This window comes from Camellia sinensis, chromosome 14, assembly GCF_055761805.1.
Source record: "Camellia sinensis isolate YWXY chromosome 14, ASM5576180v1, whole genome shotgun sequence".
NCBI classification, from domain to species: Eukaryota; Viridiplantae; Streptophyta; class Magnoliopsida; order Ericales; family Theaceae; genus Camellia; species Camellia sinensis.
The window spans coordinates 106040255-106184433 of NC_138974.1; the positions used below are offsets into that span (position 1 = coordinate 106040255).

General features: G+C 36.8%; 1 protein-coding gene across 2 annotated transcripts; it reads right to left on the minus strand.

The window, feature by feature from the left end:
• Nucleotides 1-712: 712 nt before the first annotated feature.
• LOC114279514 (Transducin/WD40 repeat-like superfamily protein) lies at nt 713-91547 on the minus strand. 2 transcript variants are annotated; one of them, XM_028221771.2, is made up of 18 exons: nt 91376-91547; nt 91186-91282; nt 90977-91030; nt 90489-90541; nt 87248-87281; nt 76009-76081; nt 67314-67405; nt 65569-65643; nt 42924-43015; nt 29809-29938; nt 29521-29610; nt 28280-28345; nt 25597-25688; nt 11942-12007; nt 11771-11837; nt 4483-4571; nt 4092-4218; nt 713-1164 (listed from the first exon to the last, which is right to left on the minus strand). In XM_028221771.2, exons 1-18 carry the CDS (start codon nt 91429-91431, stop codon nt 1102-1104), a joined length of 1416 nt encoding a protein of 471 aa, XP_028077572.2. In that variant the 5' UTR covers nt 91432-91547; the 3' UTR covers nt 713-1101. The 2 variants fall into 2 exon arrangements, with proteins under 2 accessions (XP_028077572.2, XP_028077571.2); XM_028221770.2 differs by having other exon boundaries at nt 67314-67426.
• Between the last annotated feature and the right edge of the window lie 52632 nt (nt 91548-144179).

Sequence of the window (144179 nt, forward strand, 5' to 3'; positions counted from 1 at the left end):
AATAATATAGAGAAAATGGAGAAAAATTAATGAGTATTGGTTAGAGAAGGTTTGAATTTATAGGCAAGATGGTGACTGTTCGGATGGGTTTAGAAGCCCTCCGAACAAGTGCAAACCTGAAAACTACTAGAGTGAAGAGAGGTGACTGGAGAAGGAAGGGATGCCACTGTTCAGGTTTGAATTTTGAAATTGGCACAAATGTTTGAATTTTTCAATTAGGATTTCAAATTTTCTCGCAAGAATTTGAGGAAAAGAAAAAAAAAAAAATGTCTAAAAATTAAAGTTAGGACTTGACCCAGTCAGACGGACGGCGATGACGCATGCGTGTGGTGATTTTGGACCAAGCCCACTTTGTCCATAACTCACAAAACTTAGCATACGCCTTGGGACCAAACCCAAGTATGTCCACTTAGAGCTCATATACTCACACTAGCTCTCTTAAAGTTTCAATGTGGGACAACCAATTTAAAGAAACCCACATTTGACTTTTCAATTTCCCATTTCAAGAATCCGAAAATGACGTTAACTTCCCATTCACTCATAAATGATTTTGATGAACCGTCTTCACCGTTTGACTCGCTACACGGCAAAGAACACGTCACCTCTTTAGATCCGCCCCAAAAGACGTGTGGGCCTCACTCAAATTTGGGCTCAAAGGTAACCCAAAATAAGCCTATGAAAATCACAATTTCCAACACTCGAGTCATGGCAATTTCATATAAAAATAACTATATATATTTGATTTCATTGAAGACCTATGAGTTACATTCATTTAAATACACAGGTAACTTAAACCACATATTACAAAACACTATCTTGCCACCAGCCCTTGTACAACATAAGAATATTAGCTCATTAAATCCCTCAGAATTTCCCGATTCTGCCAAAAGAATTTAAACCTTTATTCTAGGCATGAATGCTCAACTCCAATTGCACCAATTGATTTAGAGCCTATGCACCTCGCAGTGCGCACTTGTATTTCTATGAAAGTGCCGATCGAAAATCCTCTAGTAGTTCTTGATTCTCAGATGTCAATGGGCATGTTTCCTCAACTGATGCAATGAATTTGTGTCCAGAGCTTCCAATAGTCATCATCATTCCTCACATGGTTGTCTCTGCCTCCACTGACCAGTGTTTTTGAGAAACCACCAGCAACGATGATTGCTGAAAGAAATCAACCATTAGAGCTACTGATAGTAGACAAGCATTATGCGACAAAATGAATTAACTTAGATGAGATAGTGTTTCTGTTATTGTTTTTGTTTTGAAAGCATTGTTTGCTCTTTTCTCCCTGATTAAAAGTTCTAAACAAGATGCCATGGATACTTTATGCAATCGCATGCTCTTAAAAAGTTGATTTTTTACGTTCTGTAAAAAAATAAAAAAAAAATTCAAATGACAACATTTTCTACAGATTTCTTTTTCCAGAAAATGTTTTCTAGATTAAACATTTTTTAATATTTGGTGGTGGTGGTAAAACGAAGGTGGAGGTGCAGGTGGTGGCATGGTGGTGGGTTGGCGGCGATGGTGATGGTGGCAGTAGCTGTGGTGATGGTGGTGTGGTGGTGGAAGAGTGACAGTGGTAGTGTAGTGACATTGGTAAAACTTTAATCCGAAAAATGTTTTCCGCTTTTTAAAAGCAGAAAACATTTTTTGCCCGTATAAGGTTTTTTTTTTCTCTATTGACCATGAAAAATATTTTCTATTGACTTTTGTTTTTCATTGTAAACTAAACTGAATTAAGCCTTAAGTCTCATCAAATGGGATTGGCTATATGAATCCTTCTTCTTCACGCGGCTCTATTAAAGGCCATTTCATTAGTCAAATTAAGTAGATTCATATCTCTATTTACAACGCTAGCCAATGTTAATCTAGGCCTACCCGGTCCCCTAACACTTCTATCTGCCGTCACTGCATCGTATCTCTTAATTACTGCCTCTGTTGGTCTCTGTTGAATATGATCAAATCACCTCAATCGATTCTCTCTCAACTTATCTTCTATCGGTGCTACTCTTACCCATTCTTGAATACACTCATTCCTAATTCTGTCTTGTCTAGTCTTGCCACACATCTACCTTAGCATCCTCATCTCAGCCACACTCATCTTATCTACATGTTGTTTCTTGGATGCCCAACACTCCATCCCATACAACATCGCCGATCTAATAGCCGTTCCATAGAAAACACAAAAAACACTTTCGCTTTTCATTGTACTACCAAAAAATACAAAAAACATTTTTCAAAAAATATTTTTTGCCCAAACAAACAAAGCCTTGAGTAGAAATACGTGTCCAAAAAAAAAAAAAAATAGAGCAGCCATCTTGTGTAAATAAGTGTGATACCACTCAAAAGTAAAAAAGTCTTTCCATCATATTCATTTAATGCATACTTTTATTTTTTGTAATTAAAAATTATTAATACCTAACACAAGAATTTCAGCTTGAATACTATCAAAGCCCCCTTTGGTAACAAGATTCTTGCCTCATCTCTCTCTCGGACTTTTACCAAACAAAGATTCATATCATATCTCTCGCTTGAAATTCAATCACTCACATACTAAGTCACTAAGCCATTAGCAATGTTGTCGAATCACAATACATTTTTATGTATCATGTATCGTATATAGTACAATACATTAACATATAAATATAGATAATAATAAAAAATATTTTCATAAAATATATAAATATCTTGCAAAAAATAAACTACTAAATCATATAACTAATAACCAAATTGATAATAAGATAATGTCCCCCAAAAAAACAAAATGATAACAAGATATACATAAATTCAATCAAATTAAATTCATGACTGTAGTTTAAATTTTTTTAGCAAAAGAAGTATGGAAGTTATTTTTTCTGGCTAGTTTATTTGAATTTAGATCTCTTTAGTATGAGATTTTTTTGATAATATTGTTCATGACTGTTGAACTATGAAGCATGGGTACGTGTATGAGTGTTGATAGTGGTACTAGTACGATACGAGTACGTTGATACGATAAAATCCAAAAAAAAAAGAAAAAAGGTACGGGTATAACTTTGTACGTTTGCAAAAAAATATTTATTTTTAATTTGAAGTAATGCAAAAATTGATTAAAGAGTATAATTTGTTAAGATCTAACCTACAATTACATTTAATGTCAAAAGTAAAGGTATAAACAAAAATTAAATGTCATTATATTAAATAACTTACAAATCATAGCTTAATTGCTAAGCACTATGTTACATGGACTCGATATGGGTATCAGGTGCGGGTATGCATCTAGAGGTCAAATTCATAAAATCATAAATTTAAGAGTGCGGACTCAGCAGAAAAAATATCATATTTTTATATTTTTAATCAAGTAAGTGAGATAAAATGGTGATATATGTAACTCATAGTGTCAAAAAGACATTTATAGCAATTATACAACAATATGTACATATAATAATAGTGTTATATACAATTATACAAGAAGTGCTCATTGAAAAGTATTGGACACATCCCATACCCTTATCCGGGTGTCGGGTGTCCGACACAGGTATTTGATTTATTTTAAAGAATCTATGGCATAAAACTAAAAATAAATATAAAAAAAGTCTACTAAAAGGAATTTTATCTTTCTAGTAGAAGAAAACATTATTTCGACTAAGGTACAGTACGGCTTGGGTATGTACTAGGTACATTTGGGTACGCCAAAAATTAAGAAGAAAAAAGTTGAATATGTTTTCCGTATACCCGTTATGTATGCAAAAGTACCTTAAGCCGGTAAGTACCTAATACGGGTACAACATGTTTGTCGAAATACCCATTCTTCATAGCCGTTGAATGAGTGTCAACTATGGTAATTGATGGCGAGAAAGTAGCTAATGGAGCCAAAGGTGAAGAAGAATGTAAAAATTAATAGTGTGATACGAGATGAAATCAAACGATAGAGAAACGTATCTCTTCATTCAAGTCACCAACGATTCTAGTCCATGATACTCATTTATTTATTTATTTTTTCAGATGGTACGATACATATCACATATTGTACGATACATATCTGCGTGTGTGCGTATGCGTATGCTCGCATGTATATTTATTAAAGTTAATTTTCAAAATAAACAAACCTTAGTTCCAGCTACAATGGTACCGTTGAGTGGATGAGTCGCACATGCTGTAACACCTTCAGACAACGGAACAAACCTATTTTGCTTATGCCGACTGTTTTCCCTAGGATCACGCTGTGTATCCTCGCTGAAGTAATAAAAATGAGTAAGCATTAACCACAAGCAGAAATGAAAACTAGGATAAATTTCATATGAACTTCGCTAAACAGACCCAACAAGTATGTTAGTCGGCTTGAAAGCAAAACCATGAAAGAGAAACTAATTCCAAAAAAACTGGTGAAATCACATGGATAAATGGAGAACTAGATTTAAATCAAGTATGTAATCAGCAAAATATCATAATTCACAACTGAATCCTGGAAAAAACAGACAGCTATTCAGAGTTTCTTACTCATAGTCGACATGACAGGCAGAGCTGGGGTTTGGAAAGAAGTCTAAGAGATGAATTCCATTATTATATGCTGATCCAACAGCATAGATCTGCAATTCAGGACATCACAAAAAAATAAAAAAATAAATATAAATATAAATATAAATAAAAATTACACTTTTGGTCAAAGTAAAATTCATGTTAGTTTACGTGCAACTCCGCAGAAATGAAATAGTAGTCATATAGGAACCTACTGAACAAAGTGCTCAAAAAAATAATTCACATGCCAGACATATAATGCAACAATAAGTTGATTTCACAAGGAATCATTAAAAATGTTTAATTTATAATTAAGTTTCCTACTTCAATATCATTATTTCAATGAGGTTTTACAGTAAGAACCGCATTTGAGTTTCAGTTCAAGTACATGCTTCATAATTTCCCTATTCATAATGTACCTCCCAATCGGACAGATCTACCCAAGGTGAATCGGGAAATATGCATGAAGGCAATACATAATCATTCTTGCATATAGAGACGTACACATGGATCTCAACCTTTTCTCCGTTTAAGCAACACTGGTTCCCATCAAAAGTTATTCAATAAATGGTCCATCTCCAGAGTGTTCTTTTCTATCTAAAGAGGAAGTTCAATTATGCCTGGTATTCTTGTTGAGTATAAGTTCTGGTTCTTGTACACTTACCACAAACCAGTCATGCATTTCTTCATCCACAATAAAAAAAAATGGGTCTCGCGATAATTGGGAAAAAGAAAAAGCTCAACTATCGATGATGAAGAAAGAGAATTCTTGGTTCAGTTCTCCAATGAGATTGATATACATTGTTGGGCCGTTTTTGTTAACAGCTCAAGCATTTGCAATATTTGGCAATCTAACAATTTGTTACCCAACTAAATTATTACTACAAACAAGATATATGCACAAGTAAAATTGGTAGAAAATACATACAATGGAAGGCACCATAATAATGGATGGACATACAAGAAGTTGTTATTCCAAGAAACCAATCCCATGCATCAAGTCATTTAGAGACAACCCACGAAAATTAGTTTAGCTACTGAGCTATATATACATCATTCAAGACAAAAAGTTGCTGCTATAGAATAAAATTCCATCAACATCACCAAAAATTTACCCTAGGAGTGAAATGGCTGAGATTATAATTACTGAAGGATGTTCTGTGGTATGTAAATACACCAGGCGATTGCTCATGGGCCTGGCAGAAACTGATGAAACTTCACACATATGTGAGATCATATATTAAGAACTGCATTAAGGACACCTAGCGGCCCTATTGCTGAAAGTATAGGTGAAAGGGTTATTTATGACTCAGGCCTTGGATGAGATGCAAAATTATCTGGCATTGTTCCCTAGGGCGGCTGGAAATGACCTTGTTCAAACTCTGTGGAGCTGTAGGACGTGAAGCATGAAATGCCGGCTGCTATCCCTCCCCACATTGATAGAGAGACGACACTATTATATAGACCCGTGATACTCATGGTTTTAGCATTAATGATGTGTGGCATCTGATCAACCCTACACATTGTAGATGTCCCATTTTGACTATCTATAATCCTTGCCCCTGCTTGGGAAACGCTGCCCTATGATGAACTCGAGAGTGATCATGAACTTCCGATTTGACAGCTCTAATCCGGAAGTGAATGCACCGAGACTGACCTTTGCCCATCCTAACATCCCTAACAAAGCTTAACCAATTTGGATCATATTGGATGTAACGTTTCAGGCTCTTTGAGATGATAGGTTTGTATTTGACCATTTTATTATTATAATTGGAAACTTCTTGTAAATGTTTAAAGCCTTAATTGATGTGCTATCTTGATGGTTGGGCAAGATTGGACCAAAACCCCCCGATTTGGATAATTGTTATTGAATAATCTTCACTCTTTTATCCTTTTCTCTCTATACACTTTGATTCTTGATGTGATGTTAGAACCATTGGAAAGCTTATTTCTGGGGTTTCGATTTAAACACAAGAACTGCCCAAAAAGGAGTCTGAACGAAAGAGTTATGTCTGTTTGAAGGGCACCAAAGCTGTCAGCATGGCTCGCTCGAGCAACCAGTCCACCTGTACAGCTCTGATTTTCAAAAATTGAGATCCTGCAAGCATCAATTCTCCGCTCGAGTGAAGCTTTCGTCGCTCGAGCGGCCTGTTCTCCAGAAATTGAGATCCTGCAAGGATTCATTCTTTGCTGAGCAAAGCTTGCATCACTCAAGCAACCAGTTCGATTTCAGTGCGTAAAAAGCTGCAATTTCAGTCAGATTTGTGGGGCCAAAGCTAATTTTATGCTTGTCCTATATATAGGCCTTAGATATTTCTCTCAACACACTTCTCCTCTCTATTTTCTCTTTACTCTCTCTCTCTCTCTCTATATATATATATATCTATCCTCAAGAACTCTCTTCTCTCTCTAGATTTCTTATACCTAACACACAAAAACCTTAGATCCACCCTACTTGGAGATAGAGTTTGAGAAAAACTCGAGTATTTGCATTGAGGGCTTCGACTACACCAAGCTTGATTTTCATTTGGAGCACTTTGGGTTTTCAAGATTCTTTCTCCATCTCTTCAAACTTGAGGTAGGAATCCTCTTATCTCAATAAATTAGATTTTGAGTATTATATGTGGTAGTTTGATTAGTTATGAGATTACTGAAAATGTAGAGAATTTTTGTATAATTATTGGATAAAAAATTAGGACTTTTATGTATAATGTTATTTTCTTAAAAATTCCATTTCAATAAATATTGTGCATGAATTTGTCAAATCTCTTTCAAAATGGAAAAAAGCCCTAAACTTTACGAAACCCTAGAAATGTGAAAATTGAGAAATGTAGAATTAGTGCTACCTTGACGAATTGAAGAGATTCTTGAGATTATATTGAATTGAGATACATTTAGTGATAATTGTTCGTGACAATCATTGGAGAATTGCATTGTTGTGTTGTAGAATTCATTGATGATTTAGGAGGATTGAAACCATTTGGAAAATCATGCATTGAGCATCTCATTTTACCGTTGGCATTATGCATTGAACAATTCATGATTTTGCCATGTTCATAGAAATGTGTGATTATTAAAAATTATTGAATAATGGTGGGTGAATTCAGGTAGTGTATAAAATGATTTTGAAATGTTGATTATTTAAGTTGGCTTGGGGTCCTTGGTGAAAGACCGAAAACCAGTGCAGAGTAGGTACTAATTTCCTTCCAATTAATAACCAGTAAAATGGGGGTGGTTTTTGGTAGTTCTTAGACAGACTACTGGCATATACTTACCTAAGGATCCACCGTGTGTTCGAATTGATAAGTATTCTTTTGAATTATGAAAGTCAAAGGATTGAAAATTGTTTGGAAAATCTTATGCTTCTGAAATCGTTTTATCATGAAACGACATGTGCATTGGCATCCATGGTCATATGTGTACTCAATGCTAATATATTTATTTAAGATTATCTTTATTGGGCTTAGTGCTCATCTGTATTTGGAAAACCATTTTCAGATATTGATGGAGTGCCTCCGCCGAGATGATGGCTAGAGGATTTTTAGAGCGAGAAGCTCACTTTATATTTATTTCTTGTAAAGCCGAGAGCTTGTTATGTATTTGGGTTGAAACCCCTTCTTTAGGGCATGCTTTCTTGAACTTAAATGTTAATATCCAAATGTAGTGATTCACATACAGAATATAGGATGCATCTGACTTTTGTAATCTCATGAGTTGAATGAATGCATTGACGGAAAGCTCTCTATTTTGAGACTTGTTCACTACTTCTCTTGATCCTAACCAGTTTCCTTTAATTTCCTAAATACTAATTATATTCTCTATAATCAATCTCAAAACTATTATTCCATGTGAGTTCCGATCCTTCAAATATTGGGCCGTGACATTGGATTGGACATTTAGGGTTCAATTCCTTCTATTCTCCCTTGACCTTGCACAAGTCTGAAAAAGGATACTGTATTCTGCTTATCATTTTATGTTAAAAACTTTAAAATTTTTAAAAATGGCCCATGCTAGTCTATAGCATTTTCAAAGAGCTTTTCCAACGATAAAAAATTCGTCAAAATCCAATTTCAAATAGTAAAATGTAATACCCATTTTTCAATCGTTTGTCGGTTTTCGACAAGTGAGTAGCATACAATTGGAACAAGAGGTCCAGCAACTCATCCATCTCCCAGACATTGAGATCTCTTCAAAGGGCCACATCCCAAAAGGCACGATCACTATCCAATTCCAAGTAGTCACACTCACAAAAGCCTCCCTATCAATAGCAACCCAGGCAACATTAGGATAGGCCATTTCCAACTTCTCCGCACTACACCAACAGTGGCGCCACAACTTCACTGGATCCCTAATGCCAATCCCAAACTGAATACTGAATATGACATGAGAAAATATCCCACCCCTTTATGATGCCTTTCAATAGACCCACACTACATAAGACAGATGCCTCCTCAATAGTCCAACCCCCTTCCTCACCCCCACACATCTCCAAATTTGCAAGACACCAGCTTCCTCCAATCTCTCCTTTTTACAAGCATATCTCCACAACCACCTCTTAAACAAGGCTTGATTAAAGAAAGCAAGCCTCTGGATACCCAAACCCCCTTCTCTAATCAGACAACTCATTGTATCCCAGTGTTATTAAAGGTGAGCTTAGGTGTATGCGTAGGCCCAAGGCTTGTCAAGGCACAATTAATGCGCTTCGGAATATCTCAAGCCGGGCAATGTGAAACAGGCCCCATAAAGGCGCATCCACTTTAGCTTAGGCTCAAGACGCATGACTTGTGTTCTTCTTTTAAAATATTTGTTTATTACAATTACAACCCTTGATGTCACTTAATCTCATTTTTATTTATTTATTTATTTTGTTTATATGTGGATACAAGGATTTAAACCCCTAAACATACATTGCAGCCCAACACTTTTTGAGCCCTAATTATACAAAGGCGTTGGTTGGATAAAGCTTTCTATTCGACCAAACTAACAATTGTCATTAATGCGCTTTAGAATATCTCAAGCCAGGCGTTGTGAAACAGGCCCCATAAAGGCTCATGAAGCATGCACTTTAGGCTTAGGCTCAAGACGCATGACTTGTGAGCTTCTTTTAAAATATTTGTTTATTACAATTACATCCCTTGATGTCACTTAATCTCATTTTTATTTATTTATTTATTTTGTTTACATGCGGATACAAGGATTTAAACCCCTAAATATACATTGCAACCCAACACTTTTTGAGTCCTAATTATACAAAGGCGTTGGTTGGATAAAGCTTTCTATTCGACCAAACTAACAATTGTCATTATTCTTCTTCATCTCCTTGATTTCCTTCTCCTTCTCTATGCTTATCTTGTTAGACACTTCGATTTCTTTGCTATTTTCAAATGTTCGTGATTTATGAGCTAGATGTTTATGTTTATGTGAACCTTGAATTATTTGTCTATAATAAAATATTATTGTTTGTTGGTATTTATGTTTTAAAATATTTAATATTTCATTTTACTTCTGTTGAACCATGGAATTATTTGCTTATATTAAATTATCTAGTTTTTATCATCAACATAAGCCTTGCTTCGATGAAGCTTGCGTCTTGCCTTGTGCTTAGGCCCTAGGAAACCTTGGCGATTCAGTGCGCGCCTTTAATAACACTGAGATACGTGGGGACACACTAAAGACTCATTGAAAACACACTTCGTTAAGGTAACCCAATGAAGCCATAGCGAAAACAAGTCTTCATAGTACAATAGTCACTGCTTATGGACCTGAACGTGAGTAATCTATCCATGACTAGGATGAAGCTTGGGTAAAACTTTGTGGAGGTCTGGATCGACTCATGTTGAAGAATCAGTGGATGTCAGTGGATGAGTTGTGGTTAGGGGTGAAATGCCGCTTGAACCCACAACTAGTTGCTTCTGCCAAAACTGTGTTGAGTCACAACTGTTGACTGCACATCTAGGGGTAATGTATTATTTTGGTGCGGGCCTAGGGATGCATTTTGGGCACATTGATGGACACTTTAAGAACACGTAAGGACACTTTCAACACGCATTTAAAAAAAAAAAAAATGAATTCAACACTTAAAACTGAATATATTAAGTGTTAATCAATTAAGCCCGTTTGATAACTACAATTGATATCACTTAAAAATTTAAATGCCTCTTAAAATGTAAGCTAAAACTTAAGAAAGTTTTAAGTCATACGAAACTTATTTAATTCTGACTGACTTTATAAACTAAACATAATCATCAATTTACACTATTATAAACTCACTATCACCATCACCACCGCTACCACTACAACTACAACTACCACCACCATAACCGGCACTATCATGCCACCACCGCCACCACCACCACCACCATCTTCATCACCATTGACATTATCTCCATAAGCACCACCATAATTTTATTACCACTACCATCACTACCGCCACCGCTACCGCCGCCACCACCACCGCCACCGCCAACACTACCGCTGCCACCACCACTACCACTACCACTGCCATAACATCATATATATTGAAATATAAAATTTTAAAATAGTAAATTTCAAATTTAATCTTATACATACATATCAAATAATTTATTTTTAGTTCAGCACTTAAATTTTATCAAACAGTTTTTCAGCTTAAAAAATTCAGCATTCTATTTTCAATATTTAATTTTCAATCTTCAGTTTTCAGCTTTATCAAATGCCACCTAAGTTACAAGTTGAACTATTAGATTTAAAAAAGGAAAACTATTAAGAATCATGAAGGAGAAAGAGAGGAAACTAAAAAATGTTGTCTCTCACTTCCATGACATCCTTTAATATCTGTTGTTTTCTAACGACCAATAATTGTTGACTAGATGCTTCCTATGTTATACTATGAAGCATAGGCGCTTGATCGAATGATTGTTCTGCTACTCTTTTGTAATTGCACTAGATTTGATAGATTTGATAGTCTTGACATAAATATTAGTTTAAGGAAACTAGAGTTTCACGCACTTTTCTATTGATTCTTGACCAACTGATCAGATGCTATATACAAGCTCCATTGTGAACAGCACCAATGTAATACATTAATAAATGTAGTTCTGAGAGAAATAGCATGTAAAAATAAAATATTCACAATGGTGAATATGTTCTGACGAAGCAGGGAAAGTGAAACACTACCTATATTGTTTTCACAAGATGTTTCAAAAGCGCCAGTAGGTTTTAAACATATGATACCAATCAGGGAAAACACACACAATAAGAACAGTATTATAAGATGAGTAAATTATCTTACTGAATATGGTGGTAGCCATGATGGTTTCCTCAAGCATGATAGGTTGGTGAAAACATTTTCACCATCCCTAGACCCAAAAATGAACGAACAACAAATGAATAATTGGAAACAAGAAGAAAATTGAGAGCGTTTTTCAATATAAAACATTTATAGGGTATTTAATATACTCACAACCAAGGAGGGGGAGGACAATGAACATGTGTCACTTGGAAATTATGGATGTCCAAAATGCCTGACCTAAGTGACAAATCACAGAGCAAGCATATCATGTCAAAATAAATATTCTTTACAGAAAATCATCTCAAAATTAAGACATAAAAAGGCATTGATAAAGGCATAAAAGGTGCACCTTTGCTGCCAAATGAACTGAGGCATATACCTCATAGAAGCACTAAATCAAGGCTCCTCTTTTTACCATTTTAATGAGTGACAAAGTTGGCTATCAAACTAACCATAAGATACTACTTCAGGTTTCACAGAACAGAAGTTCACTTAGACTAAGAAAGGAGACCTGATGAGAGAGTTGAAGAAAGGATTGACAGGCTTAAAAACACTTGTTTCCGCCCTCATTTTCCATGAATCAAAGGTTTGGTCTCCAAGCAAGGTTTTAAAAAGCAACCGCAACCGTTACGTAACCCCGTTACGTAACAGTGGACCACCCGTTACGGCCGCTATAGCGGTATGACAAAAATTCACAACCGTAACAGTCGTAGCCGTTACGTAAAGGCCATAACAACAGTTACAGCACCGTTATAGCCGTTACAACTGCTATGCTTCTATTTTTCAATTATTTATTTATTTTTATATAAATTTTGTATATAATATTAATACTATTCTCTTTTTGTTTTCTAGTTGCATAGAACTTATGTAAAAATCTTATCTATATATGTTTTGAATGTCCAATCTTCTAGTTCTATAAGTTTTCATTACTTTTCACTTAATTATATTTGAATAGGAACTTATATCTTTCTCTCTTGCGTTAAATTTATTGAAAAAATTTAGATTTCATGTTATGTATTTTTGTATTATCATGTTTGTATTTTGAACTTATGTTTATGAGATTATTATTTTTAATATTGAACATACTTCATGTCTTTTCTTAATAAACTGGAAGTTATACATAAGTATAATTAATAAAGCAACGATAATTAAATAAATCCAATAACAAGAAAATTCTCCATAACGACTTATAACTAATATAAAAATTAGTATATATATTGAATCATATTTTAAAACTAAACAAAACTACTAAAAATCATTTTGAACCTCACTAAACGTGATTCTGAAATAAAAACATGTGTATCGGTATGTTTTCCTAAAGTTGTGCGAAGAATTAAAAAATTCACGATTCTAGTTGCCGTCGCCGTTACACTATAGGCGTTACCATTACGGTCAATGTTACCGCTACAGACGTTACACCCCACAACCGTGTCAATGCTACCGCTACCATTACGGTTACCGCCACCGTTATTTAAAACCTTGTCTCCAAGCTTCTAGCAAACAAATTTCTTTGAACGAAGTTATTGTTGTGCTTTCTTTCCCTTTCTTCTTCATCATTTTTTTTTTTGTTGGTACTTAATTGATGGACGAAATAGAGCCTTGAGCTTTTGTATCAGAGGTAGCCTTACATGAGAGAGAGAGAGAGAGAGAGAGAGAGAGAGAGAGAGAGCTTTCAACTTCAAACATCATTGGTGATGCAATCTAAACAAGACTAAAGGGAGAGCAAAATTAAAAGGGATATTAACTTTTGAAATTGGCATGATTTTGTTATGCACTACAATATTTTTAGTCCTGCTGGTAGTCTTATTTGCTAGGTATCTAAGGGAGATTTGAAATTGTCTAGTTCTCTACATGATTTCCTCTGTTTGTAAATGTCAGCCAAGTGGGTTTTTTGTCTGTAGGATTAGCTATTAAGCTTTGTGTTAGAATGTCTATGTGTCTTTGTTATTATTTGTGGAGTAAGGGCATTTTGGTCATATGATTATATAGTATTTCATATACATATTTCCTGATGGTTTTAGGTTGATTCAATAAGCCTAAAAACATATGTTCCATAAAATACTTCTCCTTGTTCTTCCCTCTTTCTCTCTAACCCTAATCTAAGTTTTTTTATATTTTTGCACTTAAACTTGGTATCAGAGTATCGATTTGACCTTGCCAAATTAATCATCAAACTCAAAAATTTTCTGAGGCGACAACTGTGAATTTGTAGTTTATATTAATAGTTTATATTGTTCATTAAGGATAGTTTGGTCCTTTATTTTGTTAGGGTTTTCTTCTATTAGTTTATATAATTGTACTCAGTTGATTGATAATCAATATACACAATATTCTTATTAATATGGTATCAGAGCAAAGTCACGATAGGTTAGTCTCGCATCGCAGGTCTGTCGCTGGTTCTCTCTCGCATCATCAACCATCGTTTCTGTCCATCTCAGTGCATCGCAGGTCTGTTGTTGTCTCTCTCTCGCATCATCGACCATCGACATCACTCTCTCTCTTCCAGCAAGTGGTTCAGCCTTCAGGTTCGCATTTTTTTCTTTGGCAAGTGGTTCGTCTAGTCTCTGTCTCATAGCCCTTGTTCTGATATCTGGTTCTTTCCTGGTCATTTATCTCTCTCTCTCTCTCCTCTACTACCTTTCACTCTGCTTTGACTTCACTGTGTCATTTAGTTATAGTAATATAGCTGATGATAAATTGCAAGCTATCACCACTAAGTTAGATGGTACCAATTATTTTTATTGGTCCCATGTAATGAAGAATTTTATAATGGGTAAAGGCATGTGGAACTATGTTATTGGTGTAACTATTATACCTATGGAATCCAAAGAAACTGAGGTTGATGTTTCTAAATGGGATAAGGAAAATGCACAAATTCTTACTTGATTTCATAATTCAGTTCAAACTACCACTGGTATGAATTTTTCCAAGTATTCCACTTCTAAACAAGTTTGGAACTATTTGAAAACTATGTACCTTAAGTCCAACTTTGCAAAACAATATGAACTTGAGATGTCTATTCGCAGTTGTAGTAAAAAAGATAAGTCCATTCAGGAGTTCTACAATGAGATGGCAACTTATTGGGATCAACTTGCTTTAATGGAACTATCAAATTTGCAGTTACTTGACAGTTACCCCAAGTATCGGGAGAAACAACGTCTTGTTCAGTTTCTTATGGCCCTTCGTGATCAATTTGAGCCACTTAGGGGAGTTATTCTTCATCGGTCCCCCTTGCCTTCTATTGATGGTGCTATTCGTGAGCTTATTGCGGAAGAAACTCGGTTTAAGGTGGCTCATGGTGCTCCTACCTCCCAGTCAGTTTTTGCCACTCCTCCGCTCTTGCCTACCCCACCATCTTATTTATTTCAGGTTACTGGTAAGCCCAAGCCTTGGGTTTCCATGGATGAGTGCAACTTCTATCATCAGCGAGGCCATTAGAAACATGCTTGTCCTAAACTTTTGCAGCCCAAGGGTCATTCGTCTGGTCCACCATCCTTTAAGCCGCCATCTTCGAGATCTCGCTCATCTGCCGCCTTTTCTGCACTAGCTTCTGAGAATGGGCCGTCTTCCAATATGCAGTCTATGTTTGAGCAGTTCAAGTCTTTCATGGTAGCTAATCCAAATCTTTCGTCCCAGGTCTTTACTATGACTACCACTCAGTTAGGTTTGTCTGATTCATCTTCTTCAGGTAATATCCACACTTCGTGGATTTTAGATTCTGGTTGTTCACATCATATGACCCTTGTTGCATCTCTCCTTAGCAATTGTGTCTCCCCTTCTTCTATCACAATTGCTACTGCTAATGGTTTTTCTATACTTGTACACTCTATTGGTTCTATTTCCTCTTCCCATTTGTCTCTTTCTCCTGTATTTTATGTGCCTCACCTTTCATTCAATCTAATTTCTATTAGCCAATTATCTAATTCCGGTTTTGATGTTTTTTTCACTTCTTCTCATTGTGTTGTGCAAGATTGGGTATCCAAGAGGCAGATTGGGATTGGGCGTAAAGTTGGAGAACTGTATATCTTGGACAACTTGCATGTTCTTCCAGAAGTGTCTTCTACTGCGTTGTCTTCTTTCTGTTTAAACAATAAGTCTTGTTATTTTATATTTGGCATTCTAGATTAGGTCATTTGTCGAGTGACCGTTTAAGGATGTTATTTCGGTCTGGACATTTAGGCAGTTTTCCCATTGATAATATTTCTGAGTGTAGAGGTTGTAAACTAGCTAAAATGTCTGCTCTTCTTTTTAATAAAAGTAGTTCTATTTCTTCTTCTCCTTTTCATTTGGTTCATATTGATGTTTGGGGTCTTTCCCCTATAGTTACCAAGGGTGGTTCACAATATTATGTGTCTTTTATAGATGATTACAATCGGTTTACCTGGATTTATTTGATGACCCGCAAATCTGATTTTTACAAAATATATTCTAATTTTCACTCCATGATTCGCACTCAGTTTTCCACCACCATTAAAGTTCTCTGTTCTGATTTGGGGGATGAGTATTACTTGTTTGAGTTTGAGGAGTTTTTAACTACTCATGGTACTATTCATCAATCTTCTTGTTCTGATACTCCTGCCCAAAATGGTCGAGCTAAGTGCAAACATCGCAATCTCCTTAATATTGCTCGCTCTTTGTTGCTCTCATCTTTTGTCCCTTTTGTCTTCTGGGGAGAAGCTGTGCTCACTGCTGCATATCTTCTCAATCAGATGCCTACTCTTCTCTCAGGCTCATCTCCGTATGAGCGTCTTTTTGGTGTTACTCCCAATTATTCTCTTCTTCGTATTTTCGGTTCTGCATGCTTTGTGCTCCTTCCTAAACGGGAGCGCTCTAAGCTTAGTTCTCGTTGTGTCCTATGTGTCTTTTTAAGGTATGGCATTAATCAAAAAGGTTATCGGTGCTATGATCCTGCTACCAAAAAGCTATATGTGTCTAGGCATGTCACTTTTTTAGAAAAACTACCCTACTACACTATACCTTCCACCCGTCCCTATTACCAAGGATGAATTGGTTCACGTTGACCCATTTTCTCCTGATGTTTCTCCCGATGAGTTTGTTTCTGATCTTGAGGTCTCTACTTTGCCTCTTACTAGTCCTTTTGCTATCTCGCCCGCTACTTCCTCTCCTACTCCCGCTTCCCCTGCTCCTCTTCTTGTTTATCAACGCTGCAAAGCACTTCCGAACTTGCCTGTCTCTAGCTCTATTGTCCCTCCAATTGTTTCTTTGGATCCCGCTCTTCCTGCACATCGCTTTCCAAAGCGAGAGCGTCATCCTCCGAACTGGTATGGTTTCGATAATACATGTTTTTCCCTTTCCTATCAGTCTTTTCTTTCTTGTCTTCATACTTATTTTGAGCCCAGGTCCTAAAAGGAAGCTTGTCATGATCCTAATTGGATTGCTGCCATGAATGATGAGTTAACTGCTTTGGCTAATACTCAGACTTGGGATTTGGTTCCATTACCTGCTGACAAGAATATTGTAGGCTGTAAATGGGTCTATAAGGTCAAAACCCTGTCTGATGGGTCTTTGGAACGGTAAAAAGCTCGTTTGGTTGCCCAGGGCTTTTCTCAGGAGTATGGGATTGATTATGATGAGACTTTTGCCCCCATTACCAAGATGACTATTGTTCGCACTCTTATCCCTATTGCTGCTGCCCATCACTGGCCTTTGTTTCAACTCGATGTCAAAAATGCTTTTCTGAATGGGCATCTTGCTGAAGAAGTGTATATGCGCCCTCCACCGGGTCTCTCTCACCCTCCTGGTGTTGTTTGTCATCTTCGCCGTGCTCTATATGGTCTCAAGCAGTCTCATCGTGCTTGGTATGAGCGCTTTCATTCTGTTGCACTTCAGCTTGGTTTTCGCCCTAGTCATCATGATTGTGCTCTCTTTGTTCGGCGCACTTCTGTTGGCCTTGTTCTCCATCTCTTATATGTGGATGATATAATCATTACTGGCTCTGATTATAGTACTATTGAGGAGGTTAAGCATCAGTCGTTTCAGGAGTTCGAGATGAAGGATTTGGAATCTCTTCGGTATTTTCTTAGTATTGAGGTTGCTACTTCTCCTACTGGGTATCTTCTCTCACAGACTAAATATGCTCGTAATATTCTTTCTCGTGCCAATCTCACTGATGACAAAATGTTGACACTCTTGCGTTGCATGCTAAGTTTCCGACTTCTGATGGCGTTCTTCTTAAGGATCCCACTGTGTATCGCGAGTTGGTTGGGTGCCTTGTTTATCTTACCGTTACTCGTCTGACTATCTCCAATGCTATGCACATTCTCAGTCAGCTTGTTTCGGCTCCTCATTCCACACACTGGGCTGCCTTACTCCGTACTTTGCGCTACCTTCGTGGCACTTTGTTGCAATGTTTGCTGTTATCTGCCTCTTCGGACTTGACTCTTCGTGCCTATGCTGATGCTGATTGGGCAGGTGACATCTTTGATCGCAAATCCACTTCTGGTCTTTGTGTTTTCCTTAGCGATTCTCTCCTATCCAAGAAGAGTAAGAAACAATCTGTTGTTGCTTATTCCACCGTTGAGGTTGAGTATCGTGCCATGACTCATGCTACTTCTGAGATCGTTTGGCTTCGGTGGCTTCTTTCAAATATGGGTGTCTCTCTTTCTGATCTGACTCCGTTGTTTTGTGATAATCAGAGCGCTATATAGATTGCCCATAATTCAGTCTTCCATAAGCGGACCAAGTATGTTGAAATAGATTGTCACTTTGTCAGACAGTATCTTCAGGCTGGCACTATTACTCTCCCTTTTGTTCCCTCATCTCTTCAGTTGGCCGATTTTTTTATGAAGACTCGCACTGTTGCTCGTTTTCATTTTTTTCTTGGCAAACTTTCAATACTTTCTGCGCTTACATCCTCAATTTGAGGGGGGGGTGAATTTGTAGTTTATATTAGTAGTTTATATTGTTCATTAAGGGTAGTTTAGTCCTTTATTTTGTTAGGGTTTTCTTTTATTAGTTTATATAATTGTACTCGGTTGATTGATAATCAATATACACAATATTCTTATTAACAACAACGACATGCTGACATCATCTTCCGTGTGATGATGTCAACATGACGTTAGAGCTTGTACGGACGAAGTTGACCCTTCTAGGTCGTCTCTCCCTCCTAATGTCCATGGTGATTTTTTTGAAACTTATTGGGACCATTTGATGTGAGTTTTCTATTTTTGAATGTTTTTCGTGTTCTTGGTGATCATTTTTTCATCTTTGCTAAACTACTTACCCAGCAGTGTTTGGGTGTTGGAATCACCTTCTAGGGGGCCAAAATTACCCTAGGAGTGTTTCCTTGAGTGTGTTTTGCATGTGGGCCGCTGGTTTGTTGGATTTTTGGCTGCTCTTGGTTCAGCACTTCCCATAGGCCTACTATTACGTTTTTTTATTTTTTATTTTTTGAATTGAAACCAAAACCTTGGGTGCCGAAACTAATATTAGCATCCTTATTTCAATTGTTTTGCCTTTGTGTTGCTGGTTGTTGGTGTTTTTATGCTGCTCTAGTCTCAGTTTTGTTGGTTTCCTTGGTGATTTTGGGTATTTTTGCCATATCTGTGCTCCCTAGTTGATTCCTATTTCTATTTTTGGTGTTATGGCTGAGGCAAAACCTGCTACCAAATCCTCTATGATTAAGGATGATGAATTACCCAAGTCCATTACCACGAAAAATTGAATGGTTTGTATTATCTCGCTTGGGACCATGCCGTTAAGATTTTCTTGCATGGCAAGAAGAAATCACAGTACCTTACTAAACTTCCACCGGCTGAGGATGATAAAGGCTATGATGATTAGTTGTGAGGATTCTTGTGTTATAGGTTGGTTGTGGCACAACTTGGAAACTCATGTTGCTACTATAGTAGAATTTTGTGACACCTCTAAGGACATTTGGCATTTGGGACTCCCTTGCTAATTCGTTTTCCAATCAAAGTAATGTTTGTCGTGTTTATGAGTTGTACGAGCAGATTTTTGCTATTTGATAGACTAGCCACCCTCTTCCTGAATATTACAGTGGCCTTAAGACCTTGTGGGATCAATTATTGCAACACCGATCTTTTACTACTGATTTGGCTCAACAGAAGAAATATTAGGAGGAGTTTATGATGGTATCCTTGCTTTTGGGCTTATAGATTCTAATCTACAAGGTTTCAAAGATCAGATTCTCGCTAGTGAGACTCTGCCTTCTGCCGCTAATGCCTATTTTCGGTTGTTGCGTTCTTCTCTCGGACATGGTTATTCCATATCTGGTTTCTCTCCACCTTTGTCCATTTCGGCTTTGATCGCTAGCAGTGGTGACCATGGGCCTACTCGAGGTAGTTTTCATGGTAGCTTGAGTCACTGTGGATCTCATACTAGTTCACGTGGTTCTCGTAGTGGTGGTCGTGGCACTGGTTCTGTGTCCCATGGCGATCGGAAGTATACTAATTGTGGTTCTGTGGGTCACTCTGAACCCTGGTGTTGACAGAAAGTATGGTAAACCTGATCATGTGAATCAGGTTATGGATGCTGCCTCCTCTCAGTCATCTTCATTTCCCTCTGGTCCAAGTGGCTCCCTAGCTGAATCTCATGATACACTCACCACTCAGAATAGCGAGCTTACTGAGATAGTCAATTCTCTTCGTACTGCACTTCCTTCATCCTCTAATGCTACATTGGCTATCTCAATTAATATTTGCATGTATGGCTCAATCCTCCCAACCTTGGTTTCTAGAGTCTGGTGCTAGTTCTCATATCTCTAGTAATTCCTTTATTTTTCATTCTCTTCATCCTATTACCCATAACATTATACTTGCTGATGGCTCCTCTCGACCTATAGTGGCCAAGGCACTCTTTTGCCCACTTTATCTCTCCTTACCCACTAGTCTCTATGTTCACTCTTTCCCTTTTAATTTGCTTTCTATTAGTCAATTAACTCATGCTCTAAACTGCTCTATAACCTTTTCTCCCTCTTCATGTTTTTTACAAGACCTCAAGAAGATGATTGGTTCGGGGCATGAGAATGATGACTTATATTTCCGGGATACTACAAGCTCTCCTACTCCTAGTTCTACTATTTTGAGTGCTACCTTGTCTCCCTTACAATGGCATTTCCACTTGGGTCATCTATCCTTGGCCAAGCTTAAGTTTTGGCTATTCCTGGTTTAAGTCTTGTGTCTCGGCTTGAATGTGAAGCGTGTCAGCTTGGCAAGCATCACTGTAGTTCTTTTTCTAGTCGTAATATTAGTTGTGTGTTTGCGTCTTTTGATGTAGTCTATACAGACATATGGGGTCCTTCTCGCACTCCCACTATTAATGGGTTTTTTTTTTTATTTTGTTATTTTTGTGGATGATTTTTCTCAGATGACTTGGTTGTTTTACTGCGGTAGCAGTCTGGCTTGCCCCAAATACTTTTTAAGTTTTATAATAAAATTGTTACTCAACTTGAGAAATGTATTAAGATATTTCGGTCTGATAATACCTTAGAATATGTACAATCTGTTGTGAATACTTTTTGTGATGATCGTGCTATTATACATCAAACTAGTTGTGCTCATACTTCCCAACAAAAAGGTGTTGCCGAGCAAAAATATCGCCATTTGTTAGATGTTGCTCGAATCTTGATGTTTAATATGCATGCTTCCAAACAATTTTAGGGTGATGCAATGCTTACTACCTGTTCTCTTATTAACCGAATGCCCTCCGCTGTTTTACAGAACTAGTCTCTTTTCTGTCAGTTATACCCCTCTTGTTCCCCGTTTCCTTTTCCGCTTCCTCCTCATGTTTTTGGTTGCGTGGCCTTTATCCATGTCCTTGATCCGAGGCTGGATAAGTTATCTCCCCATGCTCATAGATGTGTTTTTTTAGGTTATTCCTATACACACAAAGGTTATCGATATTATCATCTTGAGTCTTATCAGTTCTTTGTTAGTGCCGATGTTACATTTTCTGAGTCCACCTCTTTTTTTTCCTCGTCTGGTCAACAGTGGTCGGATGATCTTATCTCTTGTCGTAAGGGGGAGTCATCTATTCCCACTCCTACTCTTCCACTGCCATTTTTTTCCCTCATCCGCTTCCATCGGTTTAGATTCTTCTTCGGCATCTCCTCTAAACGGTCCTAAGCTCATCGTGTGGTTTCATATGGCCCCTCTGCTTCATCTTCTTTGTCAAAGGTTCTTGCCCCTCCTCCGTCTGTGCCATTTACTGATGATTTACCTATTGTATTGCCCCAAGGTAAACGTACTTGTACTCAACATCCTATTTCTAATTTTGTTTCTTATGCTTGTCTTTCTCCTAGCTTTCACTCCTTTGCATGTAGCTTGTCTTGTCTTTCTATTCCCTCTTCTTATCAACATACTATGTCCATGTCAGGTTGGAAACATGCTATGGATGAGGAGATAAGTGCTCTTCATCAAAATCAGACTTGGGAACTTACACCTCTACCTTTTGGAAAACTTACAATTGGATATCATTGGATTTATACGGTCAAGTACCTTCCTGATGGTACTGTTGTGCGGCTTAAAACCCCATCTAGTGGCCAAAGATTATACTCAAGCCTATGGCATTGATTATCTGGAGACCTTCTCCCCTGTGGCTCGTCTTAATTCTGTTCGAATTCTACTCTTTGTTTCCGTCAATCAATCATGGCCTTTATATCAACTTGATATAAAAAATGCCTTTCTTCATAGTGATCTCACCGAGGACGTCTATATGGATCAACCCCCTGGCTATATTGTTCCTAGTAGTGAGCATCTAGTTTGTCGGTTATGAAAGGCTTTATATGATCTCAAGCAATCACTTTGTGCTTGGTTTGATTACTTTAGTACCATTGTACTTGCCTATGGGTTCCATCGTTCCACTTCTAATCACTTTGTTTTTGTTCGCAAATAATCTACCGGGGTTATTGTTCTCATTGTCTATGTGGACGACATCATCATCTCTAGCAGTGACTCCATCGATATTGCTAATATGAAGCTTTATCTAGGTAAGCACTTTCACACTAAGGACTTGGGTCATTTGCAGTATTTTCTTAGAATTGAGATTGCTCACTCCTCTCAGGATTTAATTCTTTCTCAACGCAAGTATGTTCTTGATCTTCTTTCTGAGATGATCTTCTTGGCACTCGTCCTAGTGATACTCCTATTGACTCCTCAATTAAACCTGATGGTGAGATTAGAGAGTTGTTTCCTGATATTGGCTGGTATCATTTGGGAGGTTGATTTATCTTATTGTCACTCGTCCGGATATTACTTATGTTGTGAGTGTTGTTAGCCAGTTTATGCATGCTCCTCGTCAACACCATTTTGATGCTGTGTGCCAAATCTTACATTATTTCAAATGTGCTCCTGGTTGAGGTTTACTTTATCGTCCTTCTTCCCTGTCTGTCACTAGCTTTAGTGATGTTGAATGTGTAGGTAGTCGAAATGATGGTCGTCTTTACATCCAGATATTGCACCTTTGCTGGGGATAATCTTGTTACTTGGCGTAGCAAGAAACAACCAGTTGTTGCTCGTTTGAGTGCTAAGGTAGAGTATCGTGCCATGGTTCATACTACTTTTGAGATGTTATGGGTTTGTTCACTTCTATAGGATTTTGGTACTCATGTTGCTACTCCTACGAGCATGTACTGTGATAACCAAGCTGCTATTTTCATTGCTAATAACCCTGTGTTTCATGAGCGTACGAAGCATATTAAAGTTGATTGTCATTTTATTCGGGATTTGATATTGTGTAAACAACTTGTGACACCATATGTTCACTCTGATGATCAATTGGGTAATATACTCACCAAGCCCCTTGCTCTTTCTTCATTTCAACGCCTTTCTACTAAGCTGGGTATGTTCGATCTCTATGCTCCAGCTTGAGGGAGAGTGGTAGAATGTCTATGTGTCTTTGCTATTATTTATGTTGAGTAAGGGTATTATTGTATTTCACATACATATTTTCTAATGGTTTTAGGTTGATTCAATAAGCCTAAAAACATACGTTCAATAAAATACTTCTCCTTGTTCTTCCCTCTCTCTCTAACCCTAATCTAAGTTTTCTGTACTTTTGCACTTCAACCCTTTAAATAATCTTTGGCGAGTCAATTAAGTCCAAAGAAATGCCCAATTCATAGTCGAATACTTGGTGATAGCAAGCATGGAAAGAAGAAAAATGGAAAATCTATAATTTCACATGAAGCACATTTCAAAACTTTTATGTTTAAAGTTAATTTGAGCCTTAAACTTTTATGTATTTTGTAGGTTAGAATGGTTTTGAACAAATTTTATAGCTTTTTATTAGGTTTCAGATGTTAAACTGTGCGAATTGCTAGACATGGGCTGCAGAAGTTGTTTCCTAAATTTGGAATTAGGAGAGCCAACATCTTCTAAATACATATTTTGAGAATTTTTTGTGACTGTTTGAAACCTTGTGCAATGCTTTATGCTACCTTATAAGGTAATCCCTAAGAAAATCTAGGCACGATCCCTACAGTCTTCTCTTTTCTTCTACTTTTCCCCAACCACTATTCTCTGCTTATAAATTACCACTTTGAAATGTCCCTTTTCAGCCTCCAAACCCTAACCTATTGATTGCCAATCAACCTTAACCATTTGTGCGTTTAAATTAATTCTCAAAACCCCAAATCAGTGGCTGTCCACAGAATTCCTACAACTAATTCCAAAAATCCTGAATATCAAGACAAAGGTTATCTTTTCCATATGTAAAACCTAAAAACTTTGATTTAAAATCTTAACCTTAAAATCCATTACAAATCCACTTTTGGGCTCACATAGGCTAAGTTTTCTAAAGTTTACATCACTTGGCCGCCAAGAATTATTTGGTCACCCAAGTTTCCTTGTTCACCAACTTTGACTTTTCTATAAATATGCAACTCTGGCTTGTTTTGGAAATGGAATGAAGATATCTTTTCCAAACTAATGCTTTCATCTCTTCTTCATTTCTAATTTTCCTCAGAGTTTATCTCCAGTGATAGTGGTGTCGCTGGTTTGAGTCCCACGTAGAGATACTTCTAAAAGGATTTATATGTGTATCAAATAGTCTCTTTTGATAGTCGAGGGTACCTATACAACTGTTCCCAATTATCCTTAATATTGAAATAACTCTCATTAATTTTGAAAAGGTATTGAATAATTTTTAAGTACTGTAGGTCACAGATGTGGCATTTCTGTGCAGCATTGGAGTATAATTAATAGGAATAGTACAACACTAGTTTCCAATACTTTAGCATACTGATTAGAGAAGAAGAATCAAGAAAACCGAGATCAAAGTGTGTAAAATTTAGTTCAAGTTTGTATGCACAAAAATATAACCTAATTTTTTCATGAATATTTGGTAGATACGTAATGACATGTTTTCACATATCTTATATAAAAAAATTACATTTTAATTTATACATAGATATACATGTACATAAATAAATACATACATGGATATCTCTATTTGCATATCCTTAACATATCCAAGTCCTACTCTTTAAAAATTTATTTTATTAGTGCGTTCATATCATGTCATATATGTATCCCGTGTCAGTATCAGTTCTTCATAATTGAGGATTCATTTTAGAACTTCAAAGTTTCCATCCAGTAGTGTCCTGTGAATTCAATTTAGAAACATGATTAGCAGTTAGTAAAAGTTTTATTTCGAATAAGTTGAAAAATCATCCTAGGAAACTATAACAAATGATGTATCAAGTCAACTTTTGTAGACTGTTAAATAGATTATTTATAATCTAGACAACCAATAAAAGAATTGCAGGTGACCTGAACATGCTAGTTAATAGTGTTAAGGTATTAAATGATAGATAACAAGCAAATATGTTACTCCCAACTTACCAACCATCATCAAGATGGAATGCCAACTGATATGGGCAAGATGGATCAATATCAATTGAGTGTATTTCCTTTGACACAATATTGGATTGTGCCTGCAAAATGAGAACTTATGGTCAAGTTTCAACCACTAATATGCAGTATGGTGATCTTTACGCTGAATGAGTTTGCTAGGTAAAGACTTAGCATCCCCTGAAAGTGATACAGTTAAATCAATGTCAAAGCACATGGGATTTCTTCTACTCCAGTGAATGTGATAGTCATTTGAAAAACTGAAACATCTTTAAACCATAACAAAAGTAGAAATATACCCCTTTGCAGACCAACAATCAATACTGCATATGAGTTCCATTGCGGAATAACATATATGCAGCAAGGATTTCTTTTAAGTTAATGATGCACAAGTTGCTAACAAAATGATGTATCATAATCCAAAACACTTATCTGGTAATGCCGGATAACATTGCCAAGTCGATATATTATTTATCAAAGTATGATGAAGCAACAGCAGCATAATTCCATCTTTACAGTTTCTTCACTTGAATCATTTACCAGGTGACACTATGCTCATGTATGTATCACTGGTTAGGTAGAAAGCAAATGCAAAACCTTTCCACAAACTTTATTATTGGATAGCTTGATATACATTGTTGGGCCCATTTCCTAACATCCTAAAGTTTTTGGGAAAGTTTGTGTGATGCAGCACATGCAGGTTTGAAGCAAGTTTTAAGCTAACTTAGGGTTAGGTTTAGTGAAATAAAGCTAGGGGTGGTTAGGGTTTGGTTGTGAATGGTTTGGGCTGAAGGAAACAAGAATTTGTGACAGAAGAAAGACTGTTTATGGGCTGGAAATAGTAATCTGTGAATAGAGGCAATAGGAAAAGAGAAAAAGATGAAGAAAACTAGGAATCACTCCTAAAATCCCTTAGGCATCACACCCAGGGTTTGATTGCATCACACAACCCATAAAGAAGCTTCCTATGATGCACGGACACGGACACGGACACGGGACACGACACAGACACGTAAATACGCAAATTTTCAAAAAATTGGGGACACGTTTAATATATATAATTTTATTTATTTATTATATATCTAAAATTTAAAAAAATATTAATTCTTATAAAATTACAATAATAATAAAATTAATAAATATATTACCTCAATTTTTTTTAATAAAAATTGATTTTTTTCAAATAAAAATAATTTATTTTATAAAATTGAATAAAAACATGGTTAGAAATAATGAAACAAAAGAAAATTAAAAAAAATAAATAAATAAAAAGAAAAGGGTGGAGTGGAGAGAGAATAAATGAAATCAAATGAAGAGAAGAGAAGAAAGAGAAGAAGACGAAGACAGAAGAAGAGACGAAAGAAGATAGAAGACAGAAGACGAAGACAGAAGAAGACGAAGAGAAGATGAAGACGAAGACAGAAGAACAGAGAAGCAGAAGAGAGAAGAAGAACAGGTTAGGGTTTGTTCTCTCTATCCTCGATCTGTCTCTCTTTTCCCTCGATCTGTCTCTGGCTCACTCTCTTTCTCCTCTCCAGCACTTCTAGGGCTTCTTCGATCTACCTGCGTGTCTGAATCATGTCCTCGCGTGTCCAACCTTGTGTCCGACTCTGAAAATTTCTAAAAAAAAGGGGACACGTAAGGGGAGAGTGTCGGCCACAGGCACGTGTCCGATACTCATATGCAAGCCTCAGGGACGTGTCCGTGCTTCATAGGAAGCTTCAAAGCTCTCAACTTTTTATAAAATATCAACTCCATTAAATTAGAGACATTACATGGCTTTATATAGACTTTAGAGACTTCTTAAACCAACTAGAATAAAAAAAAAACTACTATAATATCTTAGACTTCCAAAATTAATTTAAGACTAAATAAGAAACATAAATAAAACTCAATGAAATAACTTGAGCCACAAGACGACCCATGGGCGACCCATATAACCCATGTTAGTAAATATAAAATTACCAAAATATCCCCCTAACCTTAAAAATCCTAGAAAACATAAAAGTAACAATAAAATAAGACTCTAACAATACTAAAAACATAATTGTGGAAGATTTCTATCAGTTTCTCTTTGAAATCATGCCAATATCCAAGTATCATCACTTCTCTGAATTTAGCCTTCTTTGAACTTCTTATACTCTGCATCATGGTGACTTAACATGGTATCAAAGCTCAAGTTATGAGAGGTCTCGGGTTCAAGTCCCTCAGTTGGCATTTTGTATCTAGTCCCCATTTAGTTTCTTCTTTTGTGTTTGGTTGTCTTCTTCTCTTTCTATTTGTATCTCCACGTGCAAGACGGAGTTGCACGCAAGAGAGGTTATTGGATAGCTTGAGATACATTGTTGGGGCCCATTTTCTAACAGCTTAAGCCTTTGGAAAAGTTGGCGAGTTAACATTTATCAACATCCATGACAGCCAAGTTTTCAAGATTACTTTTAAAGGCCATATTTTGCAAGAATACGGATTAAGATTTCATACTTCAAAACACCTGATTGTATCTCAAAGCCCCTTCCGAAAATGAAAAAGAGTGAAAGCTACACCATGTACATTGAAAAGTACAGCAACTTGTGGGTGGTGTGGGCAGTTGACTTTGTTAAACATAAAGCAAAAGCAACTAGAAGATAGTGAACATTACAGTAAATGAAATAAAATGACATCATAAAAAACTTACCTTCAAAGACTCAACTTTCTGCAGCACCGATGCTAACTTCACAGACGCCAGAGGAGAATAATGTGGCTGAATGAGATACAGAAAGAAAAAAAATTAAAAAAAATGCAATGCGCACACACATATTTCAGAGGTTGGTTTTTATCTAATCACTAGCAAAATTAATTTATTTTTACATTTAGGATGAAAGTTGGGTCTTAGTTTCTGGATAGGCTTATGGAATGGGATGGCTTATTTTATTTGGTGGACTGAAGTGATTCTACTGTGTTTGGCCTGATGTCATGTTGACTAGCGAGCCATGCTGGACTGGGCTTAAGGCCTCATTTGGCATGCAACTGGTTTAGCCTAAAAATCAAAAAGTTACAAAAAAAATCAAAAATCCTATAATCTATACCGAAAAGTAAAAGATTTCCTTTTCTCCCTATTTTTTGCACATCTTTTTCGTAAAAAACCAAAAAGTCATTCCAAACATACTAGTTTTTTTACCTCATATTTTAGCTAAAAAGCTAAAAAGTTACAAAAAAAGCCTGTTCCCAAACGAGGCCTAAGTGAGGTGGATTGTGCCTAAAATGGTTGGGTTGAGAATAATGGATCTGGGTTTGGATTAAAAAGCCTGGGTCTGGTCCAGGCTTATATAACCCTTTCTTTGCATATATGTTGTATGCAACGTCTTCCTTATGCAAATGAGGGCAACCTGCAACTCCACATCGGCTCGACCGACGGAATTTGGTAAAAACGTTCCTACAAAACAAAAAAGTGATGCTGAACAATAATAGCAATCTGTGATTTCTGTTTTGCGAATTTGGGAATTGAATCTGGCAATGGCTGAGATGGTGGGATGGGATGCAATCCGCAATCTGCGAGTTATGGTTGTGGCAAGGTCACTTGTGGCGTGTGTAAGGCTTTACGAAGATGACATAGCAAAACTTTGGCACCAAATTTGATGTAGAATGGAGAGGAAAAACACGAAGGCCACAACCTTATCAACTTAAATCTATTAATCAACTCCGGATAACACAATGCAAAAACTTGATATTTATAAACCACCAACTCTAATTAAAATAGGAAACTAGACCCTAATAAAATAGGAATCAAACATTAATAAAACTCCTTCCAAAATTGGTGTGTGCACGTTCTGCATCAGTTGACTGTTAATGACGTGCTAATTCAACTTTCCTCATTCGAAGAACAACTCAGCTGAGTCACTGGATGTGGAAAGAAATATGTGGGTCCATGTATATCACCTCTTTATGGCTTTGAAAACCAGTAGATGATCTTCCTCCACGAAGATCCCACATATATATAATCCCATTCTTGCAAGCCCCAAAAATAATCTGAAAAATAAGTAAACAAATACAAACATGAAGTCAAGTACATAAGAGGAAAATACGGTTGAACAAATTACAATGAACAGCATATGATTTCTGCTAATCATATAAAAATAAATAAAAATAATGAGAAAATTACTGCAGGATATGCATATAAATAAACTTGTACATTGCAATGACAGAAGGTTCATGTCAACTAGTAACCTGACTCTCTTCAATTAATCGGATACTATTGAGGGTGCTGTTTGAATTAGTTGTGAGCTCAATACATGGGAGATCACTCATTCTTCTATCCCATACATTTATTACGCCATATGTATCCGAAGCAAGTACCCTATCGAAGCACATGACAAAATCAAAGTTGTTATCAAATTAGCAAAAACCAGCTAATTCACAGAAGTTTCCATGAAAGAAGAAACCAACAAGTCCTTAACATTGACATAAGAATAATTTATTGTTAGAATAGTTCTTTTAGTTATTTTTGTTCTCTTGTTAATATTTACTTAAGTTGAGGGTACGATGGTCATATTGCTACTTTAGGTTTTTTATATATATTTGAGTGATGTACAGTTGAGGGAATTAATTGGTTTTTAATATATACAAAGTTCTCTCTTCTTCTTCCTCCTAACTTTCAACCCTAATTTCTCCATTTTACATTCTCACTTTTACAATCAGAAAGAAGAAAATGAAATAAAGCGTCCAATACCCCCAATGAAATCTGCCATGGGAACCCCACATTCATTGACAGCTGAAGTCCAAGATGCTAAACTAGAGAAATGAATTTGATGCTTGTGAATGTCCACGACAACTTCATTTGGATGAAATTTCTAACATTTCGCTTGTACACAAGATTGGTATGGGGGGAGAAGAGCACGGAAAGTCTTCAAGAATACGAAAGTCTTCCTAGGTAATATCTTTAAAGAAAAGGTAACTGATAACATTTTTAGGCACTGTTTTCAAGTGTACCAAGAGTTTAAATACCAAACCAAACTAAGCCTTGTGTCCCATTCAAGTGGGATTGGCTACATATATCATCATTTTGTCATGTCAAGGGTTATATGCTCGATTTAATTAAATAATCTTTGTTACTACCGTATGCTATGTTAGTTTAAGTGTTCCCCTCTCCCTAGCATTTGCATTTATGGCGATCATATCACTCTTCTTTATTGTTGCATTCATAGTTCTAAGTTTTTTGAGTACACAAAAACATCATTAATATAAGTCGAAAGTACTATCTTGAGGTGACTAGAGTTAGATTGCATTGAATAAGCAAAAGATAGGTGTATTACAAAAAATTCACCAAATAGTAAATAAAAACGGATTAATTACAAAATTTATCTTGAATATGTCACAAGATAGATATCTAAGAAATTTGTATCAAATAGTGATAAACCATTCACTTCCCAAAAAAAAAAAAATGCTTACTCAACCTAACTTAGCAAGGCATTACGCCCAACTATCTGGGTCAGATATATTTAATCCTTGTTTCACCATTCCACTCTACCAACCTCTATAACTTCAGACCAGTTAAACCATTTGCTGCCGTCTCTATGACCTTAACTCATGTTGATCTTGGACTTTCTTCTCCCCTTAGCACTAACCTCATTAAAGATACAAACCACATATTCAAATATTGCCCTTTGGCGTATATCCCTCTTTTAACATCATCTATTGCTCAGCAGTTGTAGGTATTTTTTTAATCATTATATTTAGATATCAAAAACTAGTTCTTGCATTCATAGAATTTACCGTTCCAGGTTACTGGTACCCAAAATCACATCTCACATATTACCGTATTGAGATGGAGTTATTATGCACCTTTTTCTATGTAGCTTTCTGGAGTTCTCTATAGTTGTCCCAAGAATCATAATGAATTAATCAAATCTGGCCTCAAATGCCAGCCTTGTTCGTCGAACTTTTTAGGGGTTTCATTAGGATTCCTCTATATGTAGGACAAAATGTCACAACAACTAAAGTAGCATTAAACTTAACAAATATCAATAGAAGTGAAGCATATAATTATGAGGACTCTAACAAAAGAAACTGGAATCTGAACATGTATTTCTACTTTTTCTATGAATTTGAACATGTATTGAGATGGGGTTATTATGCACCTTTTTCTATGTATCTTGCAGGAGTTCTCTATAGTTGTCCCAAGAATCAATGAATTAATCAAATCTGGATGCAAATGCCGGCCTTGTTTAACTTTTTAGGGGTTTCATTAGGATTCCGCTATATGTAGGACAAAATGTCACAACAACTAGGAGATACACGCATAATATATAGTTACATATTTATTAGTAGGGTTAATTACATTTTACCCCTTTGTGTTTTAGCCGAAAAACACATAACCCCCTTCAAGTCTAAAAATCTACACATAAGTTCCTTGTGGTTTGGACTAATATGTAAATTTCAACTATGTTAACAGTTTTTGCAAAGAGTGCTGTGTTGACATATTATAATCACCGAAAGGCACTGAGCATATTATATTAGCCGAAAGTCTCTAAGATTTGTAATCATTTTTACGCACTCAGGGATCATCTTGTAATTGTCTTCTTTGTAAACCCTAAATCTTCATTTATAAATAAGGGGTGATATCTCATCATACCCTAAGCTGGTTACCCAAGCTTCATGATATCAGAGCATCACCTCCAGGGCTAGGGTTCAACGCATACCTAGTTGGATCATCTGCTGAATCGATCTTCTGCCATCATCATCATTCCGCTTCTTCTTCGTCTCTGCCATCATCATCATTCCGCTTCTTCAGCCCTCATCATCATCTGCTTCGTCTTCGTCTCAGCCCGTCGATCTTCTCCCGCAGTTCGTCGCTCGTCTTCATCAATCGCAGTTCGTCGATCTTCATCGCAGTTCGTCGCTCGTCGAGCTTCTCCCGCAGTTCGTCGCTCGTCTCAGCCCTCGTCCTCGTCGTCCTCTGATCTCAAACCAAGGTGCATATAATATATATATATATATATATCCTGATATATATATATAACCATAGCCTGATATATATTTATATATAAATACATGTATATATATAAATAACTCAACATATAAAAACAACAACAAAAAAAAAAAAAACCAAAAAAAAAAAAATGGTTTCTTAATTTTGTATTTTGTATGGTTTCTTAATTTTGTATTTTGTATGTCTTTATAGTGATCATTGTGCTTGTTATCTCACTACCACCTTCCGGGTTTGTGATTTCCACTAATTTGTTGCGGGTTTGGTAGTATTGTATCCATGACAGATTCCACTAGTGTGTCCCCTTCATCTCAAACACCGAAAAGTGAGAGTCTCATTCTACCTACTACCATGACTGAGAACCCCAACCCTAGTCTGAAAATCACCACCTCTCTATTTAATGGTCAAAACTACCTAGCATGGTCTCAAAGTTTGACTTTGTTTTTAAAGAGCAGAGGGAAGATGGGATATGTTGATGGCAGGATACAGGCACCTAGTACCACTGACTCAGGTTATGACCAATGGGAGATTAACAACTCTTTGATTATGAGTTGGCTTATCCATTCGATGGTTCCAGAACTTGGTGAGGGCTACTTGTCTATGGAGACTGCCCAGGACATTTGGGAGGCTGTGGCTGTTACCTATTCCCACAAAGGAAATTTTTCACAGGCATTTGAGTTGCGTCGCTCTATTGAGAGCACACTTCAGGGGGAGCAGACTGTTCTTCAGTACTTCACTTTCCTCACCAACGGCTGGAAACGCCTTGACCACCTGGAAGACTATAAGCCCGTTTGCCCTACTGATTCTATCGGGTACAAGAAGTTCATCGCACGGGAACGGGTCTTTAAATTTTTGGCTGGCCTAAATATGGAGTATGATCCAGTTAGGGGTCGAGTTCTGAGTATGGACACTCTTCCTTCACTGCAAGAGGCATTTGCCTATGTCCAAAATGAGGAGAGTCGTCGGTCTGCTATGATGTCCCCTGTCTCTACTGACCGTTCCGCATTACTGTCCACTCCTCGAGATAGCCTCAGCCTACCTCCTCCGTCTACTGCTAAGGAGTCTGTATTCTGTGATTATTGCAAAAAGCCGCGGCATACTCGTGAGACATGTTGGAAGCTTCATGGGACTCCATCTGGGGGTCGAAGTGATCGGTCGGGTTCTCGAGGCGGTCGGTCAGGCCACTCTCGAGGATGTGGTTCCTATTCCCGGGCTCATCAGTCTAGTGCCGTTGATACCCTTGATTCTAATTCCACTTCTGCTACCCACTCTTCTGATACTGAGCTGGAGGATGCTTTGCGCCAATTGTTGGACCGCAGATCTTCTACTACTCTCAGTCCCGCTTCCTCGTCCTTTGCCCGCTCAGGTAACTTAGTACCTTCTCCTTGTGCTTTCCTGTGTCATACATCTTTGCCTTGGATTATTGATTCTGGTGCCTCAGATCATATGTCTGGCTCCTCTGATCTTTTCTCTGCCTATAAGCCTTCTTCAGGTCAGGACAAAGTTAGGATTGCCGATGGAACTGTTTCTTCTATTTCTGGAAAAGGTTTAGTCCAAGTCACTCCTACCATGCATCTATCTTCTGTTCTCCATGTTCCCAAGTTTTCTGTTAATCTGTTATCCTTAAGTCGTCTTACCCAGGATTTGAATTGTTGTGTGACGTTTTTTCCTGATCATTGTCTTTTTCAGGACCTTGTCACGGGGAGGACGATTGGCAGTGGTAGTGCAGAAAATGGTCTCTACTTCCTAGATCAACCGGACAAACTTGCTTATTCTTCCACCCCGTCTTCTCCTACACCCGCTGATGTCTGGCTGTGGCATCGGCGTCTTGGGCATCCCTCCTTTCATTTACTTAAGCATTTATTTCCTTCTAGTTTCGCAAATCATCATGTATCTGACTTTCTTTGTGAGTCTTGTCAACTTGGAAAACAACATAGAGCTTCTTTTGCTCCCAGTTTGAATAAAAGCTTAGTTCCTTTTTCATTAATACACTCTGATGTTTGGGGTCCCTCTCGTGTTCTGTCTGTGAAAGGTCATCGTTGGTTTGTTACATTTATTGATGATTTTTCTCGTGCTACTTGGGTGTATCTCATGAAAGATAAGAGTGAAGTTTTCTCTGTGTTTCGCACTTTTCATAAGATGATTTGTACTCAGTTTGGGGCCACTATCAAAATATTTCGTTCTGATAATGGCGGGGAATACATAGATTCTGGGTTAGGACAATATTTCTCTACTCATGGCATTATCCATCAGACTTCTTGTACCAATACCCCTCAACAAAATGGGGTGGCTGAACGCAAGAATCGGCATCTTCTTGACATGGCTCGGTGCATGTGTTTTTTTATGAACGTGCCTCGACCCTATTGGGGCGACGCCGTTCTCACCGCTGCCTATCTTATTAATCGTCTCCCTACCCAGGTTTTGGACAAACAGGCTCCGCTTCACGTCCTCCTCGGTTCTCAGTCCTTGTTTTCTATTCCTCCCAAAATATTTGGTTGTGTCTGTTTTGTCCATAATCACTCTCCCTCTCGTGGTAAGTTGGACCCTCGCTCCCTCAAGTGTGTTTTCCTTGGTTATTCTCCTACTCAAAAGGGGTATAAATGGTACCACCCTTCTTCTCGTAAGTGGTTTGTGTCCATGGATGTCACTTTCTTTGAGTCCCAGTCCTATTTCTTGTCCTCTCCGGTGTCCCCGTCCTCCCTTCCGGGGGAGCCTTGGTATGAAGTGAGTCCTGTGCCTCCTATGGTAGAAGTGAGTCCTGAGCCTCCTATGGTAGAAGTAAGTCCTGTGCCTCCTATGATAGAACCAGTTGTTCTTGCACCACCCTCTTCTACTGGAACTATAGAACCCACTGTCACCAAGAATAAGGATGGACATGTTTATATCCGAGACATCGACAGAAAACAAGATAACTGGATACACGGGACCGTTTCTGCTACTCCACTGCCATCTCCTGCTTCTGATGAGAGTCTAGGTAATTTTGAATCTCGTGAGTCCATTGATCTTGATGTTCCTATTGCCAAAAGAAAGGGTGTGAGATCTTGTACTCAACATCCTATCTCACAGTTTGTATCATACTCTCATTTGTCATCCTCATATAGAGCATTTGTGTCCAATATTTCCTCTGTTAGCATTCCTAACCATTTTCAGGATGCTCTTGCTATCTCTGAGTGGAAACTAGCCATGATTGAGGAAATGAAAGCACTTAGGAAGAATGACACTTGGGAATTGACTGAGTTACCTACGGGCAAACGACCTGTGGGCTGTAAATGGGTATATACTGTGAAACACAAAGCAGATGGGTCTATTGAGCGTTACAAGGCAAGACTTGTGGCAAAAGGGTTCACTCAGACATATGGCATTGATTATCAGGAGACCTTCGCACCCGTGGCTAAAATGAATTCAGTCAGAGTACTTCTTTCTCTAGCAGCTAATCTAGATTGGCCGCTTTATCAGTTTGATGTCAAGAATGCTTTTCTCCATGGTGACCTCGAAGAAGAAGTATATATGGACATTCCTCCGGGTTTTGAGAATCATCAAACAGAAGGGAAAGTATGCAAACTTCGGAAGTCACTATATGGTCTCAAACAGTCTCCAAGGGCTTGGTTTGAGAGATTCACTCAGGCTATGTTTAAATATGGCTTCAAACAAAGTCAGGCAGATCACACATTATTTGTGAAACATTCCTCATGCGGTAAGACTACAGCACTTATTGTTTATGTAGATGACATAGTTCTTACAGGCAATGATAGTGGGGAAATACCTCTGTTGAAGAAATATTTAGCCAAAGAGTTTGAAATCAAAGACTTGGGAAGCTTGAAGTATTTTTTGGGAATTGAAGTTGCTCGCTCTAAGGATGGGATATTTATCTCACAGAGAAAATATGTGCTTGACCTGTTGAAGGAAACTGGGATGCTTGGCTGCAAGGCATGTGCCACCCCACTGGAACCCAATCAGAAATTGGGGGATGATGAAGGAGGAGAAGTTGTGGATAGGGGGAGCTATCAACGTTTAGTTGGTAAGCTCATTTACCTATCTCACTCCCGTCCTGATATTGCTGTTGCTGTCAGTGTAGTTAGTCAGTTTATGCATGCTCCTCATCAGATACACTTTGAGGCTGTCATGAGAATCTTGAGGTATTTGAAGTCTGCCCCTGGTAAGGGTCTGTTTTTTTCAAAGTATGATCATCTTCGTGTAGAAGCCTATACAGATGCTGACTGGGCTGGGTCAGTAACTGATAGGAGATCAACTTCAGGGTATTGCACATTTGTCGGCGGCAACCTAGTTACTTGGAGGAGTAAGAAACAGAATGTGGTTGCCAGGTCAAGTGCAGAAGCTGAGTTTAGAGCTATGGCACAAGGTGTGTGTGAACTTTTATGGATCAAATTATTGTTGAGTGATCTAGGTATTGCTCAGACGGACTCCATGCGGTTATACTGTGATAATAAGGCCGCCATCAACATTGCTCACAATCCCGTTCAACATGACAGGACAAAACATGTTGAGATTGATCGCCACTTCATTAAGGAGAAACTCACTAGTGGTACCATTTGTACTCCTTTTGTTCAGTCTGGTGAACAACTTGCTGACATTCTCACCAAGGGAATTGGGAATAAACCGTTTCATGACATATTAGGCAAGCTGGGCATGAAAGATATCTTCGCACCAGCTTGAGGGGGAGTGTTGACATATTATAATCACCGAAAGGCACTGAGCATATTATATTAGCCGAAAGTCTCTAAGATTTGTAATCATTTTTACGCACTCAGGGATCATCTTGTAATTGTCTTCTTTGTAAACCCTAAATCTTCATTTATAAATAAGGGGTGATATCTCATCATACCCTAAGCTGGTTACCCAAGCTTCATGCTGCTATTAGCACCTACCAAAATTCTTTGGACCCCCCATTTCTTTGAACCCCAACCCCAAACCCTAAATTTTAATAATATTTTTTTGGACACCCCACTTATTACCAAATCCACCCATATTCATAATATTTTCACAATGAAATGCACACCCACCTAATTTTTCATCCCTCTCCTTCCCTGACTCACTCAATCTTCAGAGTTTGGAGCTTTGGTCCAGTACAGTTCCTCCGACCTCCCCATTGCATAAGGATGGTAATTCACTCTCATACCCTTCTCCACTACTGTCCCATCTGGCAACACGTCGTTCTTTAAAGCTTGTTTTCCGTCAATGGGGATGGGTGGGTAGAGTCTCATGGTCTCGCTCAACGACGCGTGTATGTAAACCATGTCTTTCACTTCTTCGTAGATCGGAGCTTCGGATTTCTCATTGATTTCTTTGAGAATCTCAGTTTCTACATCTGGGTTTTTGAAGACAAGCCAGAAGAACCAGATTAAAGCTTTCATCTAAATGCCCTGAATTCAAGAATCTCGATAGGAGATCAGCAGATTCGAGTGATGATTTTGAATTTGTTCACTACTGTGTAGCCGAAAAAATGTATTTTGTTCAGAACTATTTTGTCGAACAATAATGATCCTGTCAGCACTGTATGTCCGAACAAAATTTGTTCATCACTGTGTAACTTGAATCCATTCCAATTCACAACTTAAAATAACATGAATTAAATCCATTCAAAATACATAACTTAAATCCATTCCAATTCACTCTTTTCCATTCTAAGTTAGTTTAACAAAGAAAATTACATAACTAACTATTTGCATTAATGTTCGGAACCTATGTATTGAACGAAAGGATTATGTTCAATACTGTATTACCGAACATAATTCTAACAGTCAGCAAACCAGTACTGAACAGCTCGAATGAAACAAGAACGACCGAAAACGACCGAGAATGTTAATACAAGACAGATAAACTTATTAATGGAACGCCGGTCTCACTAGAATTGTTGTCCTCGTCCTCCATTGCTCTACACAGTAAAATAAGTGATGAAGTATACGTTATACTTGAAGCAAAACTTTCAAGTTCAATAGCGTTGATGATGGTGATGAAGATGACACATTCAGGATTTAAGATGATTATGAAAAATAATAGATTTAGGGTTTATATTAGTTGGTTATAAAAAGTAATAGGTTTAGGGTTTACAAACATGGAATACGTATAGTTGGAATTGGAGGTGGGGGTGGGGTTGGGGGTGGGGGTGGGGGTGGGGGTGGGGGTCTAATATTATAGAGTATTAGTTCTTTTTGATGGGTGGGTGTTCCATTTAATAATATTTTTTAATGTAATTTTACTTTAGAGTATAATTGTAATAAAAAAAATTATAAAATGGGGGGTCCAAAGAATTTTGACAGGTGCTAATAGCAACACTCTTTTGCAAAAAGTCAATATTGCCTTTATTTTTTCCTTTTCTGCAATTTTCATCTATAAGCCACCACCATTAGAGCCTCTAGTTTTTTTACTCTCATTTTTTTATTTGCCTTTTCTTTTCCCTTGTTTTCTTTTTCGGTTAATTACATTTTTGGTCCCTAAAGTATGAGATTTGTATCATTTTGGTCTCTATATTTAAATTGTGTAAATTTGGTACCCAATGTTAAAGAAGTGCTTTAATTTGGTCCCCCAAGCAAATTTCATTAATAGACGCCATTAAAGTCGGCAGTAAATATGTAATTTGGAAGATCAAAATAACACAGATCACATGTTTTGGAGACTAAAAGTGTAACTTTTTAAGTGAGTTTCCACATTAATGACACATTACATATTTTTGGGACTAAAAGTGTCATTTTGTAAGTGAGTTTCCATATTTATCCTTGACTTGAACAGCATCCATTGATGGAATTTGGTTGGGGGACCAAATTAAAATACTTTTTATACATAAGGGACTAAATTGACACAATTTAAACATTGGGGACCAAAATGACACAAACTGCATATTTTGGAGACCAAAAATGTAATTAACCCTTTCTTTTTTCTTCTCCTCTCCCCCTCTTGTTCTTCTTCCCCTGCCTCCTGCACACTCACGTTACAATAGCAGCTATCTATGAAGCATGGACACTCCAAAATCAGTGTTGTGGCGGTGTCCGACACACAGACATGCCAGGGACACGAGGACACGTCGGGGACACGTAAGGGACACGCCAGATGGCGTGTCCTTTTAATTTAATGATTTTTTTTAGGGGACACGGCGTAGACACACGTGTCCATATCGGGACATGCTATGGAACACAGCGGGGCTCATTTTTAATTTTGTTATATTTATTTGGGGTCAAAGTGTAATATTTAAAAAAATAAAAAATAAAATAAAATAAAAGAAGCAACGATGTATAAGAAAGAACCCCATCTAGTCGTCTATTAGTCGATCCAGTCGGCAGTGAACATCGCTGATCCAGTTGATCCAGTCGATTGAAGACCCCCATCCATTGAACCAGTTGTCTATTGCCAACTTGAACATCGTTGATCTACCTCCATCCAATCGATCGAAGACTTCGAAGGTAAGCCCCCCACCCCCCTTTCTCTCTCTCTTGGGAAATTATTCATTACTCCCGGAGCACCACGTGTCCATACTCCAAACCAATCACCAATTAGTTTGCCCCATGATGTTCCCCCATCCTCAACATAAATCGTGGGCCCTTGTGTCTCTCCACCAATCAAAACTTTATGGAGCACCACGTGTCCATACTCCAGGAGTACTGAATAATCACCCCTCTCTTTCCCTTTGTTTGCCTATAATTTACTTTCTATTAGATAATTGATCATATATAATATATATAATATAATTTATCATATATAATATATATATAATAAAATTTATAAATTATAATTTTTATCATGTATAATAAAATATCTAATTGTTATTTCTTAAAATATCATATATAATAATTTTTGTAAATTATTATTTCTTAACTTTTTAACATATAATAAATAAAATAAATCATCCAATTATTTAAAAGAAATTTAATTAAATCATATATAATAAAATAAAATATCTAATTTTTCTTTTTATTTATTTTAACATATTTTATTATTCCTTTTATTTATAATATATATCAATTAAAAATAAAAAAATAAATTAACAATAACACATTATTTAAAATATATAATAAATAAATAAAATAATTAATGTGTATTAAAATAAAAATATTTATAAAAAAATTAAAAAATTTGCCGTGTCTCCTGCCGTGTCCGTATTCCCATTTTTTAGAAATTGCCGTGTCCCGTGTGCGTGTTCGTGTCTGTATGCGTGTCTATGTCCGTGTCCGTGCTTCATAGGCAACTGCTCTCTCTCTCTCTCTCTCTCTCTCTCTCTTATTTCTCTTATTTCTTTCTTCTCTTCTTCCTCTTAAAAATAGAATATCCCTTTGCCTCCTCTCATCCAACACATGCACAAACAAATACATCCAAGCTAGAACAACCCCCATGTCAAACCCAGCCTCCACCGCCACTGAGATATTTTCCTCCACAGAACAACCACTAACACCACATCACGTTTGCCACGCCACCTTCACCTTTCTCCACCCTTAGCTCCTCTCTCACAACCGAACACACCCAACCCCTCTCTCGCAACACCCACAGAAGAACACACATTGCTGACTACCAGTTATCTTATAGTTGTCAAATAGTGAATTGAATCATGAATCGAAATGGCCTTGTACCGAATCGCAAATCAAATCGTGAATGGTAAATCATAAAGACTCAGTCATTTTTTCTAAATTATTTAGAAAAATATATTTATACACTTTAATGTTACATATATTTTATAAGTACAAAATATTTAGATTAAATCAATAAAAATGTAGTTTTGAATGATGATCACGTGTCTAACAGGTAAAAAGTTAACACAGGTTCCCATGTAAATCTTACCTCTCCCTTTTTTAAAATATTGCTAATCAACCATTCTTAATAAAGAAAGTAATCAAAGACAAACTTTCAATTTCTAAGTAACAATAACTTAACAACGATATAGATATTTCATATGCATACATATCTTTACAAGTAACAATGACCCAATAATAAGAAACATTTGATTGGAATCTTTTATTTTAAAACCTAAAGCATTTTAAAAGGAATATATGCTTATTGTTAATTTTTTTTTTTTTTTTTTTTTTAAGAAAAGAACTTGCGCAACCATTTGGTTTATAACTAACTTCACCCATGTAATATTGAAGTACATTTATTTCAATAAAATATTAATAGATAATCATATTGCAAGTTACTTTAACCTTAAACATCTTTAGGAGATACATTATGATCTTTTTTATAAAAAAAAAAAAAAAGATCAAAAACATGTTAAGTCTGACTAAATCTAATTGAATCCTATTAAAAACTATCCGATCTCCAAAATAACAACAAACTATGTATATATATATATATATATATATTAGTTATTTTCGTACTAAACACTATTAGAAGTCGTATTATGTCATTTTAACTTTAAAAAATAGATTAAAAAATAATCAAAATATGTCGGACATAATAGTTTCAAGAATTGCATGAATTGTAAAAAGTGAATTGAATAGTGAATTGATTGTGAACCGTGCAATTCACTTGAGATTCACTTCCAAAATAGATTCACTCATAGATTCGTATCAATTTTACAAAAATTCCAAATCGAATCGTAAATTGAATCGCGAATCGTAAGATTCTGATAATAGATTAGGTGATATTGAGGCACTTCCCTTTAAACAATCACAATAGGATTAATTAATTAGAATTTAATTAGAATAGAGCTTGATGCAATGACTAAGAGATGATTGTTATTGAAGATTTCAAGAATAGAGAAGTGAGATTTTTTGGATCTTCATAAATTAAATGCAATGCTATTAGCAGTAAAAAGCAATTGTGTTATAGTGGATATTGTAGAGATAAATTTCTTTGTTCATCAACTGCACAAGTCCATTTTTTCCATTCAATGATACAAGTCATTTTTCCAAAAATCAGAGTGCACCGTCTTTCTTTAGCATGTCAACTCATCTCCTTGCCTGTTTGATGTACCGATAAAAAGTAGAGTGAGGGAGTCAATGGCTACGGGCATAGGGGATGAGGGAGGGTGTGGGTAGTTGGGGAGGTGGGGAATAAGGAAGGTGGTGATGGGAGAGCTGGGGGATCAAGTAGCTTTTGGGACATTGGTGATCTAAAGTGGTGTCAAAATACTGGATCCAAGAAGACCTAGGTTCAAGTCTCTCATCGTCCGTGTTTGTTCCTTGTTATGTTTGTTATTGGGTACTTTATTGTGTATTGCTGCACATTTGTTCAGTTTAGTTTGTGCTCATTTGTTTGCCTTCCCTCTTGAAGGGGCGGATCATATGCAAAGGGAAACGTTTGATAGCTTGATTGCATTGTTAGACCTATTTCACTGTTTCAACTTCTAAGACAATGGGTTATCTATCTGAAAACAAGTTATATTTTCCTACCAGAAGTAGTTTGTTTTACCAACCTTGAATCATTATTTGAAGAAAAAGCAATATCAGAAAAACCTCTTTGAACATCAAACCCATGAATGGTAACTGTAGGCCTCTTCCTTAGTACCTGCATGATGAGGAACACAAAATGATCATCACAAACATCTAGTTCACCCGATTTTTTTCCCATTATGTGACGCAAAGATTAGCAGCAAATTTAAAGAGAAGTGTTATAAGCTTTAAAGGAAATGTTGTAATATCAAGGCCGTAATTATACATTAACAGATGAATGCACCCTTTGGCTTATTTTTACTGTTAGGATATGTTAGAATAGGAAATTACATTCACATACTTTGTTCTGATTTGATGTAATGGGCTATAATGAACTGGCCCATAATTCATGCCTTATGGCACTCCTGTAATTATGCTTTATTCTTCATATGAAAGAGAATGAGGTTTTTACTCATTCCCTAACTCTTTCTCTTCTATAAACCTATATAGTATCAGAGCCTCAATAGGAGTACCCTAAAACAACACTTTGCTTCCACCGAAGGACTGCCCAGGCCACCCACACCCGCGTATGGGACAGTCAACCCCTACCCAGGCTACCCGAAGGCAGCCCTTGGCCATTTGGCCTTTACCCAGATAAGCCGAAGGACAATCAGTTCTCTCCCAGGGCAGTCGAAGCCTTCTCTGCCCTCCTCTTGGCCTGTCGGCAGCCCTAGCCCATCCATATAGGTCTGTCAGTGCTCCTAGAGGCTTCGTAATCCTTCTCTGTCCTCCTTTAAGCCTGTCGGCACTCCTGGAGACTTTGTAGACCTCGTCTAGTCAACCCCTGCTTCAGTCGCCTTCCTCCTTGGTCTCCTTGGTCTACTGGTTTGTCGACTAGGGTATACCCATGGCATGAGCTCTGGTTTTGATATACCCACAAACCTTCTTCTCTGTTTATTTCTTAAAAAAAAAAAAAAAAAAAGGTTTTGCATGACTTCTTAATTCTTTATGCTTTCATTGTGGTAGTTGTGTCTTTCCTTCCACTATTATCTTCTGGGTTTGTGATTGGCATTGTGTTTGAGAGTTAAATAGTACAGTATCCATGGCAAATTCCCTTAGTGAGGCCACTACCTCTCAGCCACCTAAGAGCGAGAGTTCCATTATACCTCCTACTATGACTGATAACCTCTCTATTCAATTGTTAGAATTACCTCGCTTGATCGTAGAGTTTGACTATTTTTTTGAAGAGCAGAGGGAAAATGGGGTGTGTTGATGCAAGGATACAGGCACCTAGTACCACGGATTCTAGTTATGACCAATGAGAGATCACCAACTCCCTCATCATGGGTTGGTTGATCCATTCTATGGTACTTGAGATTGGAGAGGGTTACTTGTCTATGGACACTGCCCAGGATATTTGGGAGGCTGTAGCTAATACTTACTCTTGAAAGAGGAACTTCTCACATGCTTTTGAGTTACGTCGCTCCATTGAAAGGTCGGTACAAGGTGAGATGACTATCCTCCAGTATGTTACCTTTCTTAGCAATGGGTGGAAGTGGCTTGATCACCTTCAGGATTACAAGCATGTCTGTCCCATTGATTCTGCTAGTTACCGGGAGTCTGTGACGCAAAAGCGGGTCTTCAAGTTCTTGGAAGGCCTAAACGTGGAGTATGATCCAGTTCGGAACAGAGTACTTGGCATGGAGGTGCTTCATTCTCTCTAGGAAACTGCTGGAAATTTGTGTTAATGTATATAATATGATAGTGGTGTTAGTGGTAGATAGTGGTATGTATATAATATGATAGTGGTGTTGGTGGTAGATAGTGGCATGTATATAATATGATAGTGGTGTTGGTGGTAGATAGTGGCATGTATATAATATGTAAGTGGCATATAATGGGTTATAATGATGTTTGTAATATCTCCTATATAAGGAGTGTCATTTGGTCTTGTAAGATAAGAAGTTTTGAATATAACAGAAATATATTCCTTCTTTCTCATATTTTCGGAGTTCTTCTTCCTCATATTTTCTAAGTTGGTATCAGAGCAACAAAAAACACAGCAGCCCTAAAACCGTCATAGCCATGTCGGAAGTCACGTCCGAAACCACTTCAACCCCTGCCGCTGCCATTCCGGTGAAAACATCAAACTCTCACTCTGTCCAAATCACCACCATCCGCCTAAATGGTGATAATTTTCTCCGCTGGTCACAATCTGTCCGGATGTATATTCGTGGGCAAGGAAAGATCGGTTACATCACTGGTGACAAGAAGGCTCCTGCTGTTAATGATCCGCTGTTCGACGGTTGGGACGCTGAAAACTCCATGGTTATGACATGGTTGGTCAATTCCATGGAGGAGGATATAAGCTCTAATTACATGTGCTATACTACTGCACAAGAATTGTGGGATAATGTTAGTCAGATGTATTCTGACCTAGGAAATCAATCTCAAGTTTTCGAATTAACTTTGAAGTTGGGAGAGATTCGTCAAGGAGATAATTCCGTCACCAAATATTTCAATTCGTTGAAAAGGTTGTAGCAGGATCTTGACATCTTCAACACATACGAATGGAAATCGGTTGACGACTGCAACCACCACAAGAAAACTGTGGAAGACAGCCGTATTTACAAGTTTCTTGCCGGCCTCAACATTGAGTTCGATGAAGTGCGAGGAAGAATTATTGGCAGACCTCCTCTCCCATCCATTGGCGAAGTATTTGCCGAAGTCAGAAGGGAAGAGAGCCGAAGGAGCGTCATGCTTAAGAAAAAAGGTACTGGTGAATCAATTGAAATTTCTGCTTTAATTAGCGATGCTGCGGCCAACAAGGCTGCAAATTACCAGCGCAGGTTTGATGATAAGCCACGGGTCTGGTGTGATTTTTGCAACAAGCCTCGCCATACACGCGAAACGTGTTGGAAGATCCATGGCAAACCTGTCAACTGGAAAAGCAGCAAACAAGGAGAGAAGAATCGTGGCTTTCCTACCGCTAATGAAGCCGATTCAGGTCCCTTCAACAAAGAGCAGATTGATCAACTCTTAAAGCTGATAAAATCCAACTCCTCATCCGGTACTCCTAGTGTTTTGTTGGCACAAACAGGTAGAAATCCTAAAGCCTTCTCTTGCCTAAACTTCACTCCGTGGATAATAGATTCCGGTGCCTCCGATCACATGACTAGTTTTTCCCATTTATTTAGTACCTATTTCCCTTGTTCTGGTCATGACAAAATCAGAATAGCCGATGGTAGTTTTTCACCTATTGCAGGAAAAGGATTTATTAAACTAACTGAGAAAATTAATCTCAATGCTGTTCTACACGTCCCCAACTTGGCCTGTAACCTTTTGTCTGTCAGTAAACTATCTAAGGATTCTAATTGTCGTGTTACATTTTTTGAATCCCATTGTGAATTTCAGGACCAGAACTCGGGGATGATGATTGGGCGTGCTAGGATGCTTGAAGGTCTTTACTACTTTGATGAAGTACCTGTTAGTAATAAAAAAGCTCAGAGCTTTAATAGTACTAGTTCAATCTCTGTTCGAGAAAAAATAATGCTATGGCACTATAGGCTAGGACATCCTAGTTTTCTTTATCTGAAACATTTATTTCCAGAATTATTTAAAGGGATTGATTTTTCTTCTTTTCATTGTGAAAGTTGCATTTTTGCAAAATTTCATCGCTCTACTTATTTGCCAAAACCTTACCAGGCTTCCAAACCTTTTTATTTGATTCATAGTGATGTTTGGGGCCCTTCTAAAATCACTACTCTTTCTGGTAAAAGATGGTTTGTTACATTTATTGATGACCATACCCGCTTATGTTGGATTTATTTGATGAATAAAAAATCTGACGTGAAAAATTTATTCACAAATTTTTACAATATGATTGAAAACCAATTTAAAACCAAAATTGGTATTTTACATTCTGATAATGGAACAGAATATTTCAATGAGCAGTTGGGTGAGTTTTTGGAAAAAAAGGGAATTTTTCATCAATCTACATGTCGGGATACCCCTCAACAAAATGACATTGCAGAACGAAAAAATAAACATCTACTTGAAGTAGCACGTGCTATAATGTTTTACATGCATGTTCCTAAATATTTATGGGGTGAAGCAATTTTAACAGCCTCTTATTTGATAAACAGGATACCTACAAAGGTGTTAACATACAAAACACCTTTTGATTGTCTCAAAACTTTTTTTCCTGACACGAGGTTGTTTTCTGATTTACCCGCCAAAGTTTTTGGATGTACTGCCTATGTTCATGTTCCCAGTCAATTTCGTTCAAAACTTGACCCCCGTGCTATAAAATGTGTTTTTTTGGGTTATTCCTCAAACAAAAAGGGGTATAAGTGTTTCGATCCTCAAACCAAGAAATTTCATGTGAGTATGGATGTGTTATTTGTGGAAACAAAATCCTATTTCCCCAACACTTCTCTTCAGGGGGAGACAAGTGGAGTAGAAGACCGTTTTTGGGATATTTCTATCCCGCTCCCCAATGTCATTTATCCTACACAAAAACCACATCTGTCTGATAATGATCACTTAGGAGAACCAAGTTCTATGGTGCCTTGTCAAGAAGATTCTTGTTTAGGGAGAGAAGTACTACAAAATGATCTAAATCCTGAGCTTCAGGTTTATACTAGGAAGCGATTTCATCTGAGGAATAATGACCCGAATGTCCATCCTAATGACCCGAATGTCCACCCGAGTTCTGGCATCGAAATTTTAGGTAATCCTATTCCTTCTATTTCCGACCTTGATGTTCCTATAGCAATTAGGAAAGGTGTCCGAAATTGCATTAAACATCCTATTGCAAATTACCTCTCCTATCAAAGACTGTCTAAAAACCATAGAGCTTTCACATCTAGGATTTCCAACTTGTTTGTTCCAAGGAATATACAGGAAGCATTGGATGATCCGAATTGGAAATTAGCAGTCATGGAGGAGATGAATGCTTTAAGGAGAAGTGGTACTTGGGAGATAGTTGATCTACCCAAAGACAAGAAAACAGTTGCGTGTAAATGGGTGTTTACGATAAAATATAACGCAGATGGAAGCGTTGAGAGATACAAGGCGAGACTGGTGGCTAAAGGCTTCACTCAAACTTATGGGATCGACTATCAGGAGACGTTTGCTCCTGTTGCTAAAATAAATTCCATCAGAGTACTGTTATCTCTTGCAGTAAATTCAGATTGGCCTCTACATCAACTTGACATTAAAAATGCATTTCTCAATGGTGATCTTGAAGAGGAGGTGTTCATGAGCCTACCGCCAGGATTTGAGCAGAGACTTGGAAGCGACAGAGTATGCAGATTGAACAAGTCATTATACGGACTCAAACAATCACCAAGAGCGTGGTTTGAACGCTTTGGGAAGGCAGTTATCAGTTGTGGCTTCTCGCAGAGTCAAGCAGATCACACTATTTTATAAGCATTCAAAAAACAATAAAATTGCAATTTTGATTGTTTATGTTGATGACATCATTTTAACTGGTAATGATGAAGCAGAGTTAGCAGCCCTCAAAGAGAAACTCGCAAAAGAATTTCACATTAAGGATCTGGGAGCCCTCAAGTATTTTCTCGGAATGGAATTTGCAAGATCCAAGGAAGGTATATTCGTTAATCAGAGAAAATATGTTCTTGATCTCCTTGGAGAAACAGGTATGCTTGGTTGTAAGATGGTGGAGACTCCGATCGAGCCTAACTTGAAGTTACAAGCTGCTAAGGCTGAAGAAGTCAAAGAGAGGGAACAATATCAGCGACTTGTAGGGAAATTGATTTACTTGTCTCATACGCGGCCTGATATTGCCTTTGCAGTCAGCATGGTAAGTCAGTTCATGCACTCACCAGGGGCAGAGCACTTTGAGGCCGTTTATAAGATCTTAAGATATTTGAAAGGAACTCCAGGGAGAGGCTTACTGTTCAAGAAACATGGACATCTTCAAGTTGAAGTATACACAGATGCAGACTGGGCAGGAAGTGTTACAGACAGGAGATCAACATCCGGATGCTGCTCCTTTGTAGGTGGGAACCTAGTTACATGGCGGAGTAAAAAACAGAATGTGGTAGCTAGAAGTAGTGCAGAAGCAGAGTTCAGAGCTGTTGCCCATGGAATCTGTGAAGTAATGTGGATTAAAAGAATTCTTGAAGAATTAAAGCTTTCTCACCCGACACCTATGAAGGTCTATTGTGACAACAAATCAGCTATATCTATAGCTCATAATCCAGTTCTTCATGATCGCACAAAACATATAGAAGTGGATAAACATTTCATCAAGGAGAAAATCAATGCTGGCATAATCTGTATGACCTACCTTCCAACAGGTGAACAATTAGCTGATGTGCTAACGAAGGGACTACACAAGAAGCAATTTGATAAGCTGACTAGCAAGCTGGCTATGGAAGATATCTTCAAACCAGCTTGAGGGGGAGTGCTGGAAATTTATGTTAATGTATATAATATGATAGTGGTGTTAGTGGTAGATAGTGGTATGTATATAATATGATAGTGGCGTTGGTGGTAGATAGTGGCATGTATATAATATGATAGTGGTGTTGGTGGTAGATAGTGGCATGTATATAATATGATAGTGGTGTTGGTGGTAGATAGTAGCATGTATATAATATGTAAGTGGCATATAATGGGTTATAATGATGTTTGTAATATCTCCTATATAAGGAGTGTCATTTGGTCTTGTAAGATAAGAAGTTTTGAATATAACAGAAATATATTCCTTCTTCCTCATATTTTCGGAGTTCTTCTTCCTCATATTTTCTAAGTGAAACCTTTGCTTTTGTGCAGAATGAGGAGAGTCACAGCTCTGCAATGCTTCCTTCTGCTACTACTGATCGCTCAACCTTGGTTTCTGCACCCCCTCGCGATGGCAACCATGTGACTCGTGGTTCTCGTCCTTCCTCTGAGAAGGATAATCTCTTCTGTGACTACTGCCGTAGACCTCGACACACATGAGAAACTTGTTGGAAGCTGCATGGAACTCTTTCTGGTGGCCGAGGAGACCATCCTGGTACTCGAGGAGGTAAGTCTGTCAGTTTAGAAGCCGAGGGTCCAGTGCTCGGGCATATCTTTCTGACACGGTTGAGTCACCTTCTTCATCTCCAGTTATCTCCCCTGCTGCTAATGTTTCGGGATTATTTGCCTCAGATTTTAAGATTTCTCTTTGACACTTGCTAGACCGTCGAGCCTCCACTTCTGCTATAGGTACACCCACTTCTTCCTTTGCCAATTCATGTAACCTGGCTTCCTTCCCATATGCATTGCTATCTCATATAACTGCACCATGAATTATTGATTCTGGTGCTTTATTCTTCGAGTATAACCCCTCCTCAGGTCAGGAAAAAGTGCATATTGCTGATGGTACTATTTTGTCGGTGTTAGGGAAAGGTTTACTTCATGCAATCTCTTGCCTTCCTTTGTCCTCTATACTCCATGTTCCCAATTTTAGTGTTAATCTTTTATCTTTGACTCTTATTACTCGTGATTTAAATTGTAGCGCGACGTTCTTTTGTGATCATTGTTTTTTTCAAGACCTTATCACGAGGAAGAGGATTGGCAGTTGTAGCGAGGAACATGGTCTCTATATTCTAGATCAGACAGACACGCTGGCTCATTCATCTTTTCAATTACCATCCACCAAAGACAACATTTGGCTGTGGCACTGTCGCTTAAGACATCCCTCATTTTTATTACTTAAGCATTTATTTCCTTCTATTTTTGAGACAAATAATGTGTCTGACTTTCAATGTGAGTCTTGTCAACTTAAAAAATAACACAAAGCCTCTTTTACTCCTATTAATAAAAGTTTCGTTCTATTTTCTTTGATTCATTCTGATGTATGGGATCCATCCCATTTTGTGTCTTTAAAAGGTCAAAAATGATTTGTTACTTTCATAGATAACTATTTCAGGGCCACTTGGGTATATCTAATGAAAGATAAGAGTGAGATGTTTTCTATGTTTCAAACCTTCCATAAAATAATTTGTACTCAGTTTGGGGGCGGTTGTCAAAATTCTACGTTCTGATAATAGGGGAGAATACATTGACTCTGGTCTTGCCAGTTATTTCACCACTCGTGGCATTATTCACCAAACTTCATACACTAATACCCATCAACAAAATGGTGTTGCAGAACGGCAAAATTGCCATCTCCTTGACGTGGCCCATTGTCTATCCTTTGAGATGCGGGTTCTTCGATCCTATTGGGGGGAAGCGGTTCTCACTGCCGCTTATTTAATTAATCGTCTTCCTACCCAAGTCCTTAAAAAACAAACACCTCTTCAAGTTTTGTTCGGGGTCTACCTCTTTCAGGTTCCCCATTTCTCCTCAGACCTTTGGCTATGTTTGCTTTGTCCATAATCATTCACCCACTCATGGTAAATTGGATCCTAGGTTTCTTAAGTGTGTTTTCTGGGTTATTCTGCAACCCAAAAGGGTTATAAGTATTATCATCCTCCCACTCACAAATGATTTGTCTCCATGAATGTCACCACCTTTCAGTCTTAGTCTCAGTCTTACTTTCTCACCTCTCCAGTGTCACAGTCATCCCCTCAGAGAGAGCCTTAATGTGAAGAGATTGTTCCACTACCACCAAGGGTTGAACAGATTAAGGATGATGAACCAGCAGTTGTTGTGGAAAAGGAAACAGACAGTTTATGTCAGGGACAATGATAGACAGAAAGTCACCTGGATACAAGAGACTACTTTCCTTTCTCTACTGCCAACTTCTCTGGATGAGCGTCTAGAGTCATCCTCCTCTCCTGAAAACCTAGGTAATTCTGATCCTACTGCTTCTATTCTTGAGTTTTCAAATCTTGATGTTCTCATTGCTAATAGAAAGGGGGTTAGATCATGTACTCAGCATCATATTACTAATCATGTCTCTTATTCTAATCTGTCGTCCTCATATAAAGCTTTTTTGTCTAAGATTTTTTCTGTGAGTCTACCTACTAATTTTCAGGATGCTCTCCCTATTCTTGAATGTAAACATGACATGATAGAGGAGATGAGAGCTCTCAGCAAAAATGGCACTTGGGAGTTAGTGGAATTACCTAGAGGCAAAAATCCAGTTGGGTATAAATGGGTGTACATTGTAAGTTTAGAGAAGAGAAAGAGTTAGGGAATAGGTTAGACATCATCCCCTTTTATATTGATAATAATGAGTAATTATATGAGTGCCATAAGGCATAAATTATAGGCCAACTCATTACATCAATCAAGGGAAAATAAAATAAAATAAGAATAAAATATAACAATTATTCTTTCCTATTCTAATACTCCCCCTCAAGCTAGTACAAAGATATCACTCATGCCCAGCTTGTTGAGAATGCTATGAAATGGTTTGCTTCCTATACCCTTAGTGAGAACATCTACTAGTTGATCCCCAGTCTTTACAAATAGAATACATATGGTGCCACTAGTAAGTTTTTCCTTGATAAAGTACCTATCAATCTCCATATGCTTAGTCTTGTCATGTTGAATTGGATTATGAGTTATGTTGATTGCAGCTTTGTTGTCACAGTACAATCTCATGGAATCGGTTTGATAGATCCCCAAGTCTCCCAATAATAGTCTAATCCATAGCAACTCGCATACACCCTGAGCCATAGCCCTAAATTCTGCCTCAACACTAGATCTACCAACCACATTTTATTTCTTACTTCGCCACGTGACTAGATTGCTTCCAACAAATGTGCAATATCCAAAAGTTGACCGTCTGTCAGTTACTGATCCAGCCCAATCCGCATTAGTGAATGCCTCCACAGTGAGATGTCTATGTTTTGAAAAATAGAGACCCTTTCCAGGTGAAGCCTTGAGGTATCTGAAGATTCTCATAACTACCTCTAATTGGAAATTTTTCGAAGCATGCATAAACTTGCTAACCATGCTCACTGCAATTACAATGTCTAAACATGAGTGGGATAAGTATATGAGCTTACCCACTAGATCTCCCCCTTGATCCTCACTTGGTTTATGGCTCGATTCCAGAGGTGTATCACATGGTCTACCTCCAAGCATTCTAGTTTCGTTTAGCAAGTCAAGTACATACTTCCTCTGGCATATGAAGATGCCATCCTTCGACCGAGCTACCTCAATGCCCAAAAAATACTTCAAATTGCCCAAGTCTTTGATTTCAAACTCCTTGGCTAACTATTCCTTCAACCGAGGAATCTCTTCAACATCATCTCCTGTCTGAACAATATCATCAACATAGACAATAAGAGCTATGGTCTTACCAAGTGAAAAGTATTTCACAAATAAAATGTGATCAACTTGACTTTCCTTAAACCCATATCTCAACATAGATTGAGCAAACCTTTCAAACCAAGCCCTAGGAGATTGCTCTAACCCATGAAGTGACTTTCAGAGCTTGCACACTTTACCTTTGGACCTAGCATCCTCAAAACCAGGGGGAATATCCATATAGACCTCTTCTTCTAGGTCTTCATGAAGGAAGGCATTCTTCACATCAAATTGATGAAGTGGCCAATCCAGATTTGCAACAAGAGAGAGTAGTATTCTCACAGAATTCATCTTAGCAACTGGTGCAAATGTCTTCTGGTAATCTACCCCATAACTGGCAAGACTAGAGTCAAGATATGCCCCCCCATTATCAGAACACAAAATTTTGACAACCACCCCAAACTGAGTGCAAATCATTTTATGAAAGGTTTAAAACACAAAAAACACTTCACTTTTATCTTTCATGAGATAGACCCAAGTGACCCTAGAACAGTCATCTATGAAGGTAACAAACCATTTTTAACCTTTTAAAGACACAAAACGTGAGGAACCCCAAATATCAGAATGAATCAAAGTAAATAGAACTGAGCTTTTATTAATAAAATGAGCAAAAGAAGCTTGGTGTTGTTTCCCAAGTTGACGAGACTCACATTGAAAATCAGACACTATTATTCTCAAAAAACAAAAGGAAATAAATGCTTAAGTAGTAAAAAAGTGGGATATCCTAAATGGCGGTGCCACAGACAAAGGTCTTCCTTGGTGGATGGTAACTCAATAAATGAGTGAGCTAGCTTGTCTGTCTGATCGAGAATGTAGAGATCATGCTCCTCTCTATCATTACTAATCTCCTTCCTCGTGATAAGGTCCTGGAAAAGACAACAATCAAGAAAAAAACATCACGCTACAATTCAATCACGAGTAATATAACTCAAGAATAAAAGCTTATCACTAAAATTAGGAGCATGGAGGACAGAGGATAAAGGAAGGGAAAAGGTGACATGAATTAAACCTTTCCCGGATACAGACGACATAGTACCATTAGCAATACACACTTTTTCTTGACCTGAAGAGGGGTTATACTCCGAGAATAAATGTAAGGAACCAGATATATGGTCGGAAGCACTAGAATCAATAATCTATGGCGCAATGGTATGAGATAGCAATGCATATGGGGAGGAAGCCAAGTTACCTAAATTGGCAAAGGAAGAAGAGGGTGCACCTGTGGCGGAAGTGGAGGTGCAACAGTATAGCAAGTGGTGAAGAGCAATCTCAAAATCCGAGGCAGATAACCCCAAAACATTAACATCTGGGGAGACAACGGGAGATGAAGGTGGTAGCTCAACCGTGTCTGAAAGATAAGCCCGAGCATTGGCCCTTTGGCCTCGAAACGGGCTAGATCTACCCTCACGAGTACTAGGACGGTCTCTGCGACCACCAAAAGGAGTCCCATAACAAAACGAAGCATCACAGAGCAGCGACTCTCCTCATTCTGCACAAAAGCAAAGGCTTCCTGGAGAGAATGAAGCACATCCATGCCAAGTATTCTGCTCTGAACCAGATCATACTTCACATTTAGGCCTTCTAAGAACTTGAAGACTTGTTCTTGCGCCACTAACTTCCGGTAACCAGCAGAATTACTGGGATAGACAAGCTTGTAATCTTGAAGGTGATCAAGCCACTTCCACCCATTGCTAAGGAAGGTAAAATACTGGAGGATAGTCTACTCACCTTATATCGACCTTTCAATGGAACGACGTAACTTGAAAGCCTGCGAGAAGTTTCCCTTCCTAGAGTAAGTAGTTGCTACGACCTCCCAAATATTCTGGACAGTGTCCATAAACAAGTAGCTCTCTCCAATCTCTAGAACCATAGAATGGATCAACCAACCCATAATTAGAGAATTGGTGATCTCCCACTGGTCATAACGAGGGTCTGTGATACTGGATGCCTGGACCAGCCCATCAACATATCCCACCTTCCCCTTGCTCTTCAAAAAAATAGTCAGACTCGCGACCACGCTAGGTAATTCTAACCATTGAATAGAGAGGTGATGATTCTAAGTCCAGTGTTAACGTTATCAGTTACAGTAGAAGGGATAACAGAACTCTTGCCCTAAGATGGCTGAGAGGTATTGTATTCACTAGTTAAATCCACCATGGAGACTCTACTAATTATTCCTCAAACACGATGCCAATCACAAACCCAGAAGATGAGAGTGGAGTAACAAGCACAACAGTAACTATAAAAGCATAAAGAATTAAAAATGCTGAGTTTTTTTTCTTCGATACTGTGTTTACCTTACCAGAAGACTGTGTACAACATCACTAGACCACTACGTAAGACACGTGACTTCGTTTTACATCACCAAAATACTTCGAAGAGCAGCGACCACCGCAAGCAACCCTAGAGGGACTGGCAACTTTGACTAAATCAGCAAGAAGGCTGGTCGGCCCCTTGGGAACCCTCGGTAGTGGTTGGAGAGGCCTGCCGAGGGAGAAGGAAGCCTAGGTGATGGTTGTTGAAGGGAGAGAAGGGACTGGGAGACCTGGGTGGAGGTTATCGGGGTTAGACGAGGCTGTGGGGTTACTTGAAGGCTATCATCTGGCTGTTTGGGGCTATCGTCTAGTCTACAAGAGAGAGGAGATCACCTGTAGTGATGAGTAACAGAGAAGGAGAGTTAGCTAGGGCATAGCTCTGATACCATGTAAGTTTAGAAAAGAGAAAGAGTTAGGACATAGGTTAGACCTCATCCCCTTTTATATTGATAATAATGAGTAATTACAGAAGTGCCATAAGGCATAAATTATGGGCCAGCCCATTACATCAATAAAGGAAAAATAAAATAAAATAAAAATAAAATATAACAATTATTCTTTCCTATTCCGACATGCACTGTAAAACACAAAGCAGATGGTTCCATAGAACGATACAAAGCAAGACTGGTTGCTAAGGGCTTCACTCAACTTATGGGTAGATTACCTTGAGACATTTGCATCGGTTGCTAAGATGAACTCTATGAGAATACTACTCTCTCGTGCAACAAATTTGGATTGGCCACTTCATCAGTTTGATATGAAGAATGCCTTCCTTCGTGAAGACCTAGCAGAAGAGGTCTATATGGATATTCCCCCCTGGTTTGCGGATGCTAAGTCCAAAGGTAAAGTATGCAGGCTCTAGAAGTCACTTTATAGGCTAAAGCAGTCTCCTAGGGCTTGGTTTGAAAGGTTGGCTCAAGCTATACAGAGATATGGGTTCAAGCAAAGTCAAGCTGATCACATTTTATTTGTGAAACACTCCTCACATGGTAAGACCACAACTCTTATTGTTTATATTGATGATGTTGTTCTAACAGTGACAGAGGATGACGTTGAAGAGATCCCTCGATTGAAGGAATACTTAGCCAAGGAGTTTAAAATCAAAGACTTGGGCATTGAAGTAGCTAGGTCCAAGGATGGTATCTTCATAAGTCAAAGAAAGTATGTACTTGACTTGCTAAGGGAAACTAGGATGCTTGGAGGTGGACCATGTAATACATCTCTAGAACCGGGCCAGAAACTAAGTGAGGATCAAGAGGAAGAGCCAATGGACGGGGGGAGATACCAGAAACTAGTAGGCAAGCTCATATACTTATCCCACGCACGTCCAAACATTGTCATTGCAGTGAACATGGTTAGCCAGTTTATGCATGCTCCTAGAACTTCCCACTTAGAGGCGGTTATGAGAATCCTGAGGTGCCTGAAGTCTTTTCCTGGAAAAGGTCTCTATTTCTCAAAACATGGACATCTAGGTGTGGAGACATTCACTGATGCGGATTGGGCTAAATCAATCACTGACAGATGGTCAACTTCTAGATATTGCACATTTGTTGGAGGCAACCTAATCATATGACGAAGTAAGAAATAGAATGTTGCTGCTAGATCTAGTGTTGAGGCAGAATTCAGGACTATGGCTCAGGGTATGTATGAGTTGCTATGGATTAGATTATTGTTGGGAGACTTGGGAATCCATCAGATCGATTCCATGAGGTTGTACTGTGCCAGCAAGGTAGCTATCAACATAGCTCATAATCCAGTTCAACATGACAAAACCAAGCATGTGGAGATTAATAGGCACTTCGTGAAGAAAAAACTCACTAGTGACACCATATGTACTCCATTTGTGAAGATTATGGGCCAACTAGCAGATGTTTTCACCAAAGGAATAGGAAGCAAACCATTTCATAACATTCTGAACAAGTTGGGCATGAGAAATATCTTTGCCCCAGCTTGAGGGGGAGTGTTAGAATATGTTAGAATAGGAAATTACATTCACATTTTATTCTGATTTGATGTAATGGGCTATAATGAGTTGGCCCATAATTCATGCCTTATGGCACTCCTGTAATTATGCTTTATTCTTAATATAAAATGGGATGAGGTTTTTACTCATTCTCTAACTCTTTCTCTTCTCTAAACCTACACTGACATCCTTCCCTAATCAATTAAATTGAGAATTGAAGCAGGGAGTAAGGATTTGAACTCATGAAAAGCTAGCTATTTCTCCCCAAATTATTGACTCATACCGTTAGAATAGCATATTATTAGTTCGGTTATTATTCGATTGCAATTATTCTATGCTTTAAGACTCCCTTGTAATTATTAATCTTCATTAATATAAAAGGGGGATGATATCACAATCATTCCCTACTCTTGGTATTATCTAAAATTATCATGATATCACAGCCTAACCCTAAAACCTAAACCTATCTACCTATACAGTTCCTGTTACCCACCGAAGCATCATATATTATATTAAAAATTTTAATTCGCAGCCCCAAATTTTTTGTAGATAATTTCAAAATTATATAGAGTAGCCCTCCAATTTTTTAAACTATAGAGTAGCCCCCCCAAAGACATAATCCTAGATCCGTCCCTGCCACCAACCATCAGTCGGAGACAACCCAAGCAGCCAATAACCACCACTTCAGCAGTCGACAGGTTCTCTCTCTGTCGACTCAAGCCGACTACACCCTGAGGGGTTTCGATTTTGGGGTGGGTTGATGTCTGTCTAGGGTTCGAAACTCACCCTCGTTGGTCGAAATCAGCACCAAAGATCACCCTAGGGTTCGAAACTCACCTGGGTTGATCAAAATCCTCACCGCAGGCATCCTAGTCTCTTGTTGGTCTTTGCCGACAGGCCTCCTGGCCTAGTTGAACCTTAGTTGCACGAAGCGGGAGCGAGAGCAAGAGCGAGGAAGCATGAGTAGATAGAAGTTTCTTAGGTTGGAAGCGCCTCAGGGAGCGGTAATATATATATATATATTAATAGTTATTTTTAAAATATATTTATTATATAAAGATGAGTTAAATAGTTATTTTTAAATATATTTATTATTTTTACCTTAGGTATTATTTTTATTGATAATATTTTTATTTTTAATTAATATATATTATAAATAAAAAAAATATAACAAATAAGGAATAATAAAACATGTTAAAATAAATAATAAATAAAAATTCGATGATTTATTTTATAGATTTTATTAGATTTTTTTTAATTATATATTATTTAATTAAATTTACTATTATATAACAAATTATTGTTTATTATATTTATTATATGTTAAAAACAGGAGGGGGAGAGAAACAAATCGACAAGAGAGAGAGAGAGAGAGAGAGGAGAAGAAGAAGAAGAAGAAGACGAAGACGAAGACGAAGGCTAGGGCAAAGGTTGAAGGCGAAGACTAGGGCGAAGGTCGACGTCCGAGTAACCCATGCCCTAAACCAACGAGTCCATGTAACAGAGATCGCAAGCATATGGAAGGTGAGAGCGAAGGTCGACGTTGATGTTGATGTCAATGTCGATGTCAAAGGCGAAGGCGAAGGCTAGAGCGAAGGTCGAAGTCGACGGCGAGACAAAGTCTCTCTCTCTCTCTCTCCTTTACGATCTCATCTTGGACTGAATCGCGTTTCTCTCTCCACAGAAACACGATTCTTACACGTTTTTTTCCAGGAAACGCGAAATCACGATTCTTACTCAAAATCGCCACCTAGTTGCATTGCATGATTCCTGCAACTAAGAGTGAACCATTGGTGACAGCTTGTCTCACCTGGCCGACTGCCACGGACAAGCTCTCTGCCCCAACCGACAGCCACTATGCCTTCTTTGGCTTCATGTGACAACCTCTAGTATCATCTATCTGATCATCTCCCTTTCCTGTCGTCTTTCTATTTTTTTTTTTGACACATTCTGTTTCTTACTCTGGTATCCTAGTCTCTGCTTCTTCGTTTCTTTTTTTTAGTACAAAAAATAAAAAAATAAATAAAACTTTGAGTTGGTAATTCTTTATGCTTACATAGTGGTAGTTGTGTCTTTCCTTCCACCACCACCTTTTGAGTTTGTGATTGACACTATTTTTGTTGAGGGTTAGGTATCCATGGCAGATTCTACCAGTGTGTCCACTACTTCTCAGACACCTAGGAGTGAGAGTTCCATTATACCTAAAACTATGATTGATAACCTCAACCCTAGTCTTAAAACCACCGCCTCTTCATTTAATGGTCAGAACTATCTAGCGTGGTCGCAGAGTTTGATTATTTTTTTGAAGAGCAGAGGGAAGATGGGGTATATTGATGGCAGGATACAAACACCCAACACCACTAATCCAGGTAATGACCAATGGGAGATTACTAACTCTTTGATTATAGGTTGGCTTATTCATTCGATGGTACCAGAAATTGGTGAGAGCTACTTATCTATGGAGACTACCCAGGATATTTGGGATGCTGTGGCTGCCACCTATTCCCGCAAAGGGAATTTCTCATAGGCATTTGAGTTGCGCCGCTTTATTGAGAGCTCTATTTAGGGAGAGCAGACTGTTCTTCAGTACTTCACCTTCCTCACCAACGGTTGGAAACGCTTCGATCACCTGCAGGATTACAAGCCTGTTTGCACTGCTGATTCAGTCGGGTACAAGAAGTTTATTGCACAGGAAAAGGTCTTCAAGTTTCTGGTAGATCTTAATGTGGAGTATGATCCTGTTCGGAGTCAGGTTCTGGGTATAGACACTCTTCCTACACTTCAAAAGGCATTCACCTATGTACAAAATGAGGAGTCGTCGGTCTGCTATGATGTCACCTATCTCTACTGACCGCTCAGCATTACTGTCTATCCCTCAAGATGGCCTCAGCCTGACTCTCATCCTTTCGTCTGCCGCCAAGGAGTCTGTATTCTGTGGTTACTGTCACAAGCCTCGACATACTCGTGAGACGTGTTGGAAGCTTTATGGGACTCCATCCGAGGGTTGAGGTGATCAATCTGGTTCTAGAGGAGGTCAGTTAGGCCAGTCTAGAGGACGTGGCTCTGATCCACGAGCTCATCAGTCTAGTGTCGTTGATACACTTGATTCTACTTCTGCTTCTATTAGCTAGGCTTCTGATGGTTTCTCTGGCATGACTATTCATGAGCTTGAGCATGTTTTGCATCACTTGCTGGACCGCCGGTCTTCTACTGCTCTCAGTACATCTTCCTCGTCGTTTTCCCGCTCAAGTAACTTAGTCTCGTCTCCTCATATTTTCCTTTCTTATAAATCTTTGCCTTGGATTATTGATTCTAGTGCCTCAAATTATGTCTGGATCCTCTAACCTTTTCTCTGCCTATAAGCCCTCTTCAGGTCTAGACAAAGTTAGGATTTCAGATGTTACTGTTTCTTCTATTTCTGGGAAATGTTTAGTCCATGTCACTCCTACCATACCTCTTTTCTGTTCTCCATGTTCCCAATTTTTCTGTTAACCTACAATCCTTGAGTCGTATTACAAAAGATTTGAATTGTAGTGACTTTTTTTCCTAATCATTGTCTTTTTCAAGACCTTGTCACGAGGACGATTGGCAGTGGTAGTACAGAAAATGATCTCTATTTCCTGGATCAACGGGACATGCTTGCTTATTCTTCCACCACGAGTCCTACTACCAAAGATGATCTGTGGCTGAGGCATCAACGTCTTGGGCATCCTTCTTTTTATTTACTTAAGCATTTATTTCCATCTGTTTTTGCAAACAATGTGTCTGAGCTTCTTTGTGAGTCTTGTCAACTTGGAAAACAACACAGAGCCTCTTTTTCTCCCAGTTTTAATGAAAGTTTAGTTCATTTTTCATTAATGCATTCTGATGTCTGGGGCCTATTTCGTGTTACGTCTGTGAAAGGTCATTGATGGTTTGTTACATTTATTGATGATTTTTCTCGTACTACTTGGGTGTATCTCCTAAAAGATAAGAGTGAGGTTTTCTCTATGTTCCGCACTTTTCATAAGATGATTTGTACTCAGTTTGGGGCCACTGTCAAAATCTTCCACTCTGATAATGTGGGTGAATATATAGATTCTAAGTCAAGGCAATATTTTTCTTTTTATGGCATTATCTATCAGACTTCTTACACCAATACCCCTTAACAAAATGGGTTGACAGAACGTAAGAATCGTCATCTTCTTGACATGGCTCAGTGCATGTGTCTTTCTATAAGTGTGCCTCGGTCTTACTAAGGCGACGTTGTTCTCACAGCTGCCCATCTTATTAATCGTCTTCCTGCCCAGGTCTTGCAAAAACAAGCTCCCCTTCAAGTCCTTCTAGGTTCTGAGTCCTTGTTTTCTATTCCTCCCAAAATATTTGGCTGTGTCTGTTTTATCCACAATCACTCTTCTACTCGTGGTAAGTTGGACCCTCGCTCCCTCAAATGTGTTTTCCTTGGGTACTCTCCCACTTAAAAGGGTTATACATGTTATCACCCGCATTCTCGTAAGTGGTTTGTGTCCATAGATATCACCTTCTTTGAGTCCCAGTCCTATTTCTTGTCCTCTCAGGTGTCACAGTCTTCCCTTCAGGGAAAGCCTTGGTGTGAAGTGATGCCTGTGATTCCTATGGTGAAACCAATTGTTCTTGCACCACCACCTCTTACTGGGACTACAGAACCCAATGTCATCAATGATAGGAAAGGGCAAGTTTATGTCAGGGACAAAGACAGACAGAGAGTTAACTAGATATAGGAGACCACTTTTGCTCACCCACTGCCATCTCCTGCTTCTGATGAGAGTCCAGGTAACTTTGAATCTCTTGAGTCCACTGATCTTGATACTCCTATTGATCTTGATGTTCCTATTGCCAAGAGAAACGGTGTGAGATCTTGTACTCAACATCCTATCTTAAATTTTGTGTCCTACTCTCATTTGTCGTCCTCATATAGAGCTTTTGTGTCAAATATTTCCTCTGTTAGCATTCCTAACTATTTTCAGGATGCTCTTGCTACCTCTGAGTGGAAACTTGCCATGATTGAGGAAATGAAAGCACTTAGGAAGAATGGCACTTGGAAATTGACTGAGTTACCTAAGGGCAAACGACCTGTGGGATGCAAATGGGTGTATACTGTAAAACACAAAGCGGATAGTTCTATTGAGCATTACAAGGCCCGACTTGTAGCAAAAGGGTTCACTCAGACATATGGCGTTGACTATCAGGAGACCTTTGCACCTGTCACTAAGATGAATTCAGTCAGAGTACTTCTCTCTCTAGCAGCGAATCTAGATTGGCCACTTCATCAGTTTGATGTAAAGAATGCCTTTCTCCATAGTGACCTAGAAGAAGAGGTATATATGGGCATTCCTCCTGGTTTTGAGGATCATCAGACAGAGGGTAAAGTATGCCGGCTTCGGAAATCATTATATGGTCTCGAACAGTCTCTAAGGGCTTGGTTTGAGAGATTCACTCAGACTATGCTTAAATATAGCTTCAAACAGAGTCAAGTAAATCACACCTTGTTTATGAAACATTCATTACGTAGTAAGACTACAGTGCTCATTGTTTATAAGGATTACATAGTTCTTACAGGTGATGATAGTGAGGAAATCCTTTTGTTGAAGAATATTTAGCAAGTGAGTTTGAAATCAAAGACTTGGGGAGCTTGAAGTATTTTCTAGGAATTAAAGTTGCTTGCTCTAAGGATGGGATATTTATCTCACAGAGAAAGTATGTGCTTGACATGTTGAAGGAAACTGGGATGCTTGGCTGCATAGCCTACCACTGCACTAGAACCCAATCAGAAACTGGGGGATGATGGAGGAGGAGCAGCTGTTAATAAGGGGAGCTATCAATGATTAGTGGGTAAGCTCATCTACCTATCTCACTCCCATCCTAATATTGTTGTTGTTGTCAGTGTGGTTAGCCAATTTATGCATGCTCCTCATTAGATTCACTTTGAGGCTGTCATAAGAATTTTGAGGTACTTGAAGTCTACCGCTGGTAAGGGTCTTTATTTTTCAAAGTATGATCATCTTCGTGTGGAAGGCTATACAAATGCTGATTGGGCTGGATCAGTAACTGATAGGAGATCGACTTCAGGGTATTGCACCTTTGTTCGAGACAACCTAGTTACTTGGAGGAGTAAGAAACAGAATGTGGTTGCTAGGTCAAGTGCAGAAGCTAAGTTTAGAGCTATGGCACAAGGAGTGTGTGAGCTCTTATAGATCAAGTTATTGTTGAGTGATCTATGTATTGATCAGACGGACTCCATGCAGTTATACTATGATAACAAGGACGCCATCAACATCGCTCACAATCCGATTCAACATGACAGGACAAAGCATGTTGAGATTGATCACCATTTCATTAAGGAGAAACTCACTAGTGGCACAATATGTACTCCATTTATGCAGTCTGGTGAACAACTCACTGATATCTTCACCAAGGGAGTTGGGAGTAAGCTATTGCATGACATCCTAGGCAAGCTAGGCATAAGAGATATCTTCACACCAGCTTGAGGGGGAGTGTTAGAATAGCATATTATTAGTTGGGTTATTATTCGATTGTAATTATTCTATGCCTTAGGACTCCCTTGTAATTATTAATCTTCATTAATATAAAAGGGGGATGATATCACAATCATTCCCTAATCTTGGTCTTCTAATAGCAATTTAAGGTATTTTTCCATATATGGTAGAACAAAATACTTATAAAAATCCATATTGCTGACAATCAGCTGATCTATTGGACTTTTAGAGTAGTTGGTCATTAACATGACATCGCAATGAAGTCCTGTGCGCAAATACCATCTCCTCCATGGCAATCCCAACTAGTTTGGAACAATAAGTATACTAGTAGCATGTGAGTGAGGTCTCCTCTGCCACATATGCTAGGGTGGTTATTCCTTTGCTTCGCATTGTTGGATGAATATTATCGTGTTTTGGAAATGAAAGGCATACAATGCTAATATATTTTAATGGTAAAGCTCTTTGTAAAACTATACTATTTTCATAAGAATGATGATGTCCATTCTTATTGTATATTTGGTTTAATGTTATAATTGGGCTTTGTCTCACCTCTCTGACCTATGTGTGTAGGTGAAAAAGTAATTAAAGGCATCATGTTTCAGATTTGTATATATTTATATATTTGACGTGAATATTTGCATGCTTTAGACCTTCTAGAGGAGGAATGTAGTGTCAAGATCATTGTATATAGTTCGCTTTCAAACATAATATGTAACTTTTCTTTCTGCTTAAGTTGTACTCCTTTTGTGATTAAGCTAGGATGGTTGTAAAAGAAAATATTGAAGTGTTTTCACTACATTTATTTTTCGCACATCCTCTGAATGGATGTTATGGGACAAACAAGTTAAAGGAATTGAAAGCTTCCGCTATCTAAACAAATTTTACCACATATAGGAGTACATGTTTGTCCAGTTAGGCCTTTGCTAGTTTATGATCACTGGCAGGTCACTACTTGTCTCAGTTTGGATTGAGATAGGGTTGTGACAAGATGGGTGCCTCACTCACACCTTCCCATCTCATACCCTAGCCCCCGAAGTCAGTCTTCAACGGCTTTTTTAAAATAATAATGCTTTATTTTTTTAGTCAATTTTGGGTTCTTGGAGATACACTAAACAAAACCTACTGACGATTCCCAACTTTATTTCAAAACAAAAGATCCAAAAATAAAATACAAAGATACTTTTTGGGCGCTAAGCTACACATGGGCTAGGACATGGCTAAGGGGTTTCTAAGGCCTAAGGATAAGCAAGAAATCATGCCACCTCCGCCATGAATGGCTACCTAGCACCTTCCCTGGAAAGTCCTAGGGAAAGAAGCTCTCAACACTACAGAGGGAAAACTCTTCATGTGCACTGTTTTTACTTGCAACCTTGTTTAATCTTTCAGGCTTCATTCTCTACAAATACCATGATTTTTCATAAATATGTTTGATTTTTGCATACACTTTTTCTGTTCACTAAATTATTAATCCTTTTGAACTTGACATACTGTTTGTATAGCTTTATCACTTAACAATTACAAAGTTCTATGGAAAATCAAAGCCATATAATTTGACAGCCTATAGACTAAATTTTACTTGTTTCTATCAACTTCTGTAGTAAAAGCACATAGATCAAAAATTGGAAGAGAAACTTGCCTCAACGGGGTCAGAAGAGATATACCCAATATCAAAGATATGCACTTCACCACTTTTCATAGATGTACAAGCAACCTGAAGCAGTAAGTCATTCTATCATGAAGTTTGAAACCCATAGGAATTAAAAAAAAAAAAAAATCATTCAAATCAAGTACATCATAAGCAGCAAACTCAACCAGCAAATGTATTTAACACCTCAATTAAGGGGGTTTAGCCTGGCCATGTCTATCAAATCCATAGGTATCTCCAGTTTTGCTTGAGAAAGAAAACAAAAAAAGCATGCATCCAGGTAGAGACAACTACTCATGACCGATATTCCAGTAACAACCCAAGTGATATTGATGCTAAAGCACCCAATGATGTACATTAGATAGCAATAAAATGCCAAAGCACATATCCATGCCCATTGCATAACCACGTGTATGACTTTGAAAACAATTTATATATATATATATATATAAATCAATATTATTAAGGAAACAGCATCAAGTCGATGCTAATGAATACAAAGCAACAACCACCAACCAACACCCTCTAACTATAAAGAGTATCTAAAAAATCTAAAAAAGAAAACACATCCGAATCCACTTGCCCCGACACCCAACTATACAATACTCCCAAGAACCGATTCTTCAGTGAGCCACAGACACCACCCCCAGAAAGATCCTACTATTTCACTTCAACCAAATGAACCACATCAAACACAAAGGCACATGAACTCAAAACTTCTGACGACGCTTCCCAACTAGACCCTTTTCCAACTATGGAGGACACCTTCCACATTCCTTTGCTGCACCTAGGCCAGACCAAAAACAGGAAAAATCAACACCCACAACTGGTGGGCCAAGGGCAATGGGTACGAAAACGGAAGTCGATTCCACATCCCTGCAACGCATACAACCCCAATTCACCAAAATATGACGAAGCTGAATAAGATTATCGATTGTCAAGATCCTATCTAAGACCGCCGCCCGGAGCACCAGCAATCCACAAACTCCGCCATGGGAAAAGAGAATCTGCACCTCCCTCCAAAGCTTGATAAAAGGATGAAATGGTGAATGACTTTGAAAAATTGGAGGAGGATGTTGAAGCACCAAATGTAATTATTTTCTTCTTTTTTTCCTTGAGTAAATATCTCCTGACACCCTCAGATGGGAAGTGCAGGATTAAAGTCCTAGTTGAAGGTTGGCAATTTTCAATCTGTCTTACTTACTTTGAGAGAGAGAGAGAGAGAGAGTAAATGATATATGGAATAAAAACTCTAAATGGAAATTTAATAAATGTGGCAATGCCAAAAAGAAACATTTTGTGTCAACTGACTTATTCAATTTCGTACTTCTACTCAAATTTTTGACATTCTGGCTCAAAAAGAAGAAACAAAGAAACTACACCGAAGACTATAATTTTCAGAGGCATTAGTTTGTTTCCGGACAGATAGGAAATGCTTAATATCATTCTCATGAAGATAACTGATTTGAGTTTACTCAGAAAAAAGTATCTCCACATCCTCTATGTTAACTGAAAATCAACATGATGAGGGGAGAATATCTCCATAACAAATTCTAGATATGCATCAACAGAAAAAATATATATATTCTTATTAGTTTTCCCTGGACCTTGTTTAGACAATTTGAAGGGCACCGCTTAAGGGGAACAAGCAAATCCAATAGATAAGTTATAGTTATAGACACTATGTCATGCTTTGAAATGCGCAAGTGAAAGTACAATAAAAATCAAAACCAAACCTCATCCTGGTTTGCAAGATTCCATCGAACAGCATCAAGTTGTTGACATGTAGAAATGTGCAGCAAATGCTTTGTCTCATCTTCCCTCAGCCCTGAAGGACACTCAAAATTCGCTGGATAAAATGTAGAAGAAGAGAGTAACTAGGAATTCAAAGTCTAAAAGTAGGATGTTGTCAAATGAAATTTGTTCCCAAGTAACAATATATAAGTTCAAACTTCAAACCAGTAAAACTGAAGAAAAAAAACTAATAGCAATGACAATAATAATGATAACATTTATGGTAATTATATTATTAGTGTTGTTATTATTATTAACAATAGCAATAACAATAATTTGAAAATAAAAAAAGAAAAAAGAAACAGAAGGCATAAACGCAAATGCAAAGACTAAGAACAAGAAATTCAAGATATGAACAGAAGAAGATTGTTCAAGAACTTGTGTAGGCATGGACAAAGTAATCATTGTATAGTTACCTCCATATTGGAGTTCAGCTCGGCTAATAATTTACTACTGCTGATAGATGAGGTTGAGTTATTCATTAACATACAGTTAGTTTTCCAGTTGTACATAATTTTTTGACTTGCATAATTGAGTGTTCAACCCTTTGCAATTGATAATTAATTCACTGATAAATTATCAGATGTAGCAATTGAATATAATTATGTCATCCGATTAAGTGTCAATGCTGCCCCAGTGGTGAATCAGATTTGGCTTCAGAGTCATCTAATTGAATATAATGAGAATGGTAGTGAAGAAGAGGGGATAAAAATATAGGTAACGCTGCTGGAACTGGAGTTTCAGATTGCTTAGCAATGGCAGCATTGGAGGAGGGGCTTCGCTCCACATGCTTGGCATTGGGAAGTAGGCCTGGTTCTTCAGTAAATGAGAAACAACTAGATGAAGTAGGAGATGATCCGGTACATTGCTGTCCGATGCATTCTGCTGACCAGAACGATGTGTGTGGTGTGTACTTAGCTACTGAAGCTCCGTCAGCGGCTGAGAGTGCTGCATATAGCCTAGTAGAGAGTGGGTGCTGCAGATAGCCTAGTAGAGAGTGGGAAATAGGGATGCATGGTTGGATTATCACCTTGTAGCTAGCAACTCTCTGCCTGCACTTGATCAACCTGCCACAGTCCTGATCCAAAATGCAACTAATCACGGGATGTCTAATGGAGGATCTTCAACCCAATTTATACGCCCACCCAATATTTCTCTAGTGACAATGCAAAACTGAACTCAAAACTGAAAAATTACAATTTAGGATTTCCTAAAACAATTGAAAGTCCCAGATGATTTATTGGTCAAAAGGGATTCTATGTGGGAACTATGTTTGGTGGTCTATTTCTTAGATAAAAAATTTTCTTTCCACTATGTGAAGACATGGGCACACAGAGCTTGGGGGGCAGGTTTGCAAAATGTATTGACCTTTGAGAAGGATTTTTTTCATTTCAAATTCACAAGTGAAGCAGCAATTGGGCAGATCTTAGGGTACCATCATTATTGTTGTGGGAGGTTCACAATATTAAAAAGGTAGCACCCATCTCCAATTGACCAAAGAGAACCTCACTAAGCTTCTAATTTGGGCTAAATTCTTTAATATGCCATTGCATCTATGGCATGGTGATGGATTGAGTTTCTTGGCAAGTGTTTTAGCCACTGCTTTATATCTTGATGAATGTACTCAATCAAGAACTATTACTTAATTTTGCTACAGTGTGCATTGAGACTAAAGCTCGTAAAGAACTTCTGGAGGCCTTCACAATCAAACTTAGTGATGGCATGGTTTATGTGTAATAACCCGACCCTCTCATATCCTTTATTTCCCTCATTATATATGTGATTATGTGATTGATGTGAAAAGCCATGTTTTAATGTGTGAATTATATGTTTACAACCTTGTATCTGTCGATTACGAGAAAATCTGTTGAAATTACCACATTTGGATTAAAAATTGAAGGCCTTACCGGAAATTGACTTTACAATTGTGATTATCATGATTTTTAGGACATAATATGAAATTTTGTAAAAATTTGATTCGTAATTATTTAATTGACTTTCTTTGGCTAATTTCCTAATTAAGTCCCATTTTGACTCAAAAAGCTTAAGAGAGATAGATATATACAAGAGCCTTAGGAGAATTAGACAAAAACATATAAAAATATCTCCCGGAGGAAATATAGAGGAGAAGGAAGAGAAGAAAGAGAGAGAAGAAGAAGAAGTCAACATAGGAGCTTGGGGATTGAGGAAATTGAAAGAAGATTCAAAGGAGTTCAAGGTAAGTGGGAATCATCTAGAATACCTCTCAATCTTCCTTAAATGGCTTGAAACAAGACCTAAAATGAAGCTTTGGCACTCTTGGAAATTAGGGTTTATGAGTTATGAACTTGATTGAGCAAATCTCATGAAAGTAAACATGTAATCTTTACATTTTATTTGGTTTATGACTTGATTCTTTCATTTTGGGTTTGATTTGAGATGGATTATAAGAAATTTCTATCTAATCTTATCTCTTGCATACTTTGAGCTCATGTATATGTGTATATATATGAAAAGATGAAGAAATGAAGAAAAATGGAGATTAGGGTTTTATATAAGCTTGAGTTTCCTATTTATTGTGTTCATATGTTATGATTTTGAAGTGGTGTTGCTTGATTTGTGCCTTAGAAATGCCTTTGATAAGCTTGAATTTGTTGGATTTTCGGACTGCACAAACAGAGCCAGAATCGCACGTGCAGGGCTCATGGCCGCACGTGCAGGATGCACAGCCACACGTGCGGGACTCATAGCCACACGTGCGGAAAATAGGAAAGGCAAGGTTGGCATTCTGAAATAAAAGCAAGTGCGGGCCCGCACGTGCGGTAGACCTATACGCACGTGCAGTGAGCGACCTCCGCACATACGGGAATTGGGGAAAATTCTGTTACTTTCTGTTGCTCTTTTCAACCCTCTGAATCTATTAATGTGTATATTAATTTCTCCGAAATGCTTAAAACTGATTAAGACAGTGAACGAAACAGAAGAGAATGGTGAAAGTCAAGAAACTAAGAAAAGAATGCATTACTTACCGAATTATGTATGCAATGTGTAGGTCACTTGCCGGAAGGGACCATCGCACAACCGGATCACTATGAGTAGTAGTAATGTTATGATATGTTAAATGTTGCAAATTGTATATTTTTTGATCACGGACATAGTTGTCAAATCGGGATTCATATCGTGAATCGAAATGATCTGGTACCGAATCGTGAATCGAATCGAATCGTGAATCGTAAAGATTCGGTCACTTCTTCTAAATTATTTAAAAACATATATTTACACATTTAGATGTTAAATATATCTTATGAATATAAAATATTTAGACTTAAATCAATAAAAATATTATTTTGAATGATAATCACGTAGTTTAATAAGTAAGAAGTTAACAAACGTTCCTATGTAAGATCACCATCTTATCTTTTTTTCTTTTTTAGATATTTCTTATCAACCATTCTTAATAAAAATAATAACCAAATAGACAAACTATCAATTTCTAAAGTAATAATAATTAACAACGATATTGATATTTGGACAATAAGCATACATACTTTTCTAAGTAACAGTGAGCAAATAATAAGAAAGAATCATTTAAAATCTTTTTTTTTAAAGCCTAAAATATTTTAAAAATATAATTGACCTCATAGATGTAATATTTAATTTAATAAAATAGCAACAGATAATTCATAGTGTAATTTTAATTTTAAACATCTTTAGAAGATATATTATGATTTTTTAAAGGAAAAAAAATAATGAGAAAAAAGATTAAAAATATGTTGGATCTAACTAAATCTAATTGGATCCTATTAAAAACTTCATGATCACTAAAATAACAACAAAGCATGTATATATGCTGGTTATTTTCGTATTAAACGCTATTAGAAGTTGTATTATGTCATTTTTACTAAAAAGATGGAGGAAAAATAGAGTAAAAAATATGTCGGACACAATAATTTTAAAAATTGCATGAATCGTAAAAAGCGAATCGAATCGTGAATCGATTCTGAATCGTGCGATTCACTAGAGATTCACTTCCAAAATAGATTCACCCTTAGATTCGTATCGATTTTGCAAAAATTGTGAATCGAATCGTGAATCGAATCGCGAATCGTAAGATTCTGATAACAGAGATCACGGATGACATGTTTGATACAATTTGTGTTCAATTAAAGTGTTTGAGCATCTGACAGCATTGGCATATGAAATGGGCCTAAGGCCATTCTGTTATTATATTAGGCCTGAGGCCATTCTGTTATTATATTGGACCTGAAGCCATTCTGTTATTATATTAGGCCCGAGGCCGTTCTGTTATTATATTGGGAACATTGGGCCTGAGGCCGTTCTGTTATCGTATTGGGCCCAAGGCAATTCTATTTTTGTGTTGGGCCCAAGGCCGTTTTGTCTTCTGTGGGCCCGAGGCCATTCTGAAATGTGATTGTGGATAAGTTATACATTTGTTATACCAATATTCTTTAAGACACATGCTTATTATATGCCTCCTTGTATTATTATTATTATTACTCACTGAGCCTTGCTCACTCCGTATTTATATATATTTTGTAGGTGGTCAGCCTGGAGGCCAGCCCTAGGTCAGCTTCAGGAAGCTTTTGACGAACCCGTTTTGTTAAGCCTTTAACATTGGAATCTTTTTGTCTTTTGAGAAGTTCCATTAATGCCACCTTTTTGTTTAACCTTTGGTGGCCACACTTTGTTGATATAATAAGTTTGGATCGTTAACTCTTTGTATATAGGTAGTTGACTTGGACTTGTGTATATATGGCCTGTGTATGTGGTCTTTCTATATTTGACGATGTGTTAGAATCCTGGCATTAAAGCATTGCTCAATGGACGTTCTGTTATAAAATTTTGCTTCCACTTTAGGCCTCGATATGATTGGATCATTTTGAAACTATGTTTTGAGGCCTAAGCACAGGTCAGTCATGGCCTAAACTTCTAGGGGCAAGTTCGGGTTGTGACATTATGATATCAAAGTAGAGGTCCAGCGGAAACCCCAAGTGTGGAATAGATGTAACTCATTTGGTCATACCTACACTCAGTGCCACCTTAATCCCCCAAGCCCCTCTTTGCAAGTGTGGAGAAACAAGGATAATGAGGTATCTTTGAAGGGAGATCAAGCTCAGGTTATTGTAAAGGGTGCAAAGGCTTGTGTGCCTTCTTTGCAAGTGAGTCGTCAAGGAATAGTTTATCTAGATTCTACTTCTAAATCTTTTTTCAATCTCTCTTGAATCTTTTCCAAATCTTCAGCAAGAAATTCTATAGTCTAATACCTATCAAGAAAGTAAGGAAAAGGGAGTGCAGGATAAAAAAGGTAAAGGTGGGGGCATTAAACTCTCTCAAGCAAATGCTCTTAGCCCCCTCTACCCAGAATAAGAAGAAAGACAAAGCTAAGAAGTATGAGCACAAGTCGTTTTAGGTTTATGCCTTGCTTCTCGGATTAGTGGGAGCTCCTTGTACTTCTAATGCTATATTTAAGGCACGATTTTCTAGCCCCTTAGGATGTGAGGGAGTTGCACCACGTAATTCTTATTGTTAAATGCTTTGGCCTCAATTAGATATGCATAGCCACACTTATGAGTAGTGTTGGATCCTTGAGCTTGATTGTAATATCTTCTTTTTTTTATCTATGAAAATTTTTGCTTATCGAATAAAATATATATATATGTGTGTGTTACCCCAATAAGAAGTTGGTGAGGTGCCACTGCAGCTTCTTCCCTCTCAAATACAAGTTTCCAATTGAGTGTCAATGGAGTTAATACAATGCTTTTGATTACAAACAAGACCTTAATATCAACTTCTAGAATTTTAATCTGAATTTGAATGATAAAACCATTGTATTTTATAAATTGAAGTTCCTCTCTATTGATATCTTCCACCACTCTTTTGCAGAAACTAAAATGAACATAGCAGGTATTTCATCTTGGATGGCTTGATATCCATTGTTGGGCCAATTTCCTAAAAACTTAATCTCTTAGTATCAGAGCTCAGGTTGAGAGAGGCCTTGGGTTCAAGTCTCTCCATTGGCATTTCATATTCTGTCCCTGTTTGGTTTCTTCTTCCCTATTTGGTTGTTGGATTCTCTATTTGTCTCTCCACATGCAAGACAGGGTTGCACATGAGGGAGGGTGTTGGATAGCTTGATATACATTGTTAGGCCCATTTCCTAACAGCTTAAGCTTTTGGGAAAATCAGTGACTTCACAATCAAAAAAATGTTTTCATCTATTAGGACTTTCATGGCAGAAGCACCAAAACAAAATCCAGTTGCACTGAGTCAAGATGGAACAACATCTTAAAGATATTACGAGACTAGAACAATAAGTCAAACATTCAAACTGACAACAAATAACTTCTGTCATTTAGCAAGATGCCAGTAAAACTACCGATCCACAAACATAAGTAATGCACAAGCTGGTACAGTTTAAGCCCTAGCATGGAAGAACAAGCAGCACCCAAATAATAAAAAAGTTCCTTACTAGAAATCTTGTATGTAGAGTAATTGCCAATTTAAGACCAAGTCGCCTACTAGCATTGATATCTAGCTTTTGGCATACATTTCAAAACTTTTATGTTGAAGTACTGCGTCCATTAGGCATGGAACAAAATTTTGTTTCTTTTTCATCAAAATGGCAACATTTCCATTTTCTGTAAGAAACTGACATAAAACATTGATAGAAAACCAAAATTCCAGCATTTCCATTGAAAAATAAAGTAACTCATCAAAACACACTAAACATTGATTTGTTTTGACACATCAAGATTCTTGAACAACATTATTTCTATGTTCCTCTTTTTGTTATTAAAAATAAAAATATTTGCAAACAAAGAAAACAACAAAATTTTGATTGGGAATATGAGAGAGAGAGAGAGAGAGAGAGAGAGATTAAGGTTGAGGCATTTATTCTCTTTCTTATTATCACTACTACCTTCTTTTTTTTCTCTTCCCCCTTCTAGAATCTAGTGTTTCCTATTTTTTTTCTTCTCTTAAAATGGAACACCCACTGCTCAACAAAACCTTTAAACCAATGTTTATCATTTTTTTATCTTTCCTGTCTTTGTTGAATTGACCGTTATTCTTAACCTTATTTAAAGACCCTTTTAAACTTGTTACCGAAAAGACATCCCTACCCCTTGGAAAACCTTTAACATTTAATTATTATTAATTAGTGTTATTATTATTTGCTACATATTTGTGAACCTTGTTTGCCAGGAACCTTATGCACAATCATAAATACTTGTGTTTGATAATTCATTTGACTTCAATTTAATGATTTTAGATTTGTATTTACATCTAATACCAAATTGTACACTTGTTCCCTTTATATGAATGGATTAGTAGAACTTAAACATGTTTAATTATGTAACTATTAGGTTACATATACATTTAGATAGGTTTTAGTTTTCTTTTCAAGCACTTTTATGTGTTTCCAAAAAAATTTACTATTTCCTAAATGTTCCGGTTTCCAAGCTAGCCAAAATAACAAATCAAAACAAAATTTTGATCCTTGCAATTAGGTTTTGAGGCCTGATAAATCAATTTTTGTAAAACAAAAGGAATACCTTAGTGAGTTCGTTGTTCTCATCATACTTGGATGAATCACCTAAGAACAATTATATAGCAATAGTAGCAATCATTTCAACCAAGTTCATCCTAGATACTTGGATTTCAACCAAGTTCATCCTAGAGCTAAATAATACTAAGACCACTAACAGAAAAGAAGAAGAAGAGACCAAACTCATTTTTTGGTGATTATCATGCCTACTGCACTTAAGTCTTCAATATCAAAGTTACAGCAACTAAACTCAGTTTCATTTAACATCAAAACGGGTTATACAAAATTCCATATTACAAGTAACATTGATAGTGTAATAGAAACAAAGAGGATCAGGTGCAATACTTCTTCTAATAACACATAATGTGCTGCTTAAGAATGCAAGTTAAAAGAACCTAACATCCACACTCCATTTTGGGAAAAAGTTAATTAAGCATACGTGCACCTCTGTTGTACATCATGCATTTATACGAGCTAGCATAAGGACGATGTTGTTCTGCAGAAATGAAGATAAAGAAGGCCAGATAAAATGTTCTGTACAACACATGACAATTGCAGCCTGCAGATCCATGATTCCTTACCCTCCCCAATCCTCTCGCAACTTGTTTCAGTCCCATAAGCTTCATGGTACCAAAATAAGCTACTTATTTCTGTCTTTATATGCATTTGAAATTTTAAGACTAGCTAGAATAGGGCTTCTAACTTTTTGCTACTCCGAGAAAGTGTGCTAAACTCAAACTTGCTCATTATGTAGGGTCCGCAATACATGATTGCATGCATGAACATTGGTGGCCCACTGACATAGAAGCCACAAGAAAAATAGCATTATTTTGTCTCGTTTTTTTTCTGCCCAAGTGCAAGAAACAGAAGTATCTAAGTTTTCTTGTGCACGTGCATTAGAATTCGAGCATTGTCAATGAACAATGACAAAATTTAAAACCAAAAGTACAAATATAACAACTCTATATATTTTAAAACAAATCTGCCCAAAGCATAAACAGATTAACATTTGACTTGGGTCATAGAAACTCTATGCAAAATAACAGACCAGCTGGCTCCAGCATGGAAACTTACAAGAAATAATTTATTACCCTGGGAATAAAGAGTTTCAAAATCATGCACTGTTAAGCATCCTTCTTTTGTCACTGATGCCAAGTATATACCCTGAGAAAAATAAGAGCAACACATAAAATACAAACTGAGTAAATGTGAAGGAAACAATAAACAACAAAGAAACAATAATGAGAAAGCTTTATAAGCATATATACTTGAACTTGTGTATCATTTGCATAAACAGTGCCTGTGTGAGTTAATGTATATAAGCAAACAAAGAGGCTGCTCTTATCAAAATTACTTCCCATCATCATTCAAGGTCAGAAACTGAGTAGTGACTCAAGCGGGGACGAAAGGTTATCCAAATTGGGATAGCTTCACCCACTTAAACCTACTCCACTAAACCTAACCCACTACACCACTACCACCTACCACCTCACCTACTCCACTAAACCTAACCCACTACACCACTACCACCTCCACTTCACCTACTCCTTACCTACTACACACTCACCCTCTTCTATATATAGGAATCATGAATCATTGTAATTAATATCAATATAAATCAATCAATAATACAATTCTCTATTTCTCTTTATACATTAAATTTCTACATGGTATCAGAGCAAGGTTAAGCACTTAGTATTTTTCGTTTCACCGGCGGGCGGCAACCTCGCTTTGGCCGCCCGCCGGACCTCAACCTATTCCGCTTATTTTCTACACATACCTTCCCATCTGCTGGAAATTGTGTTCATGCATATAATATGATAGTGGTGTTGGTGGTAGATAGTGGCATGTATAGAATATGATAGTGGTGTTGGTGGTAGATAGTGGTATGTATAGAATATGATAGTGGTGTTGGTTGTAGATAGTGGCATGCATAGAATATGATAGTGGTGTTGGTGGTAGATAGTGGCATGTATATAATATGATAGTGGTAGATAGTGGTAATATATAATATGTAAGTGGCATATAATGGGTTATGATGATGTTTGTAATATCTCCTATATAAGGAGTGTCATTTGGTCTTGTAAGATAAGAAGTTTTGAATATAACAGAAATATATTCCTTCTTCCTCATATTTTCGGAGTTCTTCTTCTTCATATTTTCTAAGTTGGTATCAGAGCAACAAAAAACACAGCAGCCCTAAAACCGTCATAGCCATGTCGGAAGTCACGTCCGGAACCACTTCAACCCCTGCCGCTGCCATTCCGGTGAAAACGTCCAACTCTCACTCTGTCCAAATCACCACCATCCGCCTAAATGGTGATAATTTTCTCCGCTGGTCACAATCTGTCCGGATGTATATCCGTGGGCAAGGAAAGATCGGTTACATCACTGGTGACAAGAAGGCTCCTGCTGTTAATGATCCGCTGTTCGACAATTGGGACGCTGAAAACTCCATGGTTATGACATGGTTGGTCAATTCCATGGAGGAGGATATAAGCTCTAATTACATGTGCTATACTACTGCACAAGAATTGTGGGATAATGTTAGTCAGATGTATTCTGACCTAGGAAATCAATCTCAAGTTTTCGAATTAACTTTGAAGTTGGGAGAGATTCGTCAAGGAGATGATTCCGTCACCAAATATTTCAATTCGTTGAAAAGGTTGTGGCAGGATCTTGACATCTTCAACACATACGAATGGAAATCGGTTGACGACTGCAACCACCACAAGAAAACTGTGGAAGACAGCCGTATTTACAAGTTTCTTGCCGGCCTCAACATTGAGTTCGATGAAGTGCGAGGAAGAATTATTGGCAGACCTCCTCTCCCATCCATTGGCGAAGTATTTGCCGAAGTCAGAAGGGAAGAGAGCCGAAGGAGCGTCATGCTTAAGAAAAAAGGTAATGGTGAATCAATTGAAATTTCTGCATTAATTAGCGATGCTGCGGCCAACAAGGCTGCAAATTACCAGCGCAGGTTTGATGATAAGCCACGGGTCTGGTGTGATTTTTGCAACAAGCCTCGCCATACACGCGAAACGTGTTGGAAGATTCATGGCAAACCTGTCAACAGGAAAAGCAGCAAACAAGGAGAGAAGAATCGTGGCTTTCCTACCGCTAATGAAGCCGATTCAGGTTCCTTCAACAAAGAGCAGATTGATCAACTCTTAAAGCTGATAAAATCCAACTCCTCAACCGGTACTCCTAGTGTTTTGTTGGCACAAACAGGTAGAAATCCTAAAGCCTTCTCTTGCCTAAACTTCTCTCCGTGGATCATAGATTCCGGTGCCTCCGATCACATGACTAGTTTTTCCCATTTATTTAGTACCTATTTCCCTTGTTCTGGTCATGACAAAATCAGAATAGCCGATGGTAGTTTTTCACCTATTGCAGGAAAAGGATTTATTAAACTAACTGAGAAAATTAATCTCAATGCTGTTCTTCACGTCCCCAACTTAGCCTGTAACCTTTTGTCTGTCAGTAAACTATCTAAGGATTCTAATTGTCGTGTTACATTTTTTGAATCCCATTGTGAATTTCAGGACCAGAACTCGGGGATGATGATTGGGCGTGCTAGGATGCTTGAAGGTCTTTACTACTTTGATGAAGTACCTGTTAGTAATAAAAAAGCTCAGAGCTTTAATAGTACCAGTTCAATCTCTGTTCGAGAAAAAATAATGCTATGGCACTATAGGCTAGGACATCCTAGTTTTCTTTATCTGAAACATTTATTTCCAGAATTATTTAAAGGGATTGATTGTTCTTCTTTTCATTGTGAAAGTTGCATTTTTGCAAAATTTCATCGCTCTACTTATTTGCCAAAACCTTACCAGGCTTCAAAACCTTTTTATTTGATTCATAGTGATGTTTGGGGCCCTTCTAAAATCACTACTCTTTCTGGTAAAAGATGGTTTGTTACATTTATTGATGACCATACCCGCTTATGTTGGATTTATTTGATGAATAAAAAATCTGACGTGAAAAATTTATTCACAAATTTTTACAATATGATTGAAAACCAATTTCAAACCAAAATTGGTATTTTACATTCTGATAATGGAACAGAATATTTCAATGAGCAGTTGGGTGAGTTTTTGAAAAAAAAGGGGATTTTTCATCAATCTACATGTCGGGATACCCCTCAACAAAATGGCATTGCAGAACGAAAAAATAAACATCTACTTGAAGTAGCACGTGCTATAATGTTTTACATGCATGTTCCTAAATATTTATGGGGTGAAGCAATTTTAACAGCCTCTTATTTGATAAACAGGATGCCTACAAAGGTGTTAACATACAAAACACCTTTTGATTGTTTCAAAACTTTTTTTCCTGACACGAGGTTGTTTTCTGATTTACCCGCCAAAGTTTTTGGATGTACTGCCTATGTTCATGTTCCTAGTCAATTTCGTTCAAAACTTGACCCCCGTGCTATAAAATGTGTTTTTTTGGGTTATTCCTCAAACAAAAAGGGGTATAAGTGCTTCGATCCTCAAAACAAGAAATTTCATATGAGTATGGATGTGTCATTTGTGGAAACAAAATCCTATTTCCCCAACACTTCTCTTCAGGGGGAGACAAGTGGAGTAGAAGACCGTTTTTGGGATATTTCTATCCCGCTCCCCAATGTCATTTATCCTACACAAAAATCACATCTGTCTGATAATGATCACTTAGGAGAACCAAGTTCTATGGTGCCTAGTCAAGAAGATTCTTGTTTAGGGGGAGAAGTACTACAAAATGATCTAAATCCTGAGCTTCAGGTTTATACTAAATCCTGAGCTTCAGGTTTATACTAGGAAGCGATTTCATCTGAGGAATAATGACCCGAACGTCCATCCTAATGACCCGAATGTCCACCCGAGTTCTGGCATCGAAATTTTAGGTAATCCTATTCCTTCTATTTCCGACCTTGATGTACCTATAGCAATTAGGAAAGGTGTCCGAAATTGCATTAAACATCCTATTGCAAATTACCTCTCCTATCAAAGACTGTCTAAAAACCATAGAGCTTTCACATCTAGGATTTCACACTTGTTTGTTCCAAGGAATATACAAGAAGCATTGGATGATCCGAATTGGAAATTAGCAGTCATGGAGGAGATGAATGCTTTAAGGAGAAGTGGTACTTGGGAGATAGTTGATCTACCCAAAGACAAGAAAACAGTTGGGTGTAAATGGGTGTTTACGATAAAATGTAACGCAGATGGAAGCGTTGAGAGATACAAGGCGAGACTGGTAGCTAAAGGCTTCACTCAAACTTATGGGATCGACTATCAGGAGACGTTTGCTCCTGTTGCTAAAATAAATTCCATCAGAGTACTGTTATCTCTTGCAGTAAATTCAGATTGGCCTCTACATCAACTTGACATTAAAAATGCATTTCTCAATGGTGATCTTGAAGAGGAGGTGTTCATGAGCCTACCGCCGGGATTTGAGCAGAGACTTGGAAGTGACAGAGTATGCAGATTGAACAAGTCATTATACGGACTCAAACAATCACCAAGAGCGTGGTTTGAACGCTTTGGGAAAGCAGTTATCAGTTGTGGCTTCTCGCAGAGTCAAGCAGATCACACAATATTTTATAAACATTCAAAAAACAGTAAAATTGCAATTTTGATTGTTTATGTTGATGACATCATTTTAACTGGTAATGATGAAGCAGAGTTAGCAGCCCTCAAAGAGAAACTCGCAAAAGAATTTCACATTAAGGATCTGGGAGCCCTCAAGTATTTCCTCGGAATGGAATTTGCAAGATCCAAGGAAGGTATATTCGTTAATCAGAGAAAATATGTTCTTGATCTCCTTGGAGAAACAGGTATGCTTGGTTGTAAGATGGCGGAGACTCCGATCGAGCCTAACTTGAAGTTACAAGCTGCTAAGGCTGAAGAAGTCAAAGAGAGAGAACAATATCAGCGACTTGTAGGGAAATTGATTTACTTGTCTCATACGCGGCCTGATATTGCCTTTGCAGTCAGCATGGTAAGTCAGTTCATGAACTCACCAGGGGCAGAGCACTTTGAGGCCGTTTATAAGATCTTAAGATATTTGAAAGGAACTCCAGGGAGAGGCTTACTATTCAAGAAACATGGACATCTTCAAGTTGAAGTATACACAGATGCAGACTGGGCAGGAAGTGTTACAGACAGGAGATCAACATCCGGATACTGCTCCTTTGTAGGTGGGAACCTAGTTACATGGCGGAGTAAAAAACAGAATGTGGTAGCTAGAAGTAGTGCAGAAGCAGAGTTCAGAGCTGTTGCCCATGGAATCTGTGAAGTAATGTGGATTAAAAGAATTCTTGAAGAATTAAAGCTTTCTCACCCGACACCTATGAAGGTCTATTGTGACAACAAAGCAGCTATATCTATAGCTCATAATCCAGTTCTACATGATCGCACAAAACATATAGAAGTGGATAAACATTTCATCAAGGAGAAAATCAATGCTGGCATAATCTGTATGACCTACCTTCCAACAGGTGAACAATTAGCTGATGTGCTAACGAAGGGACTACACAAGAAACAATTTGATAAGCTGACTAGCAAGCTGGCTATGGAAGATATCTTCAAACCAGCTTGAGGGGGAGTGCTGGAAATTGTGTTCATGCATATAATATGATAGTGGTGTTGGTGGTAGATAGTGGCATGTATAGAATATGATAGTGGTGTTGGTGGTAGATAGTGGTATGTATAGAATATGATAGTGGTGTTGGTTGTAGATAGTGGCATGCATAGAATATGATAGTGGTGTTGGTGGTAGATAGTGGCATGTATATAATATGATAGTGGTAGATAGTGGTAATATATAATATGTAAGTGGCATATAATGGGTTATGATGATGTTTGTAATATCTCCTATATAAGGAGTGTCATTTGGTCTTGTAAGATAAGAAGTTTTGAATATAACAGAAATATATTCCTTCTTCCTCATATTTTCGGAGTTCTTCTTCTTCATATTTTCTAAGTCCATCACTGCCTAAATCCTCTCTCTTGAGGCCAATGTGAATTCCTCTTCTTCATAATCTGCACTAACTGTGGCATCTTTTCCTGGGGCAAACTCTGCAACCCAACACTCAATCTATGCTTCTCCTCCATGCTCATTTACCTCTTGTTAGGATCCTTCGCCTTCAGCTTTGGTTTGGGCTTCGCCACAGCCTTGAGTTTCACTGCAGCTTTCAGCTTCACAGCAGCCTTCGGTTTCACAGCAGCTTTTGGCTTCGCAGCTGGCTTGGCCTTTGCCGCTGGCTTGGGCTTCACAGCGGCTTTAGCTTTTGGCGCAGCAGCTTTTGTCTTAGCCGGAGCCTTCTTTTCCTTTTTCGCTTTTACAGCCTTCGGCTTTGCTTCCCTCTGGTGGCTCCCCAGGTTCCACCTGAGCTACATGATTCATTTATAGCTGCAATTGATAAGGGAAGTATTAGAACAATGCCCAATAGAAGTATGCCAGCTGCTCCTTACCCTACTCCTGGAGCACTATTAATAGGTGATGCTTTCAACATGCGTCATCCTTTAACTGGTGGAGGAATGACTGGAGCCCTGTATAAGGTGTTTTGTGCATCTCCTGATCAAGCAAGGAAGGAAATGCGTGAAGCATGTTTTGATTATTTGAGCCTTGGAGGTGTGTGTTCAACAGGACCAGTGGCTTTACTCTCTGGTCTAAATCCTAGCCCATTGAGCTTGATACTCCATTTCTTTGCTATAGCCATATATGGTGTTGGCCGTCTCTTGCTACCATTTCCTTCCCCTAAGCGCCTGTGGATAGCAGCTAGATTATTTTTGGGTGCATCGGCTATCATTTTTCCCCTCTTTCTCTCACATGGGCTTGTCCCCTCTCTCTCCTCCGTTTGATTTCAAAATCCATTATTTTTATTTATTTTTTCCAAACCACTTTCCTTATTTATCTTTCATTTTGATTTCAAATATATTTTTATTATTTCTTTCTTTATTTTTCTTTCACATTATTTTTTAATCTTTTTCAAATTCTATTCATACCATATAGCTTTGCACACCAAACCATCTTTTATTCATCTCAGGGATCAACCCCGATCACAATTTTAACCAAAAAAAAAAAAAAAAAAAAAAAAAAAAAAAAAAAACAACAACCACAACAACACAAACCACAACACCACAAGATTTGTTTTCTTTTCTGCAGACGGCCACCCACCGACCTCACTTTTTCGCCTATTCCGCCGGTCTTTTCTTCTTGCCTCCGTCCTGGGCGGCCCTTGACGGTGTTGCCTCCGTGTTTCCCACTCCACTGGGCACGATCACTCCACCCTGCTCCTCCACTACAGCATATGGCGGACCTCCAAATCGGAACATAACGGTGGCCTTCCGCTTCAGCTCCTTATTTTCCGCCTTTAGCACACTTATCTTTGCTCGCGCATCCTTATACATGCGTTGGAGCAGAGCCAGTTGGGCGTTTAACTGCTGCACCTCATTTGTCCTACTCTGCAGCCGGTGCGACAAGTTTGTGACCGCAGTCATAGTTTCAACACAGGACTTCAATGTATACTGATTAGCTTCAATATCCGTTTGCACTGCCATTTTTTGCTCCACCGACCGCATCGGAAAGTTCAACGGAGCAAAACCAGAGGTGTTTGGTTGAGGTTCACAGGCCACCGCACCAGTTATCTCTCTTGTTGACTCGTTGAGGTCGGGAAAGAGAGTGAGCAGACCACGGGAAGAAGAGGCTATGTTCTGGGTAGCTGAACGGGAAGAAGAAGCCATGTTTTTGGGTTGCTGAGTGTTTCAGAGAAGGGTTGGTTACAGAATGTTACAGAGAACGAAGAGGTTTCAACTGGTTTGTTATGCTTCCAAGCCTCAGACTTCGCTTTGGTTTATAAAGACAGAGACAACGAGGCTGACACGCGCTCTGTCAATCACGTGCATCGCCGCGTGTCAGGCGCCCCTTTTGATGGCTCGACGCTTTCTGTCGGGCACGTCTTTTGATGAAGTGGGCGCGCCTTTTGATGGCACGCCTTTTTATGGATTGGGCACGCCTTTTTGATGGCACGCCTTTTGAAAGATTGGGCACACCTTTTGAGGGTGCGACTTTTTAAGGGTCCGACAAGACTCTGTAAACTGTCCCGACATTGATTCCGGTTAGCTCCTTCATGGGTCCGACAAGACTCTGTAAACTGTCCCGACATTGATTCCGGTTAGTTTCTACAAGGGTCCAGCAAGACTCCGTAAACTGTCACCACAACTGTCGCAACATTGTCTGCTACAACGGTCCGACATGACCCCATAAACTGTCTTCTACATCGGTCTGACACCGCCATCCAGTGTCCTCTACACCGTTATGACACCACCATACAGTGTCCTCTACAACGTTATGACACCCCCATACAGTGTCCTCTACAACGTTATGACACCACCATCCAGTGTCTTCACCAATGGTCTGACACGACCATACAGTGTCTCCTATCCTCTTTTATTTTTATGTATTTTCTTGTTTTGTTACTCTCTCCAAACTCAAGTTGGTTAGTTCCTATCCCCCTTGAGTTTGCGGGGGGCTGTTAAAATCCACCTACTCTCCACCTACTTCACCCACTTAAACCTACTCCACTAAACCTAACCCACTACACCACTACCACCTACCACCTCACCTACTCTACTAAACCTAACCCACTACACCACTACCACCTCCACTTCACCTACTCCTTACCTACTACACACTCACCCTCTTCTATATATAGGAATCATGAATCATTGTAATTAATATCAATATAAATCAATCAATAATACAATTCTCTATTTCTCTTTATACATTAAATTTCTACACTTTCTAATGAAGCAGAGCAGAAATTATCTATATTATGAATAGGTAAAATTCAAGGCATTCATGTGCCAACCATATAAGAAACTGTTGAACAAGAAGCTGCATGTACAGGACATATTTGAGGCCACACAAGCATTGAAAATTATGTTTTTTCTCATTTTTCTACATTTCTATTGAACAATTTGTTTCTGATAACCATTACAATGAACTCATTAGTTCCTTGCAGTAATGTAAACGGCAACAAAGAATATCATTTGGTTTCCAAGTTAACTAGATGGTAGTATTTTTTTACTGTTTCACACACACACACATACACAAGTCATGCCTTACATCAGTGTCTGCAGAAGTTTTCATACTTTCACATTCATGTCAAAGAAGTGAGTAAAAGCTTTCCAATATTTCATTAATATGCTAGCAAAAGCTAAGAAACTTTATGTTTTCCTAATACCTCAATTTTCAGCCTCATTATGCTCACTCGTGTACATCTACATATTTATGTATTGAAGTACATCAGGTACATTCATGATAAGTACATTAGATTACAAAGAAACTATTCAATGCTTTGAGCACTAAGGATTTCAGAGCTTATCCAATTTAGGGCTTTTGCTCCAATCAATATGTACTCGATGCCTTAATTGTTACTTGTTTGTTCAAACTATTCTAGCCCACTTCAATGTTTACAGACATAAGAAGTATCCATTATTCCCCAATGTCTCTCAACCAAGGTTTTGAAAAGCTGTTGCGATCGTTGTAACGGTTGTGGTGGCGCGATTGCGATTGTGGGATGTAAAGGCCGTAACGTAATGGTTGCGATAACCAGAACAGTGAATTTTTTTTTTTTCGCACAATTTGAAAAAAAAAATTACCGATACGCATATTTATTTATTTTTAAATCACATTTATTGGGGTTTAAAATAGATTTTGATCAATTTTTGTTTGTTTTTAACTATGATCCAATATATTTCATATTTTTAAATCACTATAAAATGAGCTTTTTACATTTTATTTCAATAGTAATGACTTTAAGAATAATTGATTTTAAATGTTAACAAATTATTTTTAACAAATACCTAAACTAACTAAATAAAAAATATTCACAATTATTAAATGAAATGATTATAAAAATAAATATTGTGCCATAAACAAAATTATTTTTAAGCTGCTGATTTTATTTATTTTTAAAGATATTTTTTAGACAACATATTACAGTAACAAAATAAAAAATATTTACAATTACATATTAAATAAAATGATTATAAAAATAAATACAACCATTGTTTATATATTTTTTATTTTGCATGATAATTTAATAAAATAAAATTTTAATAAATTATAAAGAAAAAAAAATTCATATAAGATTTTTTCTTTGGGCTTTTTGGGCTTGGATCACTTGAGTATTTGGTTATTTTGTTTCTTTCTTCTTCTTCTTCTTCTTCTTCTTTTTTTTTTTTTTTTTTTTGTGAGCTTTTTTTTTTTTTTGGAAAGAAAGCTATTCAAAATATTGCAAAAGTATGTAACAGACAGTTATGGCCGTTACGGTATTGCTACAGCCGTTACGTAACACCAAAACAACTGTTACACATGAATTTCTGTCACACCACTATAGCGGCCGTAATGGGTGGCGGTAACTACCACAACTATTACGTAATGGTTGCAGTCGCTTTTTAAAACCTTGCTCTCAACATTCTACCACTTTCCAAGTGCAAGCATCTATATAGATTTGATTGAAGCTATCGAGTTAATGATTTTGCTCAAAGACCACAGTGACATTGTTCTAGCATAGTAGTCATGGTTAAATAGTAGTATGTTATTCTGCTTTCTCTGAAGTTCAAGAACATGATTAGTCAAGCCCAAAAACAAATGGTAAACAATTTATGTATATATTTAAACTTGTATTGTATGATGAGGACACCTCCGTTCCCCTTTTGTCCCATGCTTGTGTTCGGCCTAACAAATCTCAGGTATTTGTATTAGTTTCTATTACCAAGTTCAAAGTTCTCACATCAATGAATGCTTAGACTAATTGTATTTCCTCTGAATTTTAACTAGAAAGCTTAAACAGAGTTCTCCTTCTTCAATTCCCTATGTCCCTAACATTTTCTACAATTCTCTTCAGTTTTCAGCATTCTGTATTTGATACTGAGATAGTTATTGAGAATTATGCTTTCTGAAATAGTTTTGAAAGCAAAATTTTTGCTCTGAAAGCCTCTTTTTTTCTAAAATCTTCTCTTCCTTTGAACCATTGTTTAAAAATTATCTTCAAATAAAAATCACAATTTGGACCATAGTTAAAGCTTTCTAGCTTGGAGTTTACAGACCAACATTTATATACGATAAATGTCCATTGAAGGCCCATTATCATTCTTTATCATAAGTAGTTCAATATTTTGAAATGACTACCTCTAGTTAAGCACAACCTCAAATAGAAAAATACATTTTCACCCAAATATATATATATATATATATATATTTGAAAGAATGGACTTTAGTAGGGTAGAAAATTAAACTTTGTTGTGATTTTAAAACTGATGATGCAGTATTCACCTTGGTGTCAAATTCCAGTGCAGAGATGCCCTGCCTATGGAAAAACAAAACAAACAGACAAAAAGAAAAATCATGGATTGGTAGAAAGATGTGCATACCATTATAAAGCAAGAGAAAAACAAATGCCCATGAATAATTTAGCATGTTAACCAACATAACAATCAAAAGAAAGGGAAGAATTAATTGTTATACAAGAATGAAATATGGACGGTAAAGAAGTCCACCAGAAGAGGACTTCTTAGACATCTAAATGCTTTACGCTGTCTTTCATTAAATATCACTATAGTAAACCAACATTCTAGAATCCGATTCTCAAGATCCAAGAAAAATATCTGGCAACTTTGCTCCAACAACAAAGTCAAACTACTTTGTTGACACATTTAGGTTCACAATTGACAGGTCTTATCATCCTACATTCCAACCAACTGAGCAAGTTCTGTCCAAGAGAATCCTGAATAGGTCAACCTCTAACCTTAAAGGTTGAAACATGATGTGTTGTACCACTAAGATCAATATAGATCCTAGCCTTTCTATATCAACAAAACGTGTCATGCCAGGGCTGCACCCATAACATATCCTCACGTGTAACAACTTTTCACTTTGCACATTTAGTAAAGATTCTTTTCAACATATGTGATATCTTCATTGGAAATCAGAACACCAAATTGTATAACACCTGAAAGCAACTATCTAAATGAAAGTATATGTGGTTCCCTAAGCACAAGTAATCTTAGAGTCTCGATATTGGGTGTAAAAAAAAAAAAAAAAAAGTAGTTGATCTAAAAGCCACAGAGCTATACAAAGTGCTTTGAAACAAGACATGGCATGGTTTTTTGAAGTTACCAACTAGATGTACTAAATAAAATTGTGTCAAAGTTCCCATGCTTCAATACTAGAGGAAGTCGCTTCTTAATTGGATCCCCAAATCCCAAAACCAAGGAACAGAAGTTCCAAACTCTAAGACAACAAGTACTATGGACCTTACTCCTGCAATATACATAGTCAATGATGTTGCAATGACACTGAAATAGTAAATGATGCTTCCTAAATTCCTACTGTGTAAAAAACCAGAGACACTCAAATCTTTCACATAATACTTCTTCTTCTTCTTCTTCTTCTTCTTCTTCTTTTTTTTTTTTTTTTTTTTCTTGGCGTGCAAAACACAGCCTGTTCATGACATTGAGTTTCCATGAAACACATTTTGAACCAAAAACATGTCATGCCCGCACTTCCTTGCCACTCTGCTAGTAGGTAATACTTACTAAATATTAGCTCTTTCTTATTAGGAATGGAGACCAAGATGTGATCTGCAAGCAGCATATATAATTCACTTACATTTTGTCAGCCTGAAATATTAATCAATGAAATGCGTTCTATAATATCAAAAAATGTGGGCGATAAGGTTGCTCAATTGTGTCATGGGTTAGAAACATAGAAACAACCTCTTTGCATGTGTGAGCAAGGCTTCGTACATGATGTGGGCAGAAAGGTACCACATTGAGGCCATCTAATTTGCATTTAAAGTCATTGATATGGTTACTTGGCAAATATTATATGTTTTGTGTGTGCAGGCTTGATGGACAGTTCTCAATAGAATGGTTCAAAGGGATGGAATTAAAGAGAAATGGGTCACAGATCCTCTCAGCACAACGGCAAGACCTCCGCACGAGCAGCAGACGCAAAACAGACACCACAACACTGCTGCACCACCGCACGTGCGGCCAACTCTGCCACACGAGCGGCCATTCCCACTGCTCAAGCGGCCAAAATTCAAAAGCTTACTGTCAAAGCTCCACTCATGCGGAGCATTTTGGCCACACCTCGAAATGCATGTGCAAAAATGGGAATTGACCTGAAGTGAACCCAAGTATAAAAGAGAAAGAAAAGAGAGAAAAAGAGTTCTTCGGTTGGTTTTGAAGAGAGAGGCAACTAGGACTAGAGATGAAAAGAACTTGCACAACCATGGTGTCCACCATCTCCTCCATTTCCTTTGTCACTTTTGCTTCTCTCCATGAGTGGCTATGCACCATACTTAGGGTTTCAATAAAACCCTAGCCAAGTAACCGGTTTTTCATATTAAGAGCTTTGATTGTATCATTTGATTGGAATAATTGTAAGAATTTTGAGTTTTTGAATAAAAGTGTTTCTATCTTTTCTCTTCATTCAATTTTTGTGATTGTGAATGAATGTTTTACATTAGCTATCATTGTATTTGTGTTTGGAACTTGAGAGGGGCTATGCTTTGACAAGAAATGTTGTGCCACGGACTGTAGTTTAGAGTGGACAATCCGTGTCGGTTGAGATAGGTCGTGCTCTTGATTCAAATACAATATTACTCTCCTTTTCAATTTCGAACTTGTAGTTGAGAAATTGACTTATTTTAAACAATCATTTGTGTATTAAGATGAGAATCCCGGTTATAGAACTAGCAGTGAATTCGGTTCCCTAAGTTTCCATTTCATATTCTTCAATTTGAATTTTCTTGTTATTTAATGAGGGTTTCATAATCTAGTTTATTCACATAAAACGATCAATCTCAATAAACTAATTTGGGAATTAATAATTGGAATAGCTAGAATTACACAATCGTCCCTCTCGATATGATATACCCGTACTCTACCACTATACATGTTTTAAAACCTTTACGGGCAGATTGATTCACAACAATCAATACTTGTAGTGGCAGGAACCTTATGCACCTGACTATCTTTTTTTGTTCTACATTATCAGTAACAACAATATATCCTCTCAAATCAACGATAACTAGAAAAATAGAGAGGAAAAAAAGAAAGAAAGAAAGAAAAAAAAAATGTGCTAAAAACATCCCCCTTTCCCCCATTATAGCAACAAGATCTTTGTCTACAGAGCCATGTGTGAAAGCTAGCGAATGAATCTTGGACAACTTATGGTAAGTTCCTTCATTATCACGAAAAGAATGATGAGAAGATATAATAGAGCTTTTTTCTTCCCTTTTTTTTAATGAGCATGAGATATTGCAATCTATAAGCAATAATCTAAAAGCGTAATCCAAAAGCGTCTCTCTCCTAGCTTCTCAATAATCAACTTTTTTTTAAGTCATATTTCCTCGTAAGTTGCAAGCAAAAGTTACACCGAACACTTTGGCATAAAGTAACAGTATAAAAGAAGTCATAAGTTGCACCAAATGGGGCATAGCACGAATTGAACAAGCAAGGATGTGAAAATTCAGAGAAGGAAAAAGTAAAGGAGAGAGGACACTAACTTTCTGAACGGCGCTGGGTTATCCATGTATGCAACATTAGCGAACCAACTCATCTGTACAAAGAAAGGAAAGAGAAAAGAAAAAAAAAAAAAAAAAAAAAGAATCCCAAAATTTGCATGACTCAAATCTAGGAAATGAAAGCAATTATAATTACAATCGATAGAATTTTTAATGAGTGAATGGAGTCTCATTAAAACATGGAACCATTGAACTAAAAATTCACAATCTATTTTCTTGCTCAATATATGATTTCTTGGCAAACAATCAGTATATATAAAATAAATATTACTAATTAAACAAAGGGAAAGCCTAAGGTGAGCACCCCCTTAGGGGTGCATATCTCCCACAAATTGGCGTAACTTTACTGCAAAATTTCGTAAAATCAACCACAAAATGCGTAACTTCACCACAAATTGGCGTAACAAAATAAGCTTCAAAAAGCTTAAATTAAGATTACAGAAAAAAGGCTGAGTAGTGAGCATGCATACATGTGTAGGACATTGTACTCCCCCAATGTGATAGCAATGAGCAAACAATCCAATCTTTCCCCAACCAAAAAAAAAACAAACAAACAAACAAAACAAAACAAATATGAGTTCATTTAGACCCGGTTTTAAATAATTTAACGACAAAAGTAAACCCAAAAAAACCAAATATTAGTCACGAAATTAGGAAAGGGAAATGGGAATTAAAACACCTCAGAATAGGATTGCATCAAAAGACCCGAAATGTCGTGGCGGTACTTGGGTTCGAACTTGCCGTTCAATTCAATGAGACTCCTCTTCCATCGAAACCTTTGAATCGGAAAACAAACAAAAAAACGAACAATTGCAAAAATTTATCATACTAAACATGAAAATTTAACTGAGAAAAATAATAAATGTCACCTTTTGATGGGTTTGGGATTTTCAGTAGGAATGATAGGAACCAGGTATCCATCCATAGAAGGATCTTTCTACACTTTTCTCTGTAAGAGCAGAGTTGACGATAGGGTTGAGAATGGACTTTCCCGCCTTTTCTTAGGGCTCAGTAATCCTAGGGTGGTTTAGGGTGTTGTCCTTTTTTGATTTTTTGATAAAAAAAAATATAGAGAAAAAAATATGTATGTTTGAGATAATTTTTTAATTTTTTATGAAAAAAATATGTATTAAAATATTATAAAAAATAGTAAAATTGCTACATTATCCCTAAATATATAATTGTCTACTGTCAGTGATGGTACCGTCATGTATACGGTTGACAGCAAGATGTATAGGACCAAATTGCCTACGGTGCTGTTCGGACTGAACAGTGTTATTCGGCCTGTGGGAGCCCACCATGTGTCCTGTTTTAACAATCAGAAACTATCTATTTTTTTAGAAACAAATACGATAAATAAAAAAATTATAATCATCAGATTGACATAATTTTTTATGGATAATACAAATTGAGGACTCTACAAAATGAATGATTCAAATTATCGAAAGCTCCTCAAATTCTCTTATATTGAAATGTAAACATCAGAGAAGCTTGACCCTAAAAAAATTGAAAGATTATATTCCCTTTGTCTATTTGTCTATCTATCTACTATTTAGGGTGTGTTTGTTTGGATGAATTGAATAAAGGGGGATTGGAATCTATCGAATTGTAATCCTAGAATTCATAGTCGTGGGACTACTTGGTTGGATAGAATATGTATCTCATGTTTGTTTAGTCATGGGATTAGATGTTAGAAAATGACTGTTTGGTTTGATATGATATAAATCTTATGTTTGTTTGGAATATTATGGAGAAAGATAAATGCTCAAATGACTATTTTACCTTTTTCAATTATTTACTAAGTAATAGCAATATTTAATATTTTAATTATTTTTAGCTAGATTAAATAAAAAATATATTTTTTTATACAATTAAATAAATTTATTTTTTAAAAATTAAATAAATTAAATATCAGTAAAAATATATGTTATTTTTTAATTGAAATTTTAAATAAATTTATTTTTTTTAAATAATAATAATTAAATAATGAAATTAAATAAAACATCTATTAAAATTTAAATAATGAAATTAAATAAAATATAAACAAAATTTTAAAATAAAACATCATTAAAATATCTATAAAAAATTATTTTAAAAAATTAAATACATAAAACATCAATAAAAATTAAATAAAATTATTTTATTTTTAAATTGAGACATTTAAATTTTATTGAATTTTACTAAATATAATACATAATTAGATAATAGAGAGTCAAAATGGTCATTTCACCACCTAATCTCATATCCCCTCTTATCTCTCCATTTGTGTCTCACCCCCCTCATGAGACACAATGGTCCAACACATTTGGTACTAATAGTCTGTAACAAAATTGAAAAACCAAACAACTAGTATAAATCCTATCACACCCTCCCACCCTCCAATCCCTCCAAATAAACAACACCTTATTGTTCCCATTACTTAGCTATCCTCTATATCTATTCAATTTTACTTATTTTTCCAATGTCACCTAATTATTCATTAATGTTACCTATTTGTTCATATCATCATCACCACATCTACCGTCAATTGCCACCACCAGTCCTTGTTGACCATCTCCAATAATATTTTTGATGAGTGACAATCCAGTGGTAGTGAATAAAAATGAAAAAAAATAATATATCTTCAAGATAATAGTTTGTCATTCTCACAAAATAATTAAATAATTTTATTAATAAAACAATTATTAGATCTAATGTGTCATATACACCCTTCAAAATAGACTTTTCAAACAATTTTTCTTAAAGTATTTGGGGGGGAAATTACCCCCCAACACGCACATACAAAATTTGGAGAAATTGTATTTCAGTACATGTTTTAAAAAAAAATAAATAAAATACAAATTAATGATAAATTTTATCAATTTTAATAATTAAAGCTATATGCTTTTCACAAAATTGTAAATATTTTTTCAAAACATTTGTAATTTTTTGAAAAAAGATTCACCATAAATTTATAGTCTAATAGTGAATACCTAGCTGTTTCATTTCTCACAAATATCATTTATAAAAGACAAAGGATGACTTCAACTACATTCACACAATTAATACAAAAGGACGCAACTTAGAAAAGCGCCTTGTACCCCCAAAAAAAAAAAAAAAAAAAAAAAAAAAAAAAAAAAAAAAGGCTTGGACGGCCTCCAGTTTAGGTTTAGGACAATCTGGTCTAGTTTGGCCCATTAGATTCACTTTTAGGTCTATTTTTGATAATTTGAATCATTCATATTTTAAAATTTATTGAGTATATTATTTCTGTAAAAAATTACAAGATAACGGATACTATATATTTGGATTACTTTTATCTAGAAAAATGAACGGTTAGAGAATTAATTGCTTGGCTGTGTTTTTTCAAAAACATTTTTCAGAAAATTCTAATTTTTTATTTTTCGTGTTTTTTGATTTTTACGGAATTTTTTTAATATTTTAAGTAATTTTTTTTTACTTTGTAGATATACCTAACATAAATATACTTAAAAAGTAAAAAAATTATGAAAAAATATTTTAAAAATTCACTAAATACCAAAAATATAAAAAAAAAATATGAGAATTTAGTATATTTTTTATATTTTTATGTATTTATTAAAATTTTAAAATATTTTTTCACAAATTTTTTAATTTTTAGATACATCTAAGTAAGGTACATCTAAAAAAGTAAAAAAAAATATTTAAAATTTTAAAAATATTCACTAAAAATAAAAATACACAAAAACCAAAAAACTGAGTTTTCAAAAAACTTAATTCAAAAAACTCAAACCAAACACACTGATTTATAAGAAAGTAATTCGAATACAGTATCTGTTTTATGATCGACGTGATTTTTTACAGGAATAATGTACTCAACAAACTCTATAATGTACTTAACAAATTCTAAAATATGAACAATTTAAATTATCAAAAAATAGCTCAAAAGTGAGTCAAATGAGCCGAACTAAACTCTCCAATTCAGATGGTGGAATGGAGACAAGTCACTATCCCTAGAAAATTCACAGAAACTTGAGGTAGTATTAGGCCAAGTTTGGCTACTACAAAATAATCTATTTTTTTATTTTTTTTCATCATATCACTTCTCTAATTTTTTACACATCCTTTTATAAAAAAAATAAAAATATATTTATTTACGTCATCTCAAATAATCCCTTAATTGCTTCTAAAGTTAAGCAATGTCAATATTGAATTCATCACATGATTCGTTGACGTAGTGATTTAACACTTTTTGGATATAAAAAATTAAATTTTAAAAATAAATAAAATAATAGCTTGTGAGGGTAGTCATGGCTGGTTGTTGCTGTCTGGGTTTTTGTCTGATAATGATCAAATCAAATGCCAGACTAATAGCTATTTTATTAGAGCATCTCCAACAGTTAACCTAATATTTCATCAAATCTGAGTTAAAAAATGGCCATTTCCTGAATTTGATACTTCACGCTCCAACGGTTCACCTTCATCAAATATCAGTCAGGACAACCGGTTGGTCGACCGGACCGGTCGACCGGGTAGAGGAAAAAATTTTTTTTTTTTAAAAACCTTTTCTGAACTGTGTTGAACCAACCATTGAACTGTTTGAACCAACCAAGTGAACTGACCGATGTGAACTGGTAGGGGGCGACCGGTTGGTTGACCGGCCAGTCGACCGGTAATCTTTATTTATTTTTATTTTTTTCTTTTTTGATTTCCCTCCGTTTCTGTTCCTAATTATTTTGCTATTTGTTTTTCCCTCCATTGGTTTACCAAAATCTCATATAAACACATTATTATATGCCAGACAACTACACAAGGATCATATCTTAAACAAAAACAGAGGGTAATGGATACTTTGAAATCCATAATATTTACTTCATTTTCATCCTCTTCTTCTTCCTCCTCCTCTGATGAGGAGTCTGATGATGAATATATGATTACACTTTTACCAGCTTATGAGCAGAATACCAGTAGTATGGTTCAGATTCTTAAGTCAAGTGATAGCTCAAAGAAAATAGGGGGTTCTATTGTAGGTCACAAGTATATACGCAGAGATAGAAGGCAAGGTCATGACAGATTGTTTGCAGATTATTTTGCTGCAAATCTAGTGTATTCACCTACAATATTTCGAAGACGTTTTCGAATGCGTCGTCCTTTGTATTTGCGAATTTTGAATGCAATCGAAGCACACAATCCATATTTTATTCAAAAACAAGATGCAGCTCATGTACTTGGATTATCTGTCCCTACAAAAAATGACTTCAGCAATGAGAATATTATCATACGGTGTCGCAGCAGATGTAGTTGATGATTACATACGTATTGGGGAAAGCACTGTGATTCAAAGTTTGCAACAATTTTGTTATTCAGTCATTGAAATCTTTGGAGTAGAATATCTGAGATCTCCGACACCAACTGACATTGCTAGGTTACTTGCTATTGGCGAGGTTCGGGGGTTTCCGGGTATGTTGGGAAGTTTAGATTGCATGCATTGGGAGTGGAAAAATTGTCCAAAAGCATGGCAAGGTCAATACGTAGGCCATCAAAAAAAGCCAACCATTATTCTTGAAGCAGTAGCTTCTTATGACTTATGGATTTGGCATGCATTTTTTGGAATGCCTGGGTCACACAATGACTTGAATATATTAGACCGGTCACCTTTGTTTTCTGATCTTGCCCAAGGTAAGGCTCCCTCTGTCCACTATACTGTTAATGGACATAGTTACGATATGGGTTATTACCTTGCTGATGGTATATACCCGCAATGGGCAACACTGGTTCAAACAATTTCTTCTCCCCAAGGAGCAAAGAGACAACATTTTGCAATGATGCAAAAGTCTGCCAGGAAAGATGTCGAGCAGGCATTCGGAGTCCTCCAATCTCGATTCACAATTATAGGTGGTGCTGTCCGTTTTTGGGATCCAAAAATGCTTGCCAACATAATGAAGACTTGCATTATATTACACAATATGATTGTTGAAGATGAGAGGGAGGAGCACCTTGATTTTGATTATGAAATTTCATCTACCAACACACCAGTGCAACTTTCCTCTACTCCTACCAATGACTTTGAATCATTTTTGTCTCGTCATTTAGGTATTAGGGATAAAAATGCATATCATGCCCTCCGTAATGATTTAATATAACATATGTGGCATCTTCGCAGTGAAAACTAGATTCACCACAGATATATTTTGTAATTTTGTTTAGTAAAGAAATAGAAGGTTGTCTTGTTTGTAATCTTCATTATGATGCACTATATTAACCAAGTAACGCAGAAGTTATGTGATTAGATGTGCTATTGTGGTGATCCAATCTTCAATATTCATAATTGTTCTCTGTTCAATTTATAACAATCATCAAAATAATTTATTTCAGTATGACAATTCTGTTTTGGAGTTCTATAATTCTGTTTTGGAGTTACAAGTTTGGTTCACTATTGATTCCCCAATAAGTGTAGGAACACAAATATGAAATATAAAATATGACATATATGTTTTACATGAAATGAGTGTTATATGTGGATCTCATATCATGTACATCACATTTCATATGAGACATATCTGTCTCGTGTTTTGTATTTATATTCCTACCATTACTCATTGATTCTCTTCCATCCTTAAACAGTGAATCACACATTTCCTAAGAATCTTCAATCTTTTATCAAATTAGAATTTGATGACAAATTTAGTAAAAATCACCTCCAATCTACATCAAACTTTTACATTTGTTTCATCAAATCAAGGCAAAAAAAAAGCTTTTTACCAAATTCGTGATTCTCAAACTTTTGGAAATAGGTTTGGAATTTTTAAAAAGAGTTGATGATTAAGGGTTTGGCATTTTTAAGAAGTGAGGATTGGAGCATTCAATTTTTCATCAAATGAAGCATTGAATTAAGTAGGGGTCTGGCTCGTGGGATTCATCATGCATGCCATTATTTGTGCATTCTAATAATTTTTTTTGTAAGGATTTATCTTCAATATTTATAATTGGACTAATTGCATGCATTTCAGTATGTATATTCAATGTATTTGTATGTATATTTATTTTAAATTCAATGCATTTTCATTATTCAATGCATACATTATGTGTGCATTATTCAATGTATTTATGCCATACATTATTTGTGGCATCAATTATTTGTGCCATTCCATAAATTATTTCTGCATTATTTGTGGCATCAATTATTTGTGCCATCCGTAAATGACTTTGATGTTGATGCATTCAACCTACTTTTCTGCCACATTCAACATTGACCCTACAGACATTGAACTATATGATATAAAATCATTTATTGAACCACCTACCATTCAGAAGATATCAATTCAACCACCTACCATCCTCTATATCATCTGAACATTGCCATCACCACATTCACATTTCACATGTTTTCGCTGAAGCCCTCTAACCACACACTCTACATTTTCAAGTGTGAATCTCCATCATCACGAAAGCAGCATCAGTAGGAACACTCTACATTTTGAAGTGTGAATCTCCATCATCACGAAAGCAGCATCAGTAGGAACAGAGGAACAAGGCAGATCATCAAAACAAGGCAGATCATCAAAACAGAACAAAAAGGCAGCATTATTGGAGCAAGGTGATTCACGGGGCGACCGGTTGGTCAACCGGCCCTTTCAATTTATTTTTATTTTTTTTCGTTCCAGTGTGCATGCCACTCAATTCTTCAATTGGTTTACACAAGACAGGAACATAATTTCACTATATGTTACTTTCATGTTTTCTAAATTAATGTTGTTTAAGTTTCACTTGATGTTACTTTCTTGTTTTCAAAATACATGTAATTTATTAAAACCTCAACCACAGAACATGAGTTTATGTACTTTCATGTTTTGAAAATGAATGTTTTTTACTTTCATGTCTTGAAAATTAATGTAGTTCATTTAAACCTCAACCATAGAACAAGAGTTGAGTTTAATGTTTTTTAAATGACATTAGTTTATTAAAACCTCAACTACAGATCAAGATTTTGATTTTTTCTTCATGTTACTTTAATGTTTTTAAAATGAATATAGTTTATTAAAACCTGCACTACAGAACAATATTTTGATTTGTACTTGATGTTACTTTGTAGTTCTATAAAATGAATGTAATTTACTAAAACCTGAGCTACAATATTGAATTTTCAGTGCTCATGTTTTAAAACATGAGCTACATTCATTTGATATGTACTGAATAGAGAGTCTGCATGCTTTTATACTACATTACTATGTTCTTAAATTTTCAGTGGCCATGCTTCATTAAAAATACATGTCTACATTTTAATTCTAAGTTCATGTTTTCAGTAAGCATTTTAAAAGATAGTGTTTATGTTAATTACTTCATTATAGCACATTTTTTCCGTTTCCTTTTCCAATAGATGACACCAATAGATGAAACCAGTAAATACAGAACCTTTCAAGGTAATCTATTAGTTGTTCGAAATAAAATCTGTCGTTGAAGATCTTCGTAGTACGCCCTTTGCATTGGATTTAAATTTGTCATGTCCATTAACATTATTTTATGATCTTCATTTCGTTGTTCTCTTTCATTCATCATAGATAGGAGTTTTAGTTGTTCCTCCCTATCTTCGGCCCTTCTTCGACGGTCTGCAGCTTTCTGGTTACGGTCGATCGCCTTTTGTTCATCTCGCTCAATAGTTCTAGCAGAAATAGTTGATAACACTTCAACCAGTTTGGATTGGTTGGCAGCCATTTCATAAAATCTACTATCGTGGGTTGTTTGATTCTTCAACTTCTCTTTCGCTGCTTTAGTACCAATTGGTCGTGTTGATGGATTAGATGGTTCTTCGTGCAGAACATTATTCTGGTTGGATTGAAATGCATCAGATTCTCCAGTTGGTGGATTAGAACATCATGTTGCGTACTCTTTTTGGATTGTGTTCGAAATTCATCCCACTTACAACTTCGGCGCAAAATATCCCAACATGTATCAAATGTGAAGTGTTTTTTCTGTATTACATGATACATCCGCTTTGCTTCAGCGACCTACAAGAAAAAATTACAACAATTTTAATAACAAATATGCATTTACAGAAGAAATTTGATATTTAATAACACAAATAAATGTTACCATGTCTGCCTCAGTTGTTCCACTTTGTTGCCTCAGTTGAATTTGTTCAAGAAAATCACAGAATTTATTAATTGCCTTTTGCATGGCAGACCAACGGTGAGACAAAGAAATACGGTTTCGATTTGATTCACCACTCAATTGTGAATTAAAATTAACAAGTACTCGTTCCCAAAATATAACCATAGTCTGACTATTACCAGTAATGGGATCTTGAGAGACTGCTAACCAAGATCTACATAAAGTTTTATCTTCTATAATTGTAAATGCTTTACCACGAGAAACACGAGAAGTTTCTGAAATGAAATGATTATCACTGCTCTGCGTGTTCTGTTCTCGCGAAGTTTCCGACATAAAATTAATATCAGTGTTGTGCTGAAACATTTGTGATTCTTCAAACATTTGAAAATCTTCCATAACTTCAAAAAAATACAGTACATACAATATGTAAAATAGTAAAAAATATTAGAATGATATACAATATAAATTAAAGTTTCAAAGGAGAAAAATCACAGAAGAAACAAAATTCACAACATACAATGTAATGCTCTTCTCAAAATAAAAGACTCTGTCATCTTGATATACAAAACTGATATATTTTATAGCACACATTATCAACAGTAAATTTTAAAAAAACTCTATTCATGCAACGGTAAATTTATTAAAACGGCTACTTTTTAAAATATGTATATGAGCGGCAAATTATCAAAAGACTCTGTCCATCCAACGGTAAATTTACTGAAACGACTAATTTTAAAATATTTATATAAAAGATAACAATTTGAATTATATTTTCAATGAAATTGAAATTTATATCACCCTTCAAATTATTTCAAATTATTCAAAGTTCACAATTCTACCTGTTCAAACCAAACCTGTCAAACCAAACCTGTTCAAGGCAGTACCATTCTCATGCGTAGACCGGGCGACCGGATGGTCAACCAGTCGGTCAACCGGCTGGTTGACCGGTTCACCTACACAGCTCAGGCCACGGACCAGTTCAAACCCATCAGTTCAGCCAGTTTAAACCCCTCATAGTCCAAACCCGTCGCCTAATCTGATGAACCGGTTGACCAACTGGTCAACCGGCCGGGCAACCGATGTATCTCCTTCAACGGTCAGTAACAGTGATTTGGTAAAATCCAGAACTTGTTCTCAGTTTGATACTTTTTTTGCTGATTTCTCATTTTGATATTCATTTGATGCAACGGTTGGAGCATGGAAAAGTACATTTTTCATCAAAATTTAAATCTGATATCAATTTTGGTTCACCGTTAGAGATGGTCTTAGGGAGAGTTACGTCTAAGTGGAGTAGAGAATTTTTTTTTTATTTTTTTTTAAACCCAACATGGAGGATTGTAAGGCTTATTTTAGGAAGATGGTAAAAAATAGTTTTTTTGGCTTTTAATCAAGTTTTTGACTTTTTTAGACAAATGATTTGAAAAGTTGGTAAAAAGTGACTTTTCGGCTTTTTTGATTAATGTTTGTTTATAATGTCAAACCATAATAAAATGACCAAACTACCCCCATTTATTTAAAATTTTTACAACTTCACCTATGTAACACATTTTGACTCATGAGGATAAAATTGTAATTTCACCGTTGGCTAAAAACCAACTTCCCAAATAAAAAAAAGACAAAAAAGTCAACTTTTAGCTCTTGCTACTAACCAAAAAAAATGACTACAAACCATGTTGCCAAAATAAGCCTAAGTTATATTTGCACCCTCACGATATTTTACTTACATTTTATTACAAAATTATTTATAACTCACATATTTTTATATTTTTTTTTCTTATACTCACGGTGATGTAATTTCCTCATTTTATTATGAATGGATACTGGGGCCTTTTCCCAAATTAAGTTAAATTAATAACTTATTTTTTAAACTAGTCTAGTTTGGACGGAATTTCCAAACTAGGCTAAAGCGCTATTACAAACCACGTTTTTACTGTTTCCAGGTCCCTCCCGCGAAAAATTTGTGAAATAGTAAAAGCGTGATTACAAACCACGCTTTAAATTAAGAAGACGTAGTTACAAACCACGTTTTTAAGTTAATCATAAAATGTGATTTCAAACCACGCTTTTAATTTTTTTTATTTTTTTTTTTTTTTTTCAGAAAACGTGGTTTCTAACCACGCTTTCACTGTGTTGTGAAGAAAGCGTGGTTAGAAACCATGCTTTCAATGCTGCACCAAACACACACTCACAAACTCTCTCTCTCTCTCTCTCTCTCTGACATGAACACACACATGACTCACACACACTCACACTCAATATATATATAAATTTTATTTCATAAAATTAAAATCAATATTGAATATATATAATAATAATTTATAATAGCAAATAATAATCAACTATATAAAATGATTACTTTTTTATTTTAATTCTTAATTTTTTTTATTTTACTGTTTAGGGATTTTTTTTTATTTTAGGGTTTAAGGTTTAATTCTTAAAATTTATTTATTTTTTTTATTTTAGGGTTTAGGATTTATAAAAATAAATAAATTTTAAGAATTAAACTATAAATTCTAAATCCTAAATCCTAAACCCTAAAATAAAAATAAATAAATTTTAAGAATTAAACCCTAAACCCTAAAATAAAAAAAATAAAAAATTTATCTATAAACACTAAGGTAGTGTTTGGTAACATTTACGTTTTTTGTTTATGTTTATAAAATTTTTATAAACTGGTTTCTGTTTATTTTTAAAAAAAACATAAATTACAAACTTGTTTGGTTTGAACAAAATGTTTTAAAAAAATTTAAAATATAAACTAAAAAATATGTTTGTTCAAGCCTAAAATATTTATATTTATATTTATTATTTATGACAATGGTATCACACATATTATAGGTGAAAATAAATTAATTAAAAAAATATTTGGAAAAAAATTAATTGGAAAAAACGTGGTTTGTAAAAATTATTGAAAAAAAAAATTGAAAAAACACGTGGTTTATATTTATTATTTATGACAATGAGATCACACATATTATAATTTTAAAAAAAATAATTAAAAAAATAATTGCAAAAATATTTAATTGGAAAAAAAAATATTTGAAAAAAAAATTGAAAATTGAAAACGTAAACTCATTTTTTGAGTTTACGTTTTTTCCTCAAATTTATAAATTGAGACAACCATTTATAAACCAACGATTTTTCCAAAAAAAAATTTCAATAATTTTTACAAACCACGTTTTTTCCAATTAAATTTTTTTCAAATATTTTTTTAAATTAATTTTTTTTCAATTATAATATGTGTGATCCCATTGTCATAAATAATAAATATAAATATAAATATAAATATTTTAGCCTTGAACAAATATATTTTTTAGTTTATGTTTTAAATTTTTTTTAAACATTTTGTTCAAACCAAACACGTTTGTATTTTATGTTTTTCTAAAAATAAACAGAAATCATTTTATAAAATTTGTATAAACATAAACTAAAAACGTAATTGTTACCAAACGCTACCTTAGTGTTTAGGGATCAAATTTATTTTTTTTTTATTTTAGGATTTGGGGTTTAATTCTTAAAATTTATTTATTTTTATTTTAGGATTTAATTCTTAAAATTTATTTATTTTTATAAATCCTAAACTCTAAATCCTAAATCTTAAAATAAAAGAAATAAATTTTAAGAATTAAACCTTAAACCTTAAAATAAAATAATTTTTTTTTATTCCTAAACAGTAAAATAAAAAAAATTAAGAATTAAAATAAAAAGTAATCATTTTATATAGTTGATTATTATTTGTTATTATAAATTATTATTATATATATTTAATATTAATTTCAATTTTATGAAATAAAATTTATATATATATTAAATTATAAACAAAAAAGAGTGAGACCCCCTTTCCAAGGGACCCCCACGATCCCCTTTGCCTTTTGATTGGTTGAAATTATTATTATTATTTTTTTTTCTTCTCTCCCACTCACCAACCCCCACGTGTGTGTGGGGGTGGTGGGGGTGGGAATATAAGGGGGTCCTAATCACAGCTCAATTATAAATATGTTTTAAAATTTATATATATATTGAGTGTGAGTGTGTGTGAGTCCTGTGTGTGTTTGTGTCTGAGAGAGAGAGAGAGAGAGTGTGTGTGAGTGTGTGTGTGAGTGAGTGTTTGGTGTAGCATTGAAAGCGTCGAAAGCATTGAGTGTTTGTGAGTGTGTGTTTGGTGTAGCATTGAAAGGGTGGTGCAGCATTGAAAGCGTGGTTTCTAACTATATTTTCTTCACAACATAGTGAAAGAAATCACGTTTTTTGAAAAAAAAAAAATTATTATTTAAAAGCGTGGTTTGAAATCACGTTTTATGATTAACTTAAAAGCGTGGTTTGTAACCACACTTTTACTATTTCACAATTTTTTTGCGAGAGGAACCTGAAAATAGTAAAAACGTTATTTGTAATAACGCTTTAACCTAATTTAAAAATTTTGTCCAAACTAACCTTAATTTAAAAAATAAATTATTAATTTGACTTAATTTGAAAAAAAGCTGGATTCCGAGGTTGTGACCCGTGATTGAACTCATGTTCTTCAGGCGAAAGTATTGACTTTTATTTAAAGCTACCTAACAAAGGAGATGTTTATTTTTTAATGAAAAGGACAAATTTGCATTCACTTTTTTTTCTCCCTCTTCATTTTACTTTATTTTTTCAAGATTAGAGATGGAATTGCCAGTTGTCTATTTTGGGGTATATTATTCCTATATTTAGGTCTAGTTTGGAAATACTAAATAAGTGTACTTTTTGACTTTTTATGAAATATAAGTTGGGTTTGGGTTGGGTTTGAAGTGATATGTTAGAGAGGTGATATGACTTAAATAAGATGATGTGACTTAAATAGGATAGTGACTTTTTGACTTTTTGTCTTTTTTCAATCATGCCAAACTTGGCCTTAGATTTTAGATGTGAGGATATATTTTTTACCACCAACACGTGACAAGGTGACGTTGATGTGTCAGTCGAGATGTCGCGTGTCAGGGTCATAACGTCGAGGTTATCTCCGAAGATATCGGTATCTGAGATAAACGGATAAGGGACAAGAGTCCTAGAATAAAGAGGAGATTTAGCCAAGATAAGGATAAAGTTCTTGGAGAGTTTATCTTTATCTCTTGAAGAGTCCAAGGTAAGTACTGAATTGGAGTTCACAGAAGTCAAGCTTCTAATGGGACTAGGATTAAGTAAACTATAAAAGAAAGGCACCCCCGTGGGTCTAAGGTATGTAATTTATGCTTTGAGCAGTGAGTTTAGTACTTGATTATCTTTGAGAGACATACTGACTTGATCATCGGAGTGCCCCCGGGTGGAAGAGCCACCGCCGGAGCCTTTTCTTTCTGTTACAGGTTAACTGAAGCCATCTATTCTGCAGGTGCTCTCCAGCTGGTTACTAAGCGGGCAGTGTGATCAGAAAATCACTCACACAATTTGGCGCTGTCTGTGGGAAATTAGAAGAATAGATGGCCAATAACGGACAGAAGGAAAAGATTGGGGACGACACTCCTGCTGGGAGTGGCAGACCTATCGACCTTGATATTAAAGGAGACAACAACAATGCAGAAGCTCGTGACCAGGGCCACAGAAAGAAAGACGTCGGCCAGGAGGACGACACTTCGAAGAAGACAGACCAAAACAAGTACTATAACGAAGATAATCTCCAGGTATGGAGGGATAGGTGCCCGCGGAGGGATAGGTGCCCGCGGAGGGATGAAGAAGTAAAAGAATTGGCAAACAAGTTGGCAGACCTGCAGTCGGTCGTCAACTTCATGATGCAAAACAATGTCATGCAGCCACCATACCCGCTGCACGACACGCCGATTCCAGCAACTAATACCCAGAAGGGAGGAAGGAAAACAATCCCCGAAGCCCCTCAGCACACCAGGAGCGGAAGGCACTCTCACTGACCTTCTAGGGAAATCGGACGAGAGGAGCCGAGACGAGAGGAGTCCCACAGGACGTATCACACGAAGGACCCGGAGCCCAAAGAACATCGGCATGTTCAAGGGCAGGCTCTCTATTTTGACATAACCCATGGAGAAAGATCAAAACGGGCCCACCACGAGGCCGAAAGTAGTGTGCCGAAAAGATTGAAGTCCAAAGATAGCCGAGATCCAGGGAGGAGTAAAGAAGACTTGAGAGATTACCTCAAGAGGAAGCAACAGAATGCTGAAGCCGAGGTAACTTCCTCGGTTAAGCCGAAGACACCATTCTCGGTGGAACTAGACAAATTTGAAGCATCAAAGAGATTCAGTATGCCGAGGTTCTAAATATATGATGGTAAGTCAGATCTCAACTTTCACGTTGGACTATACCTGAATTCAATGGCATTATATAGTGGGAACGAGCCGTTGCTCTGCAAAATATTCCCCTCATCCTTCGGGGAGATTGCATCAGATTGGTTCCATAAACTACCGAAGGGAACTGTAAAGACTGGGGAAGGCCTGGCCGAGATGTTTGTGGCCAGGTTTGTGACGAACAAACTACAGCCCTTGAGGGTCGACGCACTGATGGCTTTAAAAATCACCAAGGATGAAGGCCTTAGGACCTACGCAAAAAGGTACTACGAGGTGTTCAATCGAATACCCGAATGCAACCAAGAGGTGGCGGTCGTGTCTTTCAAGAACGGCCTGAAAGATGACTGCCCACTACGAAATTCTTTGGCAAAGACATTGCCAAAAAGCATGGAAGAACTCATGGCGAGAATCGAGAAGTACGCCAGAGCCGAGGAGGATGCGTCAGGAAACAAAGAGACAAAGCAGGAGAAAGGAAACGGCTCGCCGAAGCGAAGCCGAAGTAACAATGGATTGATCAAACAAGAAACGGAATTGAGGGCTAAACAGGCAGTGGCGACTGTGTTCCGAATCTTGGTCCACAAAGTCCTGGATCAAATACGAAACCAACCCTATTTCAGAGCACCGACAAGAACACCAGGGGAATTTATGGGAAGAAACGTCGGTAGGCGTTGTGCTTACCACAATGAAGAAGGGCATCCAACTCAGGGTTGCAGAGACCTAAAAGCACACTTAGAAGACTTGGTGAGGCAAGGCCATCTGAGGGGCCTTGTCAATGAAGCCAGGACAAGGGAAGAACAGGTAAGATTGCCTCAAGCACCAGCAACTCCGCCTCCCCCAGCACAGCAACCACAAGCAGGAGGACCACGGGTGGTTAATGTAATTCACTCAAAAGTTAACGAAAACGAAATATGAGGGGAGCCCCAGAAGGTAAAACACCTACAGCACGTAAACTAGGTCGGGCATAAAAGACCTCGGCCTGAAGAATACCAGGGACCAATGATAGCCTTTACTGAAGCCGACCTAGAGATGGTCTAGCATCCACATAATGATGCCTTGGTAGTATCCTTCCAGGTTGGGGAGTGCCAAGTGAAACGCATCCTGATTGATCAAGGCAGTTCTTGCGACATCATGTATGTTAGATGTTACAAAGAGCTGGGCCTTCATCCTGATGACTTGGAGCAATCCAATGGCCCGATAGTCGGCTTCAATGGAACGCCGACGTGGCTACTGGGCGCAACAAGCTTGGAAGTACAAGTTGGCAGTAAGAAGATCAAGACAGAATTCATGGTGATTGATACACCCTCCCCTTACAACATCATCTTGGGAAGGCCATGGTTGCATGCAATGGGGGCAGTTCCCTCAACATTGCATCAACTACTGCGATTCCCAACAGAGTATGGGATAGAGGAAGTTAGAGGCGATCAGCTACAGGTGAAGAATTGCTCCATGACAGTAATGAAATCTACCTGCAGCGTGCGAGAGCCAGAAAAGGCAGAAATTGAAGATGAGGACATGGAAGTCCTAGAAGACGTCGGCAAAGAACCAGCCGAGAAGAGCGAAGAGGCGCTAAAGAAAATCCTCGTCCAAAATGGGGATGAAGAACGCTTCTTTCTTCTCGGCTCGGGCTTAGCCGAAGAAGAGGAAAAAGAGTTAGAGACTTTTTTAAGAGCAAATATTGAGGTGTTTGCTTGGACACCTTACGAAATGCCTGGCATTGACCCCGAGGTCACTTGCCACAAACTGAATGCTGACAGATCGGCTAAACCTGTAATTCAGCAAGCCAGAAGACCGACGTTGATACACGTCGAAGCAATAGAAGAAGAAGTAGACAGACTTCTGGAGGCCAGGGCCATTAGAGAAGTACACTACCCAACATGGCTATCCAATACAGTGGTGGTAAAGAAGAAGAACGGTAAATGGAGGGTCTGCGTAGACTTTACCAGCCTCAACAAAGCCTGTCCCAAAGACAGCTTTTTCCTGCCCAAAATTGACCAGCTAGTAGATGCCATTTCAGGGCATGAAAGAATGAGTTTTCTAGACGCCTACAAGAGGTACCACCAGATCGCCATGTACCCCCCAGACGAAGAAAAAACTGCATTCTTCACCCCAAAAGGCCTGTACTGTTACAGAGTAATGCCTTTCGGGTTGAAAAACGCAAGAGCAACTTACCAAAGGCTGGTAACCAAAATGTTCAAACACCTGATTGGCCGAACAGTAGAGGTCTACATCGATGACATGGTCGTGAAGACCAAGGAACCTAAGGGTCATCTTGCCGACCTAAAAGAGGTCTTTGATATACTCAAAACATACTGACTCCGACTCAACGCATCGAAGTGCGCGTTTGGAGTTAGATTAGGTAAGTTTTTGGGATGCCTGGTAACAAGAAAGGGCATTGAGGCCAGCCCAGATCAAATCAAGGCCATCCTAGAGTTGAAGAGCTCGACATTAGCAAAACAGGTGCAGATGCTAACTGGAAGGGCCGTAGCCCTAAATAGATTCATCAGCAGAAGCTCAGACAAATGTAAGCCTTTCTTCAACCTGGTGAAGAAGGCCACGGACTTCCTATGGATTGAGGAATGTGAGGCCGCTTTGGTCGACCTAAAGAAATATCTGACCACGGCTCCAGTCCTCTCAACACCTGAACCTGGGAAAGAACTGTTTTTGTATTTAGTAGTTTCAGAACACGCAGTAAGTGCAGTGATAATCCGGGAGGAAAAAGGGGATCAAAAGGTTGTTTATTAAATAAGCAAAACCTTGGCCGATGCAGAAACAAGGTACCTACCACTAGAGAAATTAATGCTGGCCTTAGTAATGGCTTCAAAGAAGCTGAACCATTACTTTCAAGCGCACAAGATTATAGTGCTAACAGAGCACCCATTGAAGTCCTTGTTACAACAAGGAGACTTAACTGGAAGAGTAGCAAGATGAGCAGTGGCCTTGGGCCAGTACAACTTGGAGTTCAGGCCGAGAACAGCAATTAAGTGCCAAGTTTTGGCCAACTTCGTAGCCGAATTCACGCTAGAATCCATCGAACATCGGGCTCCATTGAGCCAAGATGAACGATGTCCAAGCAAACAAGGAGAAGCCCAGCCAAAGGCAAAAGAACAAGGAAATGAAAAACTCAGACCCTGCAGCATTTATATTGGCGATTCCTTTCGCCTGTTTGTCGATGGGAGCTCAAACCGGCAAGGAGTGGGGGTAGGAGTAGTGTTAATATCTCCTGATGGGGAAATATTGGAACAGTCTATTCAATTGGGGTTCAAGGCCTCGAACAATAAGGCAGAATACGAAGAATTGATTGCAGGACTAAAGCTGGCAGTGGCAGCAGAAGCAGATGAGGTAATAATTTTTTGCGATTCACAACTTATAGTGAATCAGACAACAGGAGAGTTCGCAACCCGAGACGAGAGGATGTCGGCATACGCAAAGGAAGTCATCAGGCTTGCAGCCTTGTTTCGCAACTGCCGACTTCTTCAAGTCAGCCGAGATGATAACAACCACGCCGACGCATTGGCTAACTTGGCAAGTTCAATACAAACTAGAAAAATAAGGACAATAATGATTGACTATCTGTCAAGCCCGAGCATAGAACAACCGATCACAGAACAAGAAGCAATGTGTGTGGACTTGGGACCAAGCTGGATGGATGCAATTGTTGCATTCCTAAAAGAGGAAAAGCTCCCAGAAGACCATAAGGAAGCACACAAGGTCAGATTAAAGTCGGCAAGATTCAATCTGACAGCGGACGGACATCTCTACAGAAGGTCCTTCACTGGACCCCTTTTAAGGTGCGTACACCCTTTACAGGTTGAAGATTTTCTATATGAAATTCATGAAGGGATTTGTGGAAGCCACGCTAGGGGTAAATCACTAGCTCACAGGGCCATTACCCAGGGGTATTGGTGGCCCTACATGCAAAAAGATGTAGAAGCCTACGTGAAGAAGTGTGAACAATGCCAAAGGTTCGCACCTTTGATACACCAGCCAGCTGCTGACCTGAACCCTGTATCCAGTCCATGGCCATTTGCCCAATGGGGCATGGATCTTATTGGACAGTTGCCCCAAGCAACTGGGCAAATGAAGTATTTGCTGGTAACAACAGATTACTTCACAAAGTGGATAGAAGCAGAACCTCTTACCAAAATCCGAGATGTGGACGTCAAGAACTTCATATAGAGAAACATCATCACCAGATTTGGCATTCCAAGGGCAATAGTTGCCGACAACGGAACGCAGTTTAACAACAAACTTATCAAGAACTTCAGTGCAAAATTCAAGATAAAGAATTACTTTTCAACACCAAGCTTTCCCCAAAGCAATGGGCAAGCAGAAGCATCTAACAAAGTAATTTTGGATGGGATAAAGAAAAGGCTGCAGGCAGCAAAAGGAAAATGGGTAGACGAGTTGCCCAATGTACTCTGGGCATATCGGACTATGCCGAGAAGATCAACACGGGAAACCCCCTTTGCCATGGCTTACGGCGCAGAAACAGTCATCCCACTGGAGATCGGCATCCCAGGGATCAGAACCCAGGGAGTAGAGAATGGGACTAATGACATACTTCTAGCCCAAGATCTAGATCTCTTAGAAGAACGAAGAGAGAAAGCTGCAATTCAGCTCGCAGCATACCAGCAGTAGCTTGCTAGAGCTTACAATAAGAGGGTCAATCCAAGGGATTTTCAGGTCGGCGACCTAGTCCTAAGAAAAGTTGTTGGCAACGAGAAGGATCCCAGAGAGGGCAAACTTGGCCCAAACTGGGAAGGACCCTACAGAATTACTTCGGTATTAGGCAATGGAGCATACCGGCTTGAAGATAATGAGGGCAAAGCATTGCCAAGACCCTGAAACACTTGTAATTTGAAATTTTTCTATCATTAGATGTTCCTTGTTATTTTTTTTTTGCCGACGTGATCAATAAAATCTTAGCAAAATTTTCCAAAGACTTGTGAGTTGATGAAAGATGCATAATGTTGTTTCTGAATAATGAGAACCCAAGTGGAACTTAGGTTCACATTGGGGGTAGAGAGAAGATACAAATTCTTAACGCTTGTTGAAATTTGTAGCAATTTACAAGTTGAAGTTAAGCCGAGATTATTGTTTATCTTCATTTGTTGAAATTTGTAGCAATTTACAAGTTGAAGTTAAACCGAAGTAATGCTTAATGCTTGTTGAAATTTGTAGCAATTTACAAGTTGAAGTTAAGCCGAGATTATTGTTTATCTTCACTTGTTAAAATTTGTAGCAATTTACAAGTTGAAGTTAAGCCAAGATTATTGTTTATCTTCACTTATTGAAATTGATGGACAATTTACAAGTTGAAGTTAAGCCGAAATCGTTACTTAACACTTGTTAAAATTTGTGGACAATTTACAAGTTAAGTTAAACCAGTACGATGTTCAACATTTGTTAAAAGTTTACAAGAAATTTTTCTATTCGAGGTGTGTCACCCTGAGAAGATTGCACAAAGAAGGAAGAGTACATAAGACATGCAAAATATTCTAAGTATATAATCATGCAAGAGCAGTTAGAAGAAGACAAAGATACAAGCATTCACTGAAGGAAAGTTGTGTTAAGCATTCAGTTAGAACAGTGGCACATCGGCCATATGAAAAAGCTTACATTGTTTAAGGAAACAAAACAATACAAAAGACAAGACAGGAAAAACATGAAAATTAAGCTTCATCAGCATCAACAGCAACTTGGGTTTGGACCTCGGAAGGTTCTGAAAGAGCTACCTCAGCTGCCTTCTCCTTCGCGATCTCAGCATCAATCTGGGCAAGGGTTTCATCAATGCTTTTGTCGGCTACAGGAACATCGAAGGATGCCTGCTCTGGGGTAGTTTCCTTGACAACTCCATCGCCCTCTTCATCTTGAGTCAAGTCCAGGACTTGCTCAGTTGAAGGAAGGGACTTGGACGCAGTAGCTTCCTTCGTTTTTCTCACCAAGGCATCGTCCTCTTCTTCGTCACCATTCTCAGACTCAGATTCGCCGACGTCTTGACTTGGAGGTTGAGCTGGAGGGAATGGAATAGGGATGACATCGGCTTTCCTCAACGGTGAGTCCTCAGGAACATTGAGTTTTTTCAGAAGGGACATCCAACCAAGGGTGAAACCCTTGTTGCATGCCTGCTTCACTCGAAGTTCATAGGCTTCAGTAACATCGGCCATACCTTGAGTGTACGCATTTTCGTCAGCTTCTTTGATTTCGGCGTCCTTGGTAACCAGGGCCTCCTGAAGCTCCTTTTCGGCCTGGGCCATTTTTTCCTCAGCTTCTCTCTTTTGAGACTCAGCCACTTTCCTGATGGCTTTAGCAACCTCAGCCTTCTCTTCGGCATTGGTCTGAGCTTTTATTGCGGCCTCGGCTTGGTCCTCCAGTTTTTTCATCTTTGATTGAAGACCTTTGTTGGTCTTTTGGAGGGAAGAGAACTCCCTCTTCATCTCGACAAGCCTCTCCCGATTCTCAAAAGACTGCATTGAGAAAGAGTGGGCATGCTGGATGGCCTGAAAGAAAACAGAGGTATTAGAAAATATTCAAAGTACGAAATAAAGAGAAAGAAAGAAGAGAATTGCTAAACAGAAGACATCTACCTGAATGGAGTGCTGAATCATTAGAGCGTAGTTCTCGTACTCACTGTACTGGGCGTTTCGCTCCAAATCGCCTGGAAGAAGCAGAGCGGTACTGAGTGTGACGCCGACATTGATATCATCAGCACTATCACTTGCCATGACAGGCTTGTCTTCCAAAGTAATTGTGGGGGCCTAGGGGGCATCAGGTTTTTTTGATCCCGAGGTTGTTGCAGAAGAAGACCTCGGCTTTTTTGATTTTTGAGATTCTGGTGGTTGAGACTCAGAGCGCCTCTTCCCAGCGGAAGGCTGAGATTTATCACTCTCAGCCAACTTTGAAATAGGCAGAGTGTCTTCAGACTCAACCTGAGCTACCTTAGCCTTTGGTTGAGCCTTTTTTATTCTTTTTGGCTTCGATGGAGGAAGGGTTTGTGTTGGCTGCTCATCAACAGATGACGAAATACTGGCCAGAAGATCTTTTGCAACAGGCTTAGGGCGACCCATCTCGGCAATAAGGACTAGTTGTCGCCGACGTTTTCGTTATGATATTGGGACCAGGTATGGAGCCGAAGTTGATGGCTGATCAGCTGGATCAAATGTTGATCCTTGATCTGTTCGTAATGTGGATGCAGTCAACGGAGTTGTAGCAGAGGGTGGAGAAAGGTTTTTTTTCTTCCTTTTGGGAACGTCGGGCAAAGTTGACTTGTATGATAGAATAAAATTGAGAAGCACAACCGCTTTCCTTTTATGGACTGCCAAGTCCAGAAGTTTCTTCAAATCCTTACTAGGGACAAAGGATTGGCGAAAATTTTTCGGTGGCTGACGAACAGCTGCAAGAAGAACAGACGTCAGAAACAGACAAAGTATTTAAGACTTCGAAAGAAAACAGGCAAAGATGAATACTGGGCTCTTACCCTTGCCCTTTAAAACTGATCGGGGAAGAGGGTAGAGATGGATGTCCTCGTCTGGAGCAAACTCCCAATTTCCCGAGGTAATGAAATAGTCATCTCCAGCCCCCTTGTTGGAGTCTGGGAGGTCGGCTACAATTTTGAATTCTGTAGACCTCGGCTTAAGGTAATAAACGTAGCATTTTTCTTTCAAATTAAGGGCACACATGGTATAGCAGTACTGGATATCGGCTAGGGTGATCATAACGTTTTCCTGTTTAGCTAAGGCAATGATACCATGGATCACTCGATAAGAGTTAATGGCCAGTTGCATGGGGTTCAACTTGTAGTAATGAAGGATCTCGCGAAAAAGGATGTTGAGTGGGAGACGGAGTCCGTACTCAGTGAAAGCTACAATGGGTAAAGACATCGAATCATCTGTGGGCATGATGGAGTTGTTATCTCCAGCCAGCCCCAGATGGACATCAGCAGGGATAGAAAATTCTTGCCTAAAATACTCAAGTTTGGTTGGGGTATCTACCCTATGTCTCCACATACCCATGATATCGGCCTGAATTAGAGGGATTGGATTTTAGAGAAAAAATGTCACGAGAGGGTTAATAAGACCTCGGCAATAATCTAGGTAAAGTACTAGTTTCAGTTTTTTCCTAAATTATGGGTTCTAGACAACAAATCCCAAACCTAGATCTATGAATGCAAGGGTCGAAGGCACGGATCTGAAAGACAGAAAGGCAAAGACGTGCTTTAGAATCAAGAACAGAGATGGGCTATCAAGAGCATAAAGAATACGAGAAATAAATGGTCAAGAATAGTAACAAGAGTGCAATAAAGTGGTGAACAGTATGTATTCAAGATATGGGCAAAATCAGAACCATTTGAATATATATGTTCAGATATGTGATTCACAAGATTTGAAACAATAATGGCAACAAGAAATGAAGAATATCAACAGAATTAAAAACAAAAGGAACAGTGGCTTACCAGAAAAAAGTGAAGCCGGTATGAAGATTGTCGAAGTCAGACGACAGTTACGGATGCAACGAGAATGACGAAAGCTTCACAGGAAGGGAGAACGGAAGGTAGTTGCAGAGCTTGAAGGCTGGAACAATGGCATATCCAGGAGCTAGAAAGAGAAAAAGTGAAGAAAAATCGAATGCAAAAGTGAAAAATGAAGAAAGGGGGAAAGGTTTTTGTCAAAAATTTGAAACGGCGGCAAAAATGTAATCAATACGCCTAAAAGAACGTATACGTTAGACGGCGCACGTGAGAGAGAGACGGCTTGCAAGCGCGTCATGAGCACGGTCCAGTAAGGTGGAGACGCCTGAATGAAACGGTTGAGTAAATGATACGTGACAATTCACACACGTGAAAAAATTCACTGGAATTCTTGTTTGCTGAAAAAAACATGTCGGCCCAAAAATGATCTCGGTTGAGGAATTCTTGAGCCAATGTACAGAAGGAAGTACCGATATAGGTTTCATCACCTCAGAATGCCAAGGTAATAGAACCTAGGGGGCAGTTGTGGGGATATATTTTTGAGTACCAACACGTGGCAAGGTGACGCTGATGTGTTAGCCGAGGTGCTACGTGTCAGGGTCATAATGCCGAGGTTATCTCCGAAGATATCGGTATCCGAGATAAACGGATAAGGGACAAGAGTCCTAGAATAAAGAGGAGATTTAGCGAAGATAAGGATAAAGCTCTTGGAGAGTTTATCTTTATCTCTTGAAGAGTCCAAGGTAAGTACTGAATTGGAGTCCACAGAAGTCAGGCTTCTAATGGGACTAGAATTAAGTAAACTATAAAAGAAAGGCACCCCCGTGGGTCTAAGGTACGCAATTTATGCTTTGAGTAGTGAGTTTAGCACTTGATTATCTTTGAGAGATATACTGACTTGATCGTCGAAGTGCCCCGGGTGGAAGAGTCACCGCCGGAGCCTTTTCTTTTTGTTACAGGTTAACTGAAGCCATCTATTCTGCCGGTGCTCTTCAGTTGGTTACTAAGCGGACAATGTGATCAGAAAATCACTCACACATTAGATTTGTCAAAGAAAAGAAAAATAAACTTATTTATACATATTTTTTTTTGTGATTAATCAGCCAATATACAAAGATTATTTTTCGACAATTATCTATTTTTTCTATTCTTATTTTCATAATCCAAACAAATAAAAGAAAAAATTAACGTTTTTTTTTTTGTCATACGGTAGTGTGCTAATAAATTAATAGAGTTAGATTATTACAGCAAGTCAATATTACTCCATTAACTCTATTACATCCAACTTGAGACCACAAGAGGTCTTTCCATAAGTTTTGTTTTTATTTTTTTTTCACAAATATATATGATCCAACTGACCATAACATATACTAGTCTACATTTCGTCTTGATTTGAAATAATAGGTATTATCCTTTCCGAAGTACCAAAAAAAAAATAGGTATTGAACAACTGGAATAGAAAATTTGAAGGTTCACACTCTCTGATAATGTATTCCGGAATAAGCATACTATGCTTGGTTATTATTTTTTAAAAATACTTTTAGAAAATTGTATTTTTTTATTTTTCGTATTTTTTTATTTTTACTAAATTTTTTTAATATTTTGAACAATTTTTTTTTAATTTTTAGACATACCTAACATAAATATACCTAAAAAGTAAAAAAAAATTAAAAAAAACCTTTTAAAAATCCACTAAATACCAAAAATACAAAAAAAAAAACGAGAATTCAGTACATTTTTTGTATTTTTATGTATTTATTAATTTTTAAAAATATTTTTTCACATTTTTTTTACTTTTTAGATACATTTAAGTAAGGTGTATCTAAAAAGGTAAAAAAATGTTTAAAATTTTAAAAATATTCACTAAAAACAAAAAAATACGAAAACCAAAAAATTCAATTTTCAAAAAATTTAATTTAAAAAACTCAAACCAAACACACATGGTGAATGACGTAGATAACCATGGAAACTTCAATTTTGTACTATCAAAACTAAGACAACGGTATCGACTCAAAGATTGCATCTTCCATTACAAAAAATTAAAGTATTAGAGATTAAAATTTAGGAATAAGATTATTTTTTTTAGAGATTAAATATTTTAGTTACGAAAAGTGTAATTATTATATTTTTAGCAACAAAAATTAGACATTAGTGATGAATTATTATCCTTTTGGAATCAAATTTTTTGTCTAAAAAAATAAACCATTTTGAGATCAAATTATTTTGTCCTTAAAAGTCTATTTATTAGTGATATTTTTAAAATTTTATCATTAAAAATCTTATTTTTTATTTTTTAGGACGAAAATGTCTTTTTTAATAAAATTTTTATTTTAAAAAATTAAAATATTTAATTTCTAAATTTTTTACATATTATAGTGCACTTTATGTAGGCAAGCTCGGAGAGAAGAATTGAGGCTGTTGAGGAGCCATGTGAGGGACTGGGAGGTTCAAGGTTATTGGTTGGATGGGATGTGGTGCTGTCTGGTCTACTCCTATGGTCTATGAGTTGTGTTGTTTGTAGAGAGTTATGTGCGTGTGGTTATTGTGTTTATCTCATTGTAGAAGTGCACATAGAGTACCAATTATTAATTTGTCACCACTAATTTCATCACTAGTGAAGTGATAATTAAAAAAAAAAAAAAATAATACACAAACACACTGTAACAGTAAATGAGACCTACTGCCACGCGGTGCACATATATCCTCCTCGAGTTCTTATCCATCTCTTTAATAGTTGGTAGGTGTTTAAGTTACATGGGCAAAGTGGTGCTGATTAATTTGGTTGTTTTGGTGACTCGTGTTAGTCGCTATAGGGCACCTTTTTGATAGTGTTGCTAATGTATAGTTCCTAGTACCTTTGTTTTTTTATTGATGGCACAAGTAACAAGGGCCAAAATGTTGTAGAAACCCTTTTAGATTATTTGTTTAGTACACCTCCCTTATCTTTAGGGGTAGGGGGATTGTTGAGTTTGTGGTTGGATTGTAAGGCCACGTTTGGAAATATGTTTTGTTAGTAGTTTTTTGATTTTTTGATTAAAATATGATATAAAAAAAATTAGTATGTTTGGGATGATTTTTTAACTTTTTACGAAAAGATGTGCAAAAAGTAGAGAGAAAAAGAAATCTTTGACTTTTTAGTATAAGTTGTTGGTTTTTTGACTTTTTTAGTAATTTTTTCATTTTTTGACTAAAAAAGATAATTGCCAAACGAGGCCTAAGATTAACTTGGGGTATACCCCTTATAAATTTATATATTTTATTATTTTATTTTATAACTTACTTATTTAAAGAAAAAAAGTTTGGAGATAAGAAGGCCCTGATTTCATTAGTTATTCCACCTTTACATTTTAAAAAATATGGCAGATTTAATGGAATAGAAATCTTATTAATTGATGGTCAAATTATTTTACTTGTAGAAATTCCTATCTTCTAAACTTTTTATGACTACTTGTATGAAACTCGTGCCATGTATTGTTTTAAATAATCATTTAAATATTTTATTTTAAAATTAAATAGAAAAAAAATTTAAAATTAAAAATGATTAAATTAAGTAAATTTAAATTATTTTTAATTTACACCAAAATGATGTGCTTTTTTATGCTGCTATTAATGCTTTGTTCCAAGTATTATATAGGGTAAATTACATTGATCTTCTTGCGGTTCAGAGAATACAATAAGTCTCACAGTTTTAGTATAATTATATTTAGGCCTCGTTTGGCAAGTAACTATTTTAACTAAAAAGTCAAAAAGTCACTAAAAAAATCAAAAAGTCAACAACCTATGCAAAAAAGTTAAAGATTCCATTTTCTCTCTACTTTTTGTACATCTTTTCGTAAAAAGTCACAAAGTCGTCCCAAACATACTAGTTTTTTTTTACATCATATTTTAGCCAAAAAGCCAAAAAATTACTAAAAAAACCTGTTCGCAAATGAGGCCTTGGTTCCCTTAACATTTTAATTCACATATCATTTAGTTTCTTTTTTATAAATTATTTTTTAGTCATAAGGATGAAAAAAATGATATTATCAGTTCTTTTACACTAAAATATATATTTTTTCTTATTTATCCTTATACCTTCACATCATCTGTATTAGTTATGGTCCCTTTAACCTTACTAAAAGGGAGGTTAATATAATCGTGTCAAAACTGTAAGTAGTACCTTTTGTATCTCTGCTTTGCTCCTTCTCCCTTTCGACTCTCCCTCTTTTTGCATACAATGCGATACTACCCAAACCTTCAAACTCTCTCATTAGTTAGTATAGACGAAATTTTTATTAAAAAAAAATCAAATTATTTTGTATGAACATTATCATCATCTCATGAACCCACATCATCACCATCATCATCAAACAATAAAATGGGCAGTGAAAGAGAAGAAAGATTACATTGTTTTACAAAAATCCCAAATCAATGGGAGAGAAGAATTAGATATGAAATCGTTAAAACCATATTTGGAAATAGTGTCATCAATCGCAGATTTAAAGAACTAGTCTCACTACCGAAAAGAGAGCACCATCCCATTGATTTGGTGGCTTGTTTGCAAAAACCCCAAATTAATGGGAGAGAAGAGAAGAGAAGAGAAGAGATGAGATGAGATGAGTGCATGCCATCAATCATCGTCGTCGAAAAGAGAGCATCGTTCCAGGTCAAAGAGTTTAGAGAGAAAGATTGAAACCCTTCTCTTGCGGCTTTGCTTCTTCAAACTCTCTCTCTTCTCGCTTTCTTCTTTGTTTTGCTCATTCGAACCCTTCTCTGTAGTTTTCTATGTTCCTTTATGATTAGAAGCCAAAGTGTTATGAGTGTATTTTGATATATTTGTTTTTTTTCTAATATATTTTTGGTGTTTGATGCTAGAGTGTTTTATTTTGGCACCTACTTTTTTTTTTCCAATCGTACTGTTAAAAATTGGGCGCCCATGTGGCATGACTCTTTGAACCTTTTGAACCTGGACCTTTTGAACCTTATTCATGGAAGTTTGAATTTGAATTCAAAACTTATTTGGATAACCATTCAGGATATCTATATCTATCATATCAACTGATATAGATAGATTGATATATATGGTTATATATTTGATCATATATTTTAGATAATATATTGATATATCAAATACATTATGAGTTTTTTACCCATAATCTTTTTCCCAGACTCTCTCTCTAACTCTCTCCCATATGAGAATGATCCAGCCTCTGCACTGTGACTTGTGTGGGTGATACTCATTTTGTAGTATCACTCCACTACTGAGTTCGTGGTTCAGATTCTGGAAGCACGTGATTTACCCACGAGATTCTTCACTTCAGGTTCTGTTAAAAGGTATGATCTAAAATATTTTATCCGCTGCATTATATACTTTGATTTACATTGGTATCAGAGCCAATATGGGTATTTTTGTGCTTATTTTTATGCATTAAAATATGTGTATATTTTTTTATAAATATATACACATGATATATGCATGAAAATTAATGAAGGAGTAAGATGAATTACAAGGTTTCTGCACTTCCAGTCCCATTAGATTAAGAGTGTAAAGTACCTCATTTTTATGTTCATTAAATTTTTTTTAAGACCATAAATGTTTTTGTTGTGAAAAATGGAGTCCGACAGTAGCAAAATTAGACCAGAAACACCCTGGAAGGAGGCGCGTGTGACTCATGCGCTATATGACGCCGCCCAACGGATCCACGCGCCACCACGCGCTTCCACGTGCGCATTGTCCGCGCCCTTCCATACGCGCGCGTTAAACCGCGCGGCTTCGAGCCGCGCCACGTGCGCAGCCACGCGTGCGCCATGCGTCGCACCGCGTTGAGCCGCCTCGCGCCGAGTTGCGCTACGTTGAGCCTAGCTGAGCCGTTTTTTTTTGCGCTGGCTTGGCTCTAAGGCTCTGTTTGTTTGTTTTTTTAATTCTGAATTGCGTTAAATGGTCATAAGTAATTTGTTATAGCTTTGTTTTAAGCATGGTTGGTACTGTTAGACTCAGAATTATATTTTCTATCATATGTAAAATTTAAAAAATTTTATGAAAATAAAAAATATTTTTCCTCATATAATAATTCATTATTTCTGCTTTAAAATGCATCTAGTGTTGGATGATTAAGTTTATGGGGTTGAATTTTTTATTGTAGCCTACTGTTGTAGTTTACTATTTACTGGTGTGGTTATTGTATTTTACCAGATTTTGAAATATTTATTTCTAATTTTATGAGTGTTTATTAGTTATTTAAAATTTCAGAAAATACCAGAAAATTTCAAAAGTGATATACTTTCTGTTATGGCATAATTTGAATAATAAATACAGCATATTGTTGTTTTTTTGCCTAGAGTTTCTAATATGTTGTAATTAGAATAGTATGATTAATTGTTATTTGTTTAAATTCCATTATTAATTGTGACATAGCATGAGTTGGTTGTGAATCTACATTATGATGCTATTGTATGGAATTAGAATTTTTTATCATGCTTTTAGACATGCCATAGTCAGTGGGAGGTTATTCGGTTGAGAAATTTTTTTGTAGATTAACTCCCGAAAACCAATATTTTTGCGCATAAATTAAATTAAATTTTGGATAATTGTCACCTGTGGCGCAAGAGATCATTACGAGCATAGCGAATTTTCGATCTTGCAACTTGTGTAATATTGTCACTATTTAATTTGGATTTTTGTGACAAAATTATATTATGCTAATCAAATTAATCCCAATGCGAATTTCTCTCTAAATTGACTTAGCTTATGGAAGTTAATTGGTTGACCTAGACTTAGTAGAGATGTTCAAATGTGAACAATGTAATCCTATTCTTTAGATGAGCAAAAGTCTTGGAGACTTTAGGTCAGACCTTAATTGAGCCAAAGTAAGGAAACATGACTCAAAGTCGCCCTGGTTTTGTTGCCTTGTTTGGCACAACAAAATTTGATGTGTGCGTTATGGTTAGTGGCACATTACGTAGTTTTGATTGGCGAGTTTTGGAGTTATGAAATTAGTAAGCCCTCAATAGATCTGTATATGATCTTGACTATTGAGCTGCGCGGATTGAATTTGTAATTTAACTTGTAAATAATGTTATATCATTGGATGAAGTAACATTCAAGAGTCACGTCATCCAAAAAATGCGAGCTTAAATAAATTAGTCATTAAATGTAAGACAAGTAGCCAGTATGAGCAGTGCTTTGCTCTCTACCCAATTATTGGGAGTGGATGGAGCAAAATTTCATGCACTATAATAGTGTGCGTTGAAATATCACGTGAAGTTAAAAGATTAGCGCTTAGAAGCTGCAAAATCTATTAACACTAAGTGAAAAGATTAGTGCTTAGTAGCTGCAAAATCTATTAACACTATGTGAAAAGATTAGCGCTTAGAAGCTGCAAAATCTATTAACACTAAGTGAAAATATTAGCGCTTAGTGGCTGCAAAATCTATTAGCATTGCCAACTTGTCTAAGTCTGGACACTTACTGTTTCCAAACTTGAGTGTGAGACATGAGGAGGGGCTTCTTTGTATGATTCCTTAGCTAGGCTAACGTTTTTGAATAACGATTACCACTAAGCGCAAACGTTGCGGTATAGTAATGAAAAGGTCAAGGCCGACAAGGTTATTATGACTCTAAGAATTTGACGCATGGCTCGTGAGAGCATTGTGTTGAATTAGACTCTTTAACCTAATTCGCGCTTAAGTTACTTCAGGAGCTGTCATAGTTGATAGCTTATTCTCTCCTTCTTGTGGATAGTAGAATTAATTGCAAGTAACTATGAAGCGAGAAATAGATATGGCAAGAAGAGTATCGTCATCTTTCAACTGGATGCAGTAAAGTGTATGGAGAATAAAATTGACTTGAAGGTGTAGGGGATTAATACTTACTAGTTAAATTTGCGACTTAGGCGCACTTGATATCTCCATGACATCCTTTTATGATCTAGTGAATATGAATTAGTCGTGAGTCATGACCTAGTTGGGCTTAAACCTTTAAACCTTGTCTTCGAGAACTCACACATTAAGATGATTGGAATTAGTTTATGACATTGGTCATGAACCAGCAACTTATTATACTTAATCACATTAATGAGATGATGACACGATGGTTTGAGTAGGCCTTCTCGGGCCCACTCGCTTATGACATCCTGCTCTCATGTGAATGTGTAACTTTGTTCACAATGGGTGCGCACAAGTAAGTAGGAAAGCCGTAAAAGGTCATTTGTTTTGGCACATTTAGTCCACTATGATATTTGTGACTAGATATGTGTAAGGGTATGATAGTTAAGCCTCAATTTCGACACATTTATAGATTACGATACGTATCTGAGTCAAGACTATTTGATCTCCCATAAGTCAAAAGTTTTGAGATAATTTTTGACATTGCACATATGAGGTTGAAATCAATTAGATAACAGCTTTCGTGCTTTTAGTTTTGACTAAGGTGGCGAGTATCTATTTGAGTTATTTTAGAAAAAACTCTGTGAAGAGAAATGGATGCTTAGAAAATTGATTATTCCTAATACTCAACAACACAATGGTGTGGTAGAGATAAGGAATTAAGTATTGTTAATTTTAGGTGGATGATGGCGTAAAATGTTTCCCAATTGGGAATTGCACTTTAGTTTGTTGCCTATATCCCTAACTAAATGCCCTCCATATCAAATTTTTACACTCCATATATGCAATGGGTTAGTGGAGAGCCATCTATGGGCGATCTGTAACCGTTAAGCAGCTTATCTTTATTTTTACTTCTTATAAGGTTGCGAAGTTAAGACCTAGAGTTCTATGGCGCATTATTGTATGCTGTCTTGTAAACACATAGGGTCACAAAGCGCATTATTGTATGCTGTCATGTAAACTCTCCGGGTCATGTACGTATAGGTAAACAGCTTCGTGGGAGTGTAATTAAGTCACATAAAGTTTTTTTAGTAAAGGTGACGTGAATAGAGTTTTTGGAACTCTATAAGATAGAGAATTCTAAGCATAGCGCTCTATGTAGCCTAGTTGAGAATGGAGAAATTTCCAATATCCTAGGGACAGTGGGAGCAATGTGCTTACTAATGGATTACTCCATTAGAGAAGAATACTCTACATTCTTAGTTGCGTGGTAGCGAATGTGAAAATTTTCTATGTCATCACTGGGTGATTAAGAAGGAAACATTCATGATTGCTCCGCAAGATGATAAAGAGCCTAGGATAATGCCAAAGGCTCTAGTCCCCTGTATTTAGAAAGTGGATTAATGTTGCGCAGTTTAAGACAAAGTCTTTGAGGATTAACAATTTCTATAATTTGGTTGACTTTCCATTATGATGCGAAACTGTTCTGAGGTTATGCGCAATTTGGATAATCATCGTTGAGGCATAAGGCTCGCTAGATACCGAAAAGTCGCACCATTGAGAAAAATGTAGACCATGAGAAGACTTCCTCCTGGGGAGTGAGGTTATTTCGACTTAGGCTATGATTGACATAAGTTCGGAACTTGATTTGTGGACATTGTGACCCAACTTTCTCGTTAGAGAATTGGATAAGTAGATCCGTAGGGATTTACCTTCTGCTTTTATAGTGAAAAGTTAGGAGCGTAAAAAGGTTGCTAGTTCCAATAAATCTTTTACAGCCTAAAACAATTATCCAAATAGTGGTTCTTAGATTTCGTCAAGTCATGATAGGCCAATGATGATCGATGAAGATCACTGAGGCATGATCAATGGTCCAAAAGAAGTTTTTCCTTACTTAGTCATTATGAGCCAGGAATTTATAAGGTTGTCGCCACTTAGGGTGGGCAGTTCTCTATTTTAGCTATGATGGACATGGGTGATGTAATTTATATACTCGGATGTACGATCCTTAGGGATTGTTTTGGGAAAATTCTCGGTTTGTTTTCGATGACTTACATAAAGAATATCCTAGAATGATTCTAGATGCAAAATTGCAAACCCATTGACTTATCTATCGGTAAAAGCCAGAGCCTTAGCTATTGAGTGTATCCTCGGATTGTCTTTGGGAGAAATAGATGACCTATATTTCTTGATCTTTTCTTTGTTGTGGGACCTAAAGTATGCTTTGTGGGCGTATTCGGCATGATAAGTGTTATCTTTGGTAAATGGTTAACTGAGTTGTTTAGACATTGACCTTACTCATTAGACTGTGGATAGAATGCTTTACTAGAAGTATATTAATTTGCTCCTTGTACGATTCAATGCGCTAGTTGGGCGCATCTAGAATGAACGCAAATTGGTCACCAAAATATCTTTAGAGAGGTTATTGCGCAAGAAGTAGTGATCTTGAATCACTTCATGCGAGGCGCGCATGGTGGATTCCGGTGTATATACTTATCGTAAGAGGTGCTAATAAGGCTTATGTTTGGAATCCAGAATTGCGCAAGCTGTGGTCATGTTGCGCATATTGTGGATTCCGTTGTATTTACTTATCGCAAGAGGTGCTGATAAGGCTTATGTTTGTAATCTAGAATTGCGTAAGTTGTGGTCATATTTTTTTTTAGATCGATCACTTATTTGTTGTGAGATGATGGGATGTTGACACCATTATGGTTTGTGTCATAATGATTAGCAGATGATGATGTCAGCAAGCAAGATTGGCTTACTCACACGAGCAATCGCCCTTGGCACTTGGGAGCGAGTAAGGATGAGACTAGTGGTTTATTTTTATTTGGAGCCAAGAGAGGCTTAAATAATCTACTATGTATGTCGCCTTGGTTACAACCAAGATGAGGTCATGTTAAGGACCAAACATAGATGTTAGTACCCACTTTCCATGTTGTGCCTATTATGATTAGCCAGATGCGAGATCTCATTTGGCGCCTAGAAGGCGAGCAAATAGAGAATTCGGGTTAGGTGCCAGAAAGCGACTAGACTAATATCTGTACGATGTATCGAGGATGACGTCACTCTTTTGGAAGAGTTACTCCACCGTAACATGTATTCATACTATATGCGCTTGGCGACTGAGTAATGAGGTGAGAGAATGGATCCCTGTTTCCTCACCGTGTGAGTCTTATGTGTCATTATTGATATGACTTTTATTTATGTACCCTTTTGTGACTTTTGACTATGTCATAAGGTAAGGGGTTGATGTTCTGCTACTTTGGTATGTTGCCTGCGGTCATGTATAATTCGGCCTTAAGGGACATTACTGGGAAAACGGTCAATCCTAAACTAAATGGCATGAGGGCAAAGGGAAGATCATCTAGTATTATACCACTGTTGTATATTCACTACCGGCAACTCACATCGCTCTGTATAAGAGGCCGACTGAGTGTGAATATATTGCAAGAATTGAGAGGGTTAAACATGCTCTTTTTGAGGAATTAGAGATGTTTTTTGGACCGGTGTAATTAGATGGGTTTGGGGTATATGAGACACTATTTCTGTTCTTTTTTTTGGGTTGATGTCTCTATGCTGGCTCATTTTTGAGTTTCTAGTATAGAACTCCCACTTGCAGGTGTTCTCAACAGTCGCAAGGTGCATTGGCTAGTATGAGATTGTTCATTTTTGGGGAGATTGAGATTGAGATAGAGATGTGGCAGTGTCATGCCAACTCATGTGCGAGTGGGAGATGTTAGAAATTGGGGGCCCATGTGGCATGACCCTTTGAACCTTTTGAACCTGGACCTTTTGAACCTTATCCATGGAAATTTGAATTTGAATTTGAATTCAAAACTTATTTGGATAACCATTCAGGATATCTATATCTATCATATCAACTGATATAGATAGATTGATATATATGGTTATGTATCTAATTATATATTTTAGATAATATATATCAGATACATATATCAGATACGCTATGGGTTTTTTACCCATAACCTTTTTCCCAGACTCTTTCTCTAACTCTCTCCCATATGAGAATGATCCAGCCTTTGCACTGTGACTTGTGTGGGTGATACTCATTTTGTAGTATCACTCCACTGCTGGGTTCGTGATTCAGATTCTGGAAGCACGTGATTTACCCACGAGATTCTTCACTTCAGGTTCTGCTAAAAGGTATGATCCGAAATATTTTATCCGCTGCGTTATATACTTTGATTTACACATACCATTCACGACAGAAATTGTATGTCATGTAAAGTGAAATATATTTAACGACTGACATACGTGTGCTGTATATATTTGATATATTAGTAACATGCTATATACATGTTATAGAAAGTTTCATTATTTACGGCTAACATTGCAAATTGTAAAAAAAATCATCATGATTACCATTAACAATGTAAGCAATAGACATACCGTTATTAGGATATTATTTACGACATGTAAAAAAAAAAAAATCGTAAAAGTAAAAAATTACGACATTTACTGTATGTTGTTGATGTGATACCTTAAAAAGCCAATTTTGTTGTAGTGTATGGAGTTTCTTGTACTTCTCAAAATCTCAGGGGAGGTCAATGTAATTTACCCTAACAAATAATGTCATAATTTAATTGGTACAATGAAAGTAAATAAATTTGCATAAATTGCAAAAGTTACACTTTGTAAAGCATAATTATATGTCGTCCATGAAATTTCTATAATTATAATTAGAGAATTGCAAATCAGTGCTGTTTTCTCAAAATATTTGCAAATTCATGAAAAAGTTTATAACTTTAATTATTAAAGTTGATAAAGTATACCATTAATTTAAAAAAATTTATTGCAAACTTTTACTTAATTGCAATTTCTCCATTATAATTTGGCATATGAGAGTTTGTCCGATGATATATTAATCTTAACGCTATTTTACTCTCTTCTTTTATTTCCATATTTTTTTTATTTATCATTATTTATTTTTCTATTTTATTGGAGTAGGCTGCTCTCAGTTGGGTTTTCCAAGTGGTGGGTGTTATTAGGCTTCCGTGAGCCTACCACGGAGCTCGTATTAATAATTTAAATGACTCATCAAGTACTTCATCTTTGTAAAAAATCACATTGATCAAACATTGATAGACACTTGATCGGATTACATTTGTATCAATAATTTATTTTAAAAATCATATTTATCATTGACACAAATGTGATCTGATCAAGTGGATATCGATATCTTATTAACTTTATTTTTTACAAAAATCAAGTACTCAACATGCCTTACATATTGCATGGTTCGGATTATCGATGTCAGTTCCATGATGGGTCTACGGAAACCCAAGAACACTCTCTAGTTTGATTTGGATTTGAGAGGGGCTTGCTCCTTGAATGAAAGGACATAAATTTTCTACATGTAAGTTGCGCAATGTTTGGTTTTAGCCGTAGTTATTTTAGTTGTAAAGGAATTTGCATGGTACTAGTAGTGATGGGTTTTGGTGGTCAAAGGTAGGGTTGTGTAAAAGATCAATTAATTTGTTAAAGTAGTATTAATTTATTTGTTAATTGTGGATTAAATTTTTGAAACTTATAATCCGTCATCGAAATCGTTCATCTTTGCTATAGTTAATATATATATATATATATATATATTTCAACATCTAATGAAATATTAAAGTAAAAATGAGAGTGAGAGAGATTTAAGATATGAAATTTGTTGCAAATTAGTAAATTATATATATGAAAAATATTGTGTAAAATTAGTTTGTGTTATATATATGAAAAATATTACTCAAATTAGTATATTACGTAAATACTTGATAATTGTTTAAAAAATATTCTTCAATCAACCGGCAAATTAAAACTGTCCCAAACCGCTCAAATTACGGTTTGGTTATTTGTCAATTTGCCATTCATGATTTAATTTATAATTTGCTCTCGAACTATCCGAACTACACTGCACATACCCCTAATTGAAAGGCATGTTCAAATTTTGGATGTTAAAAACAATGTGGCCTAAAAAATAGAAAATAGAAAGGAAAAAAAAACATTTGAAACTGATGACAAATCAAAATCACACATGAATTTGTGTTTATGAATTTTGTCTCTATATGCATATAAAAAGTTTTGAGTGCATTATATTAAGTTCGAAGTCACTAATAAGATATTCAAATTTATTTGACTCTTTCATTGCTTTTTATTTTCAAAATATACATACGATACGAGTTTTTAAAGATCACACATTTTCTATAATGACATGCATTTTCTATATAACAAATGTGCCCTTATTTTTTTTTTCTATTTCAAATTTTCAAATATCATAACTTAAGTTGTATAAGTTCATTCTTAATAAAATTGCTATTTCTAAATTTATTTTTGAAAAAATTACCCATAAATCCCATTTGAGAGAATGTTGATCTATTTAATTTTAAGAGTTTTCTTATGAATTGAATGGTCCTATTTTAGTTTGGAAACGTGTATTTTGTTTGATTTGGTGATATTGGAGATTACTTGGATACCCTTTGTGAGATTCATTTTGATATTTCATGTTGTGGCGTGTGTGCTAAAGAAGGTAAGGTCTTTAACATTTCTATTTTTAGTGTGATTGTGGGGTGTGATTAATCGGGGGGCGTTGTTGTATTTTTTTCTCAATTTTGGGAATTGCCATTTGAGGGGTGGAGGAGAAATTGTGGCACTCCGTACTTCTTGGTAAAATGAAATTATATTTGAGTATTTGATTATCATCGTTGAGAACCTTCTTACTCGATATTTGAGCCTTAATTGAGGTGTTACGATAGTGGTTGGGTGAAATTGAATCAAAAACTCCATATTTGAATAGTTGTTATTGAGTATTCTTCACTCTTTTATCATTTTCTCTCCACACTTTGAATATTGATGTGAGGCTAGAACCATCAGAAATCTTGCTTCTGGGGCTTTAATTTGGACACAAGAATGACCCTAAATGAACTCCAGACGAGAGAGTTATGCCTATTTGAAGTTTGCGAATCTGTACTATGTCATAGTTCGCTCGGGCGCAACTTTCACCGCTCGAGCAGTCCATAGACCCTTCTAGCTTTGTTTTTCAAAATTCTCTGAGACACTGGAAGCCTCAATTCATTGCTCGAGCGCACTTTTGACTGCACGAGCGATTTGTTCATAATCAAATCTTTAAAAGTCACTTTTTTGGTCAAATCTCTTCACTTTTCACCATCTTTTCTCTCTATTTCCACCATTTTTTAGTATCCAAGCTTTTTAGCATTGATTTTTATCTGTTTCTAAATATCTTTGACCCCTAGTTCCACATACCAAAACGTAGAGCTTAGCGAGAACTTCCATTCACTTTGCGTGGATTGCCATTTCATTGCTAGTGATTTTTGGGTTGTCTCTTCTTCGCTTCAAGAGGTAGGGATTCTTTTGCTCCTCTTCAATACCTCTTTATAGATAAACATGTGGTAGTTTTTATTACATTTAAAAATATGTTTGTTAAAAGATTCCAAAAGCATGAAAAAGGATTTGGGGTTTGAGTTTTAGGAGTTGAAATTGTATGATTGTTGGTTGATTGGTTTGTTGGGAGGTAGTTAATCATATCTATGTTGATTATAGTGAAAAGCCCTAATTTGTTATTAAGGGTTTAGTATTATAAAAAGGGGCAAAGTTGGGTAATAATTGAGTTTTGAGTTATGTGTTATGGGATTGAATTATTGCTTATGAGATTTAACAAATGCTTTAGGGGACTGAATTAATACTTTGGTTTCTAAAAGGGATTAACCGAGCCTAGTAATTGCTTTGTTTGTGTTGCGTTGAGTTGAGTTAAAGTTGTATATCTTAGAGAGGGTTTTATTAATGGAATAAAGGTTTTGACAAAAGGTGTTGGACTTTTGGAACAACAGGTTGGGCTTGATAACAAAACTTTGTTGATAATTTTTTTGGTTTAATGAAATAGAAAATGATTGATTTGAAATGATGGAATTAGTTGTAAAATCAAGTTATAAGAGTCTTGTATTTACATGTTAGAGGTTTTTTCCTTGGTCATCGGTGGAGGATGACATGATTGTTGTTGAATAGATTATGAGTATATAATACACTTGTGGTAGCTACGTGATTTAGTATGTTGTGATGTGGTTGGAGGTCCGCTTCTCTGTAGTTAAGCTGGTAAAGCGTGGCGCCTTGACAGAGGTTCCTCTCCCTTCTGGTATGCGCCTGGTAAAGTGTGAAATTGAGGTCTGTTTCTCTCCGGGAGGCCTGTAAAACGTGGTGTCTTGAGACAAGTTCCTCTTAATTTCGATTTGCGCCTAGTAAGGTGTGACCTTAGGGTCGTTTCCCTTCAAGTGAGGCTGGTAAAGCATTAGGTGTAATGTGGATTTGTATCATTTGCCATCCGTGTTGTAGGCCAGCGGAAATGGAAATATGTATTACGTTCAGTTATTTATATTTTTAAAAATACATGTTTATCGGTATCCTGTTATGGGTGTTTATTGCCCTTGGGCCTGTGGCCAGGGAAGATAATAGATGTGTTGTTGTATAAATGTGTGTAGCGGGTTGAGTTATGGGGTTGGGTTGTGACTCATATATGTGAACGTGCTTTCAAAATAAATGTGGAGATAGAATTCTTTCATATTAACATAGAGATTTAATGAAAAAAGGTTGTGTTGTGAAGAAACGCTTTTTGAGACAATGTACTTATATAAGTATATTTTGAATATTAAAATGTCACATTATTTATATTGTACGTGATGGTGCATTCATGATCATAGATATTTGTATGTTGTTATTGGTTAAGATCATATTGGGTGTGACGACTGCTACGTACATATTATTTTTTGCATATTATTTTAAGGAGCATAATTTCATGATTATGTGTTTGATTTGTATTGATCTATTTTGTTTATGGAATATCTGTTAGAATACCGACTTGAAATCAAAAATTGAAAGTTCAAATGGTTTCAGAAACCAAAATTGACCAGTTCAATAGACTAATTAAAATATTTAGAACTATATGGCAAGTTTAATTAAAATTTGATTCAAAGTGAAATAATTAGAATAATCAATTGAATTAATTATACTTAAACTAGATTAATTATCCCTAAGCTTAATTAATTAGTCTTCACTATTCCTAAGTGTAAATATAAGGTATGAACATGTCATCAATTTTGCGGTTGAAATTGTATATATATATATATATATATATATAGAGAGAGAGAGAGAGAGAGAGAGAATTGTGTAGATTTGAAGAAGAGTTGAAGAAATTAAGCAAGTTTATATTCAATTCAAGCTCTAGGTATGGAATTTAACCTCAATTCTTGCAAACAGTTCATGTAGGAGTTGGATTCATATGATAATAAGAGTAAATTCTATGTAATTGACAAAAGATGAAAGAATTAACTTGATTATGGAAGATATGAACTAAATTGGGACATGCATGCATAATTCATCAACTTTAAGTTGATTTTCACCTAAATCCTTACATGCATGGAGTTATACTTTCTATTTTTAAGAGTCCTTCGTGATTTCACATGTATCATCTCATATGATCATGTTTTAAAAGGATAGAGGTTGAATGTATTACATGTATGGCAAAACTATTAAGTTTTGGGTTTTGTTTTGGAAAATTTAAAGAGGTTTTGGGACTATGGTTTGATAATTATCATGTATTCATGTTTTACAAAGAGTTTCTTCATATTCTTATTAGCTAGGTAAGCTTTGAACTTGAAACCCATGCTTTTGAACTCCAAATGCAATTCTGGAAAACCCAAAATTCATCCACTTTGCTCGAGCGATGAACCTATCGCTCGAGCGCACTTTGCATACTTCCAGCATTTTTGTAGGCCTTTGCAGTTGGCTCGAGTGAAGAAGTGTGTGCTTGAGTGAACTCAACTTTGTATTGCACTTGGCTCGAGCAACCTAGTGATGGCTTGAGCCTACTTTGTCATCATTCAGTACTTTTGCAGTCAGACCGCACCGCTCGAGCAACCAAAGGTATGCTCGAGCAAATTGCCCTGTTTTCAACATTTTTGAAACACACTTTCATATGCATGTTTTCATCCTTATGTTCTTATAGACATCCTTGGACATTGTTTAGGCATTCTTAATAAGGAAATAAATTATAAACACATTAAAAGAGGATTGGAATAAAATGGAACATTCGTTTAAATCGTGCGTTTCAATATGTGCTTTATTATGTGTTTTGTGTAGGTGGTCACCTGAGGCTTAATATCGGTACAACCCACTGTGAGTAACGCCTTTATAAAATTACGTTCGAAAAGTATTTTGAAATGTTCAAGAATGATATTTTGAATCTTATTTTGTTATCTATGAATGAATGTCCCTTTCTAAAATTGTAACCGTGGCATCCTTAATAAGGCCCTTGCTTGGGAAAAACAATACCATGGCCCATTGGATTAATTGAAACATAAAGATCTTTGATGTTAGACCTTAATGGTCCACATTGAATTATGGATAATTGATTGACCAGTTGTGGTCCCATTGGATTGACCCTAGTGGTCTTATTGGTTTTGGCAGATTGTTACATTATTATATTGTTGCTTTACTGGATGTACCACGTATAAAGATTTGAACGATTATTGTTTTCGCAAGTGTTGATATGATTGGATATATGATTGCTAATCGAATTGTTTGATTATTGAAATTAAAGATGTGCTTCGTAACATGTTGGATTTCATTCATTAACCCTTTTTACTAATGTTACTCACTGGGCTCTAGCTCACCCCCCTTCTCTTATATATATGTAGATAAGTAAGTGGAACGCCAAGTTTATGGCAGCCTCTGAGTCTTCCCTATGAAGCCATTTTTGAAGTGCCTCCATGATGGGGCATGCTTGGACTCAAGTGGAGTCAAGCTTTGTACCCCTTTACTTCATTTTTCTTTTTTGTTTCTATTTTGGAAGCTGTTATGAATGAATGTTATGTAAGAAGTCTATCTTTGATGTGATGTAAATATGTTTGTATGAAATTTAAAGTTTTAAATATTTATGAATTCGACATGTATGCACTGCTCAATGGACTTAGCTATATTTTATTATTGCTTCCGCTAAGCCTCGTTTAATATTTTATGGTTGATTTTGTCTTTGAGGCCAAAGGTAATTCATGATTATTGGCCAGTCATGACCTAAACCTCTAGAAGCGGGTTCGGGTTGTGACAGAGTGGTATCAGAGCATGAATCATATCTCACTCACTTGTCTATTTGAGCAATAAGGTGTCTAGAAAAGACTTAAGGATTGCATTCATATGCATTTTTAATATAGAAATAAAGTGACTCTTGTAATTGTGTATATGTATATATATACATACACTATGTTTGTTATACTGCAAGCTTTATATAGATAATAGTGAGAACAAGAGGGGATAAACTGGAGGAGTCAACCTCCTCAAGACTTTACAGAATGAAAAGGATGATGCATGATTTGGCTGAATCTATAAGGCAACAACAACAACCGCCACCCCCACCTCTAATGTATGTACCGTCACCGATGCAAGGTCACCAAGTAGATGACCGAACTATAGTCTTCACTAAAGTGTTTAAAAAGATGAAGTCACCATTATTCCACGAGGGAGTTGATGCATTAAAGGCAGAAGCTTGGATTCTTGGAATAGAAAAACTATTTGAGGTGTTTCTATGCACCGAAGCACGGAAAAGTCTTATTGGCCACATTCACTTTGCACCACATATGGTTGATACAGACTATAAAAAGGCTAGAAAATTTGAAGGAGGCCTTCGTGACTCTATTCTAGAGAGGATCAATGTACTCAAGTTACTAACATATGTTGATGTTTTGGATAGGGCACTCATGTCATAAGCAAATATGGCTGCTGTAACTGGAATTTTGAATAGAGGCAAAAGATAGAACTTCATGCAAACAAGGGAGCAACGTCTTCGATGAACAAGAACTCAAAATCAAAGACTTTCGGTAATTCAAGTTCAATTCAGAGTGACAATTCAGCATCTACTTGCGCTGTATATGGAAAAAAGCATCGGGGTGTTTGTTACAGCGCTATGGGGGCTTGTTATCAGTGTGAAAAAGTTGGTCACATGGCAAGAGAATGTACACAACCACGACAAGGTGGTAACCGAGGTGCTATAAGTTTAATTAGGTCAATCCCAACAGTGAGATCAAATGCAACGCCTGCTACAACAAGAAATGGTCTAAGGCAAGGAAGAGTCTTCACACTCATTCCAAGGGATACTCAGAACACAGAGGCTGTAGTTTCAAGTACACTTTCTGTTTGTGGCCAAACTGCGTATGTGTTGATTGATTCGGGTTCCACACTGTGACAACCCTGCCATGTATAATATTTTATATTTAGTTAATTAAGGAGAATTGGGGTTTTAATTAGTCGCTATCCAAATTTAATTTGGGATTTATGAGAATTGTGAAATCTAACTCGTATATGATTCTATTAAAGATTTATTTTGGAATTAGAAATTAAGGGTCCAAATGGCTTAAGGAAGTGAAATTAAGAAGTTGAGTTAATTTAATTTTAATTACGGACCCATTTGGGAGTTTAATTAAATATTCGATTCAGTTTAGTAAAATTGAGATTCGATTAATTAGGTTCGAATTGGAGTTAATTAGGTTAATTAAATTATGAGGATTGAGAATTATGATTATTACGAAGTAAATTTATTTATGGGGTGTCCAATTTGAATATGTAATTTATTGATGGAAATTTGAAGTCTGATTAGAAATTGAAAGCCTAAATGAATTGAGAAATCAAAATTGATGATGGCAATAAGTTTAATTTAATATTTGGAGTCTTTTGGGAGTTTGATTAAAAAAAATATAATTCAAAATGATAAAGATTAAATATAATTAATTGGGCCTTAATTATAGTCAATTAGACTAAATAAATTATGTTAAATGTGTAATTAGTTATGATTAATTAAATTAAGTGCTATTCAAGTGTTAATTACAATTGGTTGGGACTAAGTGATGATTAAGTTAAATTAATGTGTAATTGGTGTGCCAAACTAATCCTACTCAATTAAATTGATGTGTAATTAGTAAGTTAAGTTACTTCTAATTAATTATATAAAAGAAGAAGAGTTGAGAACAACTGAGAAGGATGAAGAATTCGCTTTGCTGGGGCAATGTTTACTTATATGTGAGAAGAGAGAGGTACTCAATTCATTTGTGGCTGGAGCATTGAGTTAAGAACTCTAAACAGAGTTGGCGAACCGTACGGATAGAAAAGGGAGAGAGAGAGAGAGAGAGAGAGAGCTTCATTATATATATATATATATATATATCTATACATTGTGGTCAAATTAGCTGGAGCAAATTGTGGGAAAGGTTTTCTCTTCTGTTTGCTTCTGTTTCTTACTTTCTTTGTTCAAAAGAAAAAAAAAAAAAAAACCGTGGGAAAGGTTAAAGAAAGGAAGAAGAACAAGAAGGAAAAATGGAAGATCACCAAGAAGTTTATCAAATTGAAGATTAAAGGTAAGGATTTCAAGCTTGAATTTTGTAGAATCCTTATATTACACTTCAATTAAAGATGAGTTTGGGTTCAATTTCATATAATTTGAAAGAAAATAGAAAACAAAGATGAAGAAATTTAGGTAGGTTCATGGTCATGGAAATTAATTATTTTGGATTTGTTGATGTAGTCTTGGATAAATTAAGCCTCATTGTTACATGCATGGGCAAACTCTACAAGATTAATACTTCAACTAAACATGCATTGTAGAATTGTAAGGTTTTGAGATTTTAATTCATGTTTAAAAGGTTTATGAATTTGAATTTGCGTCTAATATGAAGAAAATTAATAATAATCTAAATTAGAGCTATTCTAATTAAAATTATTTAGTTTTGATCTTAATTTCATACATGCAAAGTTTCATGACTCCAATTTCATGATTTAAAGGAAAATAGAAAGAGTTTGAAGTCAATTTTATGTAATTAAAAATAAAATGAGAAATTGGAGTTATGTTCAAATTTATGGAATTAATTTAGAAATTAATTACTTTTGATTTGAATTTAGTTATCTTAACATGAAATTGAGTTTCAATTGTACATGCATTATTAATTTTTCAAGAGTCTTGAAAGTTTAATTCATGTTTTAAAATTTATGGGTTTGAAATTGGGTTTGATATGGAGAAAATAAAATAAATCTAAATTTGTACAAGTTTGGAAATAAATTGTAATTTATATTTGAGAATCAAAAATTAGATTGATTTTGATTTAAATTTCTTACATGTAAATATTTTGAAAGGGTTTTATTGCTTTAATTTATGTTTTATAAAACAAAGAAGAAGAATGTTAGAATTATTATATTCATGAAATTATTGATTTTAATCTTAATGATCAAAGAAGTTTTATATTAGAAATTGAAATATTAGTCATGGGTTCACCTTTATTAATAAAATTACATGTTTAAATTGGTTCATGCAAGAGTTTAAGTTTTGAAAATGTGTTTGGAAATTATTTTGTTAATTTTGAAAGCACAAGAAATTTGCTGGCCGCTTGAGCGGAAAAGTTACCGCTTGAGCGAACATTAAGGCCAATCAATATTTTTGTAAGCTTTGCAGACCACTCGAGCGACCAAAGGTCTGCTCGAGCGAAGACCCTATTTTCAGCATATTTTGAAAAATTGCATTTAATCCAGATTTTTATTCTCATCTCTTTCCAATGCATTCTAGACATTATTTATGGCACAATAAAGATTAATAAGCTAACAATCAACATTAATTAGTCGATTAAAGAATAAGTTATTAACTTAGTAATACTTGATTAAGAAGCCAAGTAAGGAATAGATTTATTCAGAGAAGAAGGACTTAGTAATGAAAGAATATGTGAAATAAGAACCCGATTCATTTGAATAAGAAATAATACGCGTAGTAGAACTTCAAATTACTTAGATAGAAAAAGACAAGAAAATTCAAGTTTGATCAAAGAATTGATATTGTATTTCAATGTGTATATGTTATGTGCTTGTGTAAGTCACACACTATTGTCTGCCTGATTTATCTGATATGTCCAGTCTGTCTGATTTGCTTCTGCAGCTATCTGTGTGTCACGACCCCATTTCGTCCCTAGTAGAATGGTGCCATGATGGCCAGTAATCCGAGATTACCGAAGGCCAACTTTCAAAATTCACACACAATCAGAGTATTACATATGGGGCTAACATGTGCGGAAGCAATATATACAAATCTAATTAGTCCATAAGAGCTATGCATAAGTCAAATGAAATGACATACATCCTTACATAGATTTACAACTTGAATATAAGCAAAATAAAATACATATTACATCTTGACTAAAAGGCTTCTTAAGCCGACATGTTCAAAATACATAAGCTTCAAGATTGCCGACATAACATGCATTCCAAAACATCTGGCAAAACACACATCTCGGCGTCACCGCCTTCTTGCTTGTTACCTACATATATATAGAGAGGGTGAGCTTGGATACTCAGTGAATGGTATAAGAAATAAAGGGGTAAATGAATGATTCCCGAGGTCCTTGTTTTAGTCAAAACAATACATATATCATAACTTGTATAAAACAAAGCATGGGATGAATCAAGTTCATTAATCAAATCTTTCAAAGCTTCTTGGATGTTAAAACATCAACATGTACTTGGGGTGATGACATTCCGAACAAAACAAATCCACCCGTTCATAGACCGTCGGTGGGGGCTATCCGTTCATAGACCGTCGATAGCAGATTTAGACAAATCCACCCGTTCATAGACCGTCGATAGTAGAGATCTCCCAAACATAATGCTACATGGGCTTAAAGTCCCCTAGTATGGGAGGACTTTCTAAGAATGTCATCCAAAACAAAGCTAATTACTTGATACACGAACTTATACTTGATACACAAAATAGGGGTAATCATTCATGCTTAACAAATACTTTCAAAACAAAGCAAAGCAAAGCCTTTATCAAAACGTATAACATAGCTTTATTAAAAATACCACTCACATAGTTCTTGGGATGTCATGATCAAGGCAAAGGTCCAAGTCCTACAAACACATGGCAGAGTCTATTGAATGTACTCTTAAAAACAAGCTTTACATGAATGCAAATGATCTAGGGAAAACATGCTGGAAAACATCTAGGGAAAACATGCTGGAAAACATCTAGGGAAAACATGCTGGGTACCAACCAGGTCCTGGAATGGATGCACAGAGATGATTTAGGCTAAAATGACCTAGCTGGGTGAACTCAGGAGGTCTTGGCCGAGGTCCCACACCTCTTGGCCGAGGTGTGGTTACCTAGGCTTCAATGTGCAGCTGCCTACCGAGGTGTTACAAGGTGCCGGCAAGGGTGTACCATGGTCGGCCTAGGTGTGCAGTGGTTAGCCTAGGTGTGCATGCAAGATAAACTAACGTGCAAGTGATCATGCAAGGTAGGCCAAGGTGAGATACGATGCTTGGCCTAGGTGTGTGATCTAGGCAAGAGTGGTCTCGGTGATCACACCTAGGGAAATGAAGCCTGGAAATCTGGGTTTCCTCCTTGAAGAACATGAGCATGAAGAACATAAAGAACATGAATACTAAAATCATAACTTGTTATTACAAGATCTGGGATTTCATGCTATGAGTTCGAAAACATGGACCTTGGTACCCATACTTGAAGATCATATGAAAACAAACACGAAAACATGCATGTTGATACAAACTTTCGGATCAAAACATGATTTTCTTCAAGAACACATGAATATCACTTTCTTTTCCTAAAACCGAACTTCAAAGCAATGCATGGTTCATGAAGCATGCTAGATCATGTAATGCGATTAGATCAACATAAAGAATAACAAGAGTAGATCACGAATCTAACCTTAAAATATGGATCTAACGGTTCGATCTCTAGGGATCAAGCTTGGAAATCTATCTCTCTCTAGAATTCCTCTTCCTCTCTTCCTAGAGCTTCTCTCTCCTCCTTAGAACAAAGATATAGAAATGATAGGTTTCTCTCTCTGACGGCTGACTTAACACTCTGTCGGGACACGTGGCACTACCGGATTGGTTCTCCTAAAAAAGGTGACTAAGTGACAAGACATGTGTAAGACAAAGTGTATACAACAAGCTAGATGACATGGGCACTCCGGCAGGTAATGATCTCGGCTTAGGACAAAGGCTTCGGCAAGTAAGGTTCCAATGACCTCGGCTAGGAAGAATAACATTTGGCCTAGCTGTGCCACACCTCGGCCTAGATGTGCCACATCTCGGTCTAGGTCATTCCAGTCCCGGAACAAGATCACTAGGTGCAAGGATCAGGGATCTAGGATGCCTAGATGATAACATCTCGGCCCAAATAATGCACATCTCGGCCTAGGTGGTGCACACCTCGCCCTAGATGATGACATCTCGGCCAATATGCCTAGGTGATGGTGGAGGTCAACCAGAGTGGCTCCAAGATGGTCCTAGGGGTAAGAGGTTCAAAGGTGTGACCTAGGCTTAACATGACCTAGGCTTGGCATGACCTAGGCTTAATATGACCTAGGCTTGGCATGACCTAGGCTTGACATGACCTAGGCTTAACATGACCTAGGCTTGACACAACAAGGAAGGAACAAAGCATGCATACAACACTTAGGGAAAACATGATAGGTTCAAGAGGTTCAAAGGTGTGACTTAGGCTTAACATGACCTAGGCTTGACATGACCTAGGCTTAACATGACCTAGGCTTGACACAGCAAGGAAGGAACAAAGCATGCATACAACACTTAGGGAAAACATGATAGCATCAAGACAAGACAAGAACCTTTACCTAGGCAAAACAAGTCTAACTCTACAAATGTAAGCTTAATAAGACAAATCATGAAAATGCACATGAACATGACTAAGACATGAATGTGGGTTATTACACTGTGAGTAATGACTTAGTAAAGCTATCTTCAAGTTAAATTATTTTCTGTATATGGAATAAGATTTGTCCTATGAATGCTATGTTTATGCACTATGAATGATTATTCATCTCTGATATATATATATATATATATGACATTAATGCTATGATTCAAGTATGCTATCTGTACCCGGACTAGAGGTTCCTTAATGAAACTGGCACGTTATTTGTACCCGGTTGGGGGTTCCTTTATGGAACTGGCAAGTTATCCGTACCCAGTCCGGAGGTTCCTTAATGGAACTGGCAAGTTATCTGTACCCAGCTGGAGGTTCCTGTATGGAACTGACAAGTTATCCGTACCCAATCGGGAGGTTCCTTTATGGAACTGGCAAGTTATCCGTACCCAGCTGGAGGTTTCTCTATGGAATTGACAAGTATGATCTATGATGCTTTGTAAATGATCTGTTAGTGCTAACAGATGTAATATGTAAGATTAAACATGAACTCTGAAATCTGTATATGATTTGAATTAAAATATGAATATGAATCTGAATCTGTTTCTGATTGAAATCTGAATATGCATAAGACTTTATTTCTGATAAGAATCTGTTTTTGATATAAACTCGGATTTTTGACTCTGTGATGGACACCATTCATTGAAACCCTTTACTTTGTTATTATTCACTGGGCTCTAGCTCACTGTATTATTTATGTATGTAGGTGATCAGGTGTGTGACCAGGCTTAGAGGCGTCGGCCTAGAATCTGTTTTTGTCAACCAACTTATGTGTCTCCCATGGAGGTTCCAGACATGTCAAATGGTTATGGCTATGTGATTAAAGTTTAAGTTTTATTTTCTTGATTGGTTAAACAAGATTTTGTTTATTTTGTAAATAAGGCTAAGTCCTTTTTTGTCTAGCCTATATATATATGATGATGTGTAAAAGCATGAATGTAAAGTTTAAAATTTTTCTATCTCATATAAGTCTACACAGCTCAATAGACGTTGTATATTTGCTATTTGCTTCAGCTAGCCCCTAATATTATGTTAATCTATTTCAGAGGCCTTCTGTAATCCCAGGATTACTGGCCGATTACGATGTTAAACCTATAGGGGCGGGTTTGGGTCGTGACACACGCACTATTTTGTTATTATGGTATTTGCTGATAAAGTAGATTAGGCCTATGGAATCCTTATGATACGTATTATGTGTTGCATTACCATTGGGGGGATCTATGTTATGTTCATCTGTTTATCTTGCATGTGAATTATTACTTGGGAATGCCATTTCATATGCTGATTTATTACCCCTTGATATGAGACAATTCGATGTTATTTTGGGTAAGGATTGACTATCTAAGTATTATGCAACTATTGATTGTACTTCTAAATGAGTGATATTTTGACCTCCGGGTTAGGATTAATTTTATTTTGAGGGTAAGGGTATAGTTCCTCCACCATATTGTAGACGCGCCCGCGTGGGCCTCGCTACGGTTCGGACTCGATTTGTGTCACGGTTCTAAATCTGAACCAAAGAGTCCAAATCTGGCAAATCGTTTTGAGAAATAGATTTTTTTTGAAAGAAGTGCCAAACATGGACTGCTTTGCCAGATACAGAGTCGCCACCTAAATATTTTAAAATGGGGGAATTTAGGAAACCCTGACTCGGTACCGAAGGCCACATGTCCGTCATCACCGGAGTTGTTCTCGGCTCGGGAGCTTGGGTACGATCGGGGAAGGTCAGCTATGAGCACCCCCTTTCGCCCGGTCCGAAGACCGGCCTCTATTAACCGTGATATCCAGTTTTGAAAACGTTTATGTGTTCTTATTCCAATTATTAGCCTAAGATTACTATGTTATGCGCGCATCAAACAAGTATAGACCAAATTGCCTAAATTGGAACAAAACATTCTATGTTCATTTTGAAAATGGTTTGCTACTCGCAAGTAGGCTAAAATGCAGGTTTTGCCACCCTCAAGTGGGCTTTTTAGAAAAGACGGTTTTGCCACTATCTAGTGGGCTTAAAACAAATATGGTTTTAACGCATTATCCCAATTTAAGCAGTTTGACCTCCACCCACTGGCATTCAAGCAACTTATCTCATGTAAACACTTAGCCGCATGGCAAGCATACTTTTATGGCAACATTCACACGCATATTGGATGCTAAAGCATAACCACTTACATTGTACTCCGTGCCAAAACAATAAACTAGTTAGCAAATGTGCGTGTCCTAGTTCATGTTATTTTGCCTAATGCAACACATACAAGATGCAATTTTAGTTAGGCTCGGTTAACCTAAATATGGCATATGATATGCAACCAACTGTTTCATGTATTCAATTTTGGAATTTGAAAATACGAATGCGGTTAGTATGATGTACCGAGCCCGGTGCATGCCAACAGATGCATGAATGCACGCATGCATATCATAAGGTATGCTAATCTCAAAAATGCCCTAATCTACCATTATAAGCAGATAAATAAAAGGGAAGAAAGAAATGGGGATTGGAAGACATACACACACTCACCCACACTTATTACATGTTTACCCTCACTCAGAGGGTTCGAATTAATATTACAGTCCCAAAATAATGAACAAACAAAATTATTACAAAATTTCTCTAATTAATTAAAAGAAAGGAAGCAAAAGGAAAGAAGAGGGTGGCCACAGCCTCTGCCTCGGGGTGCGCGGATGATGCATGCTCGAATCCGTCCTGCCCGGAAAACCCGTACTATACTCTTGTCGCCTCTGTTTGTACTGCCTTGTCTTTCTGAAAATTGCTAAAGTACTGGAACAAGCTCCTTGCATCCTGCAGAGCACCACCGGCCAGACAGAATTGCCACCGGCACTTCAAAATTCCCATCGGCACTTTATCGGATTCATCGGCATTCCCGATAGTGCCGGTCGGCACTAAATTCTGCCGGTCGGCAGAAACTTCCTGCAGAAGACAATTTGACAGCAAACAGAGAACAGACAGTGCATAGCATGGAGTTTTTGGACACATGTAAGCATGGTCCTACTTCTTATCATATTTTGAACTCAAAGAAGCATGACTTTCGATCCTTGAACCACCAATGGTACATGGTGGGTCAAAAGATCGAATTTGCCATTTGATATGAAAATGTATGCAACAAACAACATGAAAACCGGGGCCTTATCAAGATGGAGTCAAAGGTCCCGATGACCGGGAATCGAGGCACATTGCATCACTTGAAGTATGAATGGTCCTTGATTCCCACACTTAGTTTGACACCCCAAACCAAGTAAATGCAATGCATGTAATGCTCAACAAGGCTCAAATGTATCATGCCATCAAGATGTAAAGCACAACAAGCATTATGCAACCAACATGATAAATGTATAATATCAAGCATACAAGGTACAAACATGATATAAACATGGACCAAATTGACTATGGGATTGATGTGCTACAAAGCTTAATGGAACAACTATGCAACAAACATGGAGCAAACATGCAAGAGGGCTTAAAATGGCAAAGGGGTAGGCCCTCACCCTTCTCAAAACAGTGGCCAAGAGTGCTCAAAATGATAGACAATCGACTCATGTTAACAAGCAAACTCATGGTCCCGAAGCTAAGGCGCACAAAGAGACAACTTACCCCCACCAACACGACCTCTCATGGCATGATCAAAGCCAAGCAAAAACAGAATTTGTGCATGCAAAATAGGACCCCAAGACTCCTAATATGGCAGCTAAAACATCTCCCATAAAGCATATGCACTAAGGCTCATTCTTAGGCATAAGAGGACACACCCCCAAGGCATTAAAGAGGCCATGCATGCACACATACAAGCATGATTCTTGGGCTAAAATGTTGTCCTTAGATGATGTTGAATCATGAGGGTTAATCACAAACATACATATTAGAGGTCAACATGCTCAAAGCTTTTAAGCTAAAATACAAAGCAACCTTAACACACATGTCAAGCATAACTAAATGGATAACCAACAAACCTTAAGCATGGAAAAACAACACTAAGAACTTCATGGAACTAAACCAATTCTCACAAGAATCATGGCCTAATCATGATATGTATTTCTAAGCAAGATGGAGCAATACAAAGCAAATATTACAAGCATACAAAGAGGCCCAAATCCGACCAAAAACAGAGGTTATATATGACCTAAGATGCCTAAAAAAATACTGGAATGAAGCCAAGAAACATCAAGCACACATGCTACCCTCTTGAGCCCAAAAAGCAAGGAAACAAAACCATAAAGGGAGAGGGGTGTCCCTCCCCTATGCAAGACTTCAAACC

What these genes read in the sequence shown, in the direction of transcription:
- LOC114279514 (XM_028221770.2), bottom strand. Translation starts at nt 91,431, where the DNA reads ATGGATGGATACCTGGTTCCTATCATTCCTACTGAAAATCCCAAACCC. An exon ending in GATTAATTGAAGAGAGTCAG is followed by an intron (nt 29,611 to 29,808) that starts GTTACTAGTTGA and finishes CTTATTTTTCAG; the next exon opens with ATTATTTTTGGGGCTTGCAA. An exon ending in TGTCCTCCCCCTCCTTGGTT is followed by an intron (nt 11,838 to 11,941) that starts GTGAGTATATTA and finishes TTTTGGGTCTAG; the next exon opens with GGATGGTGAAAATGTTTTCA.